The 144,179-nt window shown below is 40.0% G+C and overlaps 1 long non-coding RNA gene and 1 other non-coding gene across 2 annotated transcripts; both read left to right on the forward strand.

The window, feature by feature from the left end:
* The first annotated feature begins 38,652 nt into the window (after nucleotides 1-38,652).
* LOC123945832 lies at nucleotides 38,653-120,850 on the forward strand. Its single transcript, XR_006819502.1, has 3 exons — nucleotides 38,653-38,803; nucleotides 74,958-75,027; nucleotides 120,727-120,850. It is a non-coding gene; the product is annotated as an uncharacterized LOC123945832 (long non-coding RNA).
* LOC123947727 lies at nucleotides 89,139-89,276 on the forward strand. The gene has a single exon (XR_006819788.1). It is a non-coding gene; the product is annotated as a U4 spliceosomal RNA (small nuclear RNA).
* Nucleotides 120,851-144,179: the final 23,329 nt, after the last annotated feature.

The following is a 144,179-nucleotide window of genomic DNA, read 5'->3' on the forward strand; positions in this document are numbered from 1 at the left end:
TCTTATCATTGTATCCTCCATACTCAGCACAGAGTAAGTTTATTGAATGAATGAATGAATAATTATTGTATTGAGCTAGACATTGGAAATGATTATTTCTCAACTCTATGGATCTCTAACTCTAGTTCAAAGACTCTAGTTTAGTCTTTGTTTCTCATTTAAAAATAGCCCAGGTAGTTGGACGAAAACATTCCCCTCACTGCGCAACAGTCTTGATAGCAATCCCTCACAGACTGAGAACCTTACAGATTGTGGCAAATATGAATGCAATAACCTTGGCTTCACGTAAAAGTCCACCACCTTCTTGGAAAACAGCCCAGAAAAGAGGGGCAGTAGTGAACTCACTGATGCCAGAGGGCCCCATTCCCAGGAGAGGGTGCCAATTCCCAGAGAAGGTCTCAGGGGCACAACAGTCTGGAGAGCAAGGGAAGTCATGGGAACAGAGGACAAAAGGAAAGGGGATAAGAGACAAGTATTGTCTTCACACTCTCAGAAACCTGGTAGATATTTTCTACCTTTGAGTAGATATTTCTCTTTCATTTCTCTTTGAAAAATAGCTCAAGTTAAAATAAAAAGAAGAGTGTAACCCTGGAAGAGAAATCTCTGCCAGTGAATATAGAAGCAGCCATGCCCCAGGGGATGAGAGAAGAGCAAGGTGATTTCTTACAGATCCCTTTGTGTGATGAAGGCTACGACCATTCTCCCCAGAGGAAGACATGTGTGCTCACATGAACAACATTTTGCTTATATTTTCAAGGAATTCAAAGACTACCTCTCTCCCAAGCCAAACCTGTCTCTGCACTTGAATTAATGTTCCACACCATCCTGATGTTGCCAAGGGTAACAGTCCCTTAATTTTAATTTCAGGCCATGGAGAGTTTGTAAAAGCCCCACCCCTATCCTCATCTGCTTTATGGACAATAACAAACCCCCAGTGACCAAGGAGATCCTCCTCTGCCCCTCCCTCCTCACCCTTCTGCAGTCTTCACCAAGCCTCCCAGAAAACTTGCTTCTTAGGAAGGGGGGAGTTCAACACAGAATCAAGCCAGCTTTCCCCAGGGAGCCTACCCAGAATAAATAACATGCTTCAGTAACACTGCAACTAACTCACTTCTATTTTTTTAAGATCACTTGGAGACCATTTCTGAAGGGCCAGTACACTGTAAACACTACAGAGAGTTGCCCTTTGAGAACAGGAACTATGCATATAAACATGGCTCCCCGGAGGCTTCCGGTAAATCCACTTTACACGCAGGAGGACATAATGTGTCCTTGTCTCCCTGAGGTATTTCTAATGATTCCAGTCAATAGGGAAGTCTCCTTTCCATCACAGAGAAGAGAGCATAAATAAACTGAATGCAGTTTTAATGCCTTTGTGGATAATTAGAGAATCTGTGTTCAGGCTAAGGGAGAGAAAATAGCTCAGGGTGGGAATCAAGCCCGTCTAAACCAGATGCAGGCAAGGGTGTTCCTGGGAAGCTGTGATACAAGCTCTGAGAAAAGAAGCGCTAGGGTGGACAGTCCCAAGGGAGAGTCAGCTCGTTCCCTGTTGTCCAGATGTTATGTTATGATATACCTGTTGTGTCATTCATTCACTCATTTCAAGAAATATGCTCTGTTTTTCATTTCTTTCAATGCCTTTCTAAGTTGGTGTTCATTCTCTCCATGGTCAGGAAGAAGTAGGCCAATAGATTCTTATTACCATTTATTTATACATTTTTTATTCTTTGCTTCTTCCTACTAGAATATAAGCTCCCCATGGGCAGAGTTTTCATTTGTATAAGGCAGAAAATAACTCAATCTTTTGGAGTGCCTCAGTTCATTATTATGAATTATTATTCCATGACCTACAGTATGAGTTGAAATATACGGCCATAATAGCTGATAAAAAAAATCCCAGTTAACAAAATGCCACCAAAACTAAAACCACAATCCCATCAAACAAACAAAAAAACCCAAAATGGCCTGGAATATTTACAGTAGGAGCTTCACCATTAAAGAATACCAACCTGGAAAAAGATCTTTATAAAATGCTTCTTTGATGTCCCATTTGTTAAGCCTGGAGCTGAAGTCTTTTGTAGGTAGGCAATCTCAGATCTCAACTTAATTTTTTGGAGAGCAATAAAAATTTTCATGAAAGCCTCTTGCTATTTTGAATGAAGAAGCTGCTTTTCAAAATTAAACCTCTTTCGGTTTTTTACTGTCAAAATAAAAAGATGAGCCCTGTGACTAAATTATCAGAGGATGAATCTAGGGTTTTCAACTCCTACTGTTCACACGCATTACACATACACACATAAGGACTTAAAACACTCGTTCAGCTCTGTTTAAAAACAAAAAGAAAAGATAATTTCACTTTTGATAAAAGTGCATTATAAACCATTTCCCCAGGCTGTTCCATCCCGTAAGGCCAATAGGATTTCAAAGTTAACGGTCCTCAGAGAGGTTGCCTGGCGTGGTGATTCAGAGCATGGAATCAGGAGGCAGCCTGCCAGGTGAGGGGCAATCCTGGCCTCTGAGGCCTCTTAGCTGCATCAGCTGAGCAAATAATTTAACCTCTCTGTGCCTCAGTTTCCTTAGCTGTAAAACTGTAGCTATAATAATACCTAATTTGGGGGGCTGTGAGGAGGGTTGAAATGATCAAATATTTAAAACAGTGAACGCCATACACAAGAAGTGCTACATAAATGTTATAACCAGTGGTTCTCAACTTTTGAGTACCTAAGAATCACCTAGTGCGCTTGTTACAAAGTAGATATTCTCTGAGCTACTCGACATAAATGTTAACTTAATAAAGCTGGAAGGAGTTCAGAGATATGAAGGTTTTAGGGCAGGACGCTGAGAGCTAACTGCCACACTTTCTAGGCAAACCCAACTCCAGTAACTCAACATACATCAGCTTGCAATTTAAGCTAAAATCTGGTGAAGAAAAACTGAAATATGCCCCTTTATTATCTGTTTCCAGGGTCTTAAATGAAGAGTTCTTCGATACTTTCTGAGTATTTCCACAGCCCAATACCTAAGACAGCACCTCTGTCATCCTCTAAAGCTGCTGGTCTTTCTTCTTCCCATCTCCAGCCATCCTCTCAGCTCCGTTTCTCAGAAGTGGGTTCCATAGTCTTAGATCATTCAACCAATACGTAACAACATCTGGTTCTTGTCTCTAGCCCTTCATCATTTTGGATGCCCTTCTTCCGCATTCCCTCCAGTACCAAAAACAAATCAGCAAATCATCATCACTTCATATATGTAAACTACCAAAGGATATGATTCGCAGCCACCAACGCAAACATAGAGTGCACGTGCAAGTGAAATCCAAGTTCACGGTTGGGCTTCAGGTTTAATGCACCACCTCCTCAAACAGAGGGAAGAAACATAGGGGAAGAGGATGGGGAGATGTTCAGGAGGAGCCCACACCCAGTACCAAGTTCAGGCGTCGTTCTTGTCACTGTTGTCTCCTTCAGAGTAACAACTGCACCAAAGAAAGGGTGTGGAAACAAAGATCCCTAACCACATATGGAAGGTGGCAAGTCCCAGAGGAAAAACTTCAGAAAGGGAAATTGGTGAATACTTAAAAAAATTAGATCGTATTATGGCCAAATGTCTTCTTTATAACTGGTTGCTAAGCTGTTAATTTTAACAATAAACTAATTGTCCTTTGAGGTGTGTTTGCTGGAGTCCTGATGGGGGAAAAGAGGCATGCTAATTCCTATGAGGACAGGGTATTTTCAGGTCTTTTATTCCATTTATTCTGACAGAAAACAGTATTTCATGACTTTTTTTAAAAAAAGATTTTATTTATTTATTTGACAGAGAGAGAGATCACAAGTAGACAGAGAGGCAGGCAGAGAGAGAGGAGGAAGCAGGCTCCCTGCGGAGCAGAGAGCCCGATGCGGGGCTCGATCCCAGGACCCTGAGATCATGACCTGAGCCGAAGGCAGTGGCTTAATTCACTGAGCCACCCAGGCGCCCATGACTTTTTTTTTTTTTTTTTTGCCTGCAATAAAAGTGACCACTTTTCAGAAAAAACAGTCCACCAGCACAAATGGAAGGCAGTTTGCTGACAGAGGGATGTGGAGAGAACCCTTGTGGTTGTGCATTTGGCCTTAGGAAGTATGATGACTAGAGCCTTATACATTTAGGAAGGTCCCCGCCCCACCCCCAGCTCCCCAGTTACTATGCTACAATGTGCTGTCCACGAGGATGAAGGGGTGAAAGTGCTGAAGAGCCTCATCTTCTTCAGGCGGTTAGAGGGAGAGACACAGATGCAGAGGTACTCTCAGAATCTGAGCCAGCCAAATCCTTGGTATGTGTCCAGGGAACTCCTAGGCTGCCTCCACTTTCTTTTTGCAGCAAGGGAGAGAAGGGCAAGAAGCCAGGGAATGAGACCAAGGAGACTTTGTTCTTACGTGGCGGGGGGTGGGGGGAGAGAAAGAAAGAAAATTTAAAAAACAGCCTTGTCTTAAAAATTATCTGGAAAGTGGCTAAACATCCCCCCCCCCATTATTCATTTATCAGTGATTAGTCTACTTAAAAATAAACAGTGTTTATTTTGGCAGAAATGATTGTAGATGCTAGGGATAACCCTCATAGAGATCCCATGGTAGTTGGGGGGTGGTGGTTGGATAGGAATAAACAAATAAATATCTAATGCCAGATGGTGATAAATGCCAATGAAGAAAAAGCAAGTTAAGAAGGTACAGATGAAGTCAGGGAGAAGTGCCTACTTTCTGAAATCAAATAATCAGAGAAGGGTTCTCTGATGGTGGGAGGTTAGGGCAAAGACTCAGCAAGACACAAAAATTATCTGCAGGAAGAGCAGCCAATCAAAGGCCCTGAGGTGGCAGCACATTTGGTGTGCGTGAGGAACAAGGGATCTCAGGTGTTGGTTTGGAATAAGTGAGCAAGGTAGAGAGGAATCTGGAAAGGTAACTAGGGCACAGATCATATGGGACATTTTGGAACAGAAAACATCTATTGCTGGTAGAAGAACATTCGCATTACTTTGGCATCATTGAGCATTTGTTCTTTAAAAGCAGACAGCTAGCTCCTCAAAGGTAGGAAAACCAGACAAGTAGGTCCAAAGGAAGATAACAAGAATTTATTGATTACGAAAGATTTTTTTCCTGAGAAGCTGCCCACGACTCTGATTCATCTACATCATAGACACAAAACCCCCCATGACCCAGAAATAGGACCCTTTCTTTAGATATCGCCATCTCTCCCACACACTCAGACTCGAAAAGCATGATTTATTAGGCTCCCTGCATTCCAAACTTCTCTGAGGAACTAAGATAAAATGTACTTTGCAGATGATTTACAACAGTCATTTTTCATATTCTCTCTCAAATGAAAAGTCTAAGATTAGGCCTCATTTAAATTGAAAATTCTACCCTAAAAACTTTTGGATTTCCCCTTAACCCTTTAAATCATTCACATCATTCACATTAGAAATGGACAGTAACTTCAAATTTATAAAGGAAAAACCAGCTTGTATGGAATGCCAGAAAGGTCTTGATTGCTGGTGGTTTTGTCAGGTTGGCGGAATGGAGGACAGCCAAGCTTAGAAGGTGGGTTGGGGTCCACTCCTACTCTCTGTTGGAGAGAATTCTCCCAGTCATTTCAGTACCTCTTGTTAAAGTTTTTGTCCCAGACTATCTTTTCAAGAATACTGAGATAATGTCTCCCTTTGGAACAGAGACCATATTTGTTTCCTGACCAGGACAATTAAAAGTAATCTCTCCTCTGGGAAAAAGCTGTCAGGGGGAGGAATTGCTAAGAGCTCCTTTAAAAGAGTGGGGTTCACTGGTAAGTGAAACGTCCACCTAGGCCACCTCTGCATCACCCTCATGGGACTCTGGGGCCAAGGGAAAGCAACTGAGCAACCTGACTGTTCTGTCCTGAGTAATAAACTGCTTTTTGTCTAATCTAGGCTGCTTCTGTCATCTGCCAGCATGTATGAAATATGGCAAGATAATTGCTTGTAAGAAGGGTAAAGTCTCAGACTTTACAGTTTTTGACACCTCTGCTTCTCCCCCAAACCCAGGAAGTTGTCAGATCCCAGCTACCTCCTGTGATAGAATTCGATTCCCAAAGAGGTTCACGCAGAGCCCCCATCTCCAAAGTTACCCACAAGTCTCTAAGAAATTACCCGTCCTGAGAGCAGTGTCCCCCATACCCTGGCCCCTTCCACACATTCCTCTGGAGGGGGCTGAACTAGGGCTAGTTCATTTGGTCATGGGGGCGAGGATTGGGAGGGGAGGGGAGGGACCAGGGTGACAACAAGTGACGATCAGTCTCCTTCAGCCAGCTCCCAGCTGTATCCAGAAAGAACAGTCCACGGAGAGCTCAGACATCTGGGGAAACTATCCCAACTCCCCAGCCCGCACGTCCCCAGCCACCCCACGAGCTCAGAGAAGCGGGTCAGGAGACCAGGGGGCACAACGGCGTGGGCAGCTGGGAGAGGAAGGAGGCCTGTGCAGGGGGCAAGGCAGCAAGAAACAGAAACTCTCCTCAAGGCAGTCTCGAAACTTCTCCACGCGCCCGCGCATTTGAGGTGACGACGCAGAGCGGCCAGGAGCACTTGTGGCTGGTGTTCTCGGCCATGCCCTTGCCCCAGAAGTCGTTGGTGAAGATGCCCCAGCGGAGGGGGTCAATAGGCCGCACGTCGGGGTTGTTCATGTCGTCGTGCACGAAGTCGGCCTGCGAGGGGTGTCCGTAGCACCCACCGCTCCGCCGCCGCCTCGAGAGCCACTCTGCCCTAGTCCCTCTCGGGCGTCTGGCATCCGTCCCGACCGGGGCCCCCGAACGCGCCGCGGCTGCCGGGAGGTGGGCTCGGGCATGATGCGGCGGCAGCCGGACCCTCCGCTGGCGCCCCGCGCGCCGCCTGCGCCGCCGAGTTGGCCCAGCTGCAAATAAACAGCAGTGCCCCCGCCTCCCCCGGCCATCGCCACCTCCTCCGCCCCACTGCGCATGCCCCGCTCGCTCTCGCCTCCACCCGCCCCCCCATCCCCGGACTAGGGCCGCCCCCCGAACCCCCAGCGCCCTCCTCCCCCGCCCCGCTCCCAGCCGCCCTCAGCCCCGAGCGCCCGCGACCCCAGCCGCCGGAGATCGCGCGCAGGTGGAGCGGGGTCGCGGCGCGGGGCTGCCCGAGAGGCGGAGAAGGGGCCCCGGGGTCCCGCCCGTACTCACCGCCGCCCCCGAGTCGCGCACCCCCACCCCCCCCACCCACGGGGCTAGGAGGGCCTCATCTGCCGGCACCTCCCGGCCCAGGACCAGGGCGGGCTTAGCAGGTGCGCACCCTGAAACCCCACACACCCCGCTCCGACCCAGAGAAAAGTGGCCGCGGCTTCCCGGGAAGTTCCCGGCTTTCAGCACCCCGGACAACAGCGGCGGCGGCGCCCGGCCCCCGGCTCTCCCGCCGGCGTCCGCGCTCGCGTCCCGTCGCCCTGTCCGCGTCCCCTCCCCGGGCCTTTCTGTCCCCCACTGGCCTGCGCCCCGCGCTCGCAGCCTCCGCGTGGGGGAGGCCGTGGGGGAAACGGAGCTGCCCGAAGCGCCTTCCCGAAACCGAGAGAAAGGGTCTGCGGGCCGAGGGCTTCCTGCCGGCCCTGCGCGGGCTGTTCAATATATGCAATGGGTTGGTGTGTTATGCTTTCCAGGAAACATGCTTATATATATATTTTTATAGGAACTTTCTAGAGACAGTTTTATCCCCAAAGGGTGATTCTAATAATACTTTTTTATGGAGAGCAGGCCGTCTCTTCTTCCTCAAATCACCTTCAAAGCCAGCCCTGCCCACTCTCTTCTCTGAGTTGCCTCCTTTTTCAGAGGGAACCAGGTGAGGTTGCTTGATGGAGAGCAGTGAAGAAGGCGCTCAAGTGCAGAGAGCTGGGACCCCAGAGGGACATTTGAAAGGGAGAGAAGAAAAAGAAATTTCGCAGCTTGGGCCCTGGTTTCTGAGTCCTCAGTGTTTCATTAAACTTCCCTCTTGATTCAGAGACATCCCTCTTCTATCTGGTTCAGATGACGTGTTTGGGATTATTTTTTATTTAAGATATTCAGGTATCTTACATCTTCTTAAACACAAAACAATATTTTGAAATATTAAGCTTTTTTGGGGAGGGGGGAATCTTCATTTTTCCTTGCTTCAGTACTGCTCTGTGTTAAAAGAAATAGTACAATTGATATCTGAGAGACACGTTTTATGTTAATATGCCAGTTGCAGACAAGAGACCATAGCCTGTTCAGCCACCATAACTGCATGAGCCAATTCCTATTACTCTCTCTCTTTCTCTCTTTGTGTATATGGGATATGTGTATCTAAATAGTTCTGTTGTTCTGGATGTCTCCAACTTATACAATTTTTTACCATAAACTCACAAAGAGAATGATCATTTACTCTTAGCAGCCCAAATTGCACCTTTTTTTAAAAAAATAATTTGCTAATTTATTTAAGAGAGAGAGAGTGCATGGGGGGGGGTTGCTGGGTAGAGGCAGAGGGAGAAGCAGGCTCCTCTCTGAGCAGGGAAGCCTATGTGGAGCTAAATTCCAGGACCCTGAGATCATGACTTTAGCCAAAGGCAGATGCTTATCCCACTGAGCCACCTAGGCAACCCCCGGCACTCCCCCCCCCCCCAAATTGCACTTTTCTTTTAGGTGCTATACTTTTGACAGTAAAATCTACTATTATATCTATCCCTCTCTTCTCAAACACAACAAACAACCCACTTGGTAGGCATCTCAACCCCCAAATGCTTCTTGTCACCCAGCTGGCAACTAGGCCACTTGGTCTTTTGACTCAGAAATATGCTTTCATTTTTGTAATACCACACCAGCCAAATTAATCAGGAGGGATTTGCTCCATAATGGAATTGTCAAATTAGAAGATCTTTGAAATCCCTGAAGCGCCCCTACACATAATCACATTTGGCTACTTTGGACACCGACTTACGTGTGTCTTATACTTAAATTAGATACAATTTGAAGAACTCTATGAAGCTTCAGATTCCTTACGGGAGAAAAATTCTGCCAATATTGTCAGGATTATTGGAGCTGAGACATACTCAATCTTGCAAAATACCCTTGATATCAGAAGACTAGGAAGGAATAGGCCTATAATAGAGTGATTAGTAGAAAAGGACAAATTTTACCTTACACTAGTCTTTGTAATGCTTCTTTTCTGCCTATTGAAAACTACTGGAAGGAGGTATGGATTTGTTCAACATCTTAAGCTGTCAGTAGGATAATTATAAATTACTTTTTGGTGATGCTGAATCCAAATAGGATCCTTTTTTTTTTTTTTTAAGATTTTATTTATTTATCTGACAGACAGAGATCACAAGGAGGCAGAGAAGCAGGCAGAGAGAGAGGAGGAAACAGGCTGCTTGCGGAGCAGAGAGCCCGATGTGGGGCTTGATCCCAGGACCCTGGGATTATGACCTGAGTGGAAGGCAGAGGTTTTAACCAACTGAGCCACCCAGGTGCCCCCAAATAGGATCCTTTTTAAACTGATAACCCTAACACTTAAATTATTACACCAAATTTAAATTTTAAATGAACAAGACTTTTCAAACTTAACCTCAATTTAGTAATGGTGAAAGGAGGAGAAATAGGTATGTGGAGTTGGGAATATTTTTGTTGTCATTAGTTTTTGTTGAGAAATAACCTATGGAGATGTTATTAAATCTTTTATTTTGGAATAAAAATTTTCAGGGGAAAAATGTGAAAGATTTTGAAATGAGAAAAGAATTACTGGGTGTCCTTTCACTGGAAGGTTGGGCATTGCCTACGTGTCCTGGCTAGGCTTATCTGATTCTTTTGTTGTTTTCTGCTGTTCTGCAACTCTGTAAATTGTAGAAAACTGGTAGTAATGCAAATGATTTTCATTCATAGAAACACAAATGAATTTTGTCAGGTAGAGATGCAAGTGAGTATTACTCTGTGGATATTGCCCAGGTTTATGTGTGTATTACATGTATTTGGAAGTACATAAATAAATTACATATATTTGTAAATTTTGGTCATTTGCTCTTAGAAGGAATATTTTGGAAATATTTTTGACCATGATGGGAAAGAAATATTTCTAATGTTTAAGCCTAAAGACTTTGTTATTTTATTATTATTATTTTTTTTAAGATTTATCCATTTGACAGAGAGAGATCACGAGTAAGCAGAGAGGCAGGCAGAGAGAGAGGAGGAAGCAGGCTCCCCGCTGAGCAGAGAGCCCAATGTGGGGCTCGATCCCAGGACCCTGAGATCATGACCCTGAGATCATGACCTGAGCCGAAGGCAGAGGCTTAACCCACTGAGCCACCCAGGTGCCCAAGACTTTGTTATTTTAGACATTTCAAGCCCTTCATCATACTTAGAACAAATATATTACAACTTTCCTTGTTGACCCAAAGAGAAATGAACTCCCTAATGAGTTGCTCATGCATTTTATTCAGTGGTTGCTTGTTTTTTCAAGATTTCTCGGCTAAACATCAAAAAGCCCTGTGTTATTGAGTCAATAAGTCAAAGGGATTAAAATGTAAGAACTATGAATGTTTTTTACTTTTTTAACTAAATATTTGTAGAGGTCAATGATTTAAGCACACTCAGAAACCTGCTGGTTTTACAGAATTTTTTATTAACACTAGGAAGCATTCTTTTAGGAACCCTAAATATATGAAACAAATACTAACAGAACTGAAGGGAGAAATAGATAGCAATACATTAATAGTAGGGGACTTCAATATTTCACTTTCAACAATGGATAGATCCTCTAGACAGAAAATCTTTAAAGAAGCATTGGCCTTAAACTACATGTTAGACCAGAAGAAAAGAACATTTAGAGAACATTCCATCCACCAGCAGCAGAATACACATTCCTTTCAAGCACAGAGTTGCCAAGAGAGTAAATCTTAAATGTTCTCATCACAAAAAGATGCTTGCACATGATGCAAGCATGATGCAAGCACATGATGCAAGGGTTAGCTGATGCTATGGTAGTAATCATTTTACAATACAGTGTATCAAATCAACACTTTGTTCACCTTCAAGTTACACAGTGTTACACAATGTTATATGCCAATATGTCTCAATAAAAGTGGCAGAAAAAAGAGAGAAACCATTCTTTTTAACCCACATTGAAATTGTAATGGGATGCAGGAATGTCTAAGAGAAGTAATCTATTTTTAAAAAATGGTCATTTTCTTTTACCGTCTTGCATTCCCAAGTTTGGTGTCCTAAATCAACAAATCTGGAAATTTGGTGTCAGTTTGTCCAGATTCTATTTTTTTTTAATACAATTTAAAAAAAAAAAGATTTTATTTATTTATTTGACAGCAGTCACAAGTAGGCAGAGAGGCAGGCAGAGAAAGAGGGGGAAGCAGGCTCCCTGTTGAGCCGAGAACCCAACTGGGAGTCTTGATCCCAGGACCTTGGGATCATGACCTGAGCTGAAGGCAGAGCCTTTAACCCACTGAGCCACCTGGGTGGCTTATCCAGATTCTTGAAGAACACCCCTATCCTGCCAAGCTTAACTGGCCTTATGCACATTACTTTATTTATTTTTAAGACTATTTGAGAGAGAGAGAAAGAGAAAGCAGGGACAGTGGGAGAGGGAAAAGGAGTAGCAGACTCCCACGCGAGCTGAGAGCCCAATTCAGGGCTCAGTCCCAGGATCCAAGATTATGACCTGAGCCCAAGTCAGATATTTAATTGACTGAGCCATCCAGGCACCCCACATTAGTTTAATATTTATCTGAAAATATTGGTAGTTCGCAATATAGAATAACTTTTAGGATGGTACCATGCTTTAGAAACCAAGTTAGGTTGGCCAGTACATGAAATCAGAGGATGTCCAAGGAAAAGTGTTTCTTAGAAGAAGTATTCCTTTTCTCATCCAACAGTGAAGATGAACTACTTCCAATTCTCTTCAAGATTTTTTCAACATTCCAATTGATACATTAATTTCAATCAAATCACTCATAAGAGCAAGATTTAGAAACTATATAACATCACATAAATATCAGGCATCAATGTTAGAAATCCCTTTAATATCAAAGCTTACCTGATACATTTCTTTTAATAGCTAGGAAAGGTTTGACTTATACATATCTATATATGTACATATGCATGTATCTTATACATTTCTATGTATTTCTAATGATAAAAGCTATGTAATTTTTGTTCCAGTTTTGTTTTCCTTTCTAGGAAATTCTGAGTTAAATTTTCTATTCAATTGTGATAGTTATCCTTAGGCTAAAGTTTCAAAACAATTATCCTTTCCATGTTATATAACCTTTGTAATTTTATCATTTGTGCTAATAGATTTATTTTAGTTTTTTAAAAAAGATTTTATTTATTTATTTGAAAGAGAGAAAGAGCATGAACACAGGGAGGGGCAGAGGCAGAGAGGGAGAAGCAGGCTCCCAGATGAGCAGGGAGCCCTGATGCAGGGCAATCCCAGCACCCTGGGATCATGACCTGGGCCAAAGGCAGCTGCTTAATCAACTGACCCACCCAGGCGCCCCATTGTATGCTTTTTATTTTAAACCAGTATCAAATACTGACATGTACAAAGGGTATACATAATGATAATGGAAAGAGGAAAATATTAAAGTTTCCTTTTTTAACTCATTTGACCTTTGAAAGATTTAGAAGGTTTAACCCAATAGTGAACAAATGAAGATGTTACCTAAATTACTTCAATTCATCTGGGGAAGTGATTATTTACCAACGTCTTGGTAAAATTTGCATATTAATGAGATGAACACTTTCCAACCACCGGTATATTCACTCCCTACAACACCACCTGCTTTCTTAAAAATTACTAATGGGTGATTGGAGCTGGAAAAAAAATCTTTGAATATCATCTCTATTTTTTTTTTTTCACGATTTATGTATCCATTTGACAGAGTTGGAGAGCATAGGCAGACGGAGTGGCAGGCAGAGGGAGAAAGAGAAGCAGGCTCCCTGCCAAGCAAAGAGCCCAGTTTGGGGCTAGATCCCAGGATCCTGGTATGACCTGAGCCAAAGGTCGACACTCAACTGACTGAGCCACGCAGGTGCCCAATAATCATCTCTATAGTAATTTTAGATTTTTATCACTTAGTAGCTCTTTACTCCTACATGTCTTATATTTCTACTCCTACACATGTCTTATATTTTCTGAGTAAAATATCCTCAGAAACCCCTTAGATCCTAATTTTAACAATAATTCTAGAATTTAAAAAAATATGTTTTTTTCCTTCTAAGTGGAAATAAAACATGCCAATTTCTTTAAATCTGTAGACAATCTGCTGAAAAGTTCCCAAGAGCAATGTGTCTACTTCAAAATCAAACTCAAGTTGCCCTTCTTAACAACATATGGAACTATAATATCACCTACGTAGTTCAGACAACTTATTTTAAACACCAGCTAATGTGTAGTCACACTTGCAATAGCTGGACTTAATTACAAATGCTGGCATGAAATTCTTGTTTCTGAGTTTTTCTGCTGTGTGCTTACTGTGAGTGCATTGGGGCAATTACGAAGTTCACCAGGCCTTCTGTCGACAGGGAATCTTTAGGAACAAAACATATCTAGGCACATCATTATAGAAATAGGATAAAGTTTGCATTTATTAGAATAAAAACAGCAGAAGTGACTATAAGAATCTGGAAGACCAATGCCATTCAGGCTGTCCCAATTTTTTCCTGCCATGTTCTTCAGTGGAATCCAAGGTATTGGATAATTTGCCAAGGAGCACTTTAAATGTCTCAATGGCAAGCCAAGGCATTTTATGGCTGCTTATATGCAACACACACCAGAAGCAATTTAGGTGAAGCTGGTCTTGTGACCTCGTGATGGTTGATTTTATGCAGAGAAGTAATCATTCATTATCTGTTAAATATTTGTAAAATTGCTCGACATATTCCAAAATTAGAAGAGGGTTTATCTTTTAGCTAAATTATCAATATTGTCTTCTGGGCAACTCATGTTACTCAGATGTGTAGAGAAAAACTAGTAACTGATTAAATTTATGACTTATTTATGTGGGGGGAAGATCTGACAACCCATGAATGTAGTCAAGATTTTAATAATTCTGGGCTGTATATAGTTCAATTTCCAGAGAGAAAAGAATGGTTTTCTGAGAAAGGTTCATTTCCTTTTGGAAATTCCCCATGGCTTTGGCTTGAGGGAGCATATGAACATGTGCACATTCACACACATATTCACACATGCTTTTAAAGCTTCCTTCACAAAAGTGTTCCATTTCAGCTGGGGGAAGGTACAGGAAGGAAATGTCCAAGATTTGGAGTTTACTTGGACCATGTCATTAACATTTCCAGTTTGTTGAGTGGTTTCCACATTTCCCAGAGGTCCTCATCCTGTGAAAGCTGATGGATGGGCTGACAGAACCTTCCAGGTTTGTGTTGGTGTAATATGAGCCACGTGCCTGGAAACAATAAAACAGCAATTTTCTGAGAGATTTACCTGCAGGAAAGGCCAGGAACATAAAAAAGCCTTTTCCGCTTCCCACTTCCTAAGCCTCTTCTTTTCTCTCAGTCCCAGGACAGGTTTGGGAGCTGCATCCTGTCAGGTTAATTGAGGGTGTCATTAAATGTCATCTCAGTGGCAGTGGCTATCATGGCTAGAAGGGAGAGACCCCTGGAGCAGGAATCAGAAGAGCGGGGCTCCCGTCTGGCCAGCATGGAGGCTTCAAGTCAGGAACAGCAGAAGCAAAGGCTACAGCGGTGAGAAAATGTCAGTTCTTTTCTCTTGAAAGCTGGATGAGGCTATCCAGTCACGATTGGACAAACAATGGTTCAGGCTCCAGTAATGGCTTCGAACTAGGAGAAGGCTTGTCCTCAGTTAAGCCTATCAGAACCGGGCCAGACTGTCTAACTTCATGCTGGGCAATGTCCACAGCACTGTGCTCTCAGAGGGCTGCACCTTGAACTTGGGTCTTTTTATGTTACAAGACAAGAAGGAATATGCATCCTGGACTAAAAGAGATTTAGGGTATGGAGTTCTAGACTAAATTGATGGGAGAAGCTACCAGTGGGGTCTTGTTCCCCAAGTTAGTCTTGTTTTAATACTTGGGAGGCTCGAACTCACGGCACTGATATCAAGACCCGAGCTGAGCTCGAGAGCCTGATGCTTAACTAATCAAGCCACCCAGGCGCCCCTCCCCAAATCAGTTTTATAGTAGTAATCACCCTAAAGCCTGAGGCACCGCATCTAAGTCCATAGCCTATGCAGTATTTTTTTATTTAAAACGCACAGAACTGTGGCAGTTCAACCTACCACTGTCATTTCTTCTTTGGCGAAGTAAATTTTGGCATGTAGTATTTACTATTCATTTTCACACATTAATCCTTACCCCTTTTGAATCTGAAATAGCCATAAACTTAAAATAAGCTATCTGGATGTTTTAGGAAAATAATGATAACATAATTTCCTTCAACAGAATTTTGGTTAAATAGTGACCATGAAACAATCTATTTCTTTCAGGGTTTAAAAATTATAACCTTTCAACTCAGAGTCAACATGTATGGCCATGTGGCAAGATAACACGATGAAGACATTCACTAAGCAATGGGATAAGAGAAACTTTTCCCTCTCCCTTTTCTAAAGGGTGAGCAGGCTGTTGGTTCCAGGAGGCATAAGTCCCCTTAGGGCAGGGTTATAAGCCTTCTTGAAATTCAGGCTCAAGAGCGTGAAGGAGAAAGGGCAAACTGTTTTTTCCCCCCTTTCCCCCCCTTTTTTCTAATCCTAGGTTTTGACTTGTGATCTATCTGCCCAATCCCAGGAGGTGCAGGATTCTAACAGCATGGTTGGTGGATGCCTGGGGCATGAACCCACAGTGCTGCCGTCTTGGAAGTCTCAGTAGAACCAAGGGCCAAGCCACATAGGCACAGAAGCAGTGGGTGCCATGCAGAGCAGGGCTGCGAAGAGCAATGATGCCCGCCTTTGAGGAAGGACATGAGTTCGTACATCATGAGATGCTCTAGGTGGCAATTGTAATGGAGCCAAGGTCAGAAACCCTCTTTCAATTTTTCTGATTAAATATGTCCCCCAAGTTTCCTGTCAATCACAATATTAAATATCTTTCCAATACATTCAGATATAGATCGATTTGGAAAATTTAGAAATGTAATGATTCTTGCACCTATGATTTAAGGAGAGAATTTATACATATTAATGAGGAGCTAGAGGTTTTATTCCCCACTTTCTCACCCTGTAGCTAGAATGGCCCACTTGTCCTTTCTTTCTCTCTTTCTTTCTTTCTCTCTTACTTTCCTCCTTTTTTTGGTTTTATTTATTTATTTGAGAGAGAGAGACAGAGGGAGAGTGTGAGCATGAGCATCAGGGAGTGAGGAGGAACACAGGGAGAGGAGCAAAGAGAAAGGGAGAAGCAGACTCCCCGTTGAGCAGGGAGCCTGAAGGCGGGACTCGATCCTAGGACACTAGGATCATGACTGAAGCCTTCTCGAAGGTAGATGCTTAACCAACTGTGTCAGTTTTAGGGTGCCCCTAAAATGGCTGTTTCTTAACTAATGAGCAGCAATCACTGAGGGAGCTCCACAGGAATGGCCACTAATAAGGGAATTAGTGGGAGTAAGGTCAGCATACAAGTTATACAGGCAAGTGTAATGCCCAATACAAATTTTATTCAGAATAATTTGGGTTTGATGGATGTGATACATAGTAGCAAATAGCAGATAGTCCACAATCTACTTCCTACAAAGGCTGGCATGCAACGTGGTTTGAGTATTGTCTGGTTCAAAATTTACCTCGGAAAACTTGTAATTAGCTATCAGCCAAGATTAAGTCATAATTCCCAGGTCTATCCAGAAATACTCCTAACTTTCAATCCTGAGTCCAGACCCACACTTCTAAGGTCCTTGGCTGAGAAACTGGCCCCAAAGTAGCTACGTGCTGGTCACTGTCAACTTCTCCTTGTATGGAGCAACAACAGGAAGGCCATCTGGGGCCATCTTTCCCAGCCGCAACCACAAGTCAGAGGACAGGCTGGCCACGAGGCAGAAGCAGACTGGACTTCAGAAGCTCTGGCTTGGTGTCAGGAGCCGTGGGAAGCACGTGAACACTGGCCAGCCATCATGAGATCTTTCCAGAGAATCAACCTGATTATGCTGGTTCAGCCTCCCATCTTCAGTCTAACCTTCTCCCCTGGCATTACCTCCAGGCTTCTGCTGCCAGTGGTGCCTGCTGGACTGATTGCTCTCATCAAATGAGTTTCAGAGGGTGATTTACTGTCTAAATAGATGAGGGATCATTTCCCTAAGTTGCATCTCATTTTACTAACATCACTAATTTCTCTGCTTTCTTGTGTTCAATCAATCATTCCACTCAGCTATGCATTTTGTTAATGAGCCATTCACTCCCTCTTCCAGATCATTAGCGAAGATATCAGATTCTGACCCGACCTAATACCAGTCCCATGGCTCAGAGCTGGCTTCCCTGAGAGCTCCCTGGGGAGGTATTCATCACTCCCATACGTGAGCCTTCATTATCCCAAGCCAGTTTTAACACAATTTTTGTTAACTCACTTTTTAAAATACTTTTGGAAACATAGATATTACTGTTGACCCCAGATGCTCCTACTTGGGGGATGAAGGGACAGATGATGACATGGTATATGACGTATGTAAACGTGAAATTCTGGTTTCCACTAAGTGCATAGTGCACTTCATTTATTTGTTCCCTTTTGTCTGAAGAACAGAGAGATAATCCCACGCACTGGCTATAATCCTCTCTGCTATTTGTACCTTCCAGCATCACACTTGTCTAATGATGCACCTTTTCTATTTGACAGGAGCTTCGGAATTTAGCATACCTTCTCAGCTAGCTCTCAGGACATTTTGCCTATGTTGGGTTTTTGGATAACTGTGAATCTTATACCAGTAGCTAACATCTAATTTTGGACAAGCCAAAGGTTTCATAACCAGAAGAGCAGGAATTATTTACTGGGCTCTCCCCACCTGTTTTCATTGACCCTCAGTATGAATAGTGTTCTAAGTGTGTGGCTTAAATCAAAGGAAATAATCTGTTAGATGAGGCTGATTTTTTTTTTTTTTTTTTAGGGTTGCTAGGTGTAGAAAGTATTCAAATTCCAGGCAAGTCTTTTCACCATCGTTTCATCTTTGACATGACCACTGGAGGAGGGTTTCTTCCTTCTACTAAAATACTTTTTTAAAAAAAGGTTGGTATAATGAAAGCTGGATACAAAATTATATCTGTGCTCTCATTTTAACATGTAAAGATATGCATTTGGCACAATCTGAAAGGAAAAAAAAAACCCTTGATTTTCCAAGATTGCACAATTCTGGGTAAATTAGTCTTTATTTTAGAAAAATTTCAATTAACATTATAGAAAGAGTTATTTATACAGTATACACATATATTTCAGGTTAGGATATGTTCTTCCAAAACTATGAAAATCAGAGGCGTTTAAAATTTGGGGAGGGGAGATTTTCTCTCCAAATCTTTCAATTTTGAGCCTAGAGTGGAAATGGATCGCCACTCAAAATGCTTTGGCATTTCCTGAGCCAAACTACTAAACATTTCTCAGCCAAAGATTCTCCAGTGCTAGGGTTTTGCCATTTCATTCTGTGTGTCATGTGAACTAGACTATGTGATCAGTAAACCATTCCACAATGTTATGTATCTCTTCCATGATGACCTTGTATGCATATTCCAGTTACAATGATCCTTATTTAAACTAAAGTGCTAAATTAGCTTATGCTAAATAGTATAGCATAATGTAGGGTAGTATAGTATAGTTTATATGGATAGTAGATTGTGGCATAGTGTACTGTATATTATCTTTTAGTGTGGTCGGTTATACTATAGTTTAACATAGTGTGATATAATATAATATAATATGGTATAGTATAGTATAGTTTAGCATAGGGTAATATAGTATAGTATAGAGGGATATGGTATAAAGTGGGATAATCTAGAGTAGTATATGATCTGGTACCAAGCTGCATAGCATCCATATAGCACAGCAGTTAGAACAATGACTTTGGAATGATGGTCCTAGTTTCAAATCGTCGTCCTACCACATATTAGATGTATGATCTTGAGCATGTTACTTAATGTCTTTGGGCTTCTGTTTCATCATCCGAAAAATGAGGGTTAGAAATAGCTTGTGGGGTGACTAAGTGGTTCAGTCAGTTAACCGTCCGACTCTCGATTTTGACTCAGGTCATGATTTCAGGGTCACGATCTCACAGTTGTGGGATCAAGCTTCACTTTGGGCTCTGCGCTGGGCATGGAGCCTGCCCAAGATTCTCTCTATCCCCCTCCCTTGGCTCCCAATCTCTGCACTCTCTCTCTCTAAAAAAAGAAAGAAAGAAAAGTAAAGAAACAGTTACCAAGCTTACCAGAGGGGAGGTGAATGGGGAGACAGGTGAAGTAGGTGATGGGGATTAAGGATCACGCCCTTGTCATGATGAACACCAGCTGACATATGGAAGTGTTGAGTCATTGTATTGTACACCTGAAACTCATTTACACTGCATGTCGACTAAATGGAACTTAAATAAAAACTTAAAGAGTAAATAGTTCACATGCCTTATGAGGCTTAAGCTGTTTTGAGGACCATGAAGGTAATGTATGTGAGGGGGAAGCACAGGCAGGTCACATGCTCTTAATAAACGCTCTCATTTTATGCATCTCCCTGACGATGGCTGAGTGGTACAAGAGTGCCTCACTAAAAGCATCTAACGATTGGCTAGGACATGACTTAGGGTGGGTGGATGGTTGTATATTTACTTCTCAAGTCTAGCATCCTAAGTGAACTTTACAATCACTTGCAGTATTTCACAGAATAGGAGATGATCTTGAAAGGATACGGAGCTATGCAATCTCGACACTATAGAGGAACACAGGAGAGAAGCGTTTTTAGAATGATTCCTAAATGATAAGCAGCTGCAGTCCTCTGTATCTTGGAAACAGCAGTGCAAACACCGTAAACAAGTGCATACGTTTTATTTCATGATTTTCTCTTCTGAAAGATCCAAAAGGAAAAGATCCAGATGTGCTAAGAGATTTGCTCTTCAGAATGTGAAAGTGGGGGATGAGGTGAGCCAGAATCAAAATGAAAGCCCACTAGAAAAGCCATGGGTATCAAACGTCCAAGACATTAAAGTGTGTAAAAATAAATGTGGCACAAATTTCTTTTAGACTTGATTACTTACAACAACTGTGCCCATAGCTGGCTTGTATGTTTCCGATTTAGAAGTGCTTGGCAAAGACATTTATATCCTTGTATGTAAGAACCTCTATGCCCCCTCTGGGAAACAACAACAACAACAACAAAAATCTCTAAAAGAACTCACGGGGCTCAAGAACCCACAGACTATGGGAGTAAAATAGAGATGTAGGTGTTATAAATTTAGGACAATTTAATTAACAAAAATGAGATGTAATAAAGGCACATTAAATTAGGCTTAGAAGACTAAATTCAATGTCTGACTGGACATTTTCTAGGGTGGTGAGCTTGGGAAAATTTCTACATTGCACTTTCCACACCTGTATGACAGAGAAAATATTATTGCCTCTTCCTATCACTCAGAGGCCTGTGGTTATCAAGCGAGACCATATATGTGAGACTACTTTGAAAGATAAAAATGCTGTATGATGACCCCATTGTCCTTACTGAACAGAAGAGGAGAGCATCAGGGGAGCAAGGAGGAAGAGTAAGGGTTTCGGAAACAGATAAGCCTGTGCTTTGTAGCAACTCTGCCCCTTCTCTTAGAAGCTTTGTGGGCCACAGAAAAGTCCCTTAACATTTCTTGGTCTCAGTTTCCTCAAATATATAAATAGATTTAATAAGCACTGCCTCAGAGTTGTTTTAAGGATTAAGGGAGATAATATAGGTAAAGTCAGATATTCTTGTTTACTGTCTTGAAGCCATGTCTCCTGCCCCCAAATGTGTCATCCCTATCTGTTAATCATAAAAATACTTAAATTGGGGAGGCTGAGCGACCGACACCAGCCTAACTAGTCATATGCCAGCAGATGTGGAATTCCTGCTGGAATTCTCTTGATCAGATTATTTAACAATTCATTTTGGAAATTTTAAGAACCCAAGACCTGGAAAAAATCTGATTTGACTCAAATTATGATGATTATAGCTCCCATGAAAACAATGAAATACATCTGGTAATTTAGCATTAAGACACAGAGTATTTTAGAGGCTTTTCTCTTACATTGAACAATTTTCTTGCAGCTACATTTCAACTAAGCTTCAAATGCACTCTTTCTCTGAGGATCAGGCTTTTTACTGTTTAAAAAAAGGGGGGAAGAGGTTAGTGAGATTCAAATTTCCTAAGCAAACCAGATGTATTTAAGAGCACTCTGAAGTTTGTGCCTGTTCCAGTGACTGGAACTAAGTCAGCAGAGTCTGCTTCCTACTGAGATAATAATAATAATAATAATAATAATAATATTGTTAACTATATTATTGATATATATTCTAGCAAATTATATATGATATAACATATATAATAATAGTTACTATTATCACTATCTGGTCTTCCAGTATGCACAAGGAACCTTTGAAGCAGGCTTAGAACGGAGCACTGGATGGGTGACATCCCTCTTTATATATCTCAGTTCCAGCAAAGCCAAACTTCTACGTAATGTGTATCTGTTCTAATCTCTCTCAGGCATGAATTTCAACGGAAACTCTACTTATGTGAATAGAAAAACATCATATCTGAATATCTGATTTTTACCATATTCAGCTAAGGAGAATTTCCCTCTCGCAACAGCTCTCTCGACAGAACTAGGGCACTCTTACTATTTTTTAAACAACTGTTGCCTCTCACTTAAGAGGTAAGACCCCGTGCTTGGAATCCATCATGCTTCCCCAACATATGGTGTGCCATGATCCCCATCTCTCTCGTTGAGCACATTAGAGGCAGACATGTTGGGACATTTGTAGTTTTGTGATGTCAAAGACGGTTTGCTGTAGGCTTTGGTTTGACAAGCCTTGAACCATTTCCCAGCTTTTTGGAGATATTACTCTATTTTCCATGCATAATGGATCTATCTTTGATGCTGCCAAAATGTGGTATATGGGAAAGATAACATGGAAACTTCCCCATGCCTCCAGGGTTCTAGTTCTTGTACAATTGTATGATCTACACATACGAGTTAGGGCTTGGGTTCTCTCAGGAGAGCAATTACCACTATTATATTACATTGCTGAGCAACTCATCTTTATGTCATATGGGGTGTCTAGGCATTCAGGCAACAAAAGCTGAGGTAATACAAAATAGTGGCTAATAGAGTGCCCTCATTGATAGAATTCATTTTTAATTTCTAAGGTGTAGGGGTTTTGCCGTTGAGGAATAACAATAAACTGAAACACACATACACACACCATCAGAAACACACACACACACACACACACACACACACACGAAACTTTCCACAGTAAACATTAAAAGATACGAGTTAGAATGGGAAAAAATCAGAGAAGGAGACAAACAATGAGAGACTTTTGACTCTAGGACACAAACTGAGGGTTGTGGAAAGGGAGGTGATTGGGGGATGGGGTAGCTGCCCGTTAAGGAGGGCATGTGATGTGATGAGCACAGGGTGTTATAGGCAACTAATGAATCATTGAACACTACATCAAAAGCGAAGGTACTGTATGTTGGCTAACTGAATGAAAATTAAAAATAAATAAATAACAGTTAAGAAATATAAAAAAATACAAGTTATTATTATACTATGATTGTATTTTTCTAATTCTTTCAACACCATAGACTCTTTCATAAATATAATTTTCAAGTTTTGGGTGTATAATTTACATATGATAAAATGTACGTCTTGAAGGGCATACAGTTCAGTGAGTTTTGTCAAATGTATACCTCCATGTAAACTCCACTCCAATCAAGATATAGAATATTTGCCTCCCCCCAGAATGTTCCCTCATGCTTGTGTACATCCTGTCCTATTCTCCTTGCCTCTTAAAATCACTACTCAACTTTCTTTCACCATAGATTTGTTTTGTCTCATCTAGAAATGTATGCGAATGGAACGAAGTATCATGTACTCTGTGTCTACTTTAAATTCTGTATGTTTTTGAAATTCATCCACACTGTTATCTGTGTTAGTGATTAGTTCCACCTCATTATTGTAAACAATCTCTGTCTTCCCATGGTGAAAACCCTCTTTCTCATCTATATCTTTCTCATCTCATCTATATCTCATCTAGATCTATATCTCATCTATGTATTTACTTACTTGTTTTATCCTATGAAACACACAAATTATTTCAGAATTACCTTGTAGTTCATTAAGTTTGTTTTGATCATATTTCTTAATATTCCCTAACAGAAAGGTAGAGACATACAGTATGTTAGGCTTTGTGAAGTGTTCTGAAAGGCCCACTAGGGCCTTCAAAATTTGGATCAATGAGACACGATGACAGTTGAGCTTGGCTCTGATGATATTCTGAGGATATGACTACTCTAGTTTTCCTAAAATGAGGTGCTTTGAGGTGGTCTTTGTTTGGCACAATGGCTTTACAGAATTGCTATCATATTATCATTTTGGCAACAAGCATATAAAATTATATAATAAAAATGGGTTCTATTTATTAAACCCTGAGCACCCCATACTTTATCTCATTTAATCCTTGTAATAACCCTGCATCTCAAGTCTTACTGAGAACCTGACAGCTATCGATTCTTAAGGAGCTTATCATCTAAAGGAGAAAGCAGATGTTAATGAGAGTATGATAGTTGTTATGCTAAAACTAGGAGCAGTGAGAACATTTTTCAGGTGGACCAAATCTAATCCAAGGGACAACTAAGATTTTGCTGAAGAAGTGACCTTTTCCTAGGACCTTGGAGGACAAGTAGAGTTAGCTCAGCCAGAAAAGGGACTAAGAGCCTTCCAACGTGAACGGCAGGTGTGGAGGCTTGGAGGTGAGAAAGGCCCAGACAGATTGGAGGAATTGATAAAAGTTTTTGTGTATTTAGAATCTAGAGTTGAAGGCAGAGGGGGCCAGCTGAACCACGCTGCACCTGACTACAGGTTTGGATAGTAAGAGTGGGTTTTGAATATTGTTCACTCTGGATTGGTGGTGATGTCTCAGAGTCACCTGCATACAAAGATCCAGAGCACTGAATTCCAGTGGATTGGCAAGAGAATTCAGAGGGGAAAAAAGTCCAGTGGGCTCGCAAGTCAATTGTTGGAATATCATGATGTCAACTTATTTACAACACTCACTTTGTAAGTTACTTTATTATTGAGATTCTAGTTTCTATTCCATCTCACCTCTGGAAAAATAATTCTTATCTTACAAGTGGTCTTTCTGAGGTAGAGTTCAGAGAACATACGTGGCGTGTAGTGTAAGGACTGGTTTCCACCATTATGCTGTCTTTAGCTAAACAAAAAATTTAATTTTTATGTTGTTAGTCTGATAATTTTCATAGATAATATTTCATTTTTAGTAGGTAATGGTTACCAACTAGAACACTTCTGTGTGCAAAATCCAAGGAATTGATTAAAAAACAGTCAGTGATAAATATCTGTATTTTAAAGGCAACATTTACATCATAAATTGCATCTCTGTTTTGCATTTATAGTAAATAAATAAATCTAGTTTTTTGAGTCCTCAAGGCAACTGTGGGGAGACCAAGACAAGTTTGGTCATTAATCACTTCATGAAAGGAGATGCAGCAGAACGAGATCTGAAATGAAGCTCACTGAACCAAAATAACACAGGTTGGGAAGTGTGTAGATTGCTTGGTCCACTATGAGATTCAAGTAATGTTGGTATTTCTGAACTCTGTCCTAACCTAAAATGGAGAACAATGATGAAGAAAACATTATACTTTCTTGGAATGAGCAGGTTGGCGACTGAGGAAATATGTTTTATGTTGAAATTATTTTAGAATTAGGATGAAGTTAGCATCCCCATTGGTATTACCTGTCAGGTAGGACCTGACATTATTGGACTAATAAAATATTAGAAAAGTGGATTATTTATGCTATCAGTTTGAAAATTTTTCTTTAAAGTTTTATTTATGTATTTTTGCTACAGAGTGTTTCTAGTTACAAACCCAGGCTGTTAGAAACATCATAAATGTAGAAAAGCTCAACAAAATCAGGGCTCTGTTGTCATGACTACAGTTCCTTTGAAATTCTTGATATTTGAAGTACTTAAGGAATAAACCCAACAACGTTTATTACCTTTAGGCTTCCATCCTTCATAAGGCCCATGAAACCATCTTTCATCTTTCTCTTTTCCCCTTTCTCTGCATAGGTTCTTGGGCAGTGTTTCCCAGTCTACCTCCCACTAGCATGTTGGGTTGCACAGGTCCAGCTATGTTGTGCCCCTAAGCCCTGGCCTGGAAGGCAGCCTTGGCACACTGACCAGTCTTGTCTCCTTTTGGTGATGAGTTCTGTACCCATTGGTGGTGATTACTGTACCCATTGTAATACTGTACCCACTGTACTGATCATGCCATTTCTGGGTTGAGAATCTGCAGAGGCTCCATTTGCTTTACAACAGGAATCTAAATTCTTCTTCCTGCCTTCAGAACTACCACTACTACCAGGGCACCTGGGTGACTCAGTGGGGTAAGTGTCTGCCTTTGGTTCCAGTCATGATCCCAGGGTCCTGGGCTCCCTGCTCAGTGGGGAGTCTGCCTCTCCCTCTCCCACTTGCCTCCCCTTGCTCGTATTCGCTCGCTCTCTCAAATAAATAAATAAATGAATAAAATCTTAAAAAAATAAAGGAACTACCTTTTTTACCACTTCACCAACAAGCAGTTCTTATTTTCTAACATGAATGATCTACATTCTTCATGGATTCATTCAGCATTCCTACTGAGGAAAAGCCAGTCATCAGATTCATATTTTGGAAAGATCGTTCTTTGACTGTGCCAAGAGAAGTGGTGGGTGCTCTGTTGGGGGGACGCACTGGAGTCCTGGTGGTTGATGAGGGTGGCTTGAAGCAGGGTCTGGAAGGTAGAGATGGCGTGACATAATCGGTTTTGCAACTGATCAAAAAACTTATCAAAAAACTCATTGTCCTTGGGCGCCTGGGTGGCTCAGTGGGTTAAGCCTCTGCCTTTGGCTCAGGTCATGATCTCAGGGTCCTGGGATTGAGTCCCGCATCTGGCTCTCTGCTTGGCAGGGAGCCTGCTTCCTCTCTCTCTCTCTGCCTGCCTCTCTGCCTACTTGTGATCTCTGTCTGTCAAATGAATAAATAAAATCTTTAAAAAAAAAAAAACTCATTGTCCTTAACTTGCTTATCAATACTTTAACCTTCGAATCCCACTTGAATGGCTGCTATAGCTATGGGACTCACCACTCCAGTCATGGGATCTTGGAAAGTTGTAGGTTTTGGTTTTTTTGTTTGTTTGTTTGTTTTTTAGTTTTTGTTTTTCCATTCCTGAAAGGAATATAATTATAGTACCTTTTGAGTACTCTTTTGAGGATTGAATGTCTCAAAGCTTGTAAAGGTTGTAGCTCAATGCCTAGACTGTAGTCAAAAGGCAGTATTGCAACTGCATCTTTCCTGATTACTCCACACCATTTGGTTTACGTATAGAACAGAACCATTTACTCTTAGAACTGTGAGAGTGTCTTACTGTATTCTCTCATTTACCCGTTTACAAATGTAGTCACAGGGGTGGGAAGAGGTGACAGGGCCTTAGTGCTAGTTCCACAGAGAGAGCTTTGGTCCTCCACCTCCAAAGGCAGTGCCTTTTTGCCTTTGACCATAGACCTTTTTCTGTATATCAGCATATGTTTTATCTCAAGTAAAATTTAAGCACCTCAAATGTGTGGCTCCTTCCCTGGCTTTTGGCCCAGTGCACAGCTGGAAGCCTTGCACAAAATGCCTGCGGTAATGTGGAGATGGAATCTGATGCTTTATTTTACCGATTAGATTAAGTGGCTTTATGAGCTAGACCATTTTCAGTTCCTACTTGCCACATAATGGAGAGATTAAAGCAACCTAAGTAAGTAATACTTTATTTAATAATCATCCTACTAGGTATGTTTTCTAGATTATTAGATCTAATACTACCTACGAATCTAATACTTGAACCACTCTCTGGGAGGAAGTGAGGTACTTCTGGCTGTGACAATATGGTTAGGGTACCTCAGAGTCTGCTCAGGCAAGAGCATTTGCAAATTGGCTCTTCCAATTTCCTGGGCCCTGAGGGAGAATCCTGTTCATTGTCAGTCTTCACACCGCCACCTCTCCCCCCAACCCCCGCCAACGAAACCAGAGCCAGCAATTAGAAAATATTCATGTAATTTTCCATTGCCCAGGTGGAGACGCATATGCAATCTCTTGCATTGGGTCTAGCTGTTTAGGTTCTTTCACGAAGTCAGTGATGCGACGGCAAAGAGAGATGGAGAGAGAGAGATACTGAGATGGCAGATAGGGAGAAATTTGTTCCTTTGGAGTCTTATATTGGGAAAAAAATTCTTTCTCTATAACATGGTACTTATTTTGTTTTGTTATTTTTTAGTAGGTTTTATTTATTTATTTGAGTGTGGTGGACACATAATGTCACATTAGTTTCAGGTGTCCAACACAGTGATTCAACAAGTTTATACATTATACTAAGTTTAACATGGTATTTGTTTTTTGTGATCATATAAAACTGAGTGTCCCTTGGAGGTGGCCTAATTGGGATCAGTAGAATGTTAACTGTCTTACTGAATAACGGGGAGATTAAGTTTGCTAGCTCAGCTACCTAGTATTCACTGAGGTGATGGCTTTGAGGCTTTCTATGGGGAAATACATTCATTCACAATTGCCACTGAGGATACTTTTAGTCCTCAGCTTATGGTGTCAACAATTTTTTAATATTACCTGTGTCTTCTTTTCTTACTCCCCTGATTCCATATTATCTTTCTCATTTTCAGGGTCTGCTTTTATTTCAGTCTTCCCTTATTTCTTTTCCTCATCTCAGTTTTTAACAATAAACTTTGTTGTTAAAACTTATTATTAAAACAAATTATTCCCTAAATAATAATAACTATAACAGCAAAAGACTGTCATTCTATCCTCATAATATCTAACTCCAAGAATACTGTTTCATGAGAGTGATAGCTTGCTTTTTCTTCCTTCCTTCCTTCCTTCCTCTTTCTTTTTTTTTTAAATTTTATTTATTTATGACACAGAGAGAGAGCGAGAGAGGGAACACAAGCAGGGGGAGCAGCAGGCAGAGGGAGAAGCAGGCTCCTCACTGAGCAGGGAGCCAGATATTGGTCTCCATGCCAGGACCCTGGGATTATGACCTGAGTCGAGGGCAGACGCTTAAAAACTGAGCCACCCAGGTGCCCCAGAATGATAGCTTTAGAATCGGAAGTGATGTTGGGCAGACTGATAGCTATTTGGATGGCCTTGTCACATGCCTTCCCAAACTCTATGCCGCCTGAAGGAGGTTGAATATATCCCTGAAAGGTCCCCCACTAATGGGTCTGTGATTAAAGGAGCGACTGAGACTGGTATAAAGCAAAGGTCAAGCAAAGCTTTATTCCACAACAAGCATCAAGAATCAAATCGACCGGCCAGGGCTGCGCCTCTTACAGAGAGGGCAACCTCTCTCTGCCTTACAAACTACCTTTTAAGGGCAAAGGCCATGTGGTTGGGCCTGGCCACGCACAGGTGGCCAATGAGATTGTAACACACAGAAAGCCTGCACAGTCATGCTAGGTCACACATAAGTGACCAATTGAATTACAATTTACCCTATAGTAGACATTTGACCTAGCCTATCACCTTGATCAGAATTGGCGCCCAAAAGGTGCCCAAAGGGCGGGGCCCATACTCCTTGGTAGCTAGGGAGACAGTATGAGCGCCCCCCCTCCCCCTCACTGATCGGATGTCTCTACCTGGCCTGACCCACCCTTGTATTTGGGCTTTGTTACCTGGGATTGGTTTCTGGGACTTGTTTTTAAGTAGGTCTCCTGGGGGCGGGGGGCAGGGTCAGTTTAAGTTTTACTGCATAAACAACAAAATAACTGTTTAATTCAAGATGGAATCACTCTGGCTAAAAAGGCCCTCACATTCCCCCCTTTTCTTTGGAGATTAGTCAAATCTTTGACTTTTCAGCCAGTTCTATGTCCTCTTTTGCCAGACTGTCTTTGATGACTCCAGTGTGATTTACCCAGAAACAGCATTTCTCTCCTAGGGCTACACAGAGCCCCCCCCTTTCTAGAAATACTATGTCAAGCTCTAATTGTCTATATTTCCCACATATACTTTAACAATAGGAGCAACAATGAATTCAATGAACTCATTGTTTTTTGAGTCTTAGCTTTAGTCCACGATCGGCGGGGTCCATCGGTGGTGGCATCCATCTCTGGGGGGCGTCCTCATCCTCAGCTCGTTTGACATGACCTGCATGAACCCAGGCCCTGATGCCTTTTACTTTTATTGCCATGGCAGTGGTCAGGTTGACAGTAAACGGTCCCTTCCAGCGAGGCTCCAAGTTTCCCACTTGGTGGCAGCGTATCCAAACCAAGTCCCCAGGTTGGTAAGGATGTGGTTCCACCTCGTCTCCATCTCAGTGTGGGCAGTTAGGATCCCTGCATGGGCTAGACAGACTGATCAGTCATTTCTGCTAGGGCAACCTCTTATAGCTGAGGGCAGAGCATGGGGGGGGGGTGTCTCCCGAACATTTCAAATAGGGTCACCTTGTTTAAGCAGGGTGTACATCGCACCCCGAGGAGGGCGAAAGGAAGGAGATCCACCCATCCATCGCCAGTCTCTAGAATTAGCCCTGCCAAGGTCTCTTTAAGAGTCCAGTTCATTTTCTCTACTTGCCTGGAGCTCTGGGACCAGTAGGGACAACATAGCCTCCAACTAATGTCCATGGCTTTGGCCAATACCTGTGAGACTGAACTCACAAATGTGGGGCCATTGTCTGACCTGATCGCGAGAGGCAGCCCAAACCTAGGAATTATTTCTTCTAGTAGCTTTTTGGCTACAATTCCTGCCGTCTCATGTTTGGCAGAAAAAGCCTCTACCCAGCCTGAAAATGTATCTACAAAAACTAACATATACACGTGTCCATGTTTTCCTGGTTCATCTCTGTAAAATCTATTTCCCAATAAATTCCTGGTTCCTTACCTCTTTCTCTTTTCCCTCTTCCCATTCTAGTTCCTCCTGCATTGACTGCCTGGCATTGAGCACATCTATCAACCACATCCTGAGCCATACGCCCTAATTTAGAAACCAGGAACTGCTTGCCCATAAGCTCCTTAAGCTTGTGTGTCCCCAGATGAGTGCCCTGATGTATTTAGCTTACTAATTTCTTTCCTAGTCTTCGAGGAAGAATTAACTTTCCTGTTCTAGTCTTAGCCCAATTCCCTCTATAGTCTAATTTAGTCCATTTCTGTAAATATTTTAAATCTTCCTCTGAATAGTCCAGTTTTTCTGGTAGGGCTGGAGCCGGGAGTGTAACCAGCTCTTGCGCTATTTCTTGGGCTGCTTGCTTCATGACCCAATCTGCTAATTGATTTCCTTTTGAAATCAGATCAGTCCCCTTTTGGTGTCCTGGGCAATGCATAACGGCCACCTCTTTTGGGTCCCAAATAGCCTGGAGGAGAGCCAATATCTCTCCTCTGTTTTTAATTCCTTTTCCTTCTGCTGTTAATAGGCCCCTTTCTTTATAAATAGCCCCATGTATATGGAGAGTAGCAAAGGTGTACCTGCTGTCTGTATAGATGTTGGCAGTTTTACCTTTGGCCATCTGCAGTGCCTTGGTGAATGCAATCAGCTCTGCTTTTTGCACCGAGGTTCCATGTGGCTGGGCTGCTGTCCAGAGTTCCTGCTCAGGGGAAACCTTCGCAGCCCCCGCATACCTCTTTCCACTGACCATGTAACTATTCCCATCTGTGAACAGAGTCATTTCTGCATCCGGGAGGGAGTGTCTCTGAGGTCTGGCCTTATTCCTGTGGCTTGGGTTAGGACCTCCCCGCAGTCATGTGGATGGTCAGCCAGTTCCTCTGGCAGCAGCGTGCTGGATTTAGCACCACTGGGGGCTGGAAAGTCACTTTCGGTTCATTGAGGAGGAGGGCCTGATACCCCGTCACTCAGCCGTTTATCATCCACCGGTCCGGTGGAGTCCAGAGAAGGCCCTCGATAGCGTGGGTGGTGGTCAAGATGAGATTTTGACACAAAGTAAATTTACTTGCATCCTTGACCAGGAGGGCCGTGGCAGCAATTATGCAGAGGCAAGGGGGGAACCCGGCCACTACTGGATCTAGTTTCTTGCTAAGATAGGCTGCTGGCCTTTTCCAAGGCCCTAGAGTCTGAGTCAAAACTCCTTTGGCCACCCCTGCCTTTTCATCCACATACATGTGGAAGGGCTTGGTAACATCTGGGATGGCTAGTGCTGGGGCACTCAGTAAGGCTGTTTATAATTCCTGAAATGCTCCTTCTGTCTCAGCTGTCCACTCTTGCATAGTGAGTCCTCCCTTAGTTCGTAGAGAGGTCGGGCCATCTCTGCGAACCGCGGTATCCATAGCTTACAGTAGCCCACCATCCCAAGAACCTCCCTCATTGTCAGGGTGTGGTGGAGCAGGGGTATTGGGTCCTGTTCCCTGGACTCAACGAACGCACTCTCTCATGGAGATCAAAGCCTAAATAAGTCGCGTGGCTCTGACAAAGCTGTGTTTTCTTTGTTGACACCCGATACCCTTTTTCCTGCAGAGTAGAGCTCTCGTCCCCCAAAAGCATGACTCATAGTCCTCAGTGGCTATTTCCACTATTCCCACTAACTCAGTCAGATTCTTCCTTTCAAATCCTTCAATTTTCTGAAGTTTCCTTCTTATATCTGGGGCTGACTGACTGGCAGAAGCAAGATCCTCTAAACGAGCTATTGTACAACTTCTCTGAAGTTTACCTCAAGTTGTCTAGCTTAGGTAAACAAACATTTAAAAACAATCAAGTCTAGAATTTAACATCCATAAAGGTGTGTTATTAAAACATAATTTTTCTCAGGGCACCTGGGTGGCTCAGGGGGTTAAAGCCTCTGCCTTCGGCTCAGGTCATGATCCCAGGGTCCTGGGATTGAGCCCCGCATCAGGCTCTCTGCTCAACAGGGAGCCTTCTTCCCTTCCTCTCTCTCTGCCTGCCTCTCTGCCTAATTGTGATCTCAGTCTGTCAAATAAATAAATAAAATCTTTTAAAAAAACCATAATTTTTCTCTCTAAAATAACCCTCATTTCCAGAGATAGCCAAATCAGGACTAATTTATTTGAAAAACAAGTCCAGTTTTAACAAACTTGGCCTAATTGTTTACATAAGCTTAGCAAGAACAGTGAGTGTGATCATATAGATCTTTTAGAATCTGCTTTGCTGGAAATTCTTATAAGAAATCTCTAGGTTGAACTTTTAGTAGCCTCTCTGGGCCAGAAGCCAAGCCACGTAGTTGCCATCAGACATACCTGTAATACCTGTCGATTTGGGCGAATTCCTCTTCCTGAGGTATCCAAAGTATCCTGAGGCTCCTGCACCTGCCAGGAAGTGACATCCTTTACTCACCTGGTGAGGCTGCTGGGAACTCTGTAAGCAAGGTATCAGGCCAACAGTTCCAAAGGGCTTTATGGCTCCAGGTTTTATAAAGTCAAACTTAGTTCCTTAAAGCTGTCTGGTCATATCTGAGTCTTTTTCAAATATGACATTCCAGTCAAAGCCTTGGTAAAATAACCAGTGTTTCCAATGGTGTCCATTTACAAGGAGAACAGATTCTTATTGAACTTATGCAAATGACTTATTGCCATGGAAGAAAGAATACTTACTGAGACCTTTTGGTTTCAGAGGGTTCAGATAGAGAGAAAAGTTGAATGCCTTGTTTTCTTTACAAATGAGTACTTTTACATCTCTGTAAATTACAGATAACTTAGGAAAAAGTTCCCTAATCTGGAGGAGCAAACATTACAGAACCAGTAATTGTTTAAAATAAGACAAAACATTAAGAGACACAACATTACAATCTTTCAGTTCATCTAGTCCCATGTTACTAATTCTGGTTTAGTCCGAATGCAGCTTTTACTTCTGTAAATTCTTACCCATTTCAGTTCCAGGATTTTAACATATCAAAGACCTGTATTTGTCCTGAAAGTCTCCCATATGAACTTCCTTTAAGGCGGAATTCATCTTATAAGAGAACTAAAACAATTACAAATGACAAAAACTCAGAATAGATATGGTTAAATATCAAGTGATGACCCTTATCCAAAACATTAAACTCTAGGAAATGTATAGCACCTCTAGAGTAGTTACAGCATTTACCCAAATGTAACCCAAGGTTTATCATTGGTTTAGCAGTACTCCCTGAGTAACTTAGTATACCAAGGAAAAGCCTTATGTGTCAAAGAGATCTCATTTGCAATTTAAATCTTTTCAACAATTGCTAAAACCTTAGAAAGTTTTAAAGCACATGCCTAAATATAATTAGGGATGTTAAGCACCTGATAAAACAAAACATAGAAACTGAATTTTCTGGGCAGGCAAAGAGAAAACCATTTACATTTTTTAACAGATCAATTAACCTAAGAAAACTTTGCCCTTTTAAACAGAGAGAAAACCAGCTTTTCTATACCAGTGTCTTTCCTTTTTATTCTTAAGCATGCAGTCTTAAGATAGTGGGTTTACTGGGTTTCCCTTCCATTGTGAATGATGTTGCAGACAAAAGGGAGGGAGATCTTTCAGATGCTGTCCTGCTTGCGTCCCTCAAAATTGTCAGGAAGCAGTCATAGGTCAATGGGTGCCTTGCTTTGTCCTCTGAAGAGGACAAAAACCTCTATGCATGCAGGACCCAGGGTGTGGGGGACAGGAAGCACTATATTCCGCAGGAGCATGGGAGTCATGATAAGTGGGGCCATTCCTGAGTCCAATCTTTGTTTCCAGAATCCAGGTGTTCTTCCTATTAGGAAACAGCACCCAACAGAGGTCTTGGAGGGGAGCACTTCGTACCTGAAGGGACTTGTCCGTGAACCACCCTTTCAGAGGCACTTTTAGCTGGACAGTACAATGCTTTATCAGACTGGCTGCTTCTGGGTGCTGTGCCATGTGACCCAGCCAATGCACATCATGATACTGGGCCCACAGCCACACCTCCCTCACCGTGAATGGGACCCTGATGAGATGCCATGTTGTCTGAAATCAGGCATTCTGTAAGCTCCTGGATAGTGATGCCAGCTGAGCTTCTGTGGGCAGCAGAAGCAAGCACATACCCAGAAGAGTTGCTTATTCCCATAAGAAGACCCTAACAGCCATTCCAGAATACAAGGGGCCTAGTAGACTAAATTTGCCATGAAATGGCCAGTTGGTATCCCAGGGAAACAGACCCATTTTGGGTCTTTTTTTTTTTTTTTGAAGATTTTATTTATTTATTTGACAGACTGAGATCACAAGTAGTCAGATAGGCAGGCAGAGAGAGAGAGGGAAGCAGGCCTCCTACTGAGCAGGGAGCCCGATGCGGGGCTCGATCCCAGGACCCTGAGATCATGACCTGAGCAGAAGGCAGAGGCTTTAACCCACTGAGCCACCCAGGCACCCCCATTTTGGGTCTTTGTTGCTGTCGGGTTGGATGTTCTGAGATGGCAGTAGCCAACCTAGGTCAGCCTTCATTATTGGAGCCCAGGCTGTTGGGCTCATTTGTACCTTTTCCCGTGTGGCACGGTAATGCTTATGGTTGTCTACTGAGCATATGCTGAATGAAACAAGCTCTAGGTTTTTACTTTTCTGTAGGATGATCAAAAGAAATCCCCCATATGGCCATAGGTGTGAAACAGAGGTGTAGTGCTCATATAAAATTGGTGAATGACATTGAGCTCTACTCTTCCTCTAGCCAGTTTCACCACTGGCTCTCAAAAGAACGTATGTGCATATACATCTTAGTCGATGCAGGTTGCTCTAACCATAGACTGAGTGGCTTAAAACCAACAGAGATGTATTTTTCATAGCTCCAGAGGCTGGGAAGTCCAAGACATCAAGGTGCTCACATATTCAGTGTTTGGTGAGGGTATACTTCCTGGTTCATAGACAACTGTCTCCCCCTGACCTGTGTCATCACATGGTGGAAGGGGTGAGGGAGTTCTCTGGGGTCTCTTAAATAAAGACATTAATCCCATTCATTAGCATGCCATCCTTAATAAACTAGTTACCTCCTAAGAGCTCCACCTCCAAATACCAACACACTGGGGATTAGGTTTCAATACATGAATTTTGGGGGGAAACATTCAGTAGATAGCAATATACATAAATAGATTTATTGTAATTTTTACTGCTATGAAGGATGTGTAGCACCCAATTTTAAAATAATAATAATAATAAAAATAAAATAAACAGTATCCTTTATACTAAAATCTGTATAGCCAAATGAATCTTATAGAATGCTTTTGTTGGTTTTTGCCAAATTCTTGTATCTCTAGCCAATTTATGGTTGTAATCGACAAATGACTATAGTTCTGATATGAATGTTGGCTGACATCTTTACTTACTTTAGGAGTAAGACAAAAGTGAAACAACAAAGATGTATATTGGAACTTGACTCCTTTGCTAATGATGTGACTTATTGGCTGAGTAGGATAACTTTTCTAATGTTGGAATATTTCCTCAATTTTTTTGTGCTATTCACAATGCAATGGTTATAGAAATAAACAGTCTTATATTTAATCTACATTATGACTTTTCCTATTACATTCTGTGTAAACAATCAGTAAAACAATAAATCAAGCCCTCATTTGTAGCACTTGTCAATTTACATGGTATCAATACTTCCAACATAGCTAATTGCAAATTACCAACATGATGTCACTAAATGTGTAGTTCTGAAAAGATGTGCCATAGCACACTATCAGAAATTATTTCCACTGTATAGACATAAAAGACAAAAGTAATACCAAGAACATAGGTAATAACGTAGTAAAATAATTAGGAAGTAATAACATTTGAGTATTTCTTGCCTTTGTTTTAAATATATGTAATTGTGTTTTATATAATATTTAATAATGGGTATATTTAATAACGGGCTTGCAAAATTTCTGAATATTTAACAACTCTACAAGCCAGTACAAGCCAGCTCTGCTGCCTCTGGCCCTACTTGTATTTGATTCCAGATGTACTACTTCTGTCATCTGTTGGAATGCTTTTATGTCTGTCTGGACTTAGGACTTGGTAGGTCTGATAGAATCCAGATCACTATGGTCCATGGTAATTTGGTGTCCCATGGGTTCAGCACCCCAGGAGTTGTTTTTGAGTGTGTATAATTCACTACTGAAGATGACTTGGCCTTGTCCTAGAACCCTATGGATATTCACTGCAATTCTCCCCCAGGGGCTTGCCAAACACTTTTTACAGTGTCTTATCCCACCACTGATCACTCTAACATAGGGTCTGTCCAGCTGCAGGGCCCAAGGTTGAGCAGGGCTTACTCCTCAGCCTGGACCTGTTGCATATTCCTTCTCTGCTTTGGGCCTCTCTAAGCTGGGTCCTTTGCGTCCCAGTATTTGGGCTGGACCACTATTCTTAGATATGGAGTGTGCTGCTTTCAGAACCAGTAGTAGAGGCCTGCCAAGCATTGTGTTTCCATTGTTGAGGGTGGGAAGTACAAGATGCAGTGATATTTTTTTTTCTTTGGGGGGGAATATCCTGACTACTTAATACCTATGTATTTTACTGATATGACAGCACTCTGAATTTTGGTAGGATTTTTCTCCTACCCTCAGAAGGGCAAGTGTCTTACCCAGGTCTTCAGCTTTAGTGGCCAGAGACAATGTGGGAACAAATCCTGAGGGGTGCACAAATGGTTTTAGGAGTGTTCTTGGGATAGAAATTGAAATTGGGCAAAGGGAGAAGCTAGGTCATAATGTGGTCTCTATGAAGGCTACTTGGGGAGACCCAACCCATCAGTGTTGTCCCTAGATAGGGCAAGAGGGTCAACTTGTCCTTCATAACCAAAAATCCATCAGTCATTAGATATATGGTACCCTTGGAAGTGGGTGATACTCTTGGTCAAGATAACTCTTCTCAGCAAGACAAGTCTGAAGAGAACGGACTCCTGAGGGTTCTCCACCTGCAGCTCTCCCAAGAACTTGGGAGAGTAAGTCCTTCAGTTGTTGCTTCGCTTTTCTTTCTTTCTTTCTTTTTTTTTTTTTTTAAGGGAGAGGTGGGGGCAGGGAAAAAAAAGACAGGAAGAGAGAGTCTTTTTTTTTTTTTTTAAGATTTTATTTATTTATTTGACACAGAGAGAGAGATCACAAGTAAGCAGAGACAGAGGGGGAAGCAGGATCCCCGCTGAGCAGAGAGCCCCATATCCGGCTCCATCCCAGAACCTGATCATGACCTGAGCTGAAGGCAGAGGCTTAACCCAATGAGCCACCCAGGCGCCCCAGGAAGAGAGACCCTTAAGCAGGCTCCATTCCCAGCTCAATCCTGGGGGGTCGGGGCAAGGGGGTGTGGATCTCATAATGCTGAGATCATGACCTGAGCCTCAATTAAGAGTTAGATGCTTAACCCACCGATCCACCCAGGCACCCCCGAGTCCTTCAGTTCTGGAAGGGGGCCGGGAAGGCTCATGAGAGGCCTACTACTATTAACATGGGACGATGGTCATTTATAAGGTACCTGAAAGAGGCTTAGGCTTTTCGTTTAAAAGGAAAACGACCTTTGAAGACAGGGAAGTTTAGGAGCGAAGGCAGAGCACTTACGCAGCTCTTTCAGTCCTGTTAGCAGAAACAGTCGAAGCATGTGCAGTGCCCAGAAAATCATCCTCAGACCCAAGTGATCCACTTGAAAGAGAAGAAAAAGGAATTTGCTCGGCATCTCCCGATCATCTAAAGAGTTTCAGTAGAAACTACAATGAGAAGGAATGTTTCGAAGGCAAGTCCATGCCCAGACCCAAACCCCAAAATCAAAGCTGGGACTTTTCCTAAGTGCGAGCAGAGCGATGGGCCCTGAAAGGCAAACAGCCCGCGGCGCCCCTGAACAAACCGCGCAGGGCGGGCAGGAAGCCCTCGGCCCGCAGACCCTTTCTCTTGGTTTCGGGAAGGCGCTTCGGGCAGCTCCGTTTCCCCCACGGCCTCCCCCCACGCGGAGGCTGCGAGCCTGTGAGGAACAGAAAGGCCCGGGGAGGGGACGCGGACAGGGCGACGGGACGCGAGCGCGGACACCGGCGGGAGAGCCGGGGGCCGGGCGCCGCCGCCGCTGTTGTCCGGGGTGCTGAAAGCCGGGAACTTCCCGGGAAGCCGCGGCCACTTTTCTCGGAGCCGGGTGTGTGGGGTTTCAGGGTGCGCACCTGCTAAGCCCGTCCTGGTCCTGGGCCGGGAGGTGCCGGCAGATGAGGCCCTCCTAGCCCCGTGGGTGGGGGGGTGGGAGTGCGTGACTGGGGAGCGGCGGTGAGTACGGGCGGGACCCCGGGGCCCCTTCTCCGCCTCTTGAACAGCCCCACGCCGCGGCCCCGCTCCGCCTGCGCGCGAACTCCGGCGCCTGAGGACGCGAGCGCCCACAGCTGAGCCTGAGTTTTCCAGATTTGGGGGGCGGGGTCGGAGGTGTAGCGGTGTTTTCGGGCAGGGGCGGGAAACGGGGCCCAGGCATGCGCAGTGGGGCGGAGCAGGCGTTGCGGCCCGGGGTGGGCAAGTGGCCTGGCGTTTGCTGCCGGGCGATATTCGACGAGCGGTGTTCGACGTGCGGCCGGGCGCCCCGCTCCGCTGGGGCATCTTCACCTACGACTTCTGCGGCAAGGGCATGGCCGAGAACACCAGCCACAAGTCCCACCGGCCGCTCTGCGTCGTCACCTTCAAGTGAGTCTCTCTGGTCGCGCAGCTGGCCCTCGGGTCGGAGAAATTGTGGGATCCGTTTTTGGGGTTTTTTTTGTTTGTTTGTCTTGTTTTGGCACCGCTCCCTCCACACTTCGCTCCACATCTGGCCACACCACTGTCCCACTTTTTCCACAAAAAAGAATTATAGAGAAGCTAGTGGTCTTCAGGTTGTTTACCTTAAGGGCACGTAGACTGCCTTCAGTTTTTAGGGAAACCTTCCCGGGCCCAGGGAATAAAGGTCAGTGAGTGTTAGAGAGGGCCAACGAAACCGTCCATTCACTCAACAGATGTTTATAACATAACCTTCATGTGCCGTTACTGTTCCAGCCTTTGGGGATAAGGGTCCTTTGTGGTACAGCTCAGGTAAGATATGACTGAAGGCAATTGGAGGCAACAGAGAGAAAGTACCGGCCACGTTAATATTAGCTGAGGTATCCAGAGTAGATGAATTAATGGATGGAGATTTAAATCTCACCCTTGTTGTGTGGGGGGAATAAGAGGGGAGTGTGACACTCTGAGATAATGAAGTTTTTCCTGCGTGTCACCTAGTGAGTCCCTGGATGAAGGCATCTTCTGAAGCCTTCTATTTTTTATCACCTAATTTACCTGACTTCCTTTGGAGCAATATTCATACTTTCCCTAACTTGGAAGACTGTTATTCCACTTAATACACACTAAAAAAAAAAAAAAGAAAAAAAAAAGAAAAAAGAGAGAAAGAAAGAAATCCTTAATTATGCCAAAGTAATGTTATCTCCACTCTCCAATACACATATATGATAATAGGTACTTCATATGCACAAGGCTCTGAATTCTGACTCCTCCTTACCTCTGGGATTTAATCTTTCATGTCTTCAGCTTGTTCATTACACACTGTTGTTTGCATTCTAGAACCGATGTCCTCTGTGCATTCCAAGCTCACGCAGGCACACTACCCCTTCAGGGCTTTTGCACTTTCTGCTTTCTCTTCCCCCACATATTCTCCAGGTTGGTCCTTAGTACAGTGTAAGCCCCAAGAGGTGTATCTCTAGCCCCTAGAACATTCCTTTGCATGCAAAATTGATGCTTAACAAATGTTAGTGAATATGAAGATTTTTGTGACTGTTTAGGAACTTTTCCAGATAATTAAGGTTAATAAGGTTTGTCTCTACCTCTTCTCTTTTCTTTCTTTCTTCCTTCCTTCTTTCCGGAGGTATGAAGTTTCCTTGGCCCTTTTGCCTAACTAGGATGTCCCTGGACACACTAGAGGTCCTGGTTACTGGGAAGTTAGAGTGCTCTGATTCCCAGTAGGACTCTTATGGCTTTCAGCTGGAGTCTGCTGTGACCGTGACTTTCCATGGAGAGTGAGGATCCTCAGCACTTCCTCCAGGCCAGTGTAGTGAAGGTTGATTGTTGGTGGATGGTGCTGTAGAGGTCAAGTCTGTAAATACCTGGAGTGGAACCTCAGAGCTACTGAAGTTCTCTTCCTACACTAACTTAGAACTAAATTCCTGCTATGTTGCTAACTTGCTTTCTTAAAGAGGATCGTTTTTTTTTTTTTTTTAATTTTTTTCTTCCCCCTTTTAGTCCACAAGCAGGAAGCTATGGAATCTTTTTTGCCCTCTTAAAGTATAGGACCTGAAAACAGCTTCAACTCCAAGCAATTAACATGAATCCCTGCTCCCTTCAGTACTCCACCAGTCACAGATCCTTAAAAGAAGGGCAAACCTTTGCTAAAAACCATCAACCTAGCAATCACTTTTGAAGAAAATAATGTTGGTTTGTTGTTGTTGTTGTTTTTAAATCTAATTTGCATTATTTGCTGATTTCCTTTTCTGAGGGTTTTCTTTTGGGACTTGCCACCTTCTACATGTGGTTAGTGACTTTCTTGGGTGCAATTTTCTCTGAATACTAAGGTGACAGTAGTGACAAAACTACCCCTGACCTTGTCATAGGCTCCCCTTGAGCAGCTCTCCTTTCCTTTAAAGTGTGAGGATGTCATGCACTAAACTTGAATCACAGCCATGAACTTTGCTCTCACCTCCAAGAGCAGTAAATGTTGGCAGTGGTGCCTGCGAATCGCATCCTCTGGTACTTTGGATGCATGAAGATGATGATTTGTTGATTTATTTTTGTTACTGGATGGAATGTGGAAGAAGAGCAACCAAAATGATGAAGGGCCAGAGAGACTTGCCTGAGAGGAAAACAAGAAGAATCAGATGATGTTTATTGGTTGAATGATTTAAGAAAACTGTGGAAACCAACCACTTTGAGCATTTAAGAGCTGAGATGATGATAAGAGATGGGAAGACCAGCAGCCTCAGGGGAAGACATGAGAATGTGCTGTTTGTGATTGGGCTGTGGAAACTCACCTATTGTTGTAGAACCCTTCACTCGAGACACTGGAAATGGATGATAAAAGAGTATATTTAAATTTTTTCTTGCTGTAATTTCAGCTTAAATGATAGTGAGTGCATATGTGTTACCAGAGAGAGCAGAGTTTGGTTGGAAAGTGTGTCAGTTGGTGCTTTATCTCTTGGTCTACGATTTGTAGACCTCTGTTTCTTATTGTCTCAGCTCTGTGCTTTTATTTACTGAAGGTGCTTAGTGAATAGGCAGATCTGTGGGCTTCCTGCCAGGTAGAGTGAATTAGAATCTATGGAATTAGGTTTAGGGAATTTGCAGTTGCAGGATGCAGGGATTCCTAGATACTTAGAAATTTAGAAGCTGGCATATCCAGCTCTTACAGTGTGAAGTATTTTCCTTGTATTAATTTGCTTTATCATGAAAGGGAACATATGAGGAAACTGAGGCACAGAGAGGTTGTTACTTGCTCAGCTGATGCAGCTAAGAGGCATCAGAGCCAGGATCGCCCCTCACCTGGCAGGCTGGCTCCTGATTCTGTGCTTTTTTTAAAGATTTTATTTATTTATTTGACAAACAGATCACAAGTAGGCAGAGAAGCAGGCAGAGAGAGAGGGAAGCAGACTCCCTGCTGAGTAGAGAGCCCCATGCGGGGCTCCATCCCAGGACACTGATGAGATCATAACCTGAGCCAAAGGCAGAGGCTTAACCCACTGAGCCACCCAGGTGCCCCTGATTCTGTGCTCTTAATCACCACACAACAGGCAGCCTCTCCAAGGACAGTTAACTTTGAAATCCTGTTGGCCTTACAGAATGGAACAGCCAGGGAAAGTGGTTTATACTCCCCTTTTATCAGTGGTGAATTTGTCTTTTCTAGGGACACCTGAGTGGCTAGTGAGTTGAATGTTTGACTCTTGATTTTGGTTCAGATCAAGATCTCAGGGTCTTGAGATTGGCCTGTGGGCTTCTTGCTCAGGGGGGACCGACTCTGCTTCTCTCTCCCTCTGCCTCCACCCCCACCCCCCTCATACACTGCTCTCTCACTCTTTCTCTCTAAAAATAATTTTTTTTAAAAGGTGAATTCATCTTTTCTTTTTACCCCAAGATGAATGAATGATTTAAAGTGCACTATGTCTGTGTGTGAAATGGGTTTAAATATGTGGTTAAAACCAACTTTGAATGAAAAACTCTGGGTTTGTCATTTATTCTGACAGCAAAAGGCTGAGAGAACTTTAATTTTGAAGAAAGTTGCTTTCTTTAGGGTTTTTATTGCTTTTTCAAAAATTAGGTTGAAATTGCCTGCCTGCAAAAGTAATTCAACTCTAGGCTTAATAGACTGGACCTCAAGGAAGCATATTACAGGTCTTTTCAGATTAGTATCCTGTAAACTGTGAATCTTACACTATCAACCTTGTTTTATTTGCCATTCTGTTAACCATCAATTCTATACTTCTTTTTATGTATTTTTTTGTTATTTATTTATTTTTTAAAGATTTTATTTATTTATTTGACGGCTAGAGATCACAAGTAGGCAGAGAGGCAGGCAGATAGAGCCGGGGTAGCAGCCTCCCCACTGAGTAGATAGCCTGATGCGGAGCTCAATTCCAGGACCCTGAGATCATGACCTGAGCCGAAGGCAGAGGCTTAACCCACTGAGCCACCTCTATACTTCTATTTTGTATACTATCATGGTATAGAACTTGATGAGGCAAGAGTTTGAAGTATTTTTTAGTTATCAAAGAAAGCTGAAATTATGTTCTTTGTGTTTTCATGTTGAACACTTCATCAGGAATTCAGTAATCTATGAATTCACATTTAATGCACTGATCTTCATGTTAGGTGTTTCATCTGTCAGCAAGACAGATGAAATTCCTACCCACAGGAAACGTAATCTATTAGGTTGAACCATAAGAAATTGCTATCTTTTAAGAGGTTTTAGAGTTTGAGAATTGGCAATTTCATATGATTCAATTTCATAGCAGGAAGAGGCAAACAACAAACAAATATTTTAATGTATAACTAAGAAAAATTAAAGTGATAAGTACTTTTTCCAGGTATCAAGCTGTTTTCCTTTGCCTCCAAACCCTTCCTGGCTCTTTACTTACCATGCTGTTGCTAGGGATGAGACTGTGCAAACCACTTTTTTGCTTTGCCAGTTGGATCCTTATTTAGGTCCGCCAACAAAGAGCAGTAGGGAGAGACTGTAAGCCTGGGGGTGCGCGTAGGAAAAGGGACTCACTCCTTCCTGTCCATTTGTGATTCCCTTAACATCACCCATCAGGCTTCTTCCAATCCCTGTGCCAGTGCCTCTCTTGCAGCAGGAGCTGAGTCTGGTGTGCAGTTGTCTCTTTATGTGCAGAATGCCCTTCATGGCCAGCCCTGCAGGAATAGCAGCACCAGCTGGTGTTAATTTCACTTAATTTCAGCTTTGCCAGGTCCTTATTCCAAACTTCTTTTGAATGATTCCAATCTCTTCAATTTCTTTCGTTTGTTTCTCCAGCCCTAGGGTTGGAACCTGTTTCTAGTGTTGCCTTCCACTTAGTGTTCTCTTTCTGTCTTTTCAGTTAGTCGGTTAACAACTTCATACCTGGTTATCATAATATTAAATTCTCTCTTAAAATACCTGGTATGGCTTTTGTCTCCTGCCTGGATCTTGACTGATGCAGGGCCATACAGAGAATTAAGGTAGGGCTATGTGAGGGATGGCTGCTTAAAATTGAGTGGTTGGAGTGGGGAGGGGATGAGAGCTCTGCAGAGGTGACATTTAAAATAAAATCTCAAAGGCAGGAGGGCAGGGAGCCAGGTGAAGGCATAGCTATTTCAAAGTATTCGGGTGGGAGGCTAGGATGCAAGGGGAAGGCAGAGAGTGTTAACAGTTGCCTGATTTTTGAGGAGAGAGGTAGGCATAAGTCAGAAAGGGAGCTCTGGCAGCAGGCTAGGGAGTTTTCATTTGGTTCTAGTAAGCTGGAGGTTATTCAGCAAATTAATGGGGTGGTCTAATTTCCATTTTAAAAGCTCACTCTGGCTTGATGTGGAAAATGGATTGTAGGAAGTGAGAATCAAAATAGATAACTGGCTCCAGGTATTTGCTGTGGTCCAAGTGAGAGGTGGTGGTGATTGAGAGAGAGATAGTGAGGTTCAGCCAGGTATCAGAAGAGATAGTGAGAGAAGTAGACAAATTGCATAAGAAGTCGACAGGTACTTTGGAGAAGTGAAAGGACCCAGTGCAGCATTGATGTGTAGGGTAAGGAAGAAAGAGGAATTGAGGAAAATTTGCAGTGTGTGTGTAGTGGCTCTCCATTAAGCCCACTTATATGGGGCTTCATATGAAGAGGCCCCCTTCATATGTAGGAACATATATGTCCCACATTCACACACTCAGTTCACACACACGTAAGCATATAGTCACAGGCTGGAGGCTTCTCATCAGGATAGCATGAATTCATCAATCACTGCTCTGTGACTCCTACCAGTGCACCTTACTGGGCTCTCATCTGGCTCACATTTCTCTATCCTGTAGGTAGAGATTTTATGAGAGATTTTGACAAATGCCTTTTCAAAACTAAATATGTGAGTGTATTTATAGCACTCCCAGCTTAATGATCCTATTTTAAAAATGAGGTTAATTAGTTCAATCTTTGTTTCTAAACCCGTATTGCTTTCAGTCTAATCAAAGATCCTTTTCTAAGTGTTTACAAACCACTTATTTAGTAATCTATTCCAGAATGTTTTATCATTTGGTATCGAGCTCATTCACCTAGTTTTAGAGCTCACTTGCCATATTTTAGAAATTAGGAAATATTTTCGACTCCAGATTTGTGTCTCCTTTCTATTTCTCAATCATTCTTACACAGGAAGGTATTTCACATAGTTCTCTCATTACTGCAGTTGCCCCATATTTGGTAATTCTTTTTGATGTTCTGAAATCTAATTGAACACACTTCAAACGTGAGACACTCTCTCCTAATCTCTCACAGGAGAGAAGAAAAAGATCCATGTAGATTATATATGCACATTTTTAGATAGGCATGTGGACCACAAAAGGTGAGGTACGCCTTCCACTTCACATCACTTAATGTATCTTGGAAGAGAGTAGTAACAGAATAATACCATCTTTCAAGATGTTTATTTTTTGGGAATATAATATGTTCTTTGTCTTTTTTAAACAGTGCTGTGTTGTATAATCTGAATGTTTGGTCTGAATTAATGTATCTGTGGGAATCAGTTATATGTATTAAGGATATGACCTAATTTAGTGTCTTACCTTGTTCCCTTCCTTCATACCTAGGCTTTCAACACAAAAAAGAAAATGTGGAATCACTAGTGTTTAGATGTCACGAAGTGGGAAGCTAAGACGGGCTCTTTGTGGCTTTTACTTGCAAGGGAATGAGCAGCAGTGTTGTAGATAAGAGTTAATCTGATTATGAAAAATAAGTATTGGTAGAATATTAGGAAAATTCAGAAATGTAAAAAATGAAAAACCCATGTGTAATCTTACCATTGTTAGCATTTTGGTGTGCATTCTGTCATTCTTCATACATAGATGATATTGTATATATGGTATACATTTAACAAACATTCGTGTATATTAAATGAACACACATACTACATATATGCATATTTATGATTATTTCATTTAACTGGCCATCATAATGTGATGCTGTTCTGCAATTTGCTTTTTTTTTTTAAGATTTTATTTATTTATTTGAGGGACAGAGATCACAAGTAGGCAGAGAGGCAGGCAGAGAGAGGAGGAAGCAGGCTCCCTGCTGCGCAGAAAACCCGATGTGGGACTTGATCCCAGGACCCTGGGATCATGACCTGAGCCGAAGGCAGAGGCTTTAACCCACTGAGCCACCCAGGCGCCCTTCTGCAATTTGCTTTTTAAGCTTAACAATAGATCATCAATATTTTCTTCTACAATTCAGTGTATAACTTATTTATTATACAGATAATAACTTTTTTATGCATTCATGTCTTTTAAAGACAAAATAGGAACCTACTGCATCATTTAATTTTCTTTTAAAAAATTCCTTTTCTTTTTTTTTTAAGATTTTATTTATTTATTTGACAGGCAGAGTTACAAGTAGGCAGAGAAGCAGGCAGAGAGGGAGGAGGAAGCAGGCTCCCTGCTGAGCAGAGAGCTGAATGCGGGGCTGGATCCCAGGATCCTGGGAACATGACCTGAGCAGAAGACAGAGGCTTTAACCCATTGAGCCAGCCAGGCACCCCTTAAAAATACTTTTATTATGAAAATATATCGTGGGGTCAGTATAGTTTCCATTATCATTTTTAATTACCCATAATAGTTCATAGTGTTAATTTGATTATTTACCAAAATCAGTTTGATCATTTCCTTATGGTTGGCCATTTAGTTTTGTTTTTTTTTAATTTTTCTAGTTTTTGCTCCTATAATAATATGATAAGGAGCATCTCTGTACACACACGTCTTTGTGCACTTCCTTGGTTATTTCCTCTCATGATAATTCTGGAGGTGGAATTGCTTGCTCAAACATGATGTGCTTTTTTAAAGCTTTTGATGCATATTGATACATATGCTTCTGTAACCTGGACATCCACCAATGGTATAAGATTGCCTTTTTCCTCTCACTGTGATCATAAGTATGAATGATTTTAAACAATGGCTTTGTCGTTCTAGAAAGTTCAGTCTGAGGAAACAGGAAATAGTGTAAAAGGAGCTACAGGGAGAGGAACTCCAAGGTAGCAAAGCCTGCCTTCTGGTGACTGGGAGCCTCCATATTGCCCTTGTCTCACAGTTTTGTTTTTCTGGTGCTTTCTGATGTCTAGCAGCACTCCCACTCTTCCATTTAAGAGTGTGATGCTCTGTCCAGGTCTCAGTGGATTCCTGTCTTGTCTACTGCTCTGTTTTCATTCCTATGAATGTTTTCATTCCTATGAGAGGGGCTTGTGAAGTGAGTGATTTCCCATCAGGCTCTAAGAAAGCTGAGTTACGCAGAAGCTGTGTCCAGACACACTGGATCAGGTCTCACTTAAGAGCACTAGCGTTAAATCTCACCCAATATTTAATTCTTCTGGTCTCTGGGGGACACATGATTACTTCAGTTTATTCCAGTGGGAGTGGAAATAGAATGGACAACAGGATCTCTTCTATTCTCATTCAGTTGATTGTGAAACTATAATTTGGGTTGCTCAAAGTGTTGTAGGATATAAGGGCTCCATGCTCTTTCCCCATATCTTGCCCTATGCAACTCTTGTAACTATTCCTGAGTTATATCCTTTTACAGTAAACTGGTCATCTAGCAAGTAAAATGGTTCTCTGAGTTCTGTGAGCCCCTGTAGCAAATTAATTGAACTTGAGGATGGGGTTTTGGGAACCTCTGACTTAATGACAGAAGCATAGATAGTAACCTGGGATTGTGACTGGCCTCTGAGGGATGAGGGGCAGTCTTGTGGGACTGGGTTCTTAACCCAGAGTCTGATGCTGTGTTTGGGTAGAAAATGTCAGAATTGTATTGCATTGTAGGAACCGAGTTTTTGTCAGAGAATCGTTCATTAGTTTGGAGAAATCCACATTTTCCCCTCAGTTGGGTCCAGCAGCCCAAAAAAGTGCTGTATGCTCTTTTCTAGCAACAATAGTGATCTCAGATACAAGAATTAACAAACTAAACCAAACCACATATGAACACTCAAAATAACCACCTCCATCTTTATTAAGAGATGCATGTTTTATATTTAATATTTGTAAAAGATTATAATAGAGTTATATTGATTCTATATTAATAATTGTAATAGCAACTTAAAATAACTTTAAACATTTGTAAGTTTTTATGGTCAAAAGGTACCATCTAAATTTATGTGCATATTTTGATGCAGAGAAATAAGACAATCAACAAAAGAATTTCAAGCATAAAAATATAGTAAGATGAAATGCTGAGAGTTAGGGCACCTGGGTGGCTCAGTGGGTTGAAGCCTCTGCCTTAGGCTCGGGTAATGATCTCGGGGTCCTGGGATCGAGCCCCACATCGGGCTCTCTTCTCCACAGGGAGCCTGCTTCCTCCTCTCTCTCTCTGCCTGCCTCTCTGCCTACTTGTGATCTCTGTCTGTCAAGTAAATAAAATCTTTAAAAAAGAAAAAAAGATGAAATGCTGAGAGGAAAATGGAATGGAAATATGACTTCCAGGAGAAAAAAAGAATATAAAATGTGTTCACATTTGTATAAGTAGATGAACATAGGGTTCAGTCATTATTGCATTTAGATACTTAGGGTATAAAGCAGTGATATCACTTTTATTTTATTGTGCCAGCACTTATGGTGCACTGGATATAATAGTCTTTCAACAAATTAAGTTTATGATGACAAAATTTAGGTATCAACTTAGAAAGGTAGAATTTAATACATAGTTTAAAGAAATTGTTTTAGCAAATACAGGAGGAAAAAATACAAAGAGCACTATTCTAAATTCTATAGAGTGTCTTATGACATTCTTTGTAGGCAGTGTCTTCCTCTTTTTATCTTTTTATTTTATTTTCTAAAAGATTTATTTATTTATTTATTTATAGAACATGAGGGGAGGTTAGGAGGAATCTCAGGAGAGAGTCTCAAGAATCTCTAGCAGACTCCATACTGAGGGCAGAACCTGATGCAGGGCTCCATCTCACAACACTAAGGCTATGATCTGAGCAGAAGTCAAGAGCCAGTTGTTCAATACTGAACCATGCAGGGGCCCCCAGCTTCCCCTTTTAAAAGTGAAGCTCACAGACAGCATTATACCTCTACCAAGCAATTTGATTTTAGTCCAGCTAAAAATCTGTGCTAATAGTAGTGTGGGGAAAACTATTAGAAGAAAAAACAAAGGAGTAGGGCAGGAAACTCTCCTAGTTTGAAGCTTGCAGAGAGAGAGAGAGTGGGTTAAACTGTAGGGAAGTTTGGTCAATATGATCATAAACTGATAGAATTTACTTGGAGACTAAGAAAAAGTAAATAGCCTATTAGCAAAATGACCTTTTAAAAAGGTTTTAACACACTTTGGGACTAATTGAAAAGATTCCATGGGAACAAGATAGAAGAGCAAAGTAGTTGAAGAGTAGGACATTTATTTAGGGAAAGATGTTCGAGAAGGCCATTTGCATTCACAAAAAGATCCAGGAAGTAGATGTAGGAAGGAGGTGAAAAAATTTGAGGAATCAAGTTATACTAGGAAATAAAAAAGAGAAGACTCATTTAGGTGGACTCCAAGTCAGGCTCCTAAGGAGGACATGGGAAATAGGGAAAAAAAGATGCATTTTGTGGATAACAAAGGGGTAAGAAAATATATAAGAAATATCTCTTTATTGTTAAGTGTTGAACAAAAAATAAAGACCCTAAATGATATCAGAAATGATGACAATTAATTTACTTCCAGTTTCATAGAGACATAATTGATATATAATATTGTCTTCCTTTCTTTTTTTTTTTTTTAAAGATTTGTTTGTTTTAGAGAGAGTGAGCCACTGACTGAGCCAACCAGGTACCCCAATAATGTCTTAATTTTAAGTGTACAACATAATGATTTAATATATGTATCGTTATTAAATGATTATCACAATTTAATTATCATTAAATGATTAGCTACCACCTGGGTAGCTCAGTCGGTTAAGCACCAGACTCTCCATTTCAGCTCAGATCATGATCTCAGGATCTTGAAATCAAGCCCCGTGTCAGGCTTTGTGCTCAGTGCAGAGTCTGCTTGAGATTCTCTCTCTCTTCCTCTGCCCCTTACCTTGCTCATGCATGTTCTCTCTCTGTAAAATAAATAAAATCTTCTAAAAACATGATTACCACAGTGACTTTAATTAACATCCATGAACTCACATATTTATAAATTTTTTCTTGTGATGAGAACTTTAGGTTATAATTTTTTTAGTTTAAACTAAATTGATTAATTAAAAAAAAAGATCTCTCTTAGCAACTTTCAGGTGTACAATGCAGTATTGTTAACTATAGTTACCATGCTATATGTTAAATCTCCAGAATTTATTTTTCTTATAACTGAAAGTTTGTACCTTTTAACTACCTTCATCTATTTTCCCCACCTCCCAACTCCCATCTCTGCAACCACCAAACCATTCTCTGTATTTGTGAGTTTGGTTGTTGGGTTTTTTTGTTTTTTGTTTTTTGCTTTTTTTTTTTGTAGATTTTATATACAAGTGAGATCACAGTTTGCTTTTCTTCTATCTTATCTCATGTAGCATTAATGCCCTCACGGTCCATCCATGTTGCAAATGGCAGGATTTCCTTCTTTTCTATGGCTGAATAGTATTGCATTGTATATATTATATTTTCTTTGTTCATTCATCTGTCAGTGGATACTTAGACCATATACATGTCATGACTAATTAAATAATGCTGCTGTGAATATAGGGATAAAGATACCTCTTTGAGGTAGTGATTTCATTTCTTTGATATACATTACCAGATGTGGAACAGCAAACTTGATTGTTTTCTTTCTGGCCTAGAATAACATGTTTTATTTTATTTTATTTTACTTTTTAAAGATTATTTATTTGACAGAGAGCATAAGCAGGGGGAGTGGCAGGGAGAGGGAGAAGCAGGCTCCCTGCAGAGCAGGGGGAGCCCAATGCAGGAGTCTAGCCCAGGTCCCCAGGATCATGACCTGAGCTAAAGGCAGACACCCAACCGACTGAGCCACCCAAGCACCCTAGAATAACATGTTGATGTGATGTAATGAGACTATTTTATCTTCCATATTATTTATACACTGAACAAATAATGGGTAACTAGTTTGCAAGGTTCTCTCCTAGGTTTCAGGGTTTTTTTTGAATAGATACAGCTTTGTCCCTGCCCATACATTACTTAAAATATCAAAGAAAAATACCAAAACACATAAATGTCTACAGAAGCAAGCCATAAACAAGAGATCTTCAACTTGGGTAGACAGGGAAGAATTAATTACTCCTTTTTACAGATATTCATGTCCACAGTGCATAACAGCCTTGAGAGGAGCTGGGATGCAGCAGTGACAGTGAGGGACCTAGTCCCCACCCTCCTGGTCATGCTGATTGTGCAAAGGGATATGATGTTACCCTGGTGCTACTGGCTTGCAATTTGAGGCAGAAATACTTTTTTGCTCATTTGCATGCATTTTTTCTATTGTTTTGAATTGGTCTTTTAGTAGTTCCTAGTACCTCACACTTTAACAATGCCTAATAATACACTTAATTCTTTTTTTTTAATACACTTAATTCTACTTGTCTTAGCATGGCATTCAAGGCCTTTCATAGTGTGGCCCCAACTCTCCTCCTGCTTTGTCTCCCAATAATCTCTCCCACACCTTCCATTTATTTCATTCACTTATCATTTTATGCTTTGCTTCCAGAAACATCCCGCATTATTTTAGACCTCTGTTCCTTTGTTCTTGTTGCTTATTTTACCTGAAATGCTCCTTTTCCTTTTGGATCTTGAATGCAGAGCTTCCTGAAATTTTCTTGATCTGTCCTTTCAGTCTCAGTTCACAGGTCAGTTCTTTTATGAAACCTTCCCAGATTCTCCAGTCAAAATTATTCCCTTCCTTCTGTGTTTTCCCATGGAACTTAGTTTTCTTTATGATGTACGTAATTTCCAGGTGTCTTGACTCCCCATTAGATCTTAAACTCCTTGAACAACACTTGACAAATAGGTACTTTAAAAAATATTTGTTTACTGGAATAAAACACTCAGTTATTGAATCTGATAGTGTTCACTAATTGAATCACAGTTTGTGCACTGTGTAGACATTTAGTGGTTGATTTCTAGTATGTTGTTTTTCAGAAATGATCCCACCCTCCAAGGACTCCAGAAGGACGTGGGATACAGGGTAAGTGCTCAATGCTTGCTTGGTGCTTATGTCTGAATGTACAGTTGTGGCTGAAGAGTCCAGATGAACAGCTTCTTCTCAGTGCATTTATTCACATGGTAGTTGGTTTTCAGTCTGGCATTAGTTCCAGCATCTGACACTATTTTACTCTCTGAGGCTCTGCTCCAAGGGATGCTACAGTTTTTATAGCAGTGTGCCTTGTGCAGGCACATTCTACTGCTATTGAGGCTTCCTAGTGGTGCCTAGTGGGACAGGGAGGTGACAAGTAGAGCTTCAGGGTACTGTGAAAGCATGAGCTATGCTTGCTTAGTCTCTGATTTCCTCATTCCGGGTTACCACCCAAGGAGCACTTGTAAGTCATGGTGTTATCTGTGTTTTATATACTCACAGGTGCAGGGCTGGGTGTTCATCCAGGCCCAGATACCTGGCTTTGCTCCAAGACCTTGCTGCTGATAAGCCTAGTTGTCTGTTTCACCTTCAGGAGGCCTTCAGGTGGTGCTGAGCTCAGCCCTGAAGGAGGCTATGTGTACATGGAACAGATCTCGGCCTCCCAGCTGCTCTGCTCATAATCATTGCTTTTCAGACTGTGAGTCAGAGCGAGTCAGAGTGAGTCAGATGTGAGTCTTGACACCATGGTGAAACCACACTTTGTTTGCCTGCCTCCTTTAACTCATGCTGGCCTTCTTGAGTTCTTAGTTCCTCTCTGATTCATAGATCAATGGCCAGTATGTGTTCTAGGAGCAGCAGCATGGCAGTGGCTGCAGCTCTCTGCTCCCAGCGACAATATTCAGCTATGTCCAGGGTTTCCTGGTTGTACCAAAAATCTATTGCTGCATTAGAAACTACTTAGAGGCTTAAAATATTTTATTATTATTACTGTATCTATGATTCTGTGGATCAGGAATTCAGGGCACAGGAAGGATGATACATCTCTGCTCCATGTTGCTTGGAGATTGGTCTGTGAAATTTCAAATAGCGGGAGGCTGAAACAGCTGAAGTTGGTGAGGCATAGTTGGTCTTCTTACATGGTGGTTCAGGGCTCTACATGTTAATGTTTCAAGATATAGGAGGTGGAAGCTGCCAGTCTTCTGTAGTCTGGGCCTGGAAACTGGGACTAGTTTCATTGTATTCAGTTGGTTGGAGGCACGGAGCTAGACCAGACTCAAGACTGAATGCTTGGGGGAGTTGGTTCACTGGGGTCTCTTTGAGGATAAGCTTTCCTGCCAGTATAGGTGGTATAAAATTTCTCTGTGTACTAGGGATCAATACATATGTATGCATAAAATTGACTTTATGTGGATTTATAATGAATAGATTTACTAGATAATCTAATAAAGTTAACTAAAACCAACATCCATTTAAGCCTTAAATTAATAAGACAATATCCATGGGGCGCCTGGGTGGCTCAGTGGGTTAAAGCCTCTGCCTTCGGCTCAGGTCATGATCTCAGGGTCCTGGGATCGAGCCCCACATCGGGCTCTCTGCTCAGCAGGGAGCCTGCTTCCCCTCTCTCTCTGCCTGCCTCTCTGCCTACCTGTGATCTCTGTCTGTCAAATAAATAAATAAAATCTTTAAAAAAAATTAATAAGACAATATCCATAAGCTATACAAGGAAACTTATCTTATTGTTTTGTGTCCCCCACTTAGTCTGAAAGGGAATAAAGGAAAGGTCCTGATATTTACTGAGCACTTTCAATCCAATTTATCCCATGATTTTTTAATATATTATCCCATTTAATACAAAATTATGTAAGGCTTCTTGTATTTATAGGCAAGAAAACCAGGCAGGTGGTTGCAAAAATGACCACAAACTCTTCCCTGACCACAAAGAGGGGGATTCTCTTTCTCTAGCCTTTGGATTTGTGCTTGCTGTGTGCCCTGCTTTGCCACACAGAATGCAGTGGAAGTGACAGTGGGGAAGTTCTGAGCTTGGGCTACAGAAGTTTAGCATACATCTGTTCTCACTCTCTGAACCTTGTCAACTCCATGGGAACAATCCAGGTCACCTGATAGAAGATGAGAGGAGGAGAGACTACCTGGTGCAAAGATGAACTGTCCTAGTAGAGGCCCCTGGCAGCTAAAATTAGCAGTAGACTGAAGATGCATGAGTGAGCCCAGGAGAGCCACCCAATTAGACTATACCCAAATTGCTGACCAACATGATCCTGTATTAAATTTAAAAAAAATGTAAGCTACTAGGTATTGGGGTAGTTTATTATTCAGTAAAGCCTTTCCGATCTATGAACTCAGAGGATTTAAATAAAATTGTATCCATGGGAGAGGGGATGATGGCAATGGCGTAGGAGGACCCTAGGTTTTCCTTGTCCCATGAATATGACTAGATAACTGTCAAGTCACCCTAAATACTCCAGAAATCAACCTGAAGACTGGCTGAACAGACTCCACAAATAAAGGTAGAGAACAGACCACATCAAAGAAGGTAGGAAATGTGGGGATGTGGTTTAGAAGAGAAATGGATCCTGGCTGCTGCAGAGGGGAGGGAGCTGCGATCACAGAGAGAGGTGAGAGAGAAAGGAGCACACAAGGAGAACAGTTCCCCATAAAAAAAGTGAGAAGGGCTAAATTTGTTGAGTTCTTGCAACCAGAGGGGTGTAAAGCCTGAAGTTTTAAGTGTCAGTGGGCTGGGTTCGTCCCCAGAGAAGTTAGAGATGGAGTCTGGAGGCATCAGGGCTGCTCTTGGATAGAAGGCAGGAAAACAACCCATGAATATATAGTGTGGAACAGCGATCTGAAGGGCATCTGGGGCACACAGTGAGGAGAGTTTGCTCATCTTGGAGTATGCCCCTGAGGGGCAGCATTCATGGAAAGACCTCTCCAGTATTAAAGGAACTGGAAAGCACCATTTCCCTCCTCTGCCCCTCAGCACAAACACAGAGGGACATGCAGGAATCAGCACAATATGGGCACTGCTGTTTAATCTGCTTACTAGGCTCCACCCTTTTGTCCTCCAGTGGGATTGCCCTTCTCAGTCATGCTTATCTCAGTCCCAGCTCACACCCCTAGCCCCAGTCCTGCAGAAGCCAGCACAAACACCTGCCCACACCATATCTCTTGACCCCAGAGAGTTTTGCAGAGCTTCAATTTTGGTGGAAGTAAAACAGATATAAGTAATATGCTTGATGGAGAATTTAAAGCAGTGATCATAAGGATACTCACTGGACTTGAGAAAAGAATTGAAGATATCAGTGATACCTTATTACAGAGATAAAAGAGTTAAAAAAGATTCAGAAGAGTGCAATAAATGAGATTAGAAACACCCTTGAAGCAATGAAAAGCAGGCTGAAAGAAGCAGAGGAATGAATTAATGACTTAGAAGAAAAAGTGATGGAAAGCAATGAAGCTAAACAAAAGAGAGGAGGAAGAATTATGCAAAATGAAGTAGGCTTAGGAAACTCACTGACTCCATCAAATGTAATAACATCATGTTATAGGCATCCCAGAAGAAGAGAGAGAAGGGGGACAGAAAATTTATTTGAAGAGACAGTAGCTGAAAACTTCCCTAATCTGGGGAAGGAAAGAGATCCAGATCCAGGAGGCACAGAGAATTCCCATCAAAATTAACAAAAATGGACCCACTCCAAGACATATTGTAGTTAAACTGACAAAATATAGTGATAAGGAAAAAATCCTAAAAGCAGCAAGACAAAAGAAGACAATTACTTATGAGGGAAAGCCTATAGAGCTATCAGCAGACTTTTCAGTAGAAACTCTCCAAACCAGAAGGGGCTGGCATAATATAGTCAAAGTGCTCAGTGGGGAAAAATCAGCAGCCAATATCCATCAAGACTAACATTCAAAATAGAAGGAGAAATAAAGAGTTTTACAGATAAAAAAATTAATGAAGTTCATGACCACTAAACCAGTCCTATAAGAAATACCAAAGGGGACACTTTGAGTGGCAAAGAAAGATTGAAAATGTCAATTTGGAGATAGGAAGCACAGAAGCAGTAAAAGTGAATATTTCTATAAAAAAATAAGTCAAGGAACTCACAAAAGGATGTAAAATATGACACTATATATCTATAATGTGGGGAGGACAGGAGTAAAGAATGGGTTCAAACTAAAGTCACCATCAACTTAATATAGATTGCTTTATGCAGATGATGTTCTATATAAACATAACAGTAACCACAAATAAAAAATGACTAATAAATATGCAAAGAATTAAGAGAAATCCAAATATATCACTAAAGAAGACCAACAAACCATGAAAGAGAAATATAAGAAAGCATCAGAGATGCTAGTCCCAGAAACAATCATAAAACAATAAAATGGCAGTAAATACATATCTATCAATTACTTTGAATGTAAATGGACTAAACATTCTAATCAAAAGATGTAGGGTGTCAGAATGGATTAAAAAAAAAAAAACAAGACCTATCTATATGCTCTCTAAGAGACTCGTTTTAGACCTAAAGACACTTGAAGTTTGAAAGTGAGGGGATGGAGGAACATTTATCATGAAAATGGATGTCAAAAGAAAGCCAGAGTAGCAATAGTCGTATTAGACAAAATGGACTTTAAAACAAAGACTATAACAAGAGAGAAGGGCACAATATGATAATAAAGGGGACAATCCAATAAGAAGATATGATTGTAAATATTTATGCATCCAACATGGGAGCACCCAAATATATAAAACAGTTAATAACAAACATAGAGAAACTAACTGATAATTCTATAGTAATAGTAGAAGATTTTAACACCCCACTTACATTGACGGACAGATCATCCAAACAAAATCTATAAGGAAACAGTGGCTTTGAATGACACACTGGGCCAGATGGATTTAACAGATATAGTCAGAGCATTTCATCCTAAAACAGCAAGTGCACATGGAACATTCTCCACAATAGATCACATATTAGGCCAGAAAGCAGGCCTCAACAAATTCAAGAAAACCGAAGTCATACCATGCACCTTTTCTGACCATAATACTATGAAACTGGAAGTCAACCACAAAAAAAAGTCTGAAGGCCCTAAATGCATGGAAGTTAAGTAACATGCTACTAAACAATGAATGAATCAACCAGGAAATAAAAGAAGAAATAAAAGGGTACATGGAAACAAATGAAAATGAAAACACATGATCCAGAACCTTAAGTACATAGCAATATAGGTCTACCTCAAGAAGCAAGTGTAAGGACCTATTTAGCCAGAGGTTTCCATCCAGGTTAAACAATAACCTTGTTGTTTAACCCTTAAACTGTCCCTGCCCTCCTTACCCCAAGGGACTTACTCAAAAATAAGTCCCGGATACCAGCCCCAGGTAACAAAGCCCAAATACAAGGGTGGGTCAGGCCAGGTGGAGACTTCTGATCAGTGGGGGGATGCATACTGTCTCCTAGTTACCAAGGAGTATGGGCCCTGCCCTTTGGGCACCTTTTGGGTGCCAATTCTGACCAAGGTGATAGGCTGGTTCAAATGTCTACTAGGGTAAGTTGTAATTCAGTTGGTTACTTATGTGTGACGTAGCATGACTGTGCAGCTTTCTCTTTTTTTGGCCACCTGTGTGTGTGGCCAGGCCCAACCACATGGCCTTTGCCCTTAAAAGCTAGTCTGTGAAACAGAGAGAGGTCGTCCTTTCTTGTAAGAGGTGCGGCCCTGAACGTTTTGTTTGATTCTTGATACCTGGCGTGAAATAAATTTAGCTTTGCGTGACCTTTGCTTTGTATCAGTCTCGCTCCTTTAATCACGGACCCATTATTGGGGGACCTAACAGCAAGAAAAATCTCCAAGTATCTAAACTTACAACTAAAGGAGTTAGAAAAAGAATAACAAAGCCAAGCCAGCAGAAGGAAAGAAAAAGAACAACAAACAAAGCCAAGTTAACAGCAGGAAGGAAATAATGAAGAATAGAGCAGGAAGTACATGAGTTAGAAACTAACAAAACAAAATAACATCCCCCCACCACCAAAAAAAAAAAAAAATGCAGTGGAACAGAACAATGAGACCAGTAGCTGATTCTTTGAAAAAATTAACAAAATTGATACACCTCTAGCTGACTTAATTAAAAGACAGAGAGAGAGAGAGACGGGAATCAAATAAATAAAATCATAAACGAGAGAGGAGAACTAACAACAAACACCAAATAAATACAAACAATTATAAGAAATTATTATAGAAAACTACATGCCAACAAATTGGACAACCTGGAAGAAAGGGATACATTTCTAGAAACATATAAATTACCAAAATGGAAACAGGAGGAAATAGAAAATTTGAAGAGACTGATAACCAACAATAAAATTGAATCAGGAATCAGAAAATTCCCAACAAATTTCCAGCACCAGATGGCTTCACAGGCAAATTCTACGAAACATTTAAAGAAGAATTAATATCCATTCTTCTCAAACTATTCTAAAAATAGAAAAGGAATGAAAACTTCTAAATTCATTCTATGAGGCCAGTATCATCCTGATAACAAAACCAGATAAAGATACCACAGAAAAAAGATAACTACAGGTCAATATCTCTGATGAATGTAGATGCAAAAATCCTCAGCAAAATTTTAGCAAACTGAATTCAACAATACATTAAAACAATTATTCACCACAACCAAGTGGGATTGATTCCTTTGTTGCAGGGATGGCTCAATATTTGCAAATCAGTCAGTGTGATGAATCACATTAACAAGAGAAAGATGAGAACAATATGATGATTTCAGTAGATGCAGAAAAAACACTCGACAAAGTATAACATTCATTCATGATAAAAACCTTTGCAAAGTAGGTCTAAAGGGAACATAGCTCAACATAATAAAGGCCTTATATGAAAAGCCCACAGCCAATATCATACTCAATGGTGAAAAACAGAACTTTTCCCCTAAGGTCAGGAAGGAAACAAGGATATCCACTCTTACCACTTTTATTCAACATAGTACTGGAAGTCCTAACTCTAGCAATTAGACAACATAGAGAAATAAAGGCATCCAGACTGGTAAGGAAGAAGAAAAACTTTCACTATTTGTGTATGGCATGATACTTTATACAGAAAACCTGGAAATCTCGAGGAAAAAACTACTATAACTGATAAATGAATTCAGTAATGTCACAGGGTACAAAATCAATGTACAGAAATCTGTTGCATTCATATACACTAATAATGAAATGCAGAAAGATTAAGAAAATAGTCTCGTTTAGGGGCACGTGGGTGGCTCAGTGGATTAAAGCCTCTGCCTTTGGCTCAGGTCATAATCCCAGGGTCCTGGGATCCAGCCCCATATCAGGCTCTCTGCTTAGCAGGGAGCCTGCTTCCCTTCCTCTCTCTCTGCCTGCCTCTCTGCCTACTTGTGATCTCTGTCAAATAAATAAATAAAATCTTAAAAAAAAAGAAAATAGTCTTGTTTATAATTGCACCAAAAACAATAAAGTATCTCTTCACTAAAGAGATGAAAGACCCGTATTCTGAAAATTATAAAACACTGATGAAAGAAATTGAAGACGATGCAAAGAAATGGAAGAACATTCTATGCTCATGGGTTGAAAGAACAAATATTGTTAAAACATCTGTACTACACAACCAATCCCTATCAAATGCCAGTTTAATGCAATCCCTAACAAAACACCAACAGCATTTTTCACAGAACTAGAACAAACAGTCCTAAAATGTGGAACCACAAAAGACCCTGAATAGCCAAAGGAGTCTTGAAACAGAAAAGCAAAGCTAGAGGCAGCACAATTCTGGAATTCAGTTATATTACAAAGCTGTAGTAACTAGAACAATATTTTTGGCACAAAAATAGGCACATAAATTAATGTAACAGAATAGAAAACCCCAAAACAAACCCACCATTATACTATCTTCAAGAAAGCTAGAAATCCAATGGGAAAAGGACAGTCTTTAAACAAATGGTGTTGGGAAAACTGGACAACAACATGCAGAAGAATTAAACTGGATCACTTTATTACACCATACACAAAAATAAACTAAAAATGGATGAAATACCTAAATGTGAGACAGGAAACCATAAAAATCCTAGTAAAAAAAAGGCAGTAAGCTCTTTGACATTGGCTGTAGCAACTTTTTTTTCTAAATATGTCTACCAAGGCAAGGAAAACAAAAGCAAAAATAAACTGTTGGGACTACATTAAAAATAAAAAGCTTCTGAACAGCAAAGGAAACAAGCAACAAAACAAAAGGTAAGCCTACAGAATGGGAGAAGATATTTGCAAATGACATATCCAATAAAGGGTGAGTATCCAAAATGTATGAAGAACATACAACTTAACACCCCCAAAACAAATAATCTAATTAAAAAATGAGCAGAAGACATGAACAGACATTTCTCCAACGAAGACATCCAGATGGCCAACAGACACATGAAAAGATGTTCATTATCACTTACTATCAGAGAAATGCAAATCAAATACACCTCATATGTCAGAATGACTAAAATTGACACACAAGAAGCAACAATTGTTGACAGGGATGTGGAGAAAAAGGAACCCTCTCACCCTGTTGATGGGAATGCAAACTGATGCAGCCCCTGTTGAAAACAGTATGGAGGCTCCTCAAAAAGTTAAAAATAGAACTACTTTATAATCTAATAATCGAACTACTACGTATTTACCCCAAAGTACAAAAACACTAATTCAAAGGGATGCAGGCACCTTGATGTTTATAGCAGCATTATTTGTAAGCCTTGTGTCATGATTTTGAGCTGGATAACTGTGTGTAGTTGTGCACTTGCTTGTACAATTTTCCACAACTTATTTGGGCAGCTCTGAATTTTAAAAAAGTCTAGGCAAAGTGTAGCTTCTAAATTAATGACACATTTATAGAAGTTCAGGTTTAGCAGCAGATGGGTAAATCATGTTTGAGTGTCTATTCTCAGCTTATGAGCTCCTTAAATTATGAAAAGTGTCTGCAACCTCAGGGTCTGGCATGAAGCAAATGACAGCTAAATCAAATGGGAAGGGTAAAGTGATTAGGCCACTGAATATTTTTTGAGTTGCTAGCTCATCCAGACAGTTCTTGTCTTATCATCCACCTAGAGCAACCACAACAGATTTAGGCAGCTGGACCTATTTGCAAACTGGTGGGCTACATTTTTAGACTACAAGACCACAGTGGTGAGATGCTAGCTTATTTGACACCCATTTCCTGCCCACTGGAGGAATTAATGTGATGTGTGGAAATGCTGAATTAATTAATAGAGTAGAGATGGACTGTTTGATCACCCCCAGGGAGAGAACAGGTGGTGACCACTCCTGCTTCATTGAGTTAGCACTCATGGCAAGGGACAACCTGATTGAGGCCAGTGGTTTTATTTTGGTTAATACTTGTTTTCTTTATTTTTAAAATCTGTGAAGGTAGTTAAAGGATTTTTTTCTTTCTGCTTCTTCTAACAATGCATAGGTAATGTGATTGAAGCCCATAATTAAAAAAGAAAGTGCTGATACTAGGTAGATCTTTAATTTGTGAAGGAGAAATAGGATTCATGTTTGTGTTCAAACCCCTCTTTGCTTTCTCAGTGTAGCAAATCCACCTTAGAGCTAGAACCACACAATGTTTTTCAACATTTAGTATTATCAAAAATTGGATCACACTAAAAATAGTTAGGGAGTGGAAGAATTGGGGATTGAGTATTTAGATAATAGCAGTAGTAATCACAGCACTGTAATTTTATAACTCTATGGTTTTAGAAGTGCTTATCTATAGATTATGCCATTTAGTTGTTTCCGTGAAATAAATAGGGTTGGTATTTCCTCCCATTTTGTGTTGAAGACACTGAAGTTATATGGCCTCTGCTAGGTTGGTTTCAAGGACACAGACTGAGGTAGAATTTAGTGTGCAGAATGGTTATGAAGGAGAGTCTTTGGGATTAATACCTCTGGAAGACACAGGAAGGAAGCAAGACTAGGCAGAGAGAAACTCTGATATGTGATGCAGGCCCAATGATAGCCTTGGTGCCCCCATGTAGATCTTTCTAGCTAAAATGGCCCTTCAGAGTTGTCATGAGCTGAGATGGCCAGGCCATCAGTTGGATATGGGCCATTCTGGGAAGGGACATGACCTTGGGCAAGGCAGCACTCTGCCACTAAGGCAAACCCTGAACAGTCTGACAGCTAAGGGCTCTCTGTCCACAGCACTCTTAGCACCAGGAGAGTTCTTCATTGGAGGGAGATTTGGGCAGTCCATTCCTCATTCTGCTTGAAGAGGTTTCCCTTTCATTCTGGAACTGGCTCTTCCAGAATTTCAACAGATCTCTTCCTGCGGGAAACTTGGAAGAGGAAGATTAGTGGGATGAAACTGTGAGTTTATTGTTGGTGCTGGGCTCAGGGCCATAGTTGCTACTCATGTCCTTCCCCAGTACTCATTCTAGATTCCTCCTGCATTCAGCTAGCACCTCTGCCAGTTTAGTGCTAACTTGGTGGAAGGATCCAGATCCTTACTCAGAAGCCAGCACCCTGCTCACCATGCTCTTCTAAGGTCTGGGTTATTACACTTGTCTAATTATAATAAAAATCGGCCAAGGAAGTGCCAAAAGGTACCCTTCTGGATTGCCTGGACATCAGACTTACTCCTTTCTATTTCTGTTGTGTAACAGCAACCATACATCTTCTTGGTGCCTGGGGGAAATTACTCCTGCTTAGAATGGTTACTCTTTTTCATGCCTGCTTGTCCCTTGGCATGAGAAGACTGAAGTGCCCAGGAGAAATCATTGTTTATAATTAAATGAGGTTCTTCATGTATCCTTTGTCAGAAGTGACCTCTCTTTAGGAACCAGAACCTCTAAACTTGTACAACCTGTGGGAGAAGAGCACAGATTTGTCAAGTAGGTCACTGAGAGTGATGGGAAGTGGGGTCACTCAGTCTTCCAACCCTTGGTGCCTGGGTTCATATATTTTTCCTTTTGGAGACACAGTGCCATATAAAGGTCTTTGATTCAACATATATACTGCATCCTGGAGGATGGTGTCCCATTCCTTAAAGTATTATTTCATCTACGCCTTCATTCCAGTACTGTATCAGGCTGGCAGCTTCTGGTTCTGTGTTATTTGCTATGTCTAATGGATCCCATGGTCATGGATCCATTTTCACATCTTCTTTATTATCAAGAGTGTCCCCTGGTCTGATACAATGAAATGTCAGATTCTGTGCCAGTAAAACAGATGTTTATATGTCATCAGTGTGGTGTTGGCTGAGGCTCTACAGGCAAGAAATTTCTTACCCTTCTAGGGTAGAGGGGACTCACTGTTGTCAACTTGCCATGCAATATTGGTCTCTATTGCTAGCAGGTTGGATATTTTCCAGTGACAGAAGTTAAAGGCTATTGGGTTCATGCTGTTGACCCAGACATACTCTCCATCCCTGCTGCTTAGTGTTTCTCCTGTGCCCATCATGTCAACACTGGGATAGCTGATTACAGAGGTTCACTGATGCCAACTGGTTGAGTTGGTTGTTTAGCGCTCTCTGAGGAAGCATTAATATGCAAATAAAGATCATATTTCACACCTCTTCCATAGGTCCATCCACATGCCCCTACACACGACATCCTTGTCCCTGATTTCTCCAGTATTTCTCCCTCAAGTCTCCTGACAACCCAAGCCAGTTTCCACTATCCATAATTCCACATATATTTTAATCTTGGGGGCTACTTTTATTCTGCACAATGTAGAAGACCAGGTATGCTACTCAGTTTCTGCCCATTGGGACAATTTTCTCTTGCTTCTATTCTTCAAGTATACTATGGAATGAGGCTGAAGTAGAGCCACTGTCTGTGGGCTTGGTGGCAATTTAAGAAGCTTAAATTTGGCATTTCCCCATTATGATAGTGTTTACCTCATTGGCCAAGGACTTAATATGGGTATTGTGCTACCTACTAAGTATGTTTATTCTAGTTGTATATTCAGGGATTTGGAAAATGATTACCAGGTGAGTATGTGGACCCTGCTGACATACTGTGAGCAGAATCTTGGCTAGGACTCCACATATTACCTGATTCACATATACTGCCAATCTGAGACAGGCTATGGTGGTGTTTCAGAACTCCAGGCATTAGTCAGTTGGACCTAGTTAGCTGGGAAGATGGTGGACTAGGAGGACTGGATAACAACAATATCAGTGTAGATAACCCAGGAAACAACCTGAAGCCTGGAAGAATAGATTCTACAACTAAAGACAAGAAAGAATCTACCTTGAAGGTATAAACGAGAAAGAGGTGGCCTGGGAGTGAAATGACCATGGCTGGCCACAGTGGAGAGGGAGCCAGTGGTGTGGAGAAAGGCAGAAAACAGACTTTCACATCAGGGAGCCTGTGAAGGGGAGGATGAATTTCAGTAATATTTGCCTTTGAAAGTGAGGCTAAATTTTGTGAGTTCTTAAAATGAGTGGAACTTAAAGCCTGGAATTTTAAAAATCAGCAAGCTTTGCTGGGGGAGCTCGGAGAACATTAGGAAGTGGAGTCCCTGCTTTTAGACAGCATGACAAATAGCACATGCAGAGCAGTTTGAAGTTGGCAGATGGAAGGGAGAGTGATTTGCTAACTCCGAGCATGGCCTGGAGAGATAGGGATCATAGGGAGAGCCCTCCCCCTCCAGGAACAAAGGAACTGGCAGGTACCATTTCCTTTCCTGTCCCCCTAGCATAAACAATGGGCACTTGTTGAAACTAGTAGGGCACCCATATTCCTTACCTAACTTGCTTGCACCAGCAACCCCTCCCAAATCCCCCTTCCCCCAGTGCTTGGGTAGATTTGCCCTTCCCAGTCATGCATCTGCCCTTCCCAGTCATACTAGCCTGAGTCCTGGCACTGTGGGCAAAGGAATGAAGATTATGCAAATTGAGAATAGTCTTAGGAAACTCAGTGACTTTATCAAGAGTAATAACATTTGCATTATAGGGATCTCAGAAAAAGAAGAAGAGAGAAGGGAGAAGAAAGTTTATTTGAAGAAATAATTGCTGAGAACTTCCCTAATCTGGAGAAGAAAACAGACATCCAGATCTAAGAGGCAGAGAGATACCCACCCCCCAAATTTGACATAAGTAGGTCCATAATAAGACATGTAGTAATTAAAATGGCAAAAAGTAATGATAAAGAAAATTTTTTTAAAGCATCAAGAGAAAAGACAGTTATGTACAAGGGAAACATATGGAAAAACCCATCATGTTATCAGGGGATTTTTTCAGCAGAAACTTTGCAGGCCAGAAAGGAGTGCTGTGATATATTCAAAGTACTGAAAAGGAAGAATTTGTAGCCAAGAATACTCTATCCAGCAAGGCTATCATCCAGAATACAAGGAGAGATAAAAAGTTTCTTATATAAACAAAACTAAAGGAGTTCATGATCACTAAACCAGCCCTACAAGAATATTAATGGGGACTCTTTGAGCAGAAAGGAAGACCATAAGTAAGAGTATGGAAAGTAAAAAAAAATAAAAATCAGTAAAAATAAATTTTTCTGTAAAAGTCAAGGGAGTCATAAAATAAAGGGAGGTAAAATATGGCACCATACCTAAAACATGGGAGGGTGAAGAGTAAAGAATAGGTTTAAACTTAAGCAACCATCAACATAATATAGACTGATATATGCAGAAGATGTTATATACAAACCTAATGGTAACCATAAATCAAAAACCTAGTAATAGATATGCAAAGAATAAAGAGAAAGGAATCCAAATATATCACTGAAGAGATCCAACAAACCATGACAGAGAGCAGGAGAGGAAGGATCAGAGAAAATCTGTAGAAATCACAAAACAAGTAACAAAATGGCAATAACTGCATATCTATTAATAACTACTTCAAATATAAATAGACTAATTGCTCTAATCACAAGACATAGGGTGACAGAGTGGATTAAAAAGATAAAACCCATCTACCTGCAGCCTATAAGAGGCTCATTTCAGACCAGACACCTGAATATTGAAAGTGAGAGGGTGGAGAAATACTTATGCAAGTGGATGCCAAAAGAAAGTAGGAGCAGTGATACTTGTATCAGACAAAGTGACTTTATTTTTTTTAAGATTTTATTTATTTATTTATTTATTTATATTAGAGAGAGAGGAAGAGAGAGCTCATGCATGTGTGTGCACTTGGAGAGGGAAGGGGAGAAGGAGATAGAGGTAATCTCAAGCAGACTCCCCACTGGGTTCAGAGCCTAACCGGGGCTTGATCCCACGACCTTGAGATCATGAGCAGAGCTGAAATCAAGAGTGGCACACTCATCCAACTAAGCCACCCAGGTGCCCTGGGCAAAAATAGACTTTAAAACAAAGACTGTAACAAGAGACAAAGGACACTATAGGTTAATTAAAGGCACAATCCAACAAGAGGATATAATGATTGTAAATATTTATGACCTCAACATAGGAGTACTCAAATACATAAAGCAGCTATTAACATACATAAACTAATTGATAATAATACAATAATAGTAGGAAACTTTAACACTCCACTTACATTGATGGACAGATTATCCAAACAGAAAATCAACAAGGAAGCAGTGGCTTTGAATAATGCACTGGACCAGATGGACTTAACAGATATATTCAGAACAATCCACACTAAAACAGCAGAATACACATTCTTTTCAAGTGCACATGGAACATTTTTCCAGAATAGATTACATATTAGGCCCCAAAACAAGTCTCAACAAATTCAAAAAAATTGAGCTCATTCCATGCATCTTTTCTGACTACAATGTTATGAAACTAGACATCAACCACAAGAAACAGTCTGGAAAGACCACAAATGCATGAAGGTTAAATACACATGCTATTGATATGGAGGTTAAAGAATATCCTATAGAATGCCTGGTTAACTGGGAAATTAAAGTGGAAATTTAAAAGTACGTGGAAGCAAATGAAAATAAAAACACAATAGTCCAAAGCTTTTGGGGTGCAGCAAAGGCAGAACTAACAGGAAAATATATTGCAGTACGGGCTACCTTAAGAAGGAAGAAAAGTCTCAAATACACAACCTAACCTTACACATAAATGAGCTAGAAAAGGAACAGCAAATAAAGCCTAAAGCTAGCAGAAGAAGGGAAATAATAAAGATTAGAACAGAGATAAGTGATATAGAAACAAACAAACAAAAAAACCCAGTAGAGCAGATCAATGAAATGAAGAGCTATTTCTTTGAAAGAATTAATAAAATTAATAAACCTCTAGCCAGACTTATCAAAAAGAAAAGAGAAAGGACCCAAATAAATAAAATCATGAATGAAAAAGGAGAGATCAATACCACAGAAATACAAACAATTAGAATATTAAGAAAAATTATATGCCAACTAACTGGGCCATCTGGAAGAAATGGACAAATTCCCAGAAACATACCAACTACCAAAACCGAAGCAGGAAGAAATGGAAAACTTGAACAAATCTGTAACCAGCAAAGAAACAAAATCAGTAACAGAAATCTCCCAGCAAACAAAAGTCCAGAGTCAGTTGGCTTTCCAGACATTTAAAAAGAGTTAATACCTATTCCTCTCAAACTGTTCCAAAAAAAAAAAAACTTCCAAAGTCCGTCTATGAGGCCAGCATTAGTTTGATTCTAAAACCTGATGATAACCCCACTAAAAAGGAGAACTATAGGACGATATCCCTCATGAACATTGATGCAAAGATTCTCAATAGGATACTCAACAGATTGAATCCAATAACACATTAAAAGAATTATTCACCATGATCAAGTGGGACTTATTCCTGGGCTTCAGAGGTGGTTCAATTTGCAAATCAATCAATGTGATATACCACATTAATAAAAGAAAGGATAAGAACCACATGATCCTCTCAATAGATGCAGAAAAAGTTTTTGACAAAATTTTGATAAAAAACTCTCAACAAAGTAGGGATAGATGGGCCATACCTCAACATCATAAAGGTCATATATGAAACACTGACAACTAGTATCATCCTCAATGGGGAAGAACTGAGAGCTTTCCCCCTACGGTCTGGAATAAAACAGGGATTCCACTCTCACCATTACTATTTAACATAGTATTAGAAGTCTTAGCCTCAGCAATCAGAATGCAGAAATAAACAAAAGACATCCAAACTGGGAAGGAAGAAGTCAAACTTTCAATATTTTTAGATGACATGATACTATATGTAGAAAACCCAAAAGTCTTCACCAAAAAATTGCTAGAACTCATACATAAGTTCAGCAAAGTGGCAGGATATAAAATCAATGTACTGAAATCTGTTGCATTTCTATACACCAATAATGAAGCAGCAGAAAAAGAAATCAAGGAATTGATCCCATTTGTAATTGCATCAAAACAAATAAGGTACTCATGAATAAACCTAACCAAAGAGGTAAAAGATCAGTACTCTGAAAACCATAAAACACTGAGGAAAGAAATTGAAGAGGACACAAAGAAAGGGAAAAGTATTCCATGCTCATTGATGGGAAGAACAAACATTGTTAAAATGTCTATATTACCCAAAGCAATCTACACATTTAATACAACCCTTATCAATGTACCACCAGCATTTTGCACAATCCTGAAAAATGTATAGAACCACAAAAAAACCTGAATAGCCAAAGCAATCCTGAAAAAGTAAAGCAAAGCTGGAGACATCACAATTCTGGACTTCAAGCTATATTTTAAAGCTGTAGTCTTCAGGACAGAATGTTACTGACACAATGAAACAGATACGTAGGTCAATGGACCAGAATAGGAAACTCAAACAAACCCACAGCTATATGGTCAACTAATCTTTGACAAAGTAGGAATGAATATTCAGTGGAAGAAAGAGAGTCTTTTAAACAAATGATGTTGGGGGCACCTGGGTGGCTCAGTGGGTTAAGCCTCTGCCTTCAGCTTAGGTCATGATCCCAGAGTCCTGGGATGGAGCCCCGCATCGGGCTCTCTGCTCAGTGGGGAGCCTGCTCCCCTGCCTGCCTATCTGCCTGCTTGTAATCTCTCTCTCTGTGTCAAATAAATAAATAAAATCTTTAAAAAAAATAAATGATGTTGGGAAAAATGGACATACAAAAAAATGAAACAGACCACTTTCTTATACCATATACAAAAATAAGTTTGAAATGGATGAAAGACCTAAATGTGAGACAGGAAACCATCAAAATCCTAGAGGAGAACACAGGCAGTAACCTCTTTAACATCAGCTATAGCAACTTCTTATTAGACACATCGCCAGAGGCAAGGGAGACAAAAGTAAAAATGAACTATTGGGACTTCATCAAGAGAAGCTTTTGTACAACAAAAGAAACAATCAACAAAACTAAAAGGCAGCTTATGGAATGGGAGAAGATATTTGGAAATAACATATCTAATAAAATATTAGTATCCAAAATCTATAAAGAACTTATTAAACTTAACACCAAAAAACCAAAAATAATCCAGTTGAAAAATGAGCAGAAGATAGGAATAGAGACTTTTCCAAAGAAGACCTCTAGATGGACAATAGGCACATGAAAAAATGCTCAGCCTCACTCTTCACAGGGAAATGCTAATCAAGACTATAATGTGATGCCACCTCATACCTGTCAGAATAGGTAAAATAAAAAATACAAGAAACACCAAATGTTGGTGAGGATGTGGAGAAAAAGAAACCCTCTTACACTATTGGTGGGAATGCAAATTGGTGTAGCCATTGTGGAAAACTCTATGGAGTTTTCTCAAAAAATTAAAAATAGAAGTATTCTACAATCCAGTAATTGCACTACTGGATGTTTACCCCCAAATACAAAACCACTAATTCAAAGGGAGTGCACCCATATGTTTATAGCAGCATTATTTATAATAGCCAAACTATGGAAATAGTCCTAGTGTCCATTGATAGATGAATGGTTAAAGAAGATGTGGTATATCTATACAATGGAATATTATTCAGCCTTTTAAAAAAAGAATAAAAGAATAATTTGCCATTTGCAGCTGCATGGATAGAGCTAGTGAGTATAATGCTAAGCAGAGTAAGTCAGAGAAAGACAGGTGTCATGGAATCTTACTCATGTGGCATTTAAGAAACAAAAAAAAGGAACAAAGGGAAAAAAGAGAGATGGGATAAGCCAAGAAATAGGCTTTTAAGTATACAGAACAAATTCTTGGTTACCAGAGGGGAGGTGGCTGGGGGGATGGGAGAGAGAGGGGATGGGGATTAAAGAGTGTGCTTATCATGATGAAAAAGTGATAAAAAAAAAAAAAGATACGTGCACCCCTATGTTCTTTATAGCATTTGTTACAATTGCCAAGATATGGAAGCAACCTAAGTGTCTATCAACAGATGAATGGATAAAGAGGTTGTGGTATATATACACAGTGTAATATTATTCAGCCAAAAAAGAATGAAATTTTGCTATTTTCAACAACATGGATGGACCTAGAGAGTCTTCTGTTGATTGAAATAAGACAGAAAAGAACAAATACCACAAAATTTCACTTATATGTAGAAGCTACAAAACTCAACAAACAAAACAGAACAGAAAGTGATTCATAAATAGAGCACAGACTGGTAGTTACCATAGGGAATGGGGCACGGGGATGGGTGAGATGGGTGAAGGAAAATAAGAGGTACAAACTTCCAGTTATAAAATAAATGAGTCATAGGGATGAAAAGTATAGCAGAGGGAATATAGTCAATAATATTGTAATAACACTCTATGATCACAGATGGTGACTATACTTACTGTGATAAGTGTTTCATAATGTATTCAAATGCCAAATCACTATGTTGTACACTTAAAACTAATAAAATACTATATGTCAACTATACTTTTATTAAAAATAATTAATAGATTAATTTAAAAAATGTCTGGACCTTTTCCCAGTGCACAGTAACCTGAGTAAATAGCCATGGGTTCCTTTGGGGAAGGATCTGGGTAATCATTTCTGTGTTTACTTGGTGGTGGTGTTACAGGGTGTTGGAGAGTTCCTTCTTCCTAGAGACTTTCCCTCTTCCTCAGCCAGTGGGTTCCATGTATGAAAACTTGTTCATGCCTGAAAACTTTGTAAGGGATTCTGACTTTTAATTGGATATATTGTTAATAATCCATGCTTGATTTATTTTCATGGTTCAGACTGAGGAGCATTCTTGTTGCTTGCTCATCTGTGTGATCCTTAGGGCCACTGCATTCTTTTAAACATGTTAGTAACTCTCTGTAGTTCAGGTTGCTTATTATGATAATTGCTCTCACTTGGATTTTGACAGTTCTATACTAAGTGGCCTCTACTGCTTGGAGATCCCATCTTCCATATTGTAATTAATGAATCTCCTGTGGAATGGCCTCTCCTACTGTCAGTCCTGGTCTATAGAAGAGAGATGTTGATGTCCCTCTTACCAGTTCCTTGTGGCCTTGGCAAATCTAATATCCTCCAGGCCTTTCAGGGAAATACAGTCATTGGTGGGTTTTCAGACCTTACATAGGATATCCACTTCAGCATGTCTCTTCTCAGTGTTTTAAGCCTTTTTTCACCACTGCAACCAGTTCTGGAATTTCAGTCTAATTTATCATAGGTCATGGCTTTCACCATGTTTCTTGGAGCCTTGCTAGTAGTAAGTTCATAACAACTCCTGGACTTTTTGCTAAAGGGTTAGATATTGTTTCCCAGAAGAATGTGCCCAAAATGATAATTTTTCTTGTATCTAACTTTATGCCTTGGCCCTCTTGACCAAGCACCCTCAGAATACAATTCCACATGGATTCTTGCTTGTCCAGGCTGGCTAGCTCTTGAAGTAGCTTTGGGGGAGAGTGTCTCATTGGGGAGATATGTGGTCTCTCCTGGAGGGAGAGGCCCCTGCATCATCTTTTGAGCCAGGCTGAGAGGAGTGTTGTTTTGATAGAAGAAGAGGGTCACTTTTATAGCCTTCAGAGTGTTCTGGGGATTCCAATGTGGGAATTAAAGACTTTTTTTGTGGGCATCAATCTAGATATTTCATCAATTCCGAGTCCCATTCTTTCCCCACCAGGGACCTGACCTTGGCATAGCAGACCTGACTTGGATGGGAGTGTAGCATTCTTTGGAGCTCAGCTACTAAGACAATAAATTCCTGAATCTTGTTCCTTAGCTTTCTCTGCCCTCTTTGCAGATGAGAAGCCTTTTCATAGGTTACCAAGGAGGCTGTCACACATAGCTTTTAACTGGCAAGTAATCCTTCAACTCCTCATTATTTACCTCTCTGTCCCTGCCACCTCCTCTGTAATATCTAACATAGCAATAACCAGTTAATGCCATTGTCCTATAGCTGCTCCTTCCCCTATATATTTCAGATACCAACTAATGCATTCCCTTGTATTTATATACCTTCTGTTAATATACAGTCCCGACTGACCAATGACAAAAGCTTTAAAAATGGAATTGCTATTCTGTGCCAGGGACATGTGTGCTTCCCTTACCATGGGGAAGAGGGTCCTTTCTGCTCTCTGGCAGATAGTGATCCATCATCCAGCTCCAGACCCCATCTTAGCACCTTTTCTGGACCTTTCATGGTACCAAGTGTTTAGATTGAGTCCTAAAGAGAAAATTCCCAAATGGAGTTTTACCTGCAGTCTGTTTATGGAAAAGTGCTCTTGAGATCGGCATCTTTATAGTTCTTCGTTGATCAGTTGTTGCTTACTGGCCTTCTGGGAAGGAATGCGACCATAGATGAGGCAGCTCTTCTACTGAAGCCATGACTGAAGAGCTGGGAAAACAAGGCTTCTTTTGAAAGGCAGTCAGGGTGTGTATCAGGGTGACCGCATCATGGCTTATCATCAGTGCCTGTACTGAATAGCTCTGCGATCCTCTTTCCAAGCTTTCTGAGGGCACAACTGCCCTTGCTAAACTGCTAGCTCTGAAATATAGTAAATTAACCGAGGCTGTGCCTGTAGGTGTTACCAATAGCTGACTGGCATGAGATACAAGTAGAGAGAGAGATTGAGTGTGGAAAAGAGAAAAACAGAGTTACCCCTATTGACTGGGGCAGCAATTTGGGACCATGTGGGATGGGTGAGGATGTCCATCCAGGACTAGACCTAGTGCCGGCTTCCAGTAAGTAGATGCCATCCTGGGATCTGTCTCTGTGACAGCCTGGTATGAAAGTCAATGTAATCAAGACTTTCAAAGATCCATCTTGTAGCCTGAATGATTTGCTTCATTGCAAATTACTTTCAGGCAGTTGATCACACAGAGAGAGCTACTGTGTTTGTTACAGTTATAATCACATTGATGTCATGTATAGATTAAGATCACTAATGAAAAGTTGCTACACACACCCTTTGCTTCTAGGTCTTTATGCCACATGTGCACATCCCTGCCCTTCTCCAGAGTCTGACCTGTATTATCTTTAGGACTTTCTTTGAGCTGCCTATATCCTCCCAGTGTGAAGCCATAGGGCAAGAACTTCCCCTGTTACTAAGCGGCCACATGGGTGCTGTCCAACAAGAGATGCGGCTGACCTTGGAGCCTGTTACTTTCTCCAGTGATGCTGCTGGAGAAAAATTGCCCAAAACAGTTTTGGGAGTTGTCTATTGCAGTTCTGCAGAGGGTCAGTTTGAAATACGTATGCACGTTGTTACCTTATTGTTGTACATAATATTGAAACTAAAGCATAACTTTATATAATGGTCCATTTAACTTAAGGAAAAAAGTGTAAAGCATTTTCATGTGTGGAATATTGATAAGAATGTCCTGACTAAGCATGTTAGAAGTTGAACCACATAATGAGAATTTCTTTCCCTATTAAATCCATAAATAGCAATCATTTGACATGCAGACTCTAAGTCAATAATTATAAGGCAAAATCACTTTTGATCTTCCTCTTCACATGGCTGATTTATTCTCCAATCTTGTCAGATTAAGAATTCTACCTTAAAATGTTCTCCCCGCCCCCCCAACATTTTCCTCTTCTTTATTCTCCTTGACAGGAAGATGACAGTAGCTCTATTGAATGGCAACAAGCTGGGCTATGTTATTAAATTTTAATCACTTTCCTGCCTGTGAAGTTGATAATTGGAGATCATTTAATAGAGCCTGCTGCTCTGTTGGCTCTCTGTAAATCCCAGCCATTTGTAAAAGGCAAAGAGCCCAGTTATCATTATAACTCAAGCTCATCTGGAACATGGCTTTTATGCCAAATGCCCCAGTACCCAAATGCCATGAGCCTGGGAACCTCCCTTGGGGTCATATTAATTTTTCTTTCTTTTCTTTCCCTTTAACCAATGGAATAGTGTAAAGTAATGTCATGTAGAAATTGGCAGACCAGCCTTGCTTATCAGAGACCAAGCGACTCCTCTCCTTTGCTTTCTTGCCTCTTTCTTCTCGAATGGACACAAAAGCTGCCTCTAACTTTCTTTCATTTTGCTTCTGACAGCACGTGGGTGTGACAACTAACTGCAAACACTCTGTCGTCTGGTCCAGTCCAGAGCTCCTTTCATTTTATCTGTGAATTGGTGTCTCCTGTGGTCCTAGGATTCTCCAGCCAACTGTCGTCTACGCGTCTTACTCCTTTTCATCCCATCTCAGTAGAACCAGGCTTCTTTTTTCAAAGAGGATAATTCTTCTTTCTATTCCATGAACCATCCTTGACCTTCTTCGTAAGAAATTTCCAAGTGTGTATAAGGAATTACATTGCTAACAAAATGTGGCTTAGAAACCTCCCACTCAGAGTTTCTGATTCTGTACTTGAAAGGAAACTTGCAGCCTTTACACTTAGTATCTCTGCATTAGCAGGGGCACTCATTCACTCATTCTTCCCTCATGTGTCCATGTAACATAAGTTTATTTTGTTCTTGGCACTCTTAGCATTAAGACAATAGCTGAGAATAAAATAGGTGCAGTTCTTATCCTAGAAGAGCTTATAATCTAGTGAGGAGACAGACATCACATAAATAATTACATGAATATTTGATTACAGGTATGACCATTGCTGTAAAGGATACATGCAGAATGAAAGCAGGGAACAGGGAGACCTTGCCAGGCACTGTGCCATGCCATTACAGGCAAGAAGTCATGTCATGCTCACCATCAGCCCATTATCCTTGTTTTACAGAGGGGGAGACAGAGGCATGGACGTACTATCCTGAGTCACACAGTCTGAAGGTAGTCATTTACACTCACAGGTAAGAGAATTCCCTGTGTGTCACATCCTCACCAATACTTTGTCATATCAGATTTTTAATTTTTGACAATTTTAATAGGTAGGAAATTATATCCTGGTGTGGTTCTAGAGAGAAAGTGTAATTATGGTAAACTGTAGATTAGTAACAAATGATACTTACCTGTCCATAATGAAATATGAAAACTGATTTAACTGATACGTGAAAGTATAGTCTTTGGAGGATGTAGGGAAGGGACATGTGTGTTCCTCTATGTGTATACTTGTGAGCACGTGTATGGGGGTAGCTGATGGTGATGACGTATGTAAGGCAGCCAATTCCTAGTTTTCCACAGAAAGAAGTGAATGTGATAATGCTAAAAAATTGAAATATCAGGTACTAGTAGTAAACTTGTATTATTTTAAAATATGGAAGAAAATACTAGAAAAAAAGATGTAAGAATGTTTGCTTCTAGGGAGCAGGACTTGAGAAAGGGATGGATGGATCAGGAGACTGCTGTTTCTAGTTGCAAGTCTTGTCATTCTGCTTGTTTCCTCTCAATTCCATGAGTACTCAGGGCACTGGGGCCCCCCATCAGTGCAGCCCACAGCAGCCTGAGAGCCTCCAGCTCCCCTCACTACCAGTGCACCCTCACTGGGAAAATAGGAAGCAGCAGCAGTTTCCTCACTGAGGAGCTTGGGGTTGCTGCCACTCACCGTCACCACCAGAATCCAAAAGCAGTGGATTCCTCATGTCTCCTCAAGCTGGGTGGTCCATGATATGGTACTGGGCTAGGCTTCTCATCCACGTTGGTTTTATTTTATTTTATTTTATTTTATTTGAGATTTTATTTATTTATTTTGAGAGAAAGAAAGGAGGAGCAGAAGAGACCATACCAAACAGACTCCACGCTTGGAGCAGAGCTTGATCTTATGGCCCTGAGATGATGACCTGAGCCAAAATCAAGAGTCTGAGCCACCCAGACGTCCCTCTGTGGGTTTTAATGTTCAGCATCACGTAGTGCAGAATAAAGCTGCTGGTGATGAATGAAGCTGGTGGAGAATACAGCTGGCAGTCAATTCTTTGTGACTTCCACTTTTCTCTCTCTTTCCTTCCACCCTACCTACTACCCATTCTTCTTTTCCTATATTAAATTAGAGAAAGGAACAGTGGAAGGAAAGAAAGATGAGGAAGTAGAAACCCTGCTGTTTGCCATCAGTTGGAAACCTGAGATGTTCTGAAAAGTCTCAATTAAGAAGAGCAAACATTTTGCTGCTTTCCTAGTGGAGGTGCCCCAGGCATCAGAGAACATGCGTATTGGGTTCTGTGGGGGAGGAGAGTACTCTACTTGCCTCTTGCTGTCTCTTCATACTCTCTGTGTGTGTTAGGAATTTATTTCAGCACAAATATGGGAGGAAGCCCAGAAGAATTGTGGAAGTCCAGGGGATAGGATTTTGGATTGGCAGGAAAATGCTTTTAGAGTATGGGATTTTCTGAAACCTTCATAGTTTCATTGTTGTCTTCTTTGACCTAACTGGAGATTGATTTAGATTTACAAGCACAGGTGTTCACTCAGTGAACAGTTAGTCTGCTTCTAATGGACAAGAATTTCAATAAATATGAAAGTTCTACTTACAGTGTTGGTATTTAACCACTTCAAGTTTCATCTTCTGTGCAGTTCTGGAAAACACCTCCTTTTCAGGGTCTCATCTCCTAATTACTCTCTCCTTTACCTTCTATCCATTCATTCAACAAATACCTAGTGAGCATCTATGACAAATACCTAGTAAGCACTATGTGCCTGGCACGTTGCAAGCACCAGGGATGTCCTGGGCAATAAGGATGATAAAGTCTCTGCCCCTGTGTATCCTCCCGTTGAGTACAGGAGGACAAAACCTAAATAATGAACAATGAACAAATACTAATGAGCACCATGAGAGTGGGGTGTCAGTTTTTGCTCATAGTTGTATCCCCAGTTCGCAGCACAAGGCTTGGCAAATGGCAGCTGCTCCAATATTTGTGAAATGAATAAACAAACGGACAGGCGGTGAGGCAGTGTTGGAAGTGACAATGAGCATTTGGCAATGAAGACACGGAGAGAAAGGATATTAGCTGGGACAATGGCTGGTTTAATATTTATTTTCAATGTCATAGATAAGGGATTCCCAGGCATAGTTATACTCTCAGGGAAGGAGACCCCTAAGGAGGACCAATGAAGAGGTGAAACCAGAGAGTAACTGATAAAAGGAGGTCCTAGGGGAGGTGGTGGAGAGGAGGAGCAGGGTCTTGGGGACAAGAAGGGGAGAAGGGGCAGAACTAGCATGGGGTCCAGTCTCCTAAGTACCAAGGTGTGCTTGGTGTTTAGGAGTATGTTTACCTGTAGCCATCACATAACCATTTGGGATAGATATTATAATTCTCAGTTTAAATGTGAGGTGACTGAGGGCTAAGAGTTGAAATCACTACCTGAGGTTCCCAGGTGAGTAAGGGGTAGCGCAGGTGGATTTGTGTTGGAAGGTGACTCACAGCCTTAGGCTGTGTTGCAGGCAGATTGGAGTTCTGAGCCCTGGTGAGGAGATAGCATAGGTGAGGGGTCAGGTGGTGGACTTTCGAGACTCTTTTCATGTTTAGCCCCAAACATCAGCAATTTTAGAGAGAGGTAACTGGATTGCAATACTAGCTCTGTTAAAGTTGGGACAGGGGTTTATAGGTTGTCGTGTTTGTGAGCAAGGAGGGCAACTTCTTTCTTTTGAAAAGAAAGCTGTTATAATTCTGTGTATATTGTCAAAGTATTAGTAATTTGGAGAATTATTTTTGTTCTTTTGTATCAGGAGGTGGATTAGTTGAACTTAATAAAAAGTCTAAAGAGGTGATATGTATGGGACTTAAGAGCTCTGACCCTGTAGGCAGAGAGCCTTGGTTTAAATCACGATTCTGTTGCTTCCTGGGTGATTTGTTCCATCTCTCAGAGCCTCAGTTTCTTCATGTGTAAAATGACAGGTTGTGAGGTTAAATGTGACAGTGCAAATCTATACTCCTAACACAGAGAAAACTCTTTCACAGTGGGACTTTCTTATCCCTCCTATTATTTTCTAAGTATGTCTTAGTCGCCATAGGTTGCTACAACAGAATACCATAGATGGGGTGCTTGTAAACAATAGAAATTCATTTCTGGAGGTCAGAAAGTCTGAGATCAAGGTGCTGGCTGATTCACTTCCTTGGTGAGGGCTCTGTTCCTGGCTTGCAGATGACTGTCCCCCCATTGTGCCCTCACCTGACAGAGAAAATGAAAGAGAATGTGAGAGAGCTAGAGCGGAGAGAGCTCATGTAGGTGGATAGGCAAGCTTTTCTAGTGTTTCTTTTTATAAGGGCAGTAATCCTATCAAGGGTCTGCTGCTCATGATCTCATCTAAATCTAATTACCTCCCAAAGGTCCCACTACCAAATACCATCACATTGTGGGGTAGGGCTTCAACAACATGAGTTTTTGGGAACACAATTCAGTCCATAGCAAAACATAAATGCAACTGAGAGATAGTGAATCTGAGATTCTGAAACATATAGTTGGAGAAGGAAATATTGAAGTCTTGTAAGTTTTTTCGTTGCTGTTGTTTAGCTCATTTGTGAGACCTATTTCTGAGCAAAACCCTAGGGTGAAATTATATTGAGCTCATTACTCTGAGGCTGACACAATACTTTATCAGGCAAATAAAATATGGGTTACAGATGTCAGGAAGCATGGGGAAAATCCTTTCCTCCTCTTTTCATTTATTTAGTTGCCTGATGTGATCTTCTTTGTGGTGATTGGCTTAAAAGTAGAATTTATTGTATTAGAAGTCCTGGACTGTGGGTATATACCCAGCTCCAGATTAGAAGTTCATTTACTGTTCTCTTTTCCCTGAATTGCTACTTGTGAAATGAGAAATGCTTTGTATTTAGGTACATTCCCCCCCGCCCTGCCAATATATCAAAGTAATGCACACAACTTTTTAAAATTAGAAAGCTCGGAGATTTGTATATGAAGTCTTATCTTTATTTTTCTTATTCCTTACACATGTAGGAGTGTGTGTTTCATATTTTGATGGCAGTCACCACAATATGCACTGAGATGATTCCTGGCTCAGTGAATTCATGGGTAATTTATTTTTCTTCTCTGCAGTAGCTTATGCTGTAGGGTCTCTAATATTCCCTCATTAATTTAACAATATTTGTTGAGTGTCTGTTATCTGTCAGGCATTATTTCAGCTTTTGGAGGGATGTGGCAGTCAACAAAACAAAGTCCTGCCCTCATGGAATTCATCTGGTTGATGACTGTGGTGTTTTGCTTAAAAGGCACTCATTTTCTACGTTTTGTGGAAATCTGCCATTGGTTAGATTTCCACTCAGTGAATCTTAAAACTCTTTAATTACCTTGCACAAAGCATATATTAATCAAGGTACTGAGAGGGGATTAGATTTAGAGAACATTTTTACATTTGTCACTAAGATGAAATTGTAAGATATATAAAATTAGGAGACATAAGGAGCATATAACTATCTCTACTGGCATTGTTGGAATGAGTAACCCTGTTGGTCCGTTCAGGCTGCTGTAACAGCGTACCGTGGACTGGGTAGCTTGTAAACAATGGAACTTTATTTCTCACAGCTCTGGAGTCTGGAAATACAAGATTGGGGCGTCAGCAGAGTTGATATCTGGTGACAGCCTGCTTCCTGGTTCAAAGATGGCTGTCTTTTTGCTGTGTTTTCACATGGTAGAAGGAAGAAACTCTTACCTCTTTAGCCCTTTCTAAGGGCACTAATAAACATTTATGAGGGATCTGCCCTCATGTCCTACTTACCTCTCAAAGGTCCCATCTCCAAATACCATCCCATCGGGAATCTAAGCCTCAACATGTGAATGTTGGGGGGGGGCACAAGTATTCAGTTCATTGAGGTAACCAAACTTTTAGATATCATTTTAATATTTTCATAGACCTTTGTGCTTTGTTCTTTTTCTTCAAGTTAAGAAAACATTGTATAAATTATCCTTATTTAATCTCCTTAGGTGGAATGCTAAAGTTTTATTTCATGCATATGATGCTACAAGACGCCAAATGTATTTCAAATCATTATTAACAGCACTATACTGGTTTGAAAGAAACTTGGTAAGCTAGGGCAGTGAGATTTGTAAGTGATAGAAAAATAAATCTGTGACCACATCAAGTATTTTTAATAGATGGTAACATTTTCTTCTGAAGGTAGTTGGTCACCTATTATTACTCTTTACACCTTTCCTTATTGACTGAATTCAGATGAGTAGTTCTTCACTTTATTCAGCTGCTACCTGTCAAAAATGAAATAATGGAATGAACAAGGTGTGAAGTTGAATAATGAGTCTACACAGAATATATAGCCACCAGTTAAAGTCATGTTGTGAAGTCATGTTTGCTTAATAGATTAATCTCTTACTTTAAAAGTGTCTTAATAAATGTTTTAGCCTAATTAATAAATACATGTTCTTAATTCAGAGCACAAGCAGTGACATGCAGATTATGACATTTCAGATTATTTGAGGTTTTTTTTTTTGCTCTAGCTTCTGTACATGTCACTACTGTTTCTTTCTACTTCCTTTCATTCATTTTTATGTGAAATTTCTTTGTCTAAAGAAGTCTTAGGACATATGCTGCTATGAAAGTTTTTATTTTCTTGGGAGAAAGAAATATTCTAGTCTTTAGTTGTAGACCTTATGATGGCTACGTCAACACCATTATCACTTAACTTGGCAAAGCAGGAGGATGGGGGTGTTGGGCACTAAGGGAGGAGAAACTTTGCTGCAGCATTTGTTACTGGTACAAATCAAACAACTAACAAAATTATTATAATATCACTTATTATTTGTGTGTTTGAACTCTGTACTTAAGTGTATACACATTTGGGATTGTTATGTCTTCTTGACGACTATCACCATGAAATGCCCCCATTTATCAATAGTAATATTTCAAAAGTAATATTTCTTGTTAGATAGTCTGATATTAATATAGTCATATTAGCTTTCCTTTGATATGTATTTGAATGGTATATTTTCCCCATCCTTTTAATTCAGCTATACCTTTATATTTAAAGTTAATTTCCTTTAAAAATTATATAATTCGGTCTTGCTTTTCTTCATCCAATTAGTAATCTTCACCTTTAATTGAAATGTGCGTACCATTAATGTAATTATTGATGTTTGCATTTAAATCTGCCATCTTTTCTATGAGTTCTAGCTTTTTCTATCCATCCCACCTGTTCTTCATTCCTTTGTGTCTCTTTTACTCCTTTTGATTATTTTTCATGTTTCTATTTTATCCCTGCTGTTAGCTTATTAGTTATATGTTTTTAATTATTTTGGTTCAGTGGTTTTTAATTAATATCTTTAACTTATGACAGTTCAATTTCAAAGAATATAATAGGACTTCCTGTATTGTTAAGAATCTTACCATAGCATACACTTGACTCTTGAACAAGACAGTTTGAACTACATAGGTCCACTTACATGGGGATTTTTTTTTAATAAATACAGTACAGCAATGTAAATATATTTTCTCTTATGATTTCCTTCATAAGAATATAGTATGTAATAGTTATACAAAATATGTGTTAATGGGCTGTTTATGTTAATAAACAAATAAGTTAATCCATAGTAGGCTACTAGTAGTTATGTTTTTGGAGAGTCAAAATTATATGTGGATTTTTGGCTGCATGTTGGGGGTTAGTACCCTTTATCTCCACATTGTTCGAGATTCAACTTTCATTTACTCCTCCTTGTCCTTCATGCTACTGTTCTCATATGTTTTACTTCAACATATTTTATGAAATGTACAATGCTTCTTAAGTGTTTTTGCTTCAGTTGTCTTTTAAAGACATTAAAATTAAGAAAAATGTCTGTCATATTTATCCAGATTTTTCCTTCTCCTGGGTTCTTTATTTCTATTTTGTATCAGATTCCTTTGAACTGAGGAACTTCTTTCAAGAACATCCTTTAACATTCTTTGTTGTGCAGGTCTGCTTGTGATTAATTCTCTCAGCTTTTGTTTGTCTGGAAAAATCTTTATTGCATCTTCATTTTTGAAAGGTGTTTTCACTGGCTAGAGTTATGACTTGTCCAATTTTTTTTCTTTCTTTCAGTTCTTTAAAAGTATGACTTCATTGTCTTCTGCTTGCTTAATTTCTGATAAGAAATCTGTCTACTTCCCTATCTGTAGGAAATATTTCTACCTCTGTAGGAAATATTTCTTTTTCTCTGGCTACCATCAAGATTTTTCTTTTATCTTTAGTCCACATTCTGGACTATAATGTGGCCAGTGAATTTCTCTTGCTATTTATACTGCTTGGGCTCTCTGAACTTCTTACATGTATGATTTGTTGTTTTTTGCTAATTTTGAAAGTTGTCTCTTCAATTATCTCTTTCTATCCTGTTCTCTTTTATCCATCTAGTACTCCTAGTACATGTGTATATGACTAACTGATACCATCCCACATCTTTTAGATGATCTGGGTTTTTTTTTTCCTCGCCCGTTTTTTTCCCTTTGTTGTTAGTTTGGATAATTTCTGATGACCTATTTTTAAACTCATTGATTCCTTGTTCTGTGGTATCCTGTTGAAAAGCCTGTACAATGACTTCTACATCATTTATGTATATGTATATATATGTACATAAATGTGTGTGTGTATATATGTATTTATAGATTCTGGATTATCTGTTTTGTTCTTTTTTTATAGTTTCTATCTCTCTGTGGAAATTTCCTATTTGTGAATGCATGTTGTCTGCCTTTTTCACTAAATTTTTTAACAAATTAATCATAATTATTTTAAAGTCCCTTCCTATATGAGAGTTCCAACAGTCTGGTTCAGAGAGTTTTCAGTCTGGTTCTTTTGACTGCTTTTTTTACTTGATAATACGTCTTTTGTTTTTTTCTTTTCTTTTTGTTTTGTTTTGTTTTGTTTGTATCACAGTTTTTCATTGAATACTGGATTTTTTTTTTTTTTTTTAAAGAGCAGAAAAGCTGGAGGTCAATACTATTTACACCTGAAACTCGCATACCTCTTTTGTCAGGCCCTGAGTGGTTATCAGTAGTTGTGCTGGGCTTGTTGTTGATACAGTTGCTGTCAATGTGTCTGTCTTCAGTTTTCTCCAGTGGTGGGCTACTGCCACTTTGTGCTTAGCTTAAGGCCTGCATTACCACAGGGCTTTTCTCAGGGTTTCTGTTCTGCTGTCAGCAGGTCCTGCATACCTGAACTACCCATGGGTATTTTCCCTGGTCTGGCTCCTCTCAAGCAGCAGATTACTATTGCTTGTTATTCGGTGGAAAATTGTGTGGAGGGTAGATAGGATATTTGGTTCTCCTGTCTAGGAGACAGGAGCCTCTGTCTCAGGGAGACATTGTCTCCCTGATATTGTCTGCTTACATTTTGGGGGTGGAGCTTTCTTAATGGTTCAAACCTCTATTCTCACTACAGCCCTTCCCCACCTTACCCTACCACATAACCATAGTCTGCCTTCGATTTAGGAAGGGGTCTTGAAGGGACCACTTAAGTGGGCGCATGTGTCCTGCCCTCCCTCAGTGACAGTAGACGTCTACTTTATACCAATTTAGGGGTCTGGGCTCAAGCAGCTGTCCTGTCCCTTCCTCAGCTGCAGCTTGCTGCCTGTGTCTGAGAGTAGGCCAGCAGGCTTTCATACACCACCTCCTGTGTCTTTCAGATTTTGCTTCAGACTAGACAGTGCAGTGAGAGGGTGCTGTGCCAGGTACCATCTCTGTCCATTCTTGTGAGCACCCTGGAGAGGCCCTTGAATGAAAGCTGGTGAATGAGAATAGACTCTTTTTAAGTCTGGGGATCCCAGAGATCTAAAGTGACAGACTAGTCCATACCTAGCATTTAAGAATTTCTTAAAATTAAAAAAAAATTTTAAATTAAAAAAAAAATTTTACCTGTTTTTTTTTCTTACTTTTATAATGGTACTATGCCAAAGGTGAAATCTTCTTCTTCAGCAGAGCTTGTCATCTGTTGAATTTCAATATAACTTGTTGCTTTAAAATAATTTATTATGAAAAAATCTTTTATAACATGTATTATTTGAATTTAATAATTCAGATACCTCCATGACCTTTTAAAATCTTTACCCAATTGCATAAAAATGATTTAATATTGTTTACAAAATATTCTTTATTTTTAAAAATGATGAACTGTTCATAGATTCTGTTACCACTGAGTACCCTGAGATACAGAATTCTTACTGACTAGTAAGGCATTAGAGAGGAAGTTGGGTGATACTGATGCCCAGGCAAATGTTCCTAAGTAGGTAAGGAAATACTTAACTGAAAACATGCTCAGATAACCTCAGTTTTTGCATAGGAACAATAGAAATAATGGGAACCATTAAGAAATTTATTTTAAAATAAATTAAACATATTAGTATCGATCGCTTTCTAAATTATGAGCCATCTTCCACTGGGGATTCTCATTAGGGAAGAGGGTTTTGTTCTGAAAAGTTCTGTCTCTATTTTAGGTGGGATTAGCTGATATACCAAAGCTGGACTATCAAATTCCTTTATAATGAAATGAAGTGACTGTTTTATTTATATTATTATTCTTTCTAATTGAGTCCCCAGAATAAGTAGTAAAACAAGACTTACTTTGACATGTTCATTTGAAAGTTTATTGGAGACTCTGTTGGTTGGTACTTGAACTGAGCTCAACACTGAAATGGTTCATTTCAATAAAATGTTTCTTGGTTTCATTCAAAAATTAGCATTAAAAGTTTTTTCCAAATAAATTACTTGCTAAGAAATGACAACATTTCTTTGATTTATGGGTAGCATTTGGTAAAGATTCTAGCTACTGCTGTCCTTGGTTCATTTTGCTTAATGTTGATTAGGTACTGGTGCTTGGCAATCTTTGATGGCCTAGGTGAATTTCAGTTAATGGAAGATAAATTCTTTCCTTTTATCATTTGAAACTCATCAAGTTTAGATTCCTACTTTGTAATAAATGCCCAGGGTCCTATATTCAGAGAGATACTATCAGAATGTAGGTATTTCTGATCGACAGACAATTGAGTCACTGTCATACTGGCTTCTTGCTGGTGTATCCCCAGTCTCAAGCTTACCCATCAAATAGTGACCACACGGAATTTTCTAGCTTTCATTAAAAGCTGTGATATTAAGATCACCAAACATCTCTCCATCCTTTTGCAAAACACAAATTAGCACTTCTCTCTTTCTCTCCCTGTTTTCCTCCATTCCTCCCACTTTGCTTGTAATGTAGCCTGTGGAACAATGGTGATTATAATAAAAGCAGTCGCAGTTAATTTTTATAGCATAAAAATTGAGAAGCTATAGAGAGAGTTCTTTGATGAGAACATAATTCTAGAAGAGATAGCAAATCCTATGATCCCAAATTACTTGGTAAAAACTTCAGCAACTCCTTCCCCCGAAACCATATGTCACATTTTGAACACCGAGTGATACTGTGTTTTGTAGAATGCTTGTGACAGATGCCAGAAATTCACGTTTGAAATATTAAAAAAAACATGATGAGTTTAGAGGGTCAGTTATTTTTTTCAGCAGAAAAAAGTGGGATTGTGCATATAAAAATAATTTAGAATACAAAAGTAAAAAGCATCATGATTCATAATTATCATTATCAGCCCAATAGGCATGATGGTGACCACTACAGTTACATTTGGCTAGGTACTCATTAAAGGGTAGGAAATATGCTGCTTGTTTTACATATATTTTTTAATTTAACTATTACAAAAGCATAGGAAGTATGCAGTATACAGAGCCATTAAGAGCGCTGATTTCATGCCGGAGTGCCTGGGATCCTCTTCTTCTCCACAATTTGTCAGGTATGATCTTGGGCAAATGTCTTAAACTCTGTGCCTTAGGTTCCTCTTATGTACAGTGGCAAAAATAGTAGCACCTACCCCACAGGATTGTTATGAGGAATAAATGGCATAATACATGAAAAGACCTAAAACAAGCCAAGACATAGAGGCAGCTAATAAGTGCTAGGATTTCCCCATACTTATTTTATGCCAGATCAGTGTTGAAGAATTACTGTTGCAGCCGTTGTTCTTTCTAAAATGTCTCCTTGTTTTCTGTCATGTTCATTAGGAAAAATGAGATAGTCTTGATTTGACATATCTGTGATATAAATTATTGCCCTCTTTTTATAAGCTTATAGCAGTTGAAATGGAATAAAAAAGGGGGGCCTGAGTAGCTCAGTGGGTTAAAGCCTCTGCCTTTGGCTCAGGTCATGGTCCCAGGGTCCTGGGATCAAGCCCCCAATTAGGCTCTCTGCTTAGCTGGGAACCTGCTTCCCCCCTCCTCTCTCGGCTTGCTTCTCTGCCTACTTGTGAACTCTCTCTCTCTTTCTGTCAAATAAATAAATAAAATCTTAAAAAAAAAAAAAGAAATGGAATAAAAACAGACTATAAAAAAGTAGAAAATAAAAAGTATTCTGAGGTAATGTTGCGAAGTTCATTAGTGTTTAGAAAGCTCATAAATGCCTGAGTTAGCACTCATTCTTAACAGAAGGTTGTATTTTTTTAACTGATGAATTCATCCTCATTATAAATTGACTGAAAAGAATTGTTTATGTGTATTCTTTATTTTTCTATGACTAACAATTAGTGAAGAAAAAAAATACCCTTTTCACATTTTTAGTCTTTACTGACTAAAGCAGCATTCATTAAATAGACAAGTAATTAGGTTGAAATACAAGAAATAAACAGACATAGTTTACCAATTTTTAAATAAATAAACTTTATTTTCATTTGGGAAGCTATACTTTCTGTATGTAGAATTTACAAATAGTAGTATGGCTTGCATTGTACAAATCATGGTTATCATTATTATATATAAGCTAGAAAATACATATTGATTTTGAAATCATTCTAAGCAGCAGCCTCTATGAGGAGACTAATATTAAAGATTTGTCCTTAAAAATTTAACCTCCAGGGTGCCTGGGTGGCTCAGTGGTTAAGGCCTCTGCCTTCGGCTCAGGTCATGATCTCAGGGTCCTGGGATCGAGCCCCACATCGGGCTACCTGCTCATCAGGGAGCCTGCTTCCTCTTCTCTCTTTCTGCCTGCCTCTCTGCCTACTTGTGGTCTCCCTCTCTCTGTCAAATACATAAATAAAATCTTAAAAAAAAAATTTAACCTCCCAAAGTATTGATGGAGTGTTTAAAGAGAACATAAATCTGCATTTCTAGGGGATGGAGACAACTCATTTATGATAATTTGAAATAAAACACACTCAAATAGCCATCCAGAGGTGAATGAGTGAAAGGATAATGCTCGTGTTGAGCTTAAGGGCTGGCACCCATCTGGCACCCAGTGAATAATCAATGCATCTTAGTTATTGATTGATAAAGCTTTATGTAATTGAATAGCTAAGTCTTTATTATAGATCTTTTATATTTTGCATTTAGCTTTAAACTTTGTGAGTGTGAAAGCAATCATGATACATATGTCAAATATGAGGAACATATATTATCTGTAAAAATGACTGATTCCTTTGGTAACTGCAATTTTGATTTTTATGCAAAGAAAATAAGAGATCGTCTTTTCTATCTCTAGTGATTCTTTGCTAAATCAGCACATTGACAGCTAGGATTGAGGGCTGCCCTGTACCATCTTTAACACCTTAAGGTTGATTATGGTCAAAGACAAAAGGAACAGAATATCTTAAAGTTCTGAACTCTTATCATTGATCCTTATCCTACTTTTGAAAAATCTGTAGGCTATAAAACCACTGTGGTTCTGCTCTTCTGAAAGCTCATGTCACAGCCTAAATGTTTCCCTGGTTGTGCTTGAGTCAAAGGTATTTGAAAACATGTTGGGGGGAAGAGGAGAGATAGCTTGTCTCATAAGAAGCCTGGGCTCTGTTGTGATTCTGATTTGGTATATGACCCCAGGCAGGTTATTTCTCCTCTGGGTCTCCATTTCATCATCCTTTAAAATGGTAGCAGTTGGAGGAGGTTCAAGTTCTTGAATACTTTTTAAGGTCTTTCTGTATCCAGAATCATGTCAAACTGCACTGCCATTTTTCTTTCTTTCTTTTTAAATTGCTATTCTTCCAATGGTAGATGCCAACTTGGAGGTTCTCCTCATGATGGGGGCTGAGAGGGAATCCTTGTTCTGACTTAATTCATTAAGACAAAGTCACAGATTCATTTAACAGATGTATATTTTCCGCTTACAATACATAAGTGTCTTAGAGATCATTTGCTTGTTCAAAACAGAAATGCTTTCAAATTGCTTAAGTGAAAATGGAGACTGTCTTGGAAGGATATATGAAATTTCCCAGAACCCAAGGTTGCATTTGTGAACCTGGTTTCTAAACACAGGGAGCAGCATATCAAACTGATTTGTTTTTGCCTCGTCAGGATTTGTGGCTTCCCTTTTCATTTTTGTTCATATCTTCTTCCTTTTCCTCTAGTTTCAAAGAGTGGCTTTCCCAGTTTGGTGATTGCAGAGTTTCCTCCATTCTAGCTTTGCCTCTTCTCTCAGTTTGTCTTGAGAAGGGCATACTAGAATTACTGTGTTCTGAATCCAGGTTCTCATGAAAGAGACTGATTGACCCAGCCTGGGTTAGATGTCTGCTTATACTTTAGTAGATAATTCATAAAACTAAAAAGCACAATGATAGATGTATGCACAAGGTGCTACAGGACCCTGGACAGAGCATCTTACCCAGCTTGGAATGTTCAAAGGGAGCTGAGTCCCAAGACAGTGCGCAGAAGAAAGGTGGGAATGTCTCTAGGCAGAAGGAGCAGCACAAGCAGCATGTGAGGTTTGCAACCACAAAATGTGTGTGTGCGACAGCACCCAGCTCAGGACTTGTGTAACGAGAAGGGCAAGGCTGGGGAGGTGGGCACTGAGTCTGGCCATAGAGGGAGATGCCAAGGGGATTCTTATCTCTGGCAACAAGTGTAGTGGCCTGGCCATCTTTGATTTAGATTCCTATGTGACAAAACATGGTCAGAGCCAGAAAGAACATATTTCTTAAATGTGAAGGTTAAAAAAAAAAATCTCAAGCCACTTGATATTCTTTTTTTTTAACAGTTTACTGAGAGTGATAGCTAACTATTGAGAATGACAAAGCAAGCTTTGCTCAGTGGCAGTATCATAGCCAGTGAAGTTTATCTGAGGCACGATTATTGCTAATTGAGAATGACAGAGCAATGGTTCTGAGATTTTTCCCATAATTGAGTCCTGCATATCTGTGAAAGCTCAATATTGATTATCTCTAATATAAAATTTTCTCTATACATATTTGTAGCTTGAAAGAATTCCAATATTAAACAAATGGTATTAGGAGCCTTCAGGGTATGATTTTATCACATGGGATGGAGAAGCTATATCATTATTCATATACATTAATTGAGTTGAGCCTCTAAAAATTTCAATTCTCCAAAGAACATAAAATCATTGGGAACTTCCTTAATATTTATCCAGTGTGTTAATTTTATAAATTTACTTCTGGTTTTTAATTAATTTCATCATTTCTGAACATGTACAGTTGGATATAGTTGGATAAAATGAGAGTTGTCTACTGGCCAATGAGATTTGAGACCTTGTTTGGAAGAGGGGAAATTTGTTCCCACAAAATTGGTAATTGGAAATAAAATGAATACATTGGCAGTAAGTCTTGTTTTCTTGTTATTACAAACACTTTAAGCATTTTAGCCTCATTTGCAAGTTTGTTATATCCAGTTATGATGATGATGTTTTAATAATGAAATGGCAACTAGTTTATATTGATAAAGGAACATCTGAATTTCCTTGTGGAAAGAATGGAGAATGTTATTTCATTAGTGGTCTTCCAGTGAGAAGTAAAATAAAGTCTATTTATTAAACACGCCTCCATCTGATTATTCTGGGGTATCTTGTTGATATGAAAAGCTCAACTAATTACATGGTTAGGTTTAGAATATAACTCATGCTTGTTGCATCCAGGCAACTGATGAACTTTGTACCAGAGCAGCTGATTGCTTATTTACTTGGCAAAGAAAATAAACAGATGCACAATAAATGTATTTTTCTAGTTTGATAATTCAGAAGCTTTGTAACTTACTATTGATTGTGTTTTCATAAGTAATATGGCAAGTGCAGCTCAACATTGGACTGTAGCCATTAATTGTCAAGGATTCACTTTGATCAAGAATAGATGAGAAAGCCTGTAGTATCAAAGCTCTTACAGTTAAGACTCGAATAGTAAGAAACAGAGTTTGGTTTTCACATAAGGAAAATTGATTCAATTGGAGGGTTACACTGTACACTGGTACACTTTTTTTTTTTTCCTGAAAAATGGTCCTGGATTTTCCTTTCTTACTTAATAATGATGGAGTAGCATGGCTCTGTGATTTGGTACATAGATAGTTAAAAGTACTGGGTTCTTTGGAGTTAAAAGTACTGGGTTCAAGTCTCAGCTTTATCATTTAGTAGTAGTGTGAAGTTGGGTTATTCCTTTACTCCAAAAATGGGAATAATGATAATACAGCCTCATTAGGTAGTTGTAAGATTTAAACGGAATTAAGTATAGAGATAATTTAGCATAAGACCCAACACAACTTAAAGCGTTCAGTAGACAATTCCTTGATGTTGTTACTATTGTATGATAATCTCCTGCAGTAGGCCAGTTTTTCCAAAATTGGGACTGCAGGGATATAGTGTCAGATCAGAGAAGCTTCCTGATCATTCCTCATCAATCCTCAGCATTTGTGAGGCTGTTCTTCAATTTCTTGAGTTTTAGATTATTTTTTCATTACCTCTCTGCATTTGGGAAGGAAAAGGGAACTACCATGGAGTGCCTACCAGAAGCCAGCAAATTAATACATTTATCAGTCAGCATGTCCCTGTGAAGTTGTTCTTTTTGCCACACTTACATTTGTGAAAGGAAAGCTTGAGGAGGTTGTATAATTTGCACAACATTCCACAGCCAGGAGTTGAAGGTCCAGGGTGTGAAGCCAGAGTTTTCTGATTTTACTCTGTAGCTGCACCAAGTACTGGAGACTGAGCCCACGGTGTCTTCTTAGATAGCTGGAACATTCAGTGGACACGAAGGCATTGTTGCCCTTTTCCCTGTGGGTCTCAAGTGTCTTTAGCTTACACTTCACACATGTTGGGCTCTGACAATTTATTCTACTCTTCCATGTCATCATCACGCTGGATATTAGTGGGATTTCACTGTCCAGGGCCTTGGGCTTAGCACATTTCAGAAGGACCTTATTCACCTTGAAGTAAAATATGAAATGTGTCGCACTCCATCTCTGAGTAGCCCTTTAATACATTTTTGAACAGCTGTGCTGTGAAGTGACAGTCAGCAAGATGATAGAATGAAAACCAGAGCTCTAATGATGGGGTTTTTGTTGTTGTTGAATTGTTCTGCTCCTCAGTGAAATAACTTTATATGTAACATTTCTGCGGGATGGACTCTCTTTGCAAGGTCCTAATTACTTTTTTGAGCTTTTGTCCAAAACTCTTTAAAGTGAATGCATGTCGGTGTGGGAGTTCACTGTGGTCATGGCAAAACAGTGTTTCACCATAATTGGTCATGGTCATGTACTAGCGACTCATTAGTTTCTTGGGGAAAAAAGGTGAGGCAGTTAATTCAAGTAAGTAGTGGTCTAATATGTGTCCTTTCAGAAATGAAATGTCCTCGAATTTTGACTTTTATGTTTATACTTTTCAATTCGTTACCTAGAATAAACTATTCCTTACTCAAACCTACTTTCTGGTATTCTTTCATAGACTGTTTTTCCTGTTTTTTTTTTCCCTAAGAAGTTAAAAAAATTAGGAAAAAATATATAGGAAAAAATCACAGGTATCCATATTCTTCCTGCCCCAGAAGGAAAACTTTGAACATTTGAAATTCTTCCAGGTCCTTCAGGAAATGAAACATTGCAGATACATCAGTCTCCCTTAGATCCCAGTTTCAAGCACACTGATGTCTAAACACTGGGTCCTTCCCTTTCACCTCACTTTCTCTGAGACTTCCTCTCCACCATTTCTTCCATTCCACCACCATCTCCAAGATTTGGATCCTACTGCCTTTCACTCTCAGTCATTGTCCATGTGGCACTGTCTTCCCGTCCTTGGTAGAGTCTGTGGCTCCTCATTATAGTCCTTCTCATGCAACATCAACTTCTCTCTTCCTCTCTACCTTCCTTATACTCACCTGGCAGAACCACAGCTCTACTTTAATTACAGTTTTCTACCTATTTTGTAAGAATCCAAAGCAATTAAATGTTCATGAAGAAAACTATGTAACTTGCAGATTTATGAATATAAAGCTTAAATGGGGACTCAAGTTGTCTGTCTACTAAACTTTCTACTCTGTTCACTTCCCATACTCCAAAATGATTGTTTATACATTCTTTCTCTTCAAACCTATAATTCTTCTATTGCTTCAGTTTTCCTGACTGTCTTCCTAATACATTGGCTTTTCCCGCCTCTGGTCTCCTTTGCTTGTTCCTCATCAATACCTGTAATAATTTGCTTTACAAATTACCTCAAAACTTAGCGGGCTTAAAACAACAGTTTTTAATGATCTTCCTCAGTTTCTGTGGGTTGGGAATTTGGGAATGGCTTCAGGTCTCATGAGGTTGCAGTCAGATGTTAGCAGGGTCTGCAGTCATCTGAAGGTTTAATTTGGACTGACTCACTCATGTGGCCTGTCTGTGGTGCTGCTTGAGTGCCATCCCAGTATGGTTATTGGCTCTCCTTTGAGAAGACAAAGAGAGCTGGGCAGACACTGCAGTTCTTTTAATGGCCACACCTTGAAAGTCATACACCATTACTTCCACAGTATTCTATTGGTCACACATACTAGCCCAGATTCATTGTGCAGTGGCTGGGTTTAGGGGGAAGTACACAAGGCATGGATACCAGGAGATGAGGATCCTTGGAGTCCATCTTAGAGGCTGGTTGTCACTATATGTCAGTCTGATTGCTAAATGTTGGCATTCCCTAGGTCTCTGAAGAGAAGTTTCCTTTCTTCTGTGTCTATAGTCTCTCCCTCAGTTTTTTCATCCAGTCTTGTGGCTTTATATATCATGTATAATCTATTGGCACCCAAATTTGTCTCCACCCCTAAACACTAGATCCGTACAATCAAATGCCTACTTGGTGTTTTCAGTTAGATGTCTAATAGCTGTCTCAAACTTCCTTCTAAAATATTTTCCAAGCCTCCTTATCTCAATAAATGGCACCAGCATCAGTGCCATTGCCACGCCAGAAATCTGAGAGAGTTACCTTGAATTTCCCTTTTTTCCTGATGAGATTGTTAGTAATACCTTCAAACCATATCTCACATTTGTCTACTTTGCTTCACCTCTGCTGCTACCTTGATCCGAACTGTCATTATTTCTTACCTATTCTACATTGAAAGCTTCTAATTAGCTTCCCTGTTTCTAGCAATCCATTATTCATCAGAGTCATCCTTAAAAAAGGTTAATATTATGTCTTAATCATACTTAAATACCTCTGTTGGCTTCCCATTCTTCCCATTCACCCGCCTAAAAGGCCTTCCATCCATGGCATTTCTACTTCTTTACAACCCCATTTTCTACTACTTCTTCCCCGGTTGGCGACGTCCCATCCATACTTGTTTGTCTTTTGATATTGGCTCATGCTCAGTACATCCCAATGCAGGACCTTTTGTGCTGGCTTTCACTCTGAAGTGCCCCTCCCTTCGATCTTGGTGTAGTCATCTCTATCCGTTCATTCAGATCTCAGCTTATAAGTCCAACCTCCTCAGAGCAGCCAGACCTGATCATTCCATCTAGTACAGCTCCAGGTCATTCTTTATCACATCACCTTATTTTCTTTGGAACACTTAACACTGTCTGCTTTTTTTTTTTTTTTTTTTTTTTGCTTCTTTGTTTGTTGTTTGTACCCCTTAGTAGGAGATAAACTTCACAAATATTGAGGCCTCCAGTCTCATGTTGACCACTGTATTCCCAGCTCCTAGAACAGTGTCTGGCTCATATTAAAGGTGCAAAAAATGGACTTCTGAGTTAAAAACTAATAGTTCTTAACTAATCATTCACTAAGGTACCTTTCTTGGTGTCATTTAGATTGAATTACCTTGGAATATCTAGGTTATCACAAGAAAAAAAAATTACTTGGGAACTATTTAGCTTGCTGAGAATTCTTTGGGATATTCTAGTCCTGACAAAACAACCCAAAAGACATCTTCTTTTCCTCTGCAAGACAAATATTGACTTCTTCACATCCAACATCTGTCCTTCCTTTTATGTGTTTTGTTGGAAGAATTCTCTTTATTGCTTTTGGTACTTAGGCATATTTGCCTACATCTCAAGATTATTGCAATTTCAGTTATAGATAATTATACCTTTGGGGTGCTACAGGTTTAAGGTGTCTTTTGTTAACAAAAGTACATGTATCTTTATGCTTTTTGTCATGGATTTTTTGTTTGTAGAGTTATTCTCTATAGTTCTGGCTCTCAATTTTTATTGTGAAATTTGTTGTTAAAACTGGATTTATATTTCAGAGAAACCATTTAAATATTTCTTTTCCTGGCAAACCACCATAGCCTATTTATTATTATTGTTCTTATTTTCAGCATAATCATTCCTCTTTGTTGCAAGTCACTGTGCTTTTTCTTTAGAAGGACCCTGAAATCCCTCCCTTACTCCCTTTTGCTTAATATCTCCTTCCTTCCTGAAGTGTGATATATTCCCCTTAATTTTGTTATTTTTAGCTCACATGCATTGCTTTATTTTGCAGTAATATTACATTGATTAGTGATGTTCTGTGGTGTTGCTTCCCTCTCAGGTAGCTTGTTTTTCTTTTCTCCTATCTTATCCCTTAAGACAACACATTCTTCACAGTGGACATTCAGTCTGGATGGGTGGGTACTGCTTTCCAGTTCATGCTGACCCTAAACATGACCTGCCCCTGACCCCAACTGTGACTCTTTTTTTTTTTTTAAATTTTATTCATTTATTTGACAGAGAGAGAGAGATCACAGGTAGGCAGAGAGGCAGGCAGAGAGAGAGGGGGAAGCAGGCTCCCTGCTGAGCAGAGAGCCCAATGTGGGGCTTGATAGCAGGACCCCGAGATCATGACCTGAGCCGAAGGTAAAGGCTTAACCCACTGAGCCACCCAAGCACCCCTTCCCCAATTGTGACTCTTAACGACACATACCTCACCCTGTGAGGCAGGCATCAGAGTTACATGTAAGCTAACTTTCCTTCATTGCCATCACATTTTGTGCCAGAATGTTTTCTGAAACATAGTCATTTCTGTTAGTTTAATTATACAAATATTTATTCATGTTTATTCAACACCTACTAATCAGATGCAATTCTGAATTCAATAAAACACTGCAGGGATTTAGATGTATCTGGAATAATTAATAGTACTAGCTGTGACAGCCAGGGTTTTACCAGAATTACGAAAGCATCAGGATCTCTATCTCTATCATCTCAATGTATATCTGGTATATATAGTTGATATTCACTATTTTTAGATTTTGTGAATTCACCTATCTGGTAAAATTTTTGTAACCCCAACATCAACATTTGTGGTGCTTGCATGGTCATTCATGACACACACAGAATGGTGAAAACTTTGGCTTGCCTGAGGCACACGCTTTCTGCTGAGGCTGAATAAGGCGATGGCCTTCTTGCTTCAGCTACCTTACTGTAAACAAGTGTCCTTTCCTGGTCTACTTCATGCCAAATTTTTTCATATTTTTGTTCTTTCTGTTGGTGATCTCAGTGTTTGCAGTGGCCCCCCAAGTGCTGTCTAGTGTTCCTCAGTTCCAGAAGGCTGTGTTGTGCCTTCTGGAGAGAATATGTGTGCTAGACAAGCGTCGTTCAGGCAGGGTGCTGCTAGTTGTGAGTTCAGTGTTAATGAATCAACAACAGAACATATCCAGAAAAACAAAGAAAACGTTTGCTAGTCTGGACATGAGGCTGCTCTGCCAAGTGCTAAAGTAACAACTATAGTGTGAGGATGAACCTACAGAAAAGACAGAAAAACGGCTAAGTTTATGGATTCACGAGATGATAACTCATAGAAAAAAAAAACAGTGAACAGCAATGTTGTGAGGCTGAAAGTGAAAAAAGTTTAAGGCCGTATTTACCCATGGTCAGGAAAATGTTTAAGCCTTCTTGGCTAGTGCTGGCTTGCTCACAGGTTTCAAAAGGTGATACAGCTTGAAAAATATTAACTTGCAGATGAGGTAGGTGCTGCATATCAGGAGGCTGCATAAGAATTTTAAAAATACCTGATAAATGGTAGACAGGAAAAGGATTCTATGAAAGAACAGATTTTCACACTGAGACTGGCTTGTTTAATAAAAACACTGGGGAATAAACCTATATAATGCAAATAGCCTCTAAATCTCCTAGCTTTAAATCATTCAAAGACCATGCAATTAATTATTTGTAATAAATACATATTAAATAAGGTGTTTATAAGTGAAAACACATGAAACAAGATTATGTATTGATTGGTTGACAAAAATATTGTGGCCAGAGGCTTGTAGGAACCTAAGTTGTGTTTCTCCCAGAAACAACAGTTGCATATGCATGAATTCAGTGATCATGGCAACTCTGTAGAATATCACTGCTGGGAAAATGAGAATCAGCTTTTTGTCAAGGGATTGTGTTGGTTCATGTAATTGCAGGATCTGGCTAGGGAAGTTCACAATCTGTAGGGCAGGCCAGCCAGCCAGAAACTCTTGGGCAGGGGCTGGCAATTCAGGCCAGATGTGTAATTTCTTTTTCCTCAGGGAAAACTAAGTTTTGCTCTTTTTTTTTTTTTTAAGATTTTATTTATTTATTTGACAGACAGAGATGACAGGTAGGCAGAGAGGCAGGCAAAGAGGGAGAGAGAGGAGGAAGCAGGCTCCCTGCTGAGCAGAGAGCCCGATGTAGGGCTCGATCCCAGGACCCTGAGATCATGACTTGAGCCGAAGGCAGAGGCTTTAAACCACTGAGCCACCCAGGTGCCCCCTAAGTTTTGCTCTTAAGGCCTTTCAACTGAATCAGTGAGGCTCTCCCAGATAATAAAAGTGAATTTTTACTTAAAGTCAACTGACTATAGAGGTCAACCACATCTTCCAAATACCTTCACGGCACTCTAGCATACTGTTTGTTTGAATGACTGGGTACCATATCTGAGCTGAGTTGATACTTAAAATTAACCATCACACTAACATTTATTCAGCCTTTGCTGTGTTTATGCATGTTCTCAATGTGCTCATACTTATTAACCCTCAATAATTCTATGCACTTGGTACTATTATTATCTGCATTTTTACAAATTAAAAAAAAAATAAAGCGAAGTTACTCAGTATCACACAGCTAGTGGGTAGTGAAGCTGGAAATCAGACTTCTGCAGGCTGACACCTTGTCCCTGCTCTTAACTAATTCACTCACCTTATGTAGAGACAGAGTTAGCTATGGCAGGAAATCTCATAACTTCACAATTGGACAGAATTTTTACATTAAAGATGGTACTGCCGTGGCTGACATTGAGGGCCATATATACCATTTGGGGGATGGGGCAGTCTTCCAAGTAGGTGTTGCTTTCTCCTTTTATCATGAGCTTTACCCTGTCCACCTAACCCAGGTACAGCCTCGTTCTGCACTTGATGAGACCACAGTTGTGAGACAATTGGTTATTTTAGCTTTTACATAGCCTGGAATGGGCTAATTCTTGAGACAGGAGCCAAATGCTGTCAAGAAACAAAGTTCACACCAAGACATGCACCGAATTATGCTCTGAAATGTTTACCCAGAACTGAAAAAACCCCACAGGTCCCACATAATCCCCATAATCACACTATGGCTTAGCGTGGTTGTCAGCTAAACCACTAAACACCTTGGGCAGAGGGACCTGTGATTGCTGGAAGTATCTCTTATAACTGTTTCAGTTGTAAAAAGCAAAACAAGGCAAAGCAGAAATGCAAATTACCAGCTCCTGAATTGAAGTAAAATAAAGTTAAATAAAATTGAGCTTCACAAAGATTGATAATGGTGATCCCGCATGAATAGCATGGGGAATCTGGCACATTCATAATGATTGATTCTCTCACTATTTCCATAATGCAGTTCAAAATGATTCTGGTTTTTCTTCCTGTTTAGTTGGTAGACTTCTCAGTGTAATTTGTGACCTTCCGGCTTCTGGTGTGCTCACCCATCTGCTCACTGGGGCAACCCTGAGAAAGGCTTGGAAGCGGCGAGGGAGAGTTAAGAAGTATTGATGTCTGAGGTAAAGGTTAGGCGTTCACTCACATGAAAAATGTGCTGTATCTCCCACAACCGTGGGCAAAATCGGATCAAGCCACTTCTTCGTCAGGTCAGCAAAGATATGTGGCCTCATTAGACAGAGGCTGACCCCAAGGGGTGCTTGAGAGGAAATACACCATCCCCGTGGACATCACAAGAGGCATGTGGAGGAGCAAAAAGAATGTCAAGGTCTATCTGAGAGGAGTGAATCATAGTTTAAGCAGATAGCTTTTGGCTGCTTGGTGAGGTGGCAGATGTCTCAACATACATTTTAAGATGCGTTATATAGTTAGAGTAAAAGACGGTGGTAGATCATTATACTATAAAAAGGTAAAAAGACTTGAGCCCTATTCTTAGAAGTATGTTATATTTATTTCCCTCAGTAAAATGCTGAATGTAGGTCTTCAAAGAAATGGAAGTGAACAGTTTCAGGTTCATTACTCGTCTGTGGAAATTGATATTAAAGAAAATAGGTCTTGTTTTGACAAAGCAAAGACACAGGAAGCTCCTCAAGATAAACAATAGAGCAAACGATGCAATATTGAAACAGGTGAAGAAGAGTGGAGATGTTGAGTACAGAAAAGTTACCGTTGGCAAAGATTGAGGGGACAGCTGATGAGGAGTGAGGGATTGAAATGAGGAGTAGTGAGGAGCCGTTCAGGTGCACACTGAGGCATAAAATCAACCTGATTATGGATTTTGTCAGGTCACAGTTAGGAGAGGAGGAAGGCCAGCTGTGTTCAGAAGATGGTAATTTTAACCAAAACTCATTCCTCTGGAAGGAAAAAGGATTTGACAGTTGAACAGTTGAGACCTTAGCTGACTCTTGCCACCTCTCTGTACACTAGTAATGGCTGTCAGCATCTGACTTTAAGGATAAAATGCAGAGTAATATGTTACAATTTCCTAGAGAACACAAAGAATTCCCTTTGATATTGGCTTTTTGGTCAACCAAAGCCATTCTCATGGGGGAGTCGATGAGGCCAAGGAGGCCCTGGACCTGGGGAAGCTGATATTGGCCCCTTCAGTTACTCTCTTGGGGTTCTGAGGAAGTGGAAGGAGAGGACGATGGGGTGTCTCTGGGGCCAGATTGCTTGGTTCACACACAGCTCTGCCATCCTTGTTGCCTGTGACTTGAAAAGTTACTTGAGCTTTTTAAACCTCAGTTTCCTTATTTATAGTATGGGACCAGTCACAGCACCTCTGTCAGAGGATTGTTCGATGATCAGACGAGACAATGACCACTGCAGGGGATGAAGCGGGGCCCTGACAGGGTCCATGGTAGTGTGACCTTTATCGCATGCCCATTCGTTCGGTAAGATGCTGTAGTCATCTCACTTAAGCATCAAAACAACATTTACAAGTTGCTGTTATTTACATATTTTTACCTGTGAGAAAATTGAATTCAGGGAAAATAACTTGTCAAGGGTGACACTTAGAATCACTATTTGAGTCTAGGTCTTTCTTGATCCAAGTTCTTGTGAACTGTACTGTGAAGCTTAGCGAGTGCGAGGGCAGACGTGGAGCTTATCGTGAACTGACAGCTGAGTACAGAGGCCAGAGGCTTGGTTCTGGAGAGCCCCGGCTATAATGGAATGACTCATCACATCACTCAGTGGTGGCACAACAAGACTCATATGGTTAGTCCCTTGATATGTGCTACGCACCATGAAAAGTGTTTTCTTACTTAATACTGATGAGAATTCTCTGAGGTAGCTGCAGTTATCATTTCCATTTTGCAGATGAGGAAATGGGGCCAGTAGGTGGCAGAGCTAAAATTGGAAAGAACATGTCTTTCTCTGTAGCTGTAGGCTGAGGGGCCTCATGTCCATGCTTCTGGCCAGCCTCCCTGCCCTACCCCCCCCATCCCCACACTGAAATAGGTGGTACTTACCAAATCCCTCTCCTTTGTCGCTACAAAGTGTACCTTGTGCTTTCCGATTGCCTTGGCTTTCTGGTATTGTCATTTACCTCCATATCTTCTCCCCCATAATTTCTTTCACATAAAGCAATCCATTTGATACTGTTTCTTGAACATCTTGCTCAGTCTTGCTGCAACTTATCTGAGAACCCACAGAACTTCTTGGCTTATTCACCCAGTAATTGTCATTGCTAGTGCATATTCTTACTTACACTTTATCGGTCTGTGCCTTGTCTTTTCAAATACATGACCAAACCCTTGTGGCCCAGGTATTCTTTTTTATAGCCTCTAGAAATCCTTACTCTGCACATCGTCTATCATAATAAAAATTAATTAATTAGTTTTCAGAAGGTAGTATACTCATCAATGATGATAATTTGAAAACAAATTTATAAAATTATAGCACACATCCCAGCTTATGGATATTAGAATTAGGAGTCTTCATCCTCTTGATTATTTCAGTGAAAAGAAAGTAGTGAATGCAGAAAGTCACAGCCAAAGAAAAGCTATAATAAAAAGGCAAAAAAGGGATGGAACATAAAAGAATCACATTGGGGTTTGCTTACCATTTTGGAAGACCGATCAACCAAGTGCCTCAAATCCTTCAATGTATAACAAAATGCAGCAGCTAAAATAAAGGAAAAATGCATATCAGATGTAGCTACTAAGTAGCCTTTTATTTCTCTTATGTGTCTTTTTGTATAACTTTTTAAAAATATTATTTATTTATTTGAGAGAGAGATGGAGAGAGCAAGAGCTTGGGGAGAGGGACAGAGGCAGAGAGAGAAGAAACTTCCCCGAGAGCAGGGAGCCCTATGAAGGGATTGATCCCAGGACCTGAGCCAAAGGCAGCCACTTAACCAAATGAGCCATCCAGGTGCCCCTAAACAGAATTTGTTATATATGGTGATATTATTTAATTATCTGCTTCATCCATGTAAATGAGAAGAAGATGATGTAGAAGTAAAACTGGTATTGGATTTAGAAATTTTTTAAAAATTTATTTATTTATTTTTTCAGCATAACAGTATTCATTGTTTTTGTACAACACCCAGTGCTCCATGCAATACGTGCCCTCCCTATTACCCACCACCTGGTTCCCCCAAACCCCCCCCACCCCCGCCTCTTCAAAACCCTCAGGTTGTTTTTCAGAGTCCATAGTCTCTTATGGTTTGCCTCCCCTTCCAATTTCCCTCAACTTCCTTCTCCTCCATCTCCCAATGTCCTCCATGTCATTTGTTATGCTCCACAAATAAGTGAAACCGTATGATACTTGACTCTCTCTGCTTGACTTATTTTACTCAGCATAATCACTTCCAGTCCCGTCTATGTTGCTACGAAAGTTGGGTATTCATCCTTTCTTTTTTTTTTTTATAAACATATAATGTATTTTTATCCCCAGGGGTACAGGTCTGTGAATCACCAGGTTTACACACTTCACAGCACTCACCATAGCACATACCCTCCCCAATGTCCATAACCCCCTCCCCCTCTCCCAACCCCACTTCCCCCCAGCAACCCCCAGTTTGTTTTGTGAGATTAAGAGTCACTTATGGTTTGTCTCCCTCCCAATCCCATCTTGTTTCATTTATTCTTCTCCTATCCCCCTAACCCCCCATGTTGCATCTCCACTTCCTCATATCAGGGAGATCATATGATAGTTGTCTTTCTCCGATTGACTTATTTCACTAAGCATGATACCCTCTAGTTCCATCCACGTCATCGCAAATGGCAAGATTTCATTTCTTTTGGTGGCTCTGGAAAACAACATGGAGGTTCCTCAAAATGTTGAAAATAGAACTACCCTATGACCCAGCAATTGCACTACTGGGTATTTACCCTAAGGATACAAACATAGTGATCCGAAGGGGCATGTGTACCCGAATGTTTATAGCAGCAATGTCTACAATAGCCAAACTATGGAAACAACCTAGATGTCCATCAACAGATGAATGGATAAAGAAGATGTGGTATATATACACAATGGATTTAGAAATTTTTATTGTGTCTTCTTCCAGTATTTGGTTGCACAAGGAGCAAGCAATTTCTGTAGTCATGTAGGTTTGAATATTGTTACCTAGTCTTAAAATTTTTTCTTTTAAGGACTTAATATTTATACTCTGGTGTTTTGTCACATTGTTTTGTGTTGTGTATGTGTGTGTATTTTAAATATATATTTGCTTTGCTAGGTATTTAGCCCATTATTTAATCCATTTTTATACTTGTTGAATTAAATCTTTTAGTAGGAACTATATAGTTCACTGATAGAATATTGCAAAAAAATCAGATTTTTATGATTAGTTTTACTTTACTTCTCACTCCTTTCTCCACACCTTCCTTAGAAATAGGGAGAACCCATTTCTGCTTCATATACTAATGGATGATATTTGTAAGAGAATCTGAGATCCAAAGTCCCATGACTTTCCTCTTTTTGAATACCTTCCCATCTTGCCTACGGCTATTTTTAGAGGACAGAATATAGCCGTTCTGCATAATTGTTAATATTACCTTGCATAAAATAGAGAATTAAAAATAGCATTCTCAAAGAGACTTTTCCCCCTTTTGGGTCAATATTAAGTAGAATTTCTCAATATGATTCCTACTTTATTTATACTCCAAATAATTCTGTACAAAGTTGACTATCAAGATGCGAGAGCATAGGAATCATTATTACCCTGTTTACTGGCTCTTTTAAATGTGTGTAATTTATTTTAATATGCAACAGCTGGAGAACAATCAGGTGGAACCTCTTTTGGCATCAAGAAATAATTATATCATCCTTTTGCTAATACCTCTGTTGCAGATGGCAATGCTGTCACCCTCCAAAGATCTTTCTCAGACGCGGCTCTAAATGTAGAATCTCTGCTTGTTTGCAGGAAGTCTGACTTTATTTTAAAGGATAAGTGGAAGAAAGGACATGATAACATCTTCTCGTCTTTAGGAATGGCTATTATTTTGTTGAAATTGTAGACAGATGTGGAAGATGGTTTTGCAAGGCACTCAAGCCCAGGAGTGTATGTTACTAATAATACATTTAGTGTAATCCATCTGCCTCTTATGTGAAGAAAGGTAGTTGTTTTCTACAAAATGCATTTTTTAAAAGCCACCTTGGAACTTTATGTGGGGGATGATTCTTGGGAAGATGGCAGGTTGAGCTGCATACGATCATTGAATCTGATAGGTAAGGTCCTAAAACCTCCATTCTGTATTCATTTTTAAATCTCATTCAGGTAAAATATTTTCAGAATCTTTGAATTAGTGAGGTAAGAATAAGTGAATTTAGATGGAAGTTATTATACCATTTTCCCAATTTATAGCACCCTTCATGGGACCCCTACCCCCAGCTCTCTTTAACTCTCAACCAGCCACTGATTCTGGGAATATTCCCTTTGTGTGGCTTATTCCCATCTTGTCCTGAGTCCTTTCAGGAGAATCTGCCACACACATAACCAACAGCCTGGGAAGCACTCTAAATACAGAAAAAAGAGAAAGTTTTTTTTTTTTTTCCAAAGATTTCATTTATTCATTTGACAGACAGAGATCACAAGTAGGCAGAGCAGCAGGCAGAGAGAGAGAGAAGCAGGCTCCCTGCTGAGCAGAGAGCCCAATGTGGGGCTTGATCCCAGGACACTGAGATCATGACCTGAGCTGAAGGCAGAGGCTTAACCCACTGAGCCACCCAGGCACCCCAAGGGAAAGGTTTAACATGAAGAGTAAACATATCCATTCATTCAAGAGTGACAGGCACTGGGCTGGGTCCAGAATATAAACCTGTGAAGTTGTGCTCTAATTCTCAGCAATAGAATCATATATGGCACAGAGGTAGACCCATAACCAGATAGAGACACTGTGTGTGGGCCACAATCACAACAGAACAGGAAGACACACTCAAGTTAGGATAATTGGAGGTGGGTTTGTTCACAAAGGCAGGTAGGGAGCCCTGCAAGGGGATGGTGTGGTACCCTAGGCCAAGAAGAGCAGAGTTGCTGTGATTGCATCTAGGCCTGAGGGGAAGGGGAAGACAGTTACTTAAACCCAGGAGAGAGAGTCTTGTAGAAATATTCCCTTGAGACTTACAAGGAGTGGTACATCCATCTTGAGGCAGCCTCGTGGGGACGGTGCCATAGGAATATGCCCCGACCTCCCTTTCTTCCCTTTTTCCCCTTTTTCCCTTCTCCTGCCAATCTCCCCTTCACCCCACTGAAATCAAACTGGAAGGCAGAGGGCATGGGAACAAGTTGCAGACCAGATGAGGCAAGATTCTGGATAGAATAGAGGAACAAGCCGAGAAAAGGGCTAGAAAAGAATTGGTGTGGGGGAGACAGAAGACACTCAGCAAATACAGATCAAATATTCTGCTAGTAACAGCACCCAATCTAGTGGGGAGAAAGAGGGGTGAGCAGACGTGGACAGCCTGGTGTGCCATGTGCTCTAACTGTGGTGCACACAGCATGCAATTGGGGAGCATCGAGGACAGGTCCCTAAATCAGAGCAAGGGGGGCTGGAGGGATTTACAGTAGGCATTCCTGGATTTTGAATGATGAAGAGTTTTCCTGGTGAGAAAGCTAGCCGCTGACAGCTAGGAGTTGGCCTGGCACTCACAGTTAGTCCTAGCTATTCTGTTGCACATAAACAATTTCACAGAACATCAACATCAGAAAATGTTGAAGATTCTGTACTCAGATGGATTAAATAAAAAACAACAGCACTCTGAAATCATGTCTGATCAAAGATGAAAGTTTAACTGTTCAAATCACAAAAATGGCCAATATTCCTCCATCCTGGATAATATGAGTGATTGCTCTTTTCTTCACAAATTACAGATTTAACTTCCCTTCGTTTCACCCACCTGATTGATAAGATTTATTGGAACTCAGTCACAGACATCAGCCGTCCTGATCAAAGCTTTTGATACCCAGATTCACCTAATACTCGCCATAGTCCTTTAATAGGTTCTTTCTAACCCCTCTTACTAAGGCCTCCCAGAGCTCCCCCAAGCTGTGCATAATCCCTCTCTGCAATGAGTAATACACTCAGTGTGTTCTACCACAGGTGTGTTCCTGGTGAGTTTTACCTGGAGCGTGTTAACACTGGTTAACATTGAGAAAAAGCATTTTAGATTAATGGTACAACACGTAAAAATGCATAGAATGGATGCATTGTTGCCTTGGAAAAATTAAAAGTAGTTCACAAGGGTTGGTACTATCTAAATTCATTAGAGGCTATAAATGTGCCCCCTTTGTGTATGCAGAAATAAATTTTGCTTTTTCCTAGCTTGTATCATTAGATGAGGAAAAGAAATAACATGTATAAAAGTTGGAGAAAAGGCGAACCATAAGAGACTATGGACTCTGAAAAACAACCTGAGGGTTTTGAAAGGTCAGGGGTGGGAGGTTGGGGGAACAGGTGGTGGGTAATGGGGAGGGTACGTTTTGCATGGAGCACTGGGTGTTGTGCAAAAACAATGAATACTGTTACGCTGAAAAAATAAATAAAATGGGGGAAAAATTTAAAAAAAAAAGTTGGAGAAAGATTTTACATTTTAAAATAACTCAAAACTTACCTGAATGCAGAAATTAATTTTTCTAGATTTTCTGATTGCAAAATTACAATATATCCCTAGAAATGCACTGTTCTAAGTTTTTTTGTGGGGGTAGGGTAGAAATGTGGCTTTTTGTCAGTGTCCTAAGTGCTTTGTAAGTCTCCTAAGCATGCTTAGTTGACCTGCTGAGTAATCCAGAACTCTGTGGGCATTATAACAAAAACGAGACTGGAGTACAAGCAGCGACAAGATACAAAGCAGCTTTTTTATTTTATTTATTTTAAAATTTATCTTAATTAACATATAATGTATTATTTGTTTCAGGGGTTCAGGTCTGTGATTCATCAGTCTGACACAGCTCACAGCTCTCACCGTGACAGATACCCTCCCCAATGTCCATCACCCAGCCACTCTGTCCCTCCCAACCCCCTTCACTCCAGCAACCCCCAGTTTGTTTCCTGAGATTAAGAGTCTCTTATGGCAAACCATGAGAGATTGTGGACTCTGAGAAACAAACGGAGGGTTTTGGAGGGGAAGTGGATGGGGGATTGGGTGAGCCTTGTGGTGGGTATGAAGGAGGGCATGTATTGCATGGAGCACTGGGTGTGGTGTGTAAACAATGAATTTTGGAACACTGAAAAAATATAAAATTAAGGAAAAAAAGAGTCTCTTATGGTTTGTCTCTGGTTTTGTCTTGTTTCATTTTTTACTTCTCTCCCGCTATGATCCTCTGCCTTGTTTCTCACATTACATACCATTGAGATAATATGATAATTATCTTCCTCTGATTGACTTATTTTATTTAGCATAATATGCTCTAGTCCCATCCATGTCTTTGCAAATGACAATATTTAATTTTTTTGATGGCTGAATAGCATTCTGTTGTATATATATACCACATCTTCTTTACCCATTCTTCTGTTGATGGACATCTAGGCTCTCTCCATAGCTTGACTATTGTGGACATTGGAAGCAGTTCTTTTATATTGAACCTGGAAGTTTCTCTGTTCTTTGATGACACTGGGGAATCACTATATGAATCCTTAAAAGCCTTGCAAAGTCCATATTTCTAAGCAGTCATATATAAATGCAGAAGATGATAATTTCTGATGTTTTCCTTGATAAAAATGATATTAAAATAATAATTGCTAAAACTTATCTCAGATTTATTTTATGCCAGGTCTCATGCTAAGCACTTCCTACATTTTCATCTTTGTATTGCTCACAAGAACCCGGTGAGTTAAGTATTGTAATGCTTCTCTAGAAGGAACAGAGAGTGAGTTGAAGGGTCACATAGCTAGTCAGTGAAGGAGACTGGATAGAAACCCAGGCAGTTTGTCTCTAGGCCTGCTTTGCTGGATTGTAAGAGTTAAACACTATGTAGAGCCCTGCTTTTCAAACCTTGAAGTGCATGGGAACCTTCTGGGGATCTTGTTTAAAAATAGTTCCTGATTTTGTTGGCCTGAGGTAGGGCCTGAGCATCTGCATTTCCACCAAAGCCTATTGAGCTGCTTTGTGTGGTGAGGGATCAGGGACGTGGAGAGAGAAAAGTGAAGTCTAGTCATAAGATTAAGACTCTGGTTAGCTCAATTCAGTTCATCTCCTTGCCATTCCTTTTCCCGATGGGTGCCATGAGCAGGTGGCATGTTTTAAAGTCCAGCCAAGCTTGCCAACCTTGCACTGCCCTCTTCTCCCCCACCCCGATTTCAGACTTAGGGGGCCCCTTGTTAAAGCCGCCATTGGTGCCACCCCCCCCCTCTCCCAGTCCTGACCAGCTGGGGGGTTCTAGATAGGGGAGCCTCCCTGTAGGCTGAGCTCTGATGACAGCGTGGGAGCTTCAGAATAGACAGAGGCTGCTCTGCAAGCGGCTGTCTCTTTCCATGTCTGAGAGACTCACTGGCATCTGGAGTGCCTCATGGATTCTCATTCCCTGTCGCAGCTGATTAGGGGGCTGGATCTAAACACGGAGCCTGGGACTCGAGGCACCACGTTGTATCTTTGGAGCGCGGGCTGTCATGGCAGCCCCAGACTGTCCTGTTCCTGTGAAGAGGACCCCCCGCCACGTCTTCACAAGGCTCTTTTCTCTTTTAAAAGGATTTCTACTATAAACCTAATGGGAGATACTTAACTCAGTGTGTCTAGCCACAGCCGTGCTTAAAACTCACCATTTTCCAACTAATTTTGCTTTTGTTAATAGGTGTGAGGACCTATGTAGAAAGTGATAAGCCCTCTTACAAGGAGGGCACGTACTGCATGGAGCACTGGGTGTGATGCCAAAACAATGAACACTGTTATGCTGTAAATAAACAAATAAAAATAAATAAATTAAAAAAAAAAAAACTTAAAAGAAAGTTTTACTGTTATGGTTCCCTAAATCTCCAAGTGATGTACCTGCAATTTAGGGCTCCATTTCCCTGTAATCCCCAGTTACGCATTCACTCTGCAAATCATGGATTTGTGTTTCATTTGATCAGTCTGGTCCACGATAGTGGACTTTTCTTTTCCTTCCTTTTGTTTTGATCATGCAGTACTATAGCACACACTCAATAAATTATGCAAAGAATTTCTCCAGATGCAGAGCTTCTGTGACATTGTGTATTATGGTTTCCTTGCTACATTTTGACATTTTGTGAAATGTAATTGCTTCTGATGATGCCATCAGGGGAATCAGTCCAGAGAAGCAGTGGTATTCCCCTGCTGTGCTCAGCATTGCCTTCTGGAAGGTTGTGAAGGGTGTTTCCTGTCCTGTTACCATGTTTATGTAATTCATTATCTCTTAACTACATCAGGGCTAATTACAAGTCATGAAGATATTAGGACAGGATAATCTTTTAAGCATACATTTAATTTCCAGGTAGATAAAGCAGAAACAAGTCTTTCCATCTTTTGAATGATCTTCATAGTGGAGGATTTGAATGTCTTGGCTTCCTTATTTTTCCTGATCTGTAGTTAGGGAAGTTTTTATTACGTGTCATTGATACTCAATTATTATTCCAACCATGGTTTAAGATTGGTATGCCCAATTTTTAAGCAGGGATGGGATTTTTAGAATTGTTAAAGGATAAAAGGTACAGAGTAAAAGAAATGTTGTAAAGCTTGTGATGGGTAAGAGAGGGATGATGGTTCCAAAAACCTTTGACGAGAAACACAGTTGGTCTGTGTCTCTATCCATATGTCTGGGTTGGCTGAATGCTCCATTCCCACTCGGATTGAAGATCTGGAATAGATGGAAGAGTGCTATAAAAATCTAGGAAACAATTCTTTGGGATTTTCCTAAGATTGGAAAGGTGGTAGAATCCTTGTTACTAACAGAGTAAATACTGTATTTAAATATCCCTATGTCTCTAAAAGCAGTTTCCATGTTAACTGCTTTTGAATTATAGTAAGAATATTAAAAACATCTATTGAATAGACACAAGTTAGGGCAAAAATCTGAGGTGATTTCACAAGACAGACTACTTTTCCTCCCAGGCCTTACCTCCTGTATTCTACCTACACCTAGCCTAGCAACCCCAGAGAACAGGCCTCAGCTCTCCCAGGCTTGTGGGATTCGTGGTATCATTTGAGACTGCACTGTGTTTCCTAAAGCAGTGGTAGATGAACCAGAACATAGTGTATGATTATTCTCTTCCTTTTGGGCCAATACTTGGCAACTCTGTCAGGACATGGATTCCTGGGTCTAGGTTATGGCTCTGTCTGTAAAGACTTGGGTCTGGCAAAGAATAAGTGGCCATAATGGAATTTGTCTGTCTCTGCCAGATAGTCTATTATTCGGATTCAGATTCTCTTTCTTGAAATATCACTTGCATGTTTATACACCTGCATGCATTTTGAGTTTGAATATTTGGTATAAAAAAATTGGGACATATGTGTATTGTTCCCGCTCCCCCAATTAATTCCAGTGTAGTTCTGATGACTCTGAAATGTTATATGTGGAAAGTGGAAAATATTTTCACATAAAATATTGTGAAATAGATAAAATGAATATATTTTAAAAAGGACAATACTGTAACATCTTACCTTTATAGAGTATTCAATTAATTAAGATTTATGAGGAAATAATCACTTTATTGGCATTTATCTGGTTGCAATGTTGCAGTGTTTGTGTTTTTTAAATGATTTTTTAAAATATTTTATTTATTTGACAGAAATCGCAACTAGGCAGAGAGGCAGGCAGAGAGAGAGGAGGAAGCATGCTCCCTGCGGAGCAGAGAGCCGGATGCAGGGCTTGATCCCAGGACCCTGGGATCATGACCTGAGCCGAAGGCAGAGGCTTTAACCCACTGAGCCACCCAGGCGCCCCTTAAATGATTTTTAAAATTATGTTATGTTAGTCACTATATAGGACATCATTAGTTTTTGATATAATGTTCCATGATTCATTGTTTGTGTATAACACCCAGTGTTTTATAAACAAGATTATTCTCTAATAGTCTTTCAGTTCTGCTTTTATTACACGGTGATCTTGTGATTTAAAATGAGAAATGACAATGCTTAGGATTTGGCAGAGATAGTTGAGTTATACATAGATTTTTTTTTTAGACTGCTCATTTCTAATAAATAGTCTGTAGCATTTTTATCTCATATTCTTTCATGCACTTTATTCTAAAATTTTAATTTTAAACTGTTTTCATTAACTGTTGCATTTGTCACAAAGGTTTTACTACAATGTTCGATAAACTTTAGAGTTTTGGATGAATTCAGTGAGTGCCTTTGTATTGTGTACCTCTTCTCCAGTGCATTCTGTTCCAATTGCCGCAGAAGTGCCATGATCCAGAATTCTGTTTGTATTTTTCCTTTTTTTAAATGGTTTTACCACATATATTTGTATCTCTAAAAATACACTTTGTAGCTTTCATGTTTTTGAAATCTGTATAAATCAAAGTGAAGAGGGAAGGATCCATGGTGCAATAATTCTGTAAGTATTATTTCTGAAATAAGTTTTTTTTCACTCGCTCACCTTATGTTCCTGAGATTCATCTACATTTTTATTTTTAGCTATAACTGATTAGTTTTAATGGCTATAGCAGACTTAAAACTTAAAACATTAAAAACTTAAAACATTAGTTTTGATGGCTATATGTTATTTCATTATAGGATTATACCACTATATATGCATCATGCTATTGATAGAACTTTGGTTTTCCACTATTTTGCTACCACAAACAGTGCTGGCATGTACAATTTTTACATGCTTATTGGTGTAAATGTATAAGACTTGTAGTTAATATTCCTAGGATTGATATTTGTGACTCTTAGACACCATCAACATTATTGAATGAGTGAGAATTTTTTCTAAGGTCATTAGACAAATCTCATCAACCAAGTATATGCAATCTTTTTGATCCATCTCTTTGCCAATATTTGATACTATCAGACTTTTAAATTCTCACCAATCTGGTGGGTGTGAAATGCTATGTCTCTGGATTGTAACTTGTGTTTTCTATGAACACTAATGAGATTCAGCATATTTTTATACTGTACTATTGGCCACTCTGATTTCCTTTCTGTGCAGTGCCCGTTTTAAGTCTTTGCCCACTTTTCTAATGGGTTGTTGTTATGGCCTGAATTGCTCTGAAAGAAAATCAGAAGAGGAAGTGGGGGAAGCAGACTCCCCATTGAGCAGGAAACCTGATGTGGGATTCCATCTCAGGATCCAGAGATCATGACATGAGCCAAAGGCAGCCTCTTAACTGACTGAGCCACCCAGGTGCCCCTTTACCCAGTCTTTTGATTTGGGTACCATGGAACAGATACATAGACACCATGGCAATGTGATTGCTTTGCCCTGAGAAGTATGTTATAAATTCTAAAATCTACCATCTTTTAATCTTATTAATGAACTCACATTTGTTAAGCCTGATCAAATACATAAAAACAGTAATAGAGCAGCAGAAGGTCTTTGGCACAGTGACAAATTCTTTCACTGGTTTTTAAGCCATGGGATTCATATCAACATTGTTGTTAACATGTAACAGTGATAATTGACATCTACAGACATGACATCTATGGATGGTTATTGTGTGCCTGGACTGTTTTGGGTGTTACCCATGCTGCCTCACTGATTCTTGCACCCGCCACATTAGATCATTACTGTCATTAGCCTACTTCCCTGGTATGAAAATGGAGGTGAGTAGGGGTAAATACTGGACCCAAGGTCACTGAATAATAAGTGGCAGAAACTTAATTTGAACCTTAGAGCCAACATTCTTAATCTCTACACCTGCATCTTTCATAAGATAATCATCTTGGAAAAATTGGTGCTACAGAGAATTATATTTTATCTTTTAGCTCTGAAATCATCAGATTTTTCCAGTCAGCTTGCCATTTACTCCCAAAGTAGAAAGTGATGTAAACAGTGAATAAAAACCCAGATTTCCCTCTGAATTCTACATTCTCCATTCTTTAATTCATATTGTATTTGGTGTCTCTAGCCTAAAACTTGTCCATTTTTCCCCACCATCTTTGTTTTTAATTTGGTTTTCCTGACTCTAATTACTTATCTCTACTTTTCTTTCATACTTGATTTACTAATGTGTATTCAAAGAACACTGGATAGTTTCATTAGAAACATAGTAGCTGAGTTAATAAGAAACATGTTTTATATAATAAGTTGAAGATTTTCTATCATTTTATATTTTTTAATTATTTATTTCTTGGAATTAGAAGTTAAATTCTAAATATCCAAAAGAGTAGTGAGAGGAAAATGAGTACCTCTTTTGCTCCTTGTCCTCCAGCTACACTTTCCTCCCTAGAGAGCACCAACTGAGACTGTGATATGGTTTGCACTGGGACACAGAAGGGAGAATTTACTACTTTGTAAAATACATTTGTCTCTCTTGGATCTTTAGTTTTTTGGGGCTGCTTTTGCTTTTTTTTTTTTATATTTTATTTATTTGACAGAGAGAAATCACAACTAGGCACAGAGGCAGGCAGAGAGAAAGGAGGAAGCAGGCTCCCTGCGGAGCAGAGAGCCTGATGCAGGGCTCGATCCCAGGACCCTGGGATCATGACCTGAGCAGAAGACAGAGGCTTTAACCTACTGAGCCACCCAGGCATTGGGGCTGCTTTTGAATTATTGCCTTCTACTTGCGTTAGTATTTTTACATATCTCATGCACAGTAACAAGTGCAATAATGTTTCTTTTCAGAGTTTTAATTCATTGTCCATGATCTGCAATGTATTTTTGCTGAATGCCTATCATTGCTTCACCATAAATCTTTTGAAAGGTGAGGAGACAACTTGCCTAACTGAAGTGCACTTATTGGTCTGTTATACTACTATAAAGTACATATTTTTTGGTAAAAATTTATAAAACCCTAACATCCTAAAATTTTGAGAATTCTAAGGTAATTAGTAAATATTACTGTATACTTTCTTATTAGTAGTGAGTGATGTAGAATATGTGTAAAAAGAGTCTTATGCCTAACATGAAGCATCAAAACTAAAGAATATAATTGCTAGTCTAATTTTTAAACCTTAGAAATTATTAAATATATGTAGTACTTATTTTGTATGTGGTGAAGCTTAAGCAAGGATACATTAGGATGTGGAACCGAGTCATTTTTTACTAAAGTTGAACCAATGTAGGCAAAAATCAGTGGGCTTGATTCCTTTCAGATCTGGTATATTTCAAATTAGCAAGATAGGAAACAACATGTGTTGGAGAGGATGTGGAGAAAGGGGAACCCTCTTACACTGTTGGTGGGAATGCAAGTTTGTGCAGCCACCTTGGAGAACAGTGTGGAGAGTCCTCAAGAAATTAAAAATAGAGCTTCCCTATGACCCTGCAATTGCACTACTGGGTATTTACCCCAAAGATACAGATATAGTGAAAAGAAGAGCCATCTGTACCCCAATGTTTATAGCAGCAATGGCCACGGTCGCCAAACTGTGGAAAGAACCAAGATGCCCTTCAACGGACAAATGGATAAGGATGATGTGGTCCATATACACTATAGAGTATTATTATGCCTCTATTAGAAAGGATGAATACCCACCTTTTGTATCAACATGGATGGGACTGGAAGAGATTATGCTGAGCGAAAGAAGTCAAGCAGAGAGAGTCAAGTATCATATGGTTTCACTTATTTGTGGAGCATAACAAATAACATGGAGGACATGGGGAGATGGAGAGGAGAAGGGAGTTGAGGGAAATTGGAAGGGGAGATGAACCATGAGAGACTATGGACTCTGAAAAACAACCTGAGGGTCTTGAAGGGGCAGGGGGTGGGATGTTGGGGGAACAAGGTGCTGGATATTAGGGAGGGCACGTATTGCATGGAGCACTGGGTGTGGTGCAAAAACAATGAATACTGTTACGCTGAAAAGAAATAAAAAAATAAAAACAAACAAACAAAAAACATATCTCTAGGCCCAAGAGCTGGATCATGAAATTTTCCTGTCTTCTAGGACTGGGAGATTAAACTTTTAAACTTTCGGTTTGTGTACCTACTAAATTTTTACAAACTGCACATTCCCTCACATTTTTAAGTTGGTATCTCAAATTTTTTTTTTTCCTATTGTTTTTTTTTTGTTTTTTTTTTTTTTGCATTTTGCCATTTTATTTATTTTTTCAGCGTAACAGTATTCATTCTTTTTGCACAACACCCAGTGCTCCATGCAAAACGTGCCCTCCCCATTACCCACCACCTGTTCCCCCAACCTCCCACCCCTGACCCTTCAAAACCCTCAGGTTGTTTTTCAGAGTCCATAGTCTCTTATGGTTCGCCTCCCCTCCCCAATGTCCATAGCCCGCTCCCCCTCTCCCAATCCCACCTCCCCCCAGCAACCCCCAGTTTGTTTTGTGAGATTAAGAGTCATTTATGGTTTGTCTCCCTCCCAATCCCATCTTGTTTCATTTATTCTTCTCCTATCCCCCTACCCCGCCATGTTGCTTCTCCATGTCCTCATATCAGGGAGATCATATGATAGTTGTCTTTCTCCGATTGACTTATTTCACTAAGCATGATACCCTCTAGTTCCATCCACGTCGTCGCAAATGGCAAGATTTCATTTCTTTTGATGGCTGCATAGTATTCCATTGTGTATATATACCACATCTTCTTTATCCATTCATCTGTTGATGGACATCTAGGTTCTTTCCATAGTCTGGCTATTGTAGACATTGCTGCTATAAACATTCGGGTACACGTGCCCCTTCGGATCACTATGTTTGTATCTTTAGGGTAAATACCCAGTAGTGCAATTGCTGGGTCATAGGGTAGTTCTATTTTCAACATTTTGAGGAACCTCCATGCTGTTTTCCAGAGTGGTTGGACCAGCTTGCATTCCCACCAACAGTGGAGGAGGGTTCCCCTTTCTCCACATCCTCTCCATTTCTGTACACCAACAACAAGACTGAAGAAAGAGAAATTAAGGAGTCAATCCCATTCACAATTGTACCCAAAACTATAAGATACCTAGGAATAAACCTAACCAAAGAGACTAAGAATCTATACACAGAAAATTATAAAGTACTCATGAAAGAAATTGAGGAAGACACAAAAAAATGGAAAAATGTTCCATGCTCCTGGATTGGAAGAATAAATATTGTGAAAATGTCTATGCTACCTAAAGCAATCTACACATTTAATGCAATCCCTATCAAATTTTTAAGCATGTTAAGAGCTTACAAGGTATGTTGTTTCCCATATACTGTAAATGTCAATGAATTAAAGCTATTTTTTCTTTTTAAAAGCATCCCAATAAAATCTAAATGCCAGAGCAGTTTGTTATCCATCAGTATCCATTTTTAAAAATACACAAATCGGAGGGATTTCTAGTTATGGCAAAGTGAAGAGTTTGGAGAAATCTCTCCACAGCAAGCAGGTACAAAACTGCATAAAACTGTCAAAAACAACCTCCTCTGGGCTGTGCAAATGGAATGAAGGCAGGCAAAATACTGAGAAGCATTTATTACTGAGCTTCAGGTAATATTAGCAGGATATGTGCAGTCTTCTTGCCTGGGAATACTCCCAGCCACTTTTCCATCTGTAGTTTTGCCAGCTTACCAGAATAAAGATGGATGCAAAACAAACTAGCCAACAGCTTTGCTGCTAGAGGGAGCAAACAGTTTCAGATGAGGAGCCACGTCACTGTCTAGTCAAATGTGCTTTTCAAACTCAGTGGAACCTTTTGAGAGTCCAGTGTCCTGTTCCTGTTTGAGGTGAGGTATGGACAGCCAGAAAATCAACAGCACGGTTCTGCAAATAAGAGTGCCAGAAAGGGCTCAGATAAGCTTTGCTCTCATGCCTGGTAGACTGAGAAACTACACACAAGCAAACAGGAAAAGGCAAGACAGACCTAAGAACTGGCTTCAGTTCTGAACATGCTCCCAAACCTCAAACAGATTGTCTCACAGAAGATGGAAGGTGTATAGTTCAAGGTGGTTAGTCAGTCTCTGCCCTAGTCATTAGCTAACTTCGAAGGTATGCAGCCCCAGAAGCAACCTCTAGGAAATGAAGCAAAAAATAAAAATAAGAACAAAAAAAGTGAGCAGAGACATCAGAGGTTATATCCTGCAGGGGAGACAGATTCCAAAGTTGAAGTCCAGGCAAGTTACAACAGCAGCAACAAAACTCTCAGAAAAAATAAAATAGAGCTCTTAATTTCTACAATATATCATCATCTGAGATGTCCAGATCTTTTCAACCACAATTTAAGAGCCATGCAATAAAACAGTGAAATGTGACTCATGTTCAGGAAAAAAAGGAAATAACAACAAAAGTGCCCAAATATTGGATTTGTCAGACAAAACCTTCAAAGCAGTGCTTACAAATATGTTCTTAAGAGTTGAAGGAAACTATGAGAGTAGCTCAACAAATAGGAAATATCATTAGAGAAGCAGAAGCTGGGAAAGGAATTAAAAGAAAATCTTAGAGTTAAAAAACCCCAATAAATGAAATGAAACAGTCCTGAGATAATCTCAATAGCAGATTCAAGATGATAGAAGGAAGAATCAGTAAATTTTAAGGTAGATCAGTGGGGATTATTCATTCCAATGATCATGTGAAAAAGGATGTTGATGAAAATGAGAGGAGACTTGGGGACTTAATAAACTGACCTGCCAATGTATGTTTCATGGAAATTTCAGAAGGAGAGGAGAAAGAGAAAGGGGCAAGAAAATAATTAAAAATAATGGTTGAATGATGCCCAGATTTGAGGAAAAGCATTAATCTACAGATCTTTGAACACTGAACTTAAAAAAAAGAGATTCATACCAGATACATATAGTCAAACTGTTGAAAATATATTTAAAACTTACAGTATAACACCATAGTAATCAAGGCAGTATAATATTGATATATGGACAGATGTATCAATTAAGGAAAAAAATAGAGAATGTAAGAAAATCCCCAAACTACATATTTATGGTGAATTGACTTGTGACAGAGGTGCCACGTAATTTCAACAACTCAATAACTGTTGAGACACAATTGGATAACCATATCTTTACCCTCCTTTCAAAAAATCTAGATCCTTTGCCTTTGGAGACATATCTTGAAAGAAGTTGCTGTGGCCAACGTTAAAGAGGTTACTGCCTATGTTCTTCTCTAGGATTCTGATGGATTCCTGCCTCACATTGAGGTCTTTTATCCATTTCTTTTTTTTTTTTTAAGATTTTATTTATTTATTTGGCAGACAGAGATCACAAGTAGGCAGAGAGCCAGACAGAGAGAGGAGGAAGCAGGCTCCCTGCTGAGCAGAGAGCCCGATGCGGGGCTCGATCCCAGGACCCTGAGATCATGACCTAAGCCGAAGGCAGAGGCTTAACCCACTGAGCCACCCAGGTGCCCCTCTTTTATCCATTTCGAGTTTATCTTTATGTATGGTGTAAGAGAATGCTCAAGTTTCATTCTTCTACACATAGCTGTCCAATTTTCCCAGCACCATTTATTGAAGAGACTGTCTTTTTTCCAATGTATATTTTTTCCTGCTTTGTTGAAGATTATTTGACCATAGAGTTGAGGGTCCATATCTGGGCTCTCTACTCTGTTCTACTGGTCTATGTGTCTGTTTTTATGCCAGTACCATGCTGTCTTGGTGATCACAGCTTTGTATTAAAGCTTGAAATCAGGCAACGTGATGCCTCCAGCTTTGTTTTTCTTTTTCAACATTTCCTTAGCAATTCGGGGTCTCTTCTGATTCCATACAAATTTTTGGATTATTTGCTCCAGCTCTTTGAAAAATGCCAGTGGAATTTTGATTGGAATGGCATTGAACGTATACATTGCTCTAGGCAGTATAGACATTTTAACAATGTTTATTTTTCCAATCCATGAGCATGGAATGTTCTTCCATCTTTTTTTGTCTTCCTCAGTTTCTTTCAGGAGTGTTCTGTAGTTCCTTGAGTACAGATCCTTTACCTCTTTGGTTAGGTTTATTCCGAGGTATCTTGTGGTTCTTGGTGCTATAGTAAATGGAATCGATTCTCTAATTTCCCTTTCTCTATTTTCATTGTTAGTGTATAAGAAAGCAACTTATTTCTGTACTTTGATTTCAAAAGCTTCTGCACAGCAAAGGAAAGAGTCAACAAAACAAAGAGGCAACCCACGGAATGAAGAATGAATGATATTTGCAAATGACACTACAGACAAGGGGCTAATATCCAGGATCTATAAAGAACTCATTGAACTCAACACACAAAAAACAGATAATCATGTCCAAAAATGGGCAGAAGACATGAACAGACACTTCTCCAAAGAAGACATACAAATGGCTAACAGACATGTGAAAAAATGTTCATCATCACTTCATCAGGGAGATTCAAATCAAAACCACATTGAGATACCACCTTACACCAGTTAGAATGGCCCAAATTAACAAGATAGTGAACAACAAGTGTTGGAGAGGATGTGGAAAAAGGGGAACCCTCTTACACTGTTGGTGGGAATGCAAGTTGGTGCAGCCACTTTGGAAAACAGTGTGGAGATTGCTTAAGAAATTGAAAATAGTGCTTCCCTATGACCCTGCAATTGCAGTACTGGGTATTTGTCCCAAAGATACAGATGTAGTGAAAAGAAGGGCCATATGTAGCCCTATGTTCATAGCAGCAATGGCCACAGTTGCCAAACTGTGGAAAGAACAAGATGCCCTTCAACGGACGAGTGGATAAGGAAGATGCGGTCCATATACACTATGGAGTGTTATGCCTCCATCAGAGAGGTTGAATACCCAACTTTTGTATCAACATGGACGGGACTGGAAGAGATTATGCTGAGTGAAATAAGTCAAGCAGAGAGAGCCAGTTATCACATGGTTTTGCTTATTTGTGGAGCATAAGAAATAACACGGAGAGGGGCACCTGGGTGACTCAGTGAGTTAAAGCCTCTGCCTTCAGCTTGGGTTGTGGTCTTGGGGTCCTGGGATCAAGCCCTGCATGGGGCTTTCTGCTTGGCGGGAGACCTGCTACCCCCTCTCTCTCTACCTGCCTCTCTGCCTACTTGTGATCTCTGTCAAATAAATAAAATCTTTTTAAAAAAAAAAAAAGAAATAACACTGAGGATATGGGGAGATGGAGAGGAGAAGGGAATTGGGAGAAAGTAGACCAGGAGATGAACCATGGAGACTATGGACTCTGAAAAACAATCTGAGGGTTTTGGAGGGGAGGGGGTTGGGAAGTTGGGTGAGCCTGGTGGTGGTTATTATGGAGGGCATGTATTGCATGGAGCACTGGGTATGGTGCATAAACAATGAGTTCTGGCACACTGAAAAGAAATTTTAAAAATAAATAAAAATTAAAAAAGAATCTAGATCCTTCTTTACTTTACTCCATATCTAAAATTAACTCAATGAATCATAGACCAAAATATAACAGGTGAAACTATAAATCTTGCACAAGAAATAGAAAATCTTTGCAATCTCAAGTTGGCAAAAGTTTCTTAGATATCAAAAGTATGACACATGAAAGAAAAATTTGATAAACTGGATTTCATCAGAATTAAAAACCTTGTTTTTTAAGTTTAAGAAAATGAAATCATTAATTATTAAGAAAATGAAAGACAAGCCAAAAACTGGGAAAAGATTTTGCAATCTGTCTGATAAAGGACTCCAGATTATATAAAGAATTCTTATAACTCTCTAAGAGTACAAAAAATAAGTCCAATCCCATCGGAGACAAACCATAAATGACTCTTAATCTCACAAAACAAACTGGGGGTTGCTGGGGGGAGGTGGGATTGGGAGAGGGGGTGCGGGCTATGGACATTGGGGAGGGGAGGCGAACCATAAGAGACTATGGACTCTGAAAAACAACCTGAGGGTTTTGAAGGGTCAGGGGTGGGAGGTTGGGGGAACAGGTGGTGGGTGATGGGGAGGGCACGTTTTGCATGGAGCACTGGGTGTTGTGCAAAAAGAATGAATACTGTTACGCTGAAAAAAAAATAAATAAATAAAAAGGGAAAAAAAAAATAATAATAAAAAAAAAACACATACAAAAAAAAAAAAAAAAAATAAGTCCAATAAAAATGGGCCAAAGACTGTAATAAACCAAGAAAAGAATATGATTGGCTAACAAGCATGTGAATAGATGCTTAGCATCATTAGTCATTAGGGAAGTGCAAATTAGAACCACAGTGAGATGCTACTGTACATTTTCAGAATGGCTAAAATTTAAAAGTCTATCAATACCAAATGTTGGTGAGAATGTGAAGAAAGTCTTTTGCCTCACTGGTAGGAATGTAAAGTACTGCAGCCACTTTGGAAAATAGGCACAGTTTCTTAAGAAAATAAATGTAAGATGGGGTGGCTTACTCTGTTAAACATCTGTCTTTGGCTCAGGTCCTGGGATCAGACCATGTATGGCTCCCTGCTCAGCAGGGAGTCTGCTTGTCCCTCTCCTTCTGCCTCTCTCCCCTGCTCATGCTGTCTCTCTCTCTCTTTCTCTCTCTCAAATAAATAGATAAAATCTTTAAAAAAATAAATGTACATTTTTTCATTCTACCCAGCAATTCCATTCCTAGGTATCTACTGAAGAGAGATGAAAACATGTGTCTACATAAGACTTGCACACAAGTGTTCATAACAACATTATCTGTTGTTCCCAGTAAAAAACTGTAAATGAACCAAATACCCATCAACCATTGAATGGATTCACAAAATATGGAATATCTATACCGTGGAGTACTAGTCAGCAATACCAAGGAATGCATCACTGAATGTGCAACAGCATGGATGAAACTCAAAAGTATTATGCTAAGTGAAAGAAACCAGCTATGAGAGACACCTAATAGATTATTCAAGCTCATATGAAATTACCAGAAAAGAAAAACTATAGAGATAGAAAAGTCAGTTGTTGCAGGAGCTGGGGGAAATGGGACTGGGTATTGACGGCATACCACACACAGGGACTTTTTGGGGGTGATGAAAGTATTTTAAAACTGGATTGTGAAAATGTTTGCAGAATTGTTATAAATTTGATAAAAGTCCTCATATTGTTCATTTAAAATGGGAAAATTTTATGATATGTAAATTATAACCCAATAAAGCTTTAAAGAAGAAATTGGGAGGATGTACAGATGAATAGATGGATGGCTTTATGATAAAACAAGTACAGTTCAATGTTAATGGAGAGTCTTTGTGGTGAGTTTATGGATATTAACTACAAAATTATTTTAAAACACACAGACTCTTTTCCTTCAACAATTCAAATTTTATGTTTTCCCTTTTTCTCCTCAAACTTGTATTTTCATTCCACTTCCACTATAATATTTTATGCTAACATAATACTTCTAAAAATCAAATGGCATTCATTGACTATTGTATTTCTCTACAATATGCATTATGTATACATTTCAAATTTTAAATTAACTATGACTGTAACCCATTAAATATTTAAAATGTTTCTGGATTTGGTTATGAATGCAAACAACCTAAATGTATTTATTATAAACACACTGAGACAATACACCTTCTTCCCCTAATGTTTTTTCCTTAGCTTATTGAAGTGTAACTGACAAATAAAAATTGTTTTTATATTTGATATATAAACATGATGTGTTATATGTATACATTGTGAAATGATTACCACAATCAAGCTAATTAACACAATATCACCTTACACAATTACCATTTTTCCTTTAGAAGTGAGAACATTTAAAATCTACTCTCTCAGCAAATTTCAAGTACACAATACAGTATTCCTAACTATAATCCCCACCCTGTATATTTAGATCTTCCAAATTTAATCGTCTTATAACTGGAGGTTTGTACCCTTTGACCCGCCCCCCCAGCCCCATTCTATTCTGCATTTCTGTGAGCTCGACTTTTTGAGATTTCACATATTAAGTGAGATCATACAGTGTTTGTCTTTCTGCACAATGTGATATGCTTAATATGTTTTCTGTCTGTAACAAAATGAATGGCCTGAAAATGTCATTCATTTTTCGGATTCTCTTCCACATACTTTTTTTTTTTTTTTAAAGATTTATTTATTTACTCATGAGAGAGAGAGCATGAGTGGGAGGGGCAGAGGGAGAGGGAGAGAGAGTCTTAGGCAGACTTCCTGCTGAGCGCAGAGCCCAACACAGGGCTCCACCTCACAATCCCTAGATCATGACCTGAGCCGAAACCAAGAATCCCGTGCTTAACCGACTACACCACCCTGGCTCCCCTCCTTTTTTGCTTTTTCTCCAGAGAGGGCTAGAATATATTTAAGAGTGGCAGAGCCTTGAGAAAAGAGCGTGAGATGAGCCAGCCCAGAGAGGGCAGCTTTGTTAGGTGGCTTTGAGAACATTTTGCCAATGTGTACAGCAGCTCACCGGTTTTCTTGAGTGCCCTGAGGATTCCTCTATATGCTCCATCTACTCCATTAACTTCTCTTATAGCCATCTTAGAAACACACTGCCATTGGCAGTATAGGGCGTGAGTTAGAAAAAAATCACCAAATCCTAACTCAATGCATTTAATTTTTTTTCCCCACTAGAACTTATGCGATAATACAGAACACTTCAGTAGGTTTGAGGGAATAGAAAAACAACATTTTGAACTTAAAGACAGAAATCTCTCTACCTCGAATGCTCCTTTATTTCCTCCTCTCCAAATCATCACATAAAACTAGTTCCTGTGTAAATACTTTCCTTTTTACCTAGTAGAATATTTAACTTAACATATTTCCTACTCTGAAAATGGTCTTCTAAGGGTTTAGGGATTGCCAAGGACATTTGAGGTCCAGGTTGATGGCAAACATTGGATGTCATCACCACTTGGTTTCTCATTTGTTCTCGAATAGGAGTATGGCTCCAGTGGCTGCACATCCCACAGGCTAATAGGCATGCCGCCGTGGCAGTGGAGTTGCTGGGTGACTCACAGGGGAGCCGCTGTGTCCCAACAGGCCTCCACATGTTCCACAGACCCTGGCCCGGCAGTGCCAGCTGCCTCTGGAGTAGCTCAGACTGGAAGCCAGGGAGCAGCCTGGCAGCTGCTTGATGAAAGAGCATTGTTCAGTGGAATCAAGGAGAACAGAAATCAACTATAAACTCTGCTTGCTTCCCTGAGGAGGGACAAAGAATGTTCGCACACAGCAGACCTGTGTGGGGCCCATCTTGCCTAGTTCACAGTTGTCAGGAAAACCTCCTTCGGGCTCTTTCTGTGCTAGTGTTGGTCCTTCCCTTAGCAAATTAATCATTTCATACTTCTTCAAGATAACTTTCCTTATGCTGTGAATGCCTGTCTTTCTGGGCATAGTTTTATTCACATATATTTTCATATGATGGTGAAGCATTTGGATAGTCTTTTTTGCTTTTCATTGTGGTTTATGTATGTTTACAGATGTTATAAACCTGTCTGGGTTGCCTGGGTGGTTTATTTGGTTAAGCATCTGACTCCTGGTTTCAGCTCAGGGCATGATCTCAGGTCAGGGGTTGCAAGACCCACATTGGGCTCTGCTCATGGGGGAGTCTGCTCGAAGATGCTCTCCCTCTGCTCCTCCCTACACCATTGTACATGCAAGCTACAGGGTGTGGCACAGAGAGAGGGAGAGAATCTTAAGCAGCCTCCATGCCCAGTGTGGAATAAAAGTGGGGCTCAATCTCCTGACCCTGGAATCATGACCTGAGCTGAAATCAAGGGTCCCACACTTAATTGACTGAGCCACTCAGGCTCCTCAAGGCATATTTTGGTTTTAAAACAAAGTTCTTAAAACAGATATAAAGCTAGAAGAATGTAATCTAGTCATGATTGGTTCCATTGTTATCTGGGAGTTGAATTCTGAAAGAACAGCAGAGAATGGGGAAACAGGCTCAGCTGAGGGGGGTTCTCTGTTTTCTTTTCCATATTTGCCTCTTTCTTAGGCCATTTCTTTGTGAAACCCCCACCCCCAATTTTTTCAGATAATGTATTTTAAAAGTATTTTAAAAGATGGTACTGGCACAAAAACAGACAGATGGATGATGGAACATAGATGGAACAGAGTAGAGAGCCCAGATATGGACTCTCAACTCCATGGTCAATTAATCTTTGACAAAGCAGGAAAAATAATCCAAAGGAAAAAAAAGACAGTCTCTTCAATAAATGGTGCTGGGGAAATTGGACAGCTGTATACAGAAGAGTGAAACTCGACCATTCTCTTACACCATACACAAAGATAAACTCAAAATGGATGAAAGACCTCAGTGTGACACAGGAATCCAACAAAATCCTAGAGGAGAACATAGGAAGTAACATCTTCGACATCGGCTGTGGCAACTTCTTTCAAGACATGTCTCCAAAGGCAAGGGAAACAAAGTGAAAATGAACTTTTGGGACTTCAGCAAGATCAAAAGCTTCTGCACAGCAAAGGAAACAGTCAACAAAAAAAGAGGCAACCCATGGAATGGGAGAAGATATTTGCAAATGACAGTACAGACAAAGGGCTGATATCCAAGATCTATAAAGAACTCCTCAAACTCAACACCCAAAAGACAAATAAGTCAAAAAAGCAGACACTTCTCCAAAGAAGACATACAAATGGCCAACAGACACATGAAAAAATGTTCATCATCATTAACCATTAGGGAAACTCAAAACCACATTGAGATACAACCTTATACCCATTAGAATGGTAAAATGGGCAACACAAGAAACAACAAATGTTGGGGAAGTTGTGGAGAAAGGGGAACCCTCTTACACTGTTGATGGGAATGCAAGTTGGTGCAGCCACTTTGGAAAACAGTGTGAATATTCCTCAAAAATATAAAAATAGAACTACCCTATGACTCAGCAATTACACTACTATTTACCAAAAAAAAAAAAAACAACCCAGGTGTTGTGAAAAGAAAGGCCATATGCACCCCAATGTTTATAGCAACAATGTCCAAAATAGCCAAACATTCTTCAACAGAAGAATGGATAAAGAAGATGTGGTCCATATACACTATGGAATATTGCTCAGCCATCAGAAGGGATGAATATTGTAGGAGATTATGCTAAGTGAAATAAGTCAAGCAGAGAAAGTCAGTTATCGCATGGTTTCACTTATTTGTGGAACATAAGGAATAGCATGGAGGACATTAGGGGAAAGAAGGGTGAAATGAAGGGGGGAGAAATTGGAGTGGAAGATGAACCATGAGAAACTATGGGCTTCAGGAAACAAACCGAGAGCTTTGGAAGGTGGTGGGTGGGAGAATGGGTGAGCCTGGTGATGGGAATTAAGAAGGGCATGGATTGCATGGAGCACTGGGTGTTATATCCAAACAATCATGGAACACTACATCAAAAACTAATGATGTACTGTATGGTGACTGACTTAACAACAACAAAAAAGATAGTCATTTGGGCGGTGCCTGGGCAGCTCAGTCAATTAAGCATCCGATTCTTTATCTCAGCTTAGGTCTTGATCTCAGGATTGTGAGTTCAAGCCCCACGCTGGGCTCCATGCTGGGTGTGGAACTCACTTAAAAAAAAAGAGATGATAGTTATACATAGAAACATGTTCTTATTTTTTACTTAACTCTGTAATGTGGAAATATTTTTCTTCCTTGCTTTTTTCTTTTCCACTTTCTTTCCTGCGTTTTGTTAGTATGCCAAGTATTATTCCAAATACGGATTATCTTGTTTAATGTTTATACTGCCCTGTGAAGCTATTATTATTAGTCTTACAATTATTATTATTTCCCCCATTTTATAAAAAAGGAAAACAGTCTCAGAAAGGTTAAATGGGTAGACCAAGGTCACTCAGTTCAAAGAGGACTCAGATTCATTTGTATCTAGGGGTTAGGCTCCATAGCCTATGTTTTAAAAACCACTCTGTAAGATGGCATCGGTAAACTCTGAAACTTTTCTGAATTTGAAACATTGTTTTTGTTATACTGTGTAAAAAGGTTCAGAAGCAGTGAACTCTTCCTGATTTTGCTATTCTGCATTTATTCAGTATCTTTTCTTATTGATTTTTCTCCTACTAGAAAGAACTGGATCATGTGCATTTGGCAGAAAAAGCACTTTCTTTTATTCCCATGTTTTCAAGAGAAATAAAATATCTCACTTTACTCAGAAGAAAACTAAGGTAATGTTTCATTTTGGCTTTGTGCCTATTTAAGATATGAATCTGATTCTCAGAGCTTTCAAACATCTTGGATGTGTCTTCTTTATAGACTATTTCTCCTTTTTTGCATCTCCCATAAAACAAGGTTTAAGAGAATATATTCTAGATTTGTGTTTTGACTCCTGGGTTTGTTTGTTGTTGTTGGTTTTTTTTTTGTTTTTTTTTTTTTTTTTTTCAAAAAAAGCATCTTTTCTTTGGAATTCATTGAACAAATCAAAGTTTTTAGGAGGACCTGCTGTTTTGGGTATGCTGTGGCTCTGATTGGGAAATTCTAATATACCCTGATTGTACATTATGTCATAAATCTGGAAATATTGTAAGAAAAATGGTTTTAGAGTAAGAGTCTTTACCATGACATTCACAAGCTTTACAGGGTCTTCTTGCAATTGTCTGCAAACATGGGTCTGGTTTCAGGGATCCAGGGGGTCCTGGAATTTTAATAGCTCAGCCTTGGTTGATCTTTAAAGTTACTTTTAGTGAAACTGCTTATCTTATGATTTTCATTGATTAAGATTAGCAGCTTCCTTTTTTTTTCTTTTTTTTTTGCATATACATATATATATATTTATTTTTTCCTTTTCACTGTAACAGTATTCATTGTTTTTGCACCACACCCAGTGCTCCATGCAATACGTGCCCTCCCTATTACCTACCACCTGGTTCCCCCAACCTCCCACCCCACCCCCCCGCCCCTTCAAAACCCTCAGGGTTGTATTTCAGAGTCCATAGTCTGTCATGGTTTATCTCCCCTTCCAATTTTCCTCAACTCCCTTCTCCTCTCCATCTTCCCATGTCCTCCATGTTATTTTAAAACTTTGATTTTTTTTCCTATTTAAATTTTTTTTTTTAAAGATTTTTATTTATTTATTTGACAGAGAGAGAGATCACAAGTAGGCAGAGAGGCAGGCAGAGAGAGAGAGGAGGAGGCAGGCTCCCTGTGGAGCAGAGAGCCCGATGCGGGGCTCGATCCCAGGACCCCGAGATCATGACCCGAGCCGAAGGCAGCGGCTTAATCCACTGAGCCACCCAGGCGCCCCCCTATTTAAATTTTTTATTTATTTCTTATTTTTTCTATAAACATATAATATATTTTTATCCCCAGGGGTACAGGTCTGTGAATCGCTAGGTTTACACACTTCACAGCACTCATCATAGCACATACCCTCCCCAATGTCCATCACCCCCCTCCCCCTCTCCCAACCCCAACTCCCCCCAGGAACCCCCAGTTTGTTTTGTGAGATTAAGAGTCACTTATGGTTTGTCTTCCTCCCAATCCCCTCTTGTTTCATTTATTCTTCTCCTACCCCCCTAACCCCCCATGTTGCATCTCCACGTCTTCATATCAGGGAGATCATATGATAGTTATCTTTATCCAATTGACTTATTTCACTAAGCATGATACCCTCTAGTTCCATCCACGTCATCGCAAATGGCAAGATTTCATTTCTTTTGATGGCTGCATAGTATTCCCTTGTGTATATATACCACATCTTCTTTATCCATTCATCTGTTGATGGACATCTAGGTTCTTTCCATAGTTTGGCTATTGTAGATATTGCTGCTATAAACATTCGGGTGCACGTGCCCCTTCGGATCACTACGTTTGTATCTTTAGGGTAAATACCTAGTAGTGCAATTGCTGGGTCATAGGGTAGTTCTATTTTCAACATTTTGAGGAACCTCCATGCTGTTTTCCAGAGTGGTTGCACCAGCTTGCATTCCCACCAACAGTGTAGGAGGGTTCCCCTTTCTCCGCATCCTCGCCAGCATCTGTCATTTCCTGACTTGTTAATTTTAGCCATTCTGACTGGTGTGAGGTGATATCTCATTGTGGTTTTTGTATTTCCCTGATGCCAAGTGATGTGGAGCACTTTTTCCTGTGTCTGTTGGCCATCTGGATGTCTTCTTTGCAGAAATGCCTGTTCATGTCCTCTGCCCATTTCTTGATTGGGTTGTTTGTTCTTTGGGTGTTGAGTTTGCTAAGTTCCTTATAGATTTTGGACACTAGCCCTTTATCTGATGTGTCGTTTGCAAATATCTTCTCCCATTCTGTCAGTTGTCTTTTGGCTTTGTTAACTGTTTCCTTTGCTGTGCAAAAGCTTTTGATCTTGAATGAAATCCCAATAGTTCATTTTTGCCCTTGCTTCCCTTGCCTTTGCCGATGTTCCTAGGAAGATGTTGCTGCGGCTGAGGTCGAAGAGGTTGCTGCCTGCGTTCTCCTCAAGGATTTTGATGGATTCCTTTTTCACATTGAGGTCCTTCATCCATTTGGAGTCTATTTTCGTGTGTGGTGTAAGGAAGTGGTCCAATTTCATTTTTCTGCATGTGGCTGTCCAATTTTCCCAGCACCATTTATTGAAGAGGCTGTCTTTTTTCCATTGGACATTCTTTCCTGCTTTGTTGAAGATTAGTTGACCATAGAGTTGAGGGTCAATTTCTGGGCTCTCTATTCTGTCCCATTGATCTATGTGTCTGTTTTTGTGCCAGTACCATGCTGTCTTGATGATGACAGCTTTGTAATAGGCAGCTTCCTTTTTTTTTTTTTTTTTGATTCCGCATGGATTTATTGAGGCAATAAAATGCATTAGGTTTGTTGGGCACTTCTTTATACATATTTCCTCCTCCACTAGCTGTATTCATTCCTTCATTCATTTGTTACATTTATACCATGTCATAGCAAAACCGTATCTCCTCAAACTAAGATAACTCCATTATAAATTCATTCTGTAGTTCTCCATGACAATTTTATCACTCTTTGCAAATTAAATGTTTGTATGAGTCTCCCTCACTGTGCTGGAAGCTACAGGAGGCCAGGGTCCCTCAGAATTGGGCACACTTCCTCCCGTAATAGAATCTCCAAAAAATTCACCATTGACTGAATAGATCTTTGTGTCCCTTTGATAGTGCCTAGCATCTGAGATTCATTTTATATCTGTTGTAAATAAGTGATCACAATAGAGTGCTAGAGGGATAGAAAGAGAAGAAACACAACAAAATCCCCATGTCAGGGGTCCCATGGAGTTCAGCAGAGAGCAAAAAATTATGAAACCCATAGCTCTCCTTGAGGTGCTGAAGCAAATGAAGAGAAGGACAAGGGAGAGTGGGAAGCAGGGAAAGAAGTCTTCTCAGCAGAGACCTGCCATGGGAAATGATCTGTGGGGAGAGAGAACATGTTAAGTCATCTGGCGAGAAGGATCGGGGAGAAGGATAAGGAAAACCCAGTGATGCAGAGGTCATTGCAAGAAGTCTGTAGAATTTCCTGAATTGTAGCAGTGTCTTTGCCTCTCTATTTGGGCATTAGAAACAAGTGATTTGCCTGATACCAGTGAGTAAAGAGCCATGGCCGGGTTAGGGGGCTATTGCAAATTTGTGATGGGAAAAGAGGTTTTCGAAAAGGAGAATGGGCAGCCCTGGGAGTTTGTAACAAGGCTCTGAAGTGTAGTCTTGAAGCACAGGATGCCCCAGGAGGGCGAGACTCGTGTGGGGCAGCAGGGTAAGATGCTAAAAGGAATGCATGATAGCAGCTAAGCAAGTTTTGTCCTAGAAGGAGACAGGATATCCATGAGGCAAGCACCATCTTTGTATCTCATGAACCTCATAAGGATGAAAATGAGGGTGGCTGAGGCAGTAGCCCTGTCAGAGGAGGAGCCAGAGAAGTCATGGTGGAGGGGCCCTTCAGGGTTGGGTCACCTGCATATGTGGTTGGTCTTGCACACTGGCTGTAAACGCAGGACTTCCCAGCATACCCACACCCCCCCACCCCAAACATTCACTTTGTGTCTATTTGGGGTCATTTAGCCTTCTGCCCAGTAATTGTTTTCCCTCTAATCTCCCAGCATAATCTGCTTCATGAGACTCCAGATGGCCCCAGATATAACTGTTCCATCCTCTCAAGGATGGGAATACTGATACTTCTTCCACTACAACTCCCAGTCACATGCTTTCTACAAATAATAAAGTCCGGTTTTCTGCTAGCAGTTTGTTATTTTCTCTCATCATTGCTGCCCACCCCACACCACATATTATAAATAAAGCCTGGTCTACAGGCTTCAGTTCTCCATAAAAAAAAAAACAACAACACAATTTTTTGTCACTATTTAAAAAACAAGAATAACAACAAAACCTCATCAACTTAAAATAAGAAGGGGATTTGTAGAGTAAGAAACTATAGCACAGAAACTAGAATTTACCAAAAATACCCTTAGAGAGTGTCATCAATAGTGTCAACAATAAAATCCTGGGAACTAGGAATCTGGTTCTAGTCATTCATTTTCAACAGAAATAATTATTTTTATGGATGACCGTTCAGAAGTGTTTGACGATTCCTGGAGTCAGTGTTCCAGATGAAAGCATCTGTTCTAAACCTTGCTAAAGTACTTCCAGAATCACTTCTTCACATTCCCACATTTCAGTGAAGAAGCCAAAATGCAGCTAGAAGTAATTACTTCAGACTAAACCCTGATGCTAATGGTGCTACCTCATTAGTGTTGTGGCTCAGTGAGGAGCCAGAGTGTATTTTTAATGAGTTTAGAATGGTAATAAAATTAAAGTGGAATTGTTGGGCAGAAGGAATATGTAATCCTATTATAGTAATGTCTCAACATAAAGGGAATAGTGATGAGAATTGTAGGGGATTGTATTACTTTTGCACTTGTCTCTGCTTTAATGTTCCTGGCTGCTTAAGTTCTTGCCCTTTGGGAAATGCAAACACATCCCTTCCCATCAAAACCTCCCCCTCCTTGCAGGTGTCAGATCAGATTTTAACTTCTCTGTGAGGTTTTCCTGACCACCAGATGGACCTTTCTCTAAAAGCTCCTGGTGGTGGTGTTTGGGCACCAAAAAAGTTGTGTTTCATGCCTCAGTTCTGTCTCCTTCTGTGGCAGTGCCACACATAACAACCTTGATAGGTTGATTTTTTTCTAAGAAACAGAGGGAAAGGATATGTAGAGATTATAGACAACATTAAATTTTGTTCAATAGTTTTTGAGGAATTATTGCATATATGGAACTCTGAGAAATAAAAAAAAATCAAAACCTTTGCTCTTTTCCAAAATGTTATTGAAAGTTAATAAATATGCAAATATATTAAACTTCCCAGGATCCCATCCAGAAGTATGTGAATATCTTTATTTTGTTTTTAAAGATTTTATTTATTTATTTGACAGACAGAGATCACAAGTAGGCAGAGAGGCAGGCAGAGAAAGAGAGCAGGAAGCAGGCTCCCTACTGAGCAGAGAGCCCGATGCGGGGCTCGATCCCAGGACCCTGAGATCATGACCTGAGCCGAAGGCAGAGGTTTAACCCACTGAGCCACTCAGGTGCCCCTGTGAATATCTTTATAAACACCATATGAACTCTTTCTAATGTGAGCACCATCAGTGAATGATGGCCTTGAAAGACATAAAATTATTCATTCATCCATCCACCCACCCACCCACCTACCAGTTTAGAAGCATTAAGTGTTAGTGCTAGGTGTTGGAACACAGAAGTAAAAAAACTGTTACAGTGAATTCCTGCCCTCATGGAGATACTGCCTCCCTAAATGTAGGATGACAGAAATGAAGTTAGAACCAAATCATGAAGGACTGTGTATGCCATGTTAAGGCATTTGAATTATTTTGAATTCTGTGGGAAAAATGATAAAGATGTTAAGCAAGAAAGTGAGAATATCTCATTTATGTTCTACAAAGATCTTTCTGGGAGTATTATAGAATAGCAGAGTGGATATGTGGCAAAGCAAGTTTGAATATAGAAAGATGAGAAAAAAGACCATCAAATATTTAAGATCGTCTCTCCAAACTCTCTTTAAGAATAGGTATCTCAGCTACCAATAGGAGAGCTGGAAATATTTCTGGCTGAAAACTGTACCAGTTTAAAGATTTTATTTATTTATTTGTTAGAGAGAGAGAGAGAGACAGAGACAGAGGAAGTGTGAGCAGGGGAAGGAGCAGGGGGGAAGGGAGATGGAGAAAGAAAGAATCTCAAGCAGACTCCTAGCTGAGCACCAAACCCAGTACGAGGCTCAGTCACAACCCTGAGATCCTGAGCTGAGCCAAAACCAAGAGTTGAATGCTTAATGGAACTGTACCAGTTTAAAACCTTTCTGAGCATGTACACCAAAGATGAATTAAAACAACTAGGGGCTTTTTGGGTTTTGAAAAGGAATTAATAGTCAAAGCAAAATGTGGTTATAATTATATACATTTTTATTAAACTTATGTATAACAAGAAGATATATTTACTTAATTTGTTGGGTTAAACATGAAGCTTTAAAAAATAAAGCAGCATTAAAAGAAGGGAGTTGAAAATATTTTATGGTTTAATAAAACTGTTTTGTTCTCTCATAGAGGATTTTGTTTTATTAATTAGACACACTAAAATTCTATTTGTTTCCCTCATCTTTGTTGTGTTCTCTCTAAAGAGCTGAATGACTTATTTTTATATAAAAGATTGTGTAAAAAAATTTGTAAAATTCCATGAAAGGAGTAAAATTTTGTCTAGACGTGTGAAGGGAAGAATTTCACACACAGACTCCTTAGTCGACAAACCAGAGAAATTCAGAGATCTTGTTCTGTACAGCTGTTACCAACCCTACTGTCAAATTTGGTTAAAAGAAAATAATCCATTGGTCTAGATCTGGTTCCTTCGTCTCCTCCCACTCCTACGTTGGAACAAATAGGACAGTTTTAGGTTGAGCATCTAGTGGGGTCCATAATTAAAGATTCTACTGTGCACATAAATTTAGCTTGTCCTTTCCAGTCTTGATGGCAGATTTATAACCCCTCCTATTAAAAAGCCAAAATTCTGTTGCCTATTTGTCCTAATAAAGCAGCAGGAGTTTCCTGAAGGGAATGCTGATGAGCCTAATTGTTCACAGCTGGAGGGTGAATGATTGGCTTCATCAATGAAATTTTAACCTTCTCCTTCCCCATTTCCCTCTTGACTTTACAGATAGGAGTTGGGTTTCAAGAATCCATGAAATGAAAGAGATGCCCAGATTTTCATTAGTAGTGATGATCTGTTCATATTTTGGCAAGACTGTGAGATATTGATTTGGATTTGATGGTATAGTGATGGTTAATACCAGAAGTCTGTACAAAAGTGTTGATGTCTGAAACAAAAAATTTCAGTGCTGAAGTGTGACTGGTTTTTGGGGTCGACCAAATGAGATACTGGAAAGGTCTGTTGTTGGCTTTCTTATGAAGTTCTGTATAAAACAGAATGAAGGGGCGCCTGGGTGGCTCAGTTGGTTAAGCCGCTGCCTTCGGCTCAGGTCATGATCCCAGGGTGCTGGGATTGAGTCCCGCATCGGGCTCTCTGCTCAGCAGGGAGCCTGCTTCCCTCTCTCCCTCTCTCTCTGTGCCTGCCTCTCTATCTACTTGTGATCTCTCTCTCTGTCAAATAAATAAATAAAATCTTAAAACAGAATGAAGAGACAGTTTATTTATAAATGTTTCTCTAATAAATATAATATGCAGATCATTGTAGAGAACATTCTTTGCAGACCAAATCCCTTACCAATATTAGGGAAGTCTTCACAATCCACTTTTGCTGTCATTCACAAATACTTCTGAATATCTGTTGGGAAAGGATCTCATAATAGACACTGGTTATACAAAGAGAGGCTTATAATAGAAAGCTAGGTAGGCAGGACAGAAGGTATTTCAAAGTGGATGCTATGCCAAGTGCTAAAAGACTAGAGAAAAAAGGGGAACCCATAGTAGAATCAAAGGAAATGATAGAGTAATGAGATATATAGTACAAGGTCAAGAAAGCAAAGAATGGGAATTTCAGGAAGGAGATGACCAGCACTATTTATTATTACTAGAAAGTTAATGAGACTAAGAACTAAAAATAAGTAAGGAAATTACACTTAGCTATTTGAAGGTCATCAGTGACAAGAACATGTAGTTTCAGTTGAATGGGAATGATGAATAGGAAAATGTAAGCATGACCTGACATGGGACAAATTCAACATTAGAATTATTGTGAGTAACAGGGTACTAGCAAATTGAACCCAAACACATTTACAAAGATAATACATTATCATGATTTAATGGGGTTCATCTCAACAGTGGAGGTCTTGGTAAGTAAATGATACATACATACACATGAGCACACGCACATACACTTCGTTGGTTTGCCTATTGATTACCATGTTAACATAAAGATAAAAAATAGAGAAAATACTCATAAGATCATCTTAAAGATTCAATATCACTCCAATTAAAAGTCCACCATGCATGTTTAAAAAAATTTCTTTTTAAATTTTATAATGTGGGGACGCCTGGGTGGCTCAGATGGTTAGGTGTCTGTCTTTGACTTGGGTCATGATCTCCAGGTCCTGGGATGGGACACCATGTCTGGCTCTTGGCTCAGTGGGGAATCTATTTCTCCCACTCCCTCTGCCTCTCCCCCTGCTTGTGCTCTCTCTCTCCATCTCTATCTCTGTATCTCTCTCAAATGAATAAATAAAAAATCTTTAAAAAAATTTATGATGCAAATTCTGGGAATTCAAAAAAACTTTGAAGAATTAGAATAATTTTAATGAGAAGAAAAGGTTGGACAAGTTATACTATGTGATCTCACAACTTAACTATATGGATCTGGTAATCATACAGTGTGATTTTGGCCTATGACAGACATGTAGACCAATACAAAAGAATGAAGTTCAAAAACAAGACACATACATGATTTGGCAATTGATATATCAGGGTAATTTAAGGAGGGAAAAGATAGATTTGTCAATAGTGTAGTGAGAATTGAGTAACCTTATCTAAGACCTTCAACCCTTCCCTCATACCATATTCAGAAATTAATTCTAAGTGGATCATAAACAAAAATACAAAAGCAAAATCTATAAAGATTTTAAAAGAAACAAAGAGTAACATCTTTGTGAATTTAGGGTAGGTAAATATTTCTTAAGTAGGAGAAATAAAGAACTAACCATAAAAAGAAAAACTGATAAATTGCTTTTCATCAAGGTGTAAAGTATCATTAAGTAAAGATGAAAGCAAGGCTCAGACTGGAAGAAAATACTGACATACATATATTTGAGGTAGGGCTTGTTTTCAAAATTTGTAAGAAAAGCTTATAGCACAGTAAGAAGCCAAACCACCAAACTGACCAAATGGGGATAAGATTTGAACAGACATTTCATAAAATGGGTCTGTAACAAATACATAGTAGATGTGTTTACAAATTAAAACCACAGTGAAAACACTATTCACCACTAGAGTTGTCAAAATTAAAGACCCAGTATCAAGTGTAAGGATGTGAGGCAACTGGAACTCATATATTTTTGTCAAAGTGCAAAATAGTATAACTATTGGAAAAATATTTGGTAGTTTTTTGTTTGTTTTTTTGTTATTAACATACAATGTATTATTTGCTTCAGGGGTACAGGTCTGTGAATCATCAGTCTTACACAATTCACAGCATTCACCATAGCACATACCTCCCCACTGTCTATAACCCAGCCACCCTATCCCTCACGCCTCATCCCCCAGCAACCCTTAGTTTATTTCCTGAGATTAAGAATCTCTTATGGTCTTTCTCCCTCCTAATCCCATCTTGTTTCATTTTTTCCTTCCCTGCCTCCCACGTCCTCTCACCCTGCCTCTCAAATTCCTCATATCAGAGAGATCATATGATAATTGTCTTTCTCTGATTGGCTTATTTTGCTCAGCATAATACCCTCTAGTTCCATCCACATCATTGCAAATGGCAAGATTTCATTTCTTTTTTTTTTTTAAGAAGGGATCATTTCCCTTTTTTTTTTTTTTAATTTGACAGAGAGAAATCACAACTAGACAGAGAGGCAGGCAGAGAGAGAGGAGGAAGCAGGCTCCCCACGGAGAAGAGAGCCCGATGTGGGGCTCTATCCCAGGACCCTGAGATCATGACCTGAGCCGAAGGCAGAGGCTTTAACCCACTGAGCCACCCAGGCGCCCCAAGATTTCATTTCTTTTAATGGCTGCATAGTATTCCACTGTATTATGTATACCATATCTTCTTTATCCATTCATCTGTTGTTGGACATCTAGGTTCTTTCCATAATTTGGCTATTGTGGACATTGTGGTGCACGTGCCCCTTCAGATCACTACATTTGTATCTTTAAGGTAAATACCCAGTAGTGTGATTGCTGGGTCATAGAATAGCTCTCTTTTCAACTTTTTGAGGAACCTCCATACTGTTTTCCAGAGTGGCTGCACCAGCTTGCATTCCCACCAACAGTGTAAGAGGGTTCCCTTTCTCCGCATCCTCGTCACATCCTGTTGTTTCCTCATTCTGTTGTTTCCTCACTTGTTCATTGTAACCATTCTGACTGGTGTAAGGTGGTATCTCACTGTGGTTTTGATTTGTATTTCCCTGATGCTGAGTGATGTTGAGCACTTTTTCATGTGTCTGCTGGCCATTTGGATGTCTTCTTTGCTGAAATGTTCATGTCTTCTGCCCATTTCTTGACCGGATTGTTTGTTCTTTGGATGTTGAGTTTGATAAGTTCTTTATAGATTTTAGATACTAGTCCTTTATCTGATATGTCATTTGTAAATATCTTCTCCCATTCTGTTGGTTGTCTTTTGGTTTTGATGACTGTTTCTTTTGCTGTGCAAAAGCTTTTTATCTTTGATGAAGTCCCAATAGTTCATTTTTGCCCTTGTTTCCCTTGCCTTTGGTGATATTTCTAGGAAGAAGTTGCCGCGACTGAGGTCAATTAGGTTGCTGCCTCTGTATTTGGTAGTTTTTAATAAAGTTAAACATGTGATCTTCCTGATAAGAGGAAGTGGAGATGCATCATGGGGAGTTTGGGGGGTAGGAAAAGAAGAAATGAAACAAGATGGGATCAGGAGGGAGACAAACCGTAAGATACTCTTAATGTCATAAAACAAACTGAGGATGGCCGGAGGGAGTGGGGTAGGAAGAGAGTGGTGGGGTTATGGACATTGGGGAGGGTATGTGATATGGTGAGTGCTGTGAAGTATGTAAACCTGGCGATTCACAGACCTGTACCCCTGGGGCTAATAATACATTATATGTTTATAAAAAAATTAAAAATTTTTTTTTAAAAAGTTAACATATTCTTAGTGTAAGACTCAGCAATGTCACCCTGTGGGTTTTTACCCAAGAGAAATGAAACCTCATGTTTACAAAAGATTTGTACATGAATATTTATGAAAGATTCATTCATAATACCCAAAATGGAGACAACTTAAATGTCCATCAATAAGTGAATGTATAGGGTCACCTGGGTGCTCAGTCAGTTAAGCACCCGACTCTTGATTTCTGCTCAGGTAATGATCGCAGGGTTGTGAGATCTAACCCTGCATTGGAGTCCCTGCTGAGCACGGAGCCTGCTTAAAATTCTCTCTCTCCTCCCCTGCCCCTCCCCTGCTTGCATTCTGTCTCTTTCTCAAAAAAAAAAAAAAAAAGTCATTTAACACATGAATGTATAAACAAATTGTGGCATATCCATGTCAAACAAAAAGCTATGAATTACTGATAGATATAACAAAAATAATTCATCTTTAAACATAGTGCTGAATGAAAGAAGTGAGTCCCAAAAGAGCATATGGTATCTGAATTTCTAGAATAGTCAAACTTAACCTGTTTGCCTGTGGAGCGCAGATCTGTGGTTGTCGTGTGCAAGGGAGGAAGGAGGGTTACTGCATAGAGGCACAAAAGAAATTTTAAGAGAGATGAAAATATATAAATCTGTCATATTTATCTAAGTGTATGCATAAAATGTGTGCATTTTATTTGATGTTATTATACCCAGTAAAGTTGATTCAGAAAGTAAAAAACATGATATATGTCCAAATTTTTGGGTTTGGTTTGCTTTTGTCTTTTAAAATGGGATTAATATTACAGGTAGCACAGTGTCCAATATAGCAGGATATGATATAATTTAAAACTAATGATAGAATTCTATTCATTGATGATGTATGTTGTATTTGAGTTTGGCGCTTTTTAAAAATTTTAATTTTTTAAAAAATATTTTATTTATTTGAGAGAGAGAGAATGAGAGAGAGAGAGCATGAGAGGAGAGAGGTCAGTGGGAGAAGCAGACTCCTCGCCGAGCAAGGAGTCCGATGTGGGACTTGATCCCGGGACTCCAGGATCATGACCTAAGCAGAAGGCAGTCACCCAACCAACTGAGCCACCCAGGCATTGAGTTCAGCTTTTAAAATATGAACCTCTCCTGTAGGTAACAAAGCAGCTTTTTGGTTCACTATATAAGATCTTAAAAACCCATTAGATTGTATGTACTAGTGTATTCCAAATAGTCTTAGAAGTCATTAAACTCTTGTTCCTTCAATCTCTTCGTTTTTTTCTTATTATTTTAAAAAAGGAAAGTGTGAAAAGTATGTTACATTGGCTGATTTCAATCTGATGAAAGAATTTGTCTGACAGTCATGAAGTATGGGTGAGAAAATTCGAGTTCTTCTATTTTCAGAAAAGGAAAATAGTATTTGTTTTCCACTAAAGAAACACTTGCATCTTGTACACCTTTTTTAAAATACAAAATGGATGAGTTATGGATCCCAGAGACATGTTCAAGGCAAGATGAAGGACGTGTTGCTGATTTTTATTTTGGATTTTGGTTAGTCTTTATTGCTTTATTCTTTTGCATTGTACCAACTTGCCAGAGAATGGCCATTTACTCTCCTATGTAAATGTCTAGGATCTATAACTTTATGCATGTGTTTAGGTTTTGGTCAAAAAATATATCTTTAAAAATTATAATTTAAAATATGATTATGATATTAGTCAGATTTTTAAAAGGGGTAGGAATGGAGTTTATCTTTCATAACTCAGTTGGGTGAGTTAAATGCTTCCTTCGCAGAGCCCTGTGTGGGAAACACAGGGCAGACACACATAAATCAGGCACTCACTGGTCCAACATACTTAGAGAAACTAAATGACTTTCTCATTTGAACATGAATTTACACATGGTTGGGTGACTGGAAATATGGCAATAACATGATAGTGTATCAGTGAGAAAATGAAATTGGCTGCAAATAAAATGGAAGCATTTGATTAAACAAGTCTTTGTAAAGGTCATTAGCAATATGAAGCTCTCTAGTCCATATGTGTGGAGCAGGAGTAGAGTCAGGGCACCTGCGTGTGCATGAGAATGAGGTGTGGGCGCAGAGCCCATGATTGGTTGTGTGGAGGACACTTTTGTGCATCAGTATGGAGGCTTCCCTTCCCTGAATGGATGCAGGCTCCAACCCAAGAGAATGTGTTCCTTCTGCCCCTAATTGTCACCTCAGCGTGGCATCCTTGTACTACTGCACTGGAGTGGTCTGACCTCAGTATCCAAACTGAATTAACAAGGGCAATGTTGAAAGTAAAATTAGACTTTTATCTTTTAGGATGATACTGTGTTACATTTTCCTTTTCCTTCCAGGAAGGAAGAGATTGACAGACTTTTTAGTTGTCCTATTTCTGTACTTATTCAAACTGAATCCCTTCATTCCTTGGTGGAGAGAGACAATTGTTTCCTATATATGTGTGGCCCCAGAAGGTATAGACCATGGTGTTTTAGTGTTTTCAATGGACTTCTGGTGGCTCTTTTAATGATGGCTACTTTGTGTATTTGCTGGGCATTGTGTTGAGCCACTTACATATTTGATCTCACTGAATGCCTTTCAATAACACTGTAACACCAAAATTATGATGACCACTTTGCTACTGTGGCCCCTGAGACCCAGGGACCTTAAAATGCTTGCCCCGTCTCCTGGTGGGTCAGTGGCTGAGCCAGGATGCACATGGGTCTGCTTCTCTCCCTGGGCTGTGCTGGACTGGCCACACTCAGATGTCCTGCCGAAAGAAGGAAGCGTAGTTTTGAGAGCTGAGAATGAATGGAATTATTAGAGATCACTCTAGAAACAGAGTCCAAAAGGTTTTTCAGAAGGTCCCAGAACTTGCCCAGAGTCACAGAGCTAAAAGTGAAGAATTTGCCCCAGGGAAAGGGGTCTTGATTATAGCGTTTTAAGAATCAGAACAACAGCCGCCATCAGCAAGGCCAACTAGTGAGTAGCTTGGACCACTCCGTAGTTACTATGTAGGGGCCACAAGGAGGCAGATCCGTGCCATGGATAAAGCCTTGGGTTTGTGGGGTCATCTGAGCCCCAGGAACACCCCATGGTCGGTCATTCACTTGCTGTGTGACTTGGGGCTGTGCGACTGCCTCCACATTCCATTCAGTCTGGGAAATGGAGATAATGATGCCAGTAATAGCTCCTACCTGGTTAGATAAAGATTTGTGGGGCCATCAATATATAATCACTACTATTATTTATAGTATGTGTAATACAGGAACCCAGAGGCAATGTCTGAATAATGATGAAAAAAATCCAAAAAGAACAAATGAAAACCTAGTTTTGATGAAGACAGAAAGAGGTTTGGGAGATAAATTTGGTTTCTGTTTAGTTATTTTTGCCTCTGTGTTTGTTTTTTTTCTGTCTCCCTGTTGGCTGTGTGACAATGTAGTTACCATTCCCTCCCCACCCAGACTTCCTAAGGACTGGGATGCTGTGGACAGATCTCAGGATTCATCATAAACGTGGGTCATTACAACTGAACAAATTGGAGTATTTTTAATTGATTTCTGTTTATACATTGGAAATATAATTTGATTTGATTAAAAATATTAAATTAGAAGCGAATAGGCACACAGATTGCATGGTAGAACACAGCAGAATTGCTCGTTTCTTTAGCAACTTGCCAATGTAAACTACTTCTCTAGGTCTTAAATATAGATTGTCGGGTCTATGGAGAAATTAGGAGATGGTTTCAAAAGTTATAAAACTGAAAGAAACAAATATTTCATTTTTATATAAACCATGGTTACGATGCATACATTACTTCTATTATATTGATAGACATATTAATCAAACTTTAAAATCCCGACATGAATAACGTTTGTATGTATATCTTGAATACTCTGTGCTAGGGTCAATGTGGTTCTCATTTCTACTCTAAAATCTTATTTATGACTTTCCCCTATGGAGCTAGCTTTCTGTGTGAGTGAAAATTCAAAATAAAAAATAAAATATAATACACATCAAATATTCCAGAAGTGAAGAGTTAAAAAAAAAAGAATCTACAAGCTGTTTTTAATATGACACAGACCTTTGTCTTCAAAGTAGAAATAATCAGAGTTCTGACTGCATATCTAAGAGCTCTTTGTCCAGGTCACTCTGCTCTGTGTTCCTTTTGCTCTCTGGCCACGGTGACCTGCTGGGACTCCCAGTCTGGGAGACCTTGATGCTCCACCTTGCACTGGTGCCTGGGAACTTTCTCCAGGGTAGTGCAATGGGGCAGTAATTTCCATCTTTCATGGATCACTGGCCTTCGTTGCCTAATGTTTTGTGTGAGGTTTTGGTTTGGCCTGCTTTGTTTTGTTTGTTTGGGAGGAAAAATGAATTTCAAAGGTGTCTGGCAAGATTGTACAGATCATCACTTATTCCCTACTTTCTAGCCCCATCTGCAAGGGTAGTTAAAATCCTCATACCTTAAATGCAAAGCCACATTGAACCTGGGAGGGGATTGTGACCTGTTCTTTGGATGAGTCTGCTTGGACTAAGAAAAAATTTATTATCTCTTATAGCAACAGTATTTGCACGCTTTCGATTGTGCTGTGTTTTATTAGGGCCACCTGCTCTGCTGCAAGGCTTTGACCACAAATGTAAGGTGATCTATTGAGAACGAGCTGTGGTGGTCTGTCAGAAGCTGAGGTTGCAGCATGTCTTTTTTGGCCCCCGTGTGAACTCAGCTCAAGAAACTCGTGTGCTTTAATTATTTTTAATTCTATTTTGAAATTAGTTTAGATTTAGAGATAAATTGCAGAAATCATATTAACTAGGAAACTAGTGTCAATACAATATTATTAAGTAATCTATAGATCTTATTCAAATCCTGCCAGTATTGCATTAATGTCCTTTTTCTTCTTTCTTCTTTTTTTTTTTTAAATGTCCTTTTTCTGGTTCAAGATCTACTTTAGAATCCCACATCAAAACACACTTATCCTATGTGTAAATTTTAATAAGTTTTGACAATTTTTTTTAAAAGATTTTATTTATTTGTCAGAAAGAAAGTAGGCAGAGAGGCAGGCAGAGAGAGAGGAGGAAGCAGGCTCCCTGCTGAGCAGATCCTGATGCGGGACTCGATCCCAGGACACTAGGATCATGACCTGAGCTGAAGGCAGAGGCTTTAACCCACTGAGCCACCCAGGCGCCCCATGTTTTGACAAATTTATGTGTCATGCAGCTACTATCTAAATAACATAGAGAGCATTTTTCCAATTCTCAAAAGAATCCCTTAAGTTCCCAATACCCCACAAAGTTCATTGTGTTCCTTCCTAGTCCATCTCCCTCACTTACTTGCATCCCTGGCAACTACTGATCTGTGTTCCATCACCATAGATGAGATTGTTCTATTCTGGTGTTTCAAGTAGATGGAATTATCTAGTATATACTCTTCTGCCTCCAGCTTTTTGAGTCCAGTGTAATTGCTAGAAAATTCATTTAGCTGTTGTATCTGTAGTTATTTTTTTATTGCTGAGTTTGAAAATTTATTTGTTCACCTGCTAATAAATGTTTGGGTTGCTCCTAGATTTGAGGTATCTAGAGGAGAAATCATAGTTAGATAGGCCCTCCCCTTCCGTACTGCTTGATCTTCCTCCAATGAGGATTCTTGGCTAACAAAGATAAACATCAAGAACAATAGCAGGCTAGTAATCAGAATGCCATTAAATATCCTGATGGCAGAGCATTCTCTTAAAAGCTACAGTGGTGAAATTGGTTTGGGCTTTAGGCTTAACTGAGGTTTCTTCCTCCCTCTGCCTTAAACCTGAGATGTCTGGGATCATAGATCTGGCTTCAGCCTAAATTCTTCACCCAAGTGCAGACCCAAAACTGGGATAAAGAGAAAGAGAACCTGTATTAAGAGTGTGGACTCAGAACCAGACTGCACATGTTCAAGCCTCAGCTCAGCTAATTACTGGACATGTGACCCTTGGCCAATTAACTCACTTCTCTGGGCCTCACTTTTCTCTTCTATAGAAGAAGGATAACAATAGCACCTCCCTCCTAAGGTTGCTATGAGGATTAAAAGGTTAATACTGTGTTCAGAACAGCACCTGGCCTCAGTACGCATTCAGTAAATTTTATATATTGTTATTAAAATATTCAACATGTGCATTTCATTCAGGTTTTCCTGGTTGTTCCTGGCAGTCAGATTCACAGATAGGTGTTCTATCTTTTCCATTACCTCTGAGTCCACCACAGGACTGGACAGATAGTAGCTGCTCCATATTTGTTTTTCACACAAATATCGATATCTGAATCGTTCATCATTTTTGTAGTGATAGAAGTTATAGATATCCTTTTGTTATAAAGGATATTGTTGAAGGATATAAAGGATATTGTTGAAGTTATAGATATCCTTCCCAAATTGAGCAGCAATATCCTGTTACCCTGAGTTATCATTCTAACATATATTGTTTGTTTATTGTATCTCTGGGAATAGTATTTGCAGTTTAAGTATCCTCCTGGAAAGGCTAAGACAGAGATTTTACTGAGGATAATAAGAGAGGTAGTAGAGCGTCAGTGATTAAGGCCATAGGCTCTTGTTGAGCATGGCCTAGGTTTAAGTCTGACTTTACTTACTAGCTGTGGGAACTTGGGCAAATCCCTGACTACTTAATGCCTCAATTTACCCTTTGTAAAATATAGCTAACAGTAGTACCCTTGTCACTGAGTTATGCTGAGGATTGATGCATTAATGCAAGTAAAGCACTTAGAAAAGTCCCTTGCACAAGGTACTTGTTATTATAAAGTAGTATATCCCCAATTTTTGAAGACAGTCCCAATGTCAAAATTCTACTT

The sequence above is a fragment of the Meles meles genome, chromosome 7 (assembly GCF_922984935.1).
Source record: "Meles meles chromosome 7, mMelMel3.1 paternal haplotype, whole genome shotgun sequence".
NCBI lineage: Eukaryota > Metazoa > Chordata > Mammalia > Carnivora > Mustelidae > Meles > Meles meles.